The 143,512-nt window shown below is 43.7% G+C and overlaps 3 protein-coding genes across 10 annotated transcripts in view; 2 read left to right on the top strand and 1 right to left on the bottom strand.

The window, feature by feature from the left end:
- Window positions 1–46,726, top strand: part of ANKRD29 (ankyrin repeat domain 29) — a 54,274-nt gene extending 7,548 nt beyond the window's left edge. Inside the window, exons 2-10 of one of the 8 annotated variants that reach the window (XM_072829050.1) lie at window positions 156–285; window positions 13,808–13,906; window positions 17,640–17,738; window positions 20,745–20,843; window positions 23,808–23,906; window positions 33,494–33,592; window positions 35,125–35,220; window positions 37,928–38,026; window positions 44,063–46,726. In XM_072829050.1, coding sequence (XP_072685151.1) covers window positions 247–285; window positions 13,808–13,906; window positions 17,640–17,738; window positions 20,745–20,843; window positions 23,808–23,906; window positions 33,494–33,592; window positions 35,125–35,220; window positions 37,928–38,026; window positions 44,063–44,146 — 813 coding nt within the window. In that variant the 5' untranslated portion in view covers window positions 156–246 and the 3' untranslated portion in view covers window positions 44,147–46,726. Of the gene's footprint in view, window positions 1–155; window positions 286–13,807; window positions 13,907–17,639; window positions 17,739–20,744; window positions 20,844–23,807; window positions 23,907–33,493; window positions 33,593–35,124; window positions 35,221–37,927; window positions 38,027–39,554; window positions 39,711–44,062 lie in introns of those variants that run through there. The other 7 variants (XM_072829048.1, XM_072829049.1, XM_072829053.1 and 4 more) reach the window with 7 other exon arrangements.
- A 14,029-nt stretch (window positions 46,727–60,755) lies between these two features.
- NPC1 (NPC intracellular cholesterol transporter 1) lies at window positions 60,756–113,822 on the top strand. Its single transcript, XM_072829045.1, has 25 exons — window positions 60,756–61,012; window positions 76,192–76,314; window positions 77,487–77,593; window positions 79,603–79,778; window positions 84,887–85,054; window positions 85,661–85,910; window positions 88,393–88,466; window positions 89,034–89,404; window positions 90,857–91,083; window positions 94,021–94,121; window positions 96,753–96,855; window positions 99,638–99,827; window positions 100,389–100,571; window positions 101,513–101,627; window positions 103,732–103,859; window positions 103,952–104,092; window positions 105,568–105,657; window positions 106,101–106,288; window positions 106,897–107,012; window positions 107,886–108,015; window positions 109,339–109,539; window positions 110,522–110,753; window positions 111,464–111,577; window positions 112,274–112,436; window positions 113,031–113,822. Exons 1-25 carry the CDS (start codon window positions 60,956–60,958, stop codon window positions 113,111–113,113), a joined length of 3,831 nt encoding a protein of 1,276 aa, XP_072685146.1. The 5' UTR covers window positions 60,756–60,955; the 3' UTR covers window positions 113,114–113,822.
- RMC1 (regulator of MON1-CCZ1) lies at window positions 113,525–136,193 on the bottom strand. Its single transcript, XM_072829047.1, has 20 exons — window positions 135,999–136,193; window positions 135,187–135,263; window positions 133,022–133,106; window positions 131,338–131,394; window positions 129,982–130,068; window positions 126,758–126,898; window positions 126,342–126,445; window positions 124,349–124,438; window positions 124,155–124,260; window positions 123,253–123,364; window positions 119,970–120,014; window positions 119,679–119,732; window positions 117,906–118,034; window positions 117,236–117,342; window positions 115,606–115,725; window positions 115,240–115,317; window positions 114,862–114,966; window positions 114,697–114,765; window positions 114,386–114,611; window positions 113,525–113,689 (listed from the first exon to the last, which is right to left on the bottom strand). Exons 1-20 carry the CDS (start codon window positions 136,098–136,100, stop codon window positions 113,610–113,612), a joined length of 1,974 nt encoding a protein of 657 aa, XP_072685148.1. The 5' UTR covers window positions 136,101–136,193; the 3' UTR covers window positions 113,525–113,609.
- Window positions 136,194–143,512: the final 7,319 nt, after the last annotated feature.

Below are 143,512 nucleotides of genomic sequence, written 5' to 3'. Positions count from 1 at the left end.
ACCAAGTATATTACAATCATCTGTTACTGGAGGAGCTATCTTCCAGTGCTACAACACATCTGGAAATTCTGCTTTTTGAATAGTATATATTTGCATAGAAGCGGTCATAGGAACTGATAACAGTTTTAAGATCCTGTCTCATTTTGCTTCTGCAGAAGGAAACTCCACTTGCCAATGCCGCATTCTGGGCAGCAAGGAGAGGAAACCTGGCTCTGCTCAGGCTGTTGTTGAACAGCGGTCGGGTGGATGTGGACTGCAGGGACAGTGTACGGATGGATTCATTCGGTATATGCATGCCAAGGACACGCCATTTCCCCTGCTGGCATGAGAGCAGCTCACGAATACATTTCCCTTTACAGTGCTTATCTACTCTTTCATGTATGCTTGCTTTATCCTTTAAAAAAAATCCAAGGTACCCTGGTGAATGTAAAAACATATGGGGACTGGGAGGGGGGTGCTGGCTGGGTGGCTCAGATGGTTAGGTATCCAACTCTTGATTTCTGCTCAGGTCATAATTTCAGGGTGTGAGATCAAGCCCAAAGTCAGGCTCTGCACTGAGTGGGGAGTCTGCTTGAGATTCTTTCCCTCTGCCTCTCCCCGCCCACCCCCCCACACACACACATGCTTGTACGCACAAGCTCTCTCTCTCTCTCAAATAAATAAATATTTTTTAAAATTAAAAACATATTAGGGAAACCATCACATGCAGAAAATGGAAGGCAGCCACAATAAGGAAAGAGGCACTTTACTGGGAATTAGAATTGGCAAGTTCCAAGAAGGAAAGCATTTTTATTTTTTTTTATTTTTTTTTAATTTTTATTTATTTATGATAGTTACAGAGAGAGAGAGAGGCAGAGACACAGGCAGAGGGAGAAGCAGGCTCCATGCACCGGGAGCCCGATGTGGGATTCGATCCCGGGTCTCCAGGATCGCGCCCTGGGCCAAAGGCAGGCGCCAAACCGCTGCGCCACCCAGGGAAAGCATTTTTAGAGAATTCAATCCAACTGCTTTCATGGACAGTGGAGATAATTCAGAGCAGAGGAGGACTGCCATGAATGTGGAAGTTGGGTTTTTCTACAAGGATAAGAGAACTGGAATGGAAGCTACTACCCAGCCTCTTACCTCTCATTATCATTGCAAACATCAGTACACTCAGTGGCAAGTAAAGGGTCTTAAAATGGATACTGCTGCTGTCATTTAGGGAGGCATCATTTAGGGAGCCCTTCCCTCCCCAGACAGAAGCAGTGATTTCTCTGTATTAAGCAGGACTGTGCATCTCTGGGCATCAGGAAAACCTCAAATGCGAGAGAGAGAGAGAAAGAGAAATACTTTGATTTTAGGAATACAGATGTTTTCAAAGGAGCCTTATTGTTTTCCCAAAAGCAGGATATGCCATTTCCAGCTTTTACTGCACAAATTTGGCAGGTGAGATAGCCACCAGCCTGAGACATCAAAGTTTGCTCCACTCTGCCCACTGGGGGCATCGCTTGCTGTGCAGTATCTTGGCTTTGCACCTCCAGATCCACCCAGAACCTTCTTCACCTTGCTCTGTGTCCCAGGGCCTGAAAGGTGTGGCCTAGTGGACTTGTTTCCCTCTGGCCTCTAGTTGGGTTTGGCCAATGGAAGCACTGGTAGGAATCAGAAGGTGGGAGGACAGGGCTGTTGGGGAACCCAATGTCCCCTGCTCTGTCTGGCAGCAGTGCTCTTCTGTGTCGGGGGAGTCACTACCTTCCCCTGCAACTCCATGCCTTCACGCCTGGGCTAGCAAGGGAGCCCACTGCTGCTGACTCCCAATCCAGCCTTGTCCTTGTGTCCCTACACCCGGGGCACAGCTTTACAAATTATTAAACTTTCTTCCAACTATCCCAATGTGAGTATGCCATCCGTTCCTTACTGGGACCCAGAGTGATATGAGGACAGGCACGTGTGAACTGGCCATCCCAGTCTTACTTGGGTCTTACTGGGCAGCAATGCCACACTGGGCCAAACTGAAGTAGCTAGCTTTCACTGTGGCCTCACCCCTTGATCACATTGATGAACACTTTTCCTCTCACCTTTTCTCAGCCACCCCTATAACTGTTTCTTAGGGGCCCCCTCACAGTGCCACGCGCATCCTGCTCCCCAAGTAGTTTCTCGTACTCTCAGCCTTCCCAGTGCCCTTTCCTGCTCAGTGTGACCTGTCCTGCTACCTCCTTTCCCCTCAGAGCTCATCCTCCTGGTCAGCGGGGTGACCAGTGGTTATCTCAATCAGAAGTTTTGCTTCTGTGAACAGACACTAATATGTTTAATCCTCATTTAAAATAAAAACTTGGGATCCCTGGGTGGCGCAGCGGTTTGGCGCCTGCCTTTGGCCCAGGGCGCGATCCTGGAGACCCAGAATCGAATCCCACATCAGGCTCCCGGTGCATGGAGCCTGCTTATCCCTCTGCCTGTGTCTTTGCCTCTCTCTCTCTCTTTCTCTCTCTCTCTGTGACTATCATAAATTTAAAAAAATAAAATAAAATAAAATAAAATAAAATAAAATAAAACTCATTTAATTAACAGCTTTCTGGAGAAAGGATTCCTTAACCCAAAGGAGCGAGTCTAGTTGCTAGGTCATGGGGTCATGGGGTAGCTCTATTTTAAACTTTTGAGAAACTTCCATACTGCTCTCCAGAGTGGCATACCAGTTTGCATTCCCACCCACAGTGCAAGACGGTTGCCCTTTCTCTGCATCCTCGCCAACACCTGTTGTTTCCTGTGTTGTTAATTGTAGCCACTCTGATAGCTGTGAGGTGATAGCTCATCATGGTTTTGATTTGTATTTCCCTGATGATGAGTGGTGTTGAGCATCTTTTTATGCACTACTAGGTATTTACCCAAAGGACACAAAAATACAGATTCAAAGGGATACATGCACCCCGTTGTTTATAGCAGCATTACTAATAATAGCCAAACTATGGAGAAAGCCATATACATATATATATGTGTATGTGTGTATTATATATAATATATATTACTCAGCCATGAAAAAAATGAAATCTTGCCATTTGCAACAACATAGATGGATCTAGAGTGTATTATGTTAAATGAAATAAGTCAGAGAAAGACAAATGCTATCTTGATCTCACTCATATGGGACCTAAGAAAGAAAACATGAATGTATGGAAAGGGGGAAAGAGAAAAAGGAGAGAGGGAAACCATGAGAGACTCTTAACAATAGAGAACAAGGTTGTTGGAGGAAGGTGGGGTGGGATATAGGCTAGCTGGGTGATGGGCACTTAGGAGGGCACTTGCCATGATAAGCACTGGGTATTATATATAAGTGATGAATCACTGAATTCTACTCCAGAAACCAGTACTGCACCATATGTTAACTACCTAAAATTTAAATTAAAAAAATTAATTAAAAATCTTAAAAAACAAAGGAGCAAGTCTAAATGATGTTAATTTCAGACATCTTGTTGATTTTAAAAGGGTCTCTAGGATTGGTGGTAACAGAGACAGGGAGTTGTTGGGAATAATATAGGTCTTGGCTCCCCTTAAAATTTCACTGGAAGGATTTCTATATCCTTCAGGTGCCACCTGAACATGGAGTCTGGGTTCCAGGATGTGCCTGGTGATGAATGACCTCTGCCCCAGCCAATGGGGCCCAGCCCCTGGTTCACCTGGAGCTCCTAGGACAGCTGATGGAATGCAAAGAGAGGCCCTGCTCCCCACCTCAAGTTCATGACCAAGTTCAAACTTCCAACAAATAGCATTTAAAGAATGAATACATTATCTCCAGGCCACCCACCACATGACAAAGCTTTGATTTGCTAACATTCACCTTCATTCCTAGATTAATGTTGTCTTTGCATGTTTACATTTTTTTTTTTTTTGCTTCCTTCATCTCTCCGATGCACATTTACCACAAGATGTGCAATGGCAAGCTTCCTCTAGCCTTTTGAGACGAATGAACGAATGAATGTATGTATGTCACTGTCCTGTTTGTTGTAGTCTGCACTGCATTTATATCCACTGTTTCCTCTGTTCAAAGTCAACTAGTTTTAAAAGGTACATTTTAACATCAGCCAATTGACTAAAGTAACCATAATCTTAGAGAATTACACTCTGTCCAGCTAATACATTTTGAATATAAAGGAAACATTTTTATATAGCTTAATAAATACATCTACAGATACTACTTCTTTATTCTCTTTCTCCTTTGTCTTAACTTGTGACTTTTTCTCAATTGACCATGATGTAGAGTTGAAATACAATCTATATTTTTAAATATGTTTCATTCATGGCTCCTTAACTTTAAAGCAGATGCATATAACATTTCTTATTTTCCTTGGGATCCCTGGGTGGCTCAGTGGTTTGGCACCTGCCTTCAGCCCAGGGCATGATCCTGGAGTCCCGGGATTGAGTCCCGCATCAGGGTCCCTGCATGGAACCTGCTTCTCCCTCTGCCTGTCTCTCTCTCTCTCTCTCTCTCTCTCTCATTCTCTCATGAATAAATAAAATCTTTAAAAAATAAGTAAATAAAGCAGATGCATATAACATTTCTTATTTTCCTTTTTAAACATCAAAATTAAGTTGTCCTGTGCTTCCTGTGCCTCCTGATTGATTTTTATTTTAAGACAAGTATAACCTATGATAAAAAGTTTTCTTGTCTGTCATGTAAAGGATGTATTTATAGCTGTCTATTCAGATTGGATTTCTTTTTAAATTTTAATTCCACTGTAGTTAACATAGAGTGTTATATTAGTTTCAGGTGTACAATATAATTATTCAGCAATTCCATACAGTCCAGTGCTCATCAAGATAAGTGTACTCTTCATCCCCTTCACCTATTTCATGCATCCTGCCCCCCCCCCCCCCCCCCCGGTAACCGTCAGTTTGTTCTCTATAGTTAAGAGTCTATTTCTTGGTTTGTCTTCTTTTCCCTTTGTTTGTTTTGTTTCTTAAATTTCACATATGAATGAAATCATATTGTATTTGTCTTTCTCTGACTGCCTTATTTCACTTAACGTTATATTCTCTAGATCCATCCATGTTATTGCAAATGGTAAGATTTCATTCTTTTTTATGGCTGAATAATATTCCAGTGTGTGTGTGTGTGTGTGTGTGTGTGTGTGTGTGTGTGTCGATAGGCAGGTAGGTAGATAGATAGATAGATAATTTTCTTTTATCCATTCACCTATTGATGGACACTTGGGCTACTTCTGTATCTTGGCTATTGTAAATAATGCTGCAATAAACATAGGGGTGCATATAGCCCTTCAAATTAGTGTTTTCGTATTCTTAGGGCAAATACCCAATAGTAGAATTACTGGATCATAGGGTATTCCTATTTTCAATTTCTTTTTTTTTTTTTTAAAGATCTTATTTATTTATTTATTTATGAGAGACACACAGAGAGAGGCAGAGACATTGGCAGAGGGAGAAGCAGGCTCCCTGTGGGGAGCCTGATGCAGGGCTTGATCCCAGAACCCAGGATCATGACCTGAGCTAAAAGCAGACACTCAACCACTAGCCACCCAGGTGCCCCTAGTTTTAATTTCTCAAGAAACCTCCATACTGTCTTCCACAGTGGCTGCACCAATTTGCATTCTCAGCAACAGTGTGGGAGGGTTCTTTTTTCTCCATATCCTAACCAATACTTTTTGTTTCCTGTGGTTTTGATTTTAGCTATTCTAACAGGGGTGAGGTGATAGCTCATTGTGGTTTTGATTTACATTTCCCCGATGATGAGTGATGTTGAGAATCTTTTCATGTCTCTGTTGCCATCTGTATGTCTTCTTTGGAGATATGTCAATTCATGTCTTCTCTTTTTTTTCAAACTGGATTAATTGGGTTTTTGGTGTTGAGTTGTATAACTTCTTTATATATTTTGGATCCTAAGCCTTTATCACATTTGTTATTCACAAGTATCTTCTCCAATTCAGTAGACTGTCTTTTAGTTTTGTTGGTTGTTTCCTTTGCTGTGCAGAAATATTTTATTTTGATGTTGTCCCAGTACTTAATTTTTGCTTTTGTTTCCCTTTCCTCAGGAGACATATGTAGAAAGATGTTACGGCTGATGTCACAGAAATTGCTGTTTGTGCTCTCTTTTAGAATTTTTATGGTCTCAGATCTCACACTAAGGTTCTTAATCCATTTTGAGTTTATTTCTGTGTATGATATGAGAAAGTGATCCAGTTTCATTCTTTTGCATGTAGCTGTCTGGTTTCCCCCACACCATTTGTTGAAGAGATTGCCTTTTTCCCATTGCATATTCTTAACTCCTTTGTCAAAGACTAATTGACCGGGATCCCTGGGTGGCACAGCGGTTTGGCGCCTGCCTTTGGCCCAGGGCACGATCCTGAAGATCCGGGATCGAGTCCCACGTCGGGCTCCCTGCATGGAGCCTGCTTCTCCCTCTGCCTTTGTCTGCCTCTCTCTCTATCTCTCTCTCTATTGTGAATAAATAAATAAAATCTTAAAAAAAAAAAAAAAAGACTAATTGACCACAACATCATGGGTTTATTTTCTGGGCTCTCTATTCTGTTCCATTGATTTATGGGTCTATTTTTGTGCCAGTACCGTAGTGTTTCGATTTCTACAGCTTTGTAATATAATTTGAAATCTAGAATTGCGATACCTCCAGCTTTGTTTTTCTTTTGCAAGATTGCTTTGGCTAGTCTGGGTCTTTTGAGATTCCATACAAATTTTAGGATTATTTGTTCTAGTTCTGTGAAAAATGCTGTTGATGTTTTTTAATAGGGATTGCATTCAGTCTGTAGATTGTTTTGGGAAGTATGGACATTTTAACAATATTTGCTCTTCCAATCCATGAGCATGGAATATCTTCCTATTTGTTTGCATCCTCTTCAATTTCTCTCATCAGTGCTTTAAAGTTTTCAGAGTACAGGTCTTTCACCCCCTTGGTTAAGTTTATTGCTGGGTATTTTATTATTTTGGATACAGTTGTAAATGTGATTGTTTTCTTAACTTCTATTTCTGCTACTTCATTATTAGCATATAGAATTGCAATGGATTTCTGTACATTTGATTTTGTATCCTGCAAATCTACTGAATTTATATTTATCAGTTGTAATAGTTTTTCAGTGGAGTCTTTAGGGTTTTCTATGTATAGTAGCATGTCGTCTGCAAATAGTGAGAGTTTTCTTTTGGATTGTCTCCTTACCAATTTGATGCCTTTAATTCCCTTTTCTAATCTGATTGCTGTGGCTAAAATGTTTAGTACTATGTGGAAGGAAAGTAGTGACAGTAGATATCCTTGTGTTTTTCCTGATCTTAGGGGAAAAACTCTCAGTTTTCCTGCATTGAGTGAAGTTCATTGTGGGTTTTTCATATTTGGCCTTTATTATGTTGAGATACGTTCCCTCTCTACTAACTTTGCAGAGGGTTTTTATCATGAATGGATGCTGTACTTTGTCAGATGCTTTTTTCTGCATCTATTGAAATGATCATGTCGTTTTTATCCTTTCTCTTATTGATATGACATATCACATTGATTGATTTGCAAACATGGAACCATCCTTGCATCCCAGGAATAAAGCCCACTTGATTGTAGTAAATGACTGTTTCACCATATTCTTGGGATCTGTTTGCTAATATTTTGTTGAAGAGTTTTGCATCTATGTTCATCAGACATATTAGGCTATAGTTCTCTTTTTCTGTGGTGTCTTTTATCTGGTTTTGGTATCAGGATAATGTTGGCCTCACAGAATGAATTTGAAAGTTTTTCTTCCTCTTATATTTTGTGGAATAATTTGAGAAGAATAGGTATTAATTCTTCTTCAAGTGTTTGGTAGAATTTCCCTGTGAAGCCATCTGGTCTCGGACTTTTGTTTGTTAGGAGTATTTTGATTACTGATTTAATTTCATTGCTAGTAACTGCCCTGTTCAAATTTTCTATTTCTTCCTGATTCAGTTTTGGTAGGTTATATAATTCTAGAAATTCAAATAATCCTTTGTATTTCAGTAGTGTTGGTTATTTCTGCTCTTTCATTTCTGATTTTGTTTATTTAAATCCTTTGTCTTTTCTTTTTGATGAGGCTGGCTAAAAGTTTGTCAATTTTATTGATCTTTTCAAAGAACCAGTTTCTGGTTTCATTGATCTGTTGTTTTTTTTTAGTTTCCATATCATTTATTTCTGCTCTAATCCTTATTATTCCCTTCCTTCCTACTGGCTTTGGGGTTTTACTTGTTTTATTTGTCTAGTTCCTTTAGGTGTTAGGTTAGGTTGTTTATTTGAGATTGTTCTTGCTTCTTGAGGTAGGACTTTATTGCTATATACGTCTTTCTAAGAACCACTTTTGCTGCATCCCAAAGATTTTGGACCTTTGTGTTTTCATTTGTCTCCATGTATTTTTTAAATTTCTTCTTTGAAAAAATAAATAAATAAAAATAAATTTCTTCTTTGATTTCTTTATTGACCTATTCATTATTTAGTAACATCTTATTAACTTTCATGTATTTGTGCTCTTTCTAGATTTTTTTCTCGTGGTTAATTTCTAGTTTCATAGCATTTTGGTCAGGAAAGATGCATAGTATGACTGCAGTCTTTTTGAATTTGTTGATACTTGTTTTGTGGTGTAATGTGAACATTCTCTATTCTGGAGAATGTTCCAAGTGCATTTGAAAAGAATATGTGTTCTACTGTCTTAGGATGGAATATTCAGAATATATCTGTTAAACCAACTGGTCCAATGTGTCATTCAAATCCACCATTTCCTTGTTGATTTTCTGTTTTGATAATCTGTCCAAGATGCCAGTGAGGTGTTAAACTAACTATCAATTAGTTCCTTTGTGTTTGTTATTAACTGTTTTATATATTTGGGTGCTCTCATGTTGGTTGCATATTTATAATTATTATGTCTTCTTTTTGGATTGTCTCTTTATTATTATATAGTGTTCTTCTTTGTCTCTTGTTATGGTTTTTTTCCGAAGTCTACTTTGTCTGCTATAAGTATTGCTCCCTAGGCTTTCTTTTGACATCCATCTGCATGATAAATGTTTCTCCATCTTTCAATCTGCTGGTGTCTTTTGGTGTGAAATGAATTTTGTAAGCAGCATATAGATGAATATTGTTGTTCTGTTTTTTTTTTAAAGATTTATTCATTTATTTGAGAGAGAGAAAGAGAGCAAGCACAAGTGGGAGGGGCAGAGGGAGAGGGAGAGAGAGAATTTTAAGTAGGTTCCATGCCCAGTGCAGAGCCTGATACGGGGCTCCATCTCATGACCCTGAGATCATGACCTGAGCCAAAACCAAGAGTCATGTGTTTACTGACTGCACCACCCAGGTGCCCCAATGGGTCTTGTTTTTTTATCCATTCCATTACCCTATGTCTTTTAATTGGAGCATTTAGTCTATTTACATACAAAGTAATTATTGATAGGTATGTATTTATAGTTATTTTGTTACTTGTTTTATGGTTATTTTTGTAGTTCTCTGTTCCATCCTTCCCTTTCCTCTTCTCTCATGGTAACTTGGCTTTCTTTAGTGATACTCTTAGATTCCTTTCTCTTTTTTGAATATCTGTTACTGCTTTATAATTTGTGGTTACCATTAAGTTTCCATATAACATCTTCTGCGTATAGTAGTCTACATTAAGTTGATAGTTACTTATGTTTGAACTCACTCTTTACTCTTCTACACTTTCCCCACCTCCACTTTTAGGTATATGGTGTCATACTTTACACCCTTTTATTTTGTGAGTCCCTTGACTCATTTTTACAAATATATTTATTTTTACTGCTTTTGTGTTTCCTGGTTTTCTTACTCTTAGTTATGGTCTTTCCTTTCCACTCAAAGAGTCACCTTTAACATTTCTTGTATGGCTAGTTTAAGTGGTCATAAATGCCTTTAACTTTTGTTTGTCTTGTTTAACTGGGTAGAGTATTCTTGGCTACAGATTTTTTTCTTTTTAACACTTTGAGTATATCATGCCACTTTCTTCTGGCCTGCAAGGTTTCTGTTAAAAATCCACTGGTAGTCGTAGGGAATTTCTTTTGTTACATACTGTCTTCTTTTTCTCTTGCTGCTTTTAAAGTTCTCTCTTTATCACTACTTTTTGTCATTTTAATTACTGTGTGTCTCAGTGTACCTCCTTGGGTTGATTTTGTTAAGGGATCTTCATGCCTCTTGGATCTGGATTTCTGTTTCCTTCTGCAAATTTGTGAAGTTATCAGCTATTATTTCTTCAAATAAATGCCCCCCCCCCTTTCTCTCTCTTCTCCTTCTGGGATCCCTATAAATCCAAATGTTATTATGCTTGTGATGGAGTCACTGAGTTCCCTAAATATATTCTCATTTTGCATATTTTTTTTTCTTTCACCTGCTCAGCTTGATTAATTTCCATTACTCTGTCTTCCAGGTCACTGATTCATTCTTCTGCTTCTTCTAGTCTGCTGCATCTAGTGTTTTTTATTTATTGTATTCTTCATCTCTGATTAGTTCTTTTTTTATCTCTTTGTTAAGGATCTCACTGATGTCCTCCTCTCATTTCTCAAGTCCAGTGAGTATCTTTATGACCATTACTGTAAGTTCTCTATCAGGCATATTACTTATCTCCATTTCACTTAGATCTGTTGCTGTGGTTTTGTCCTGGTCTTTCATTTGGGACATAGTCCTCTGTCTCCTAATTTTTGTCTAATTCTCTGTGTTTGTGTCTGTGTGTTAGGAAAATCAGCTATATCTCCTACTCTTGAAAGTAGTGGCCTTATGAAGAAGAGGTCCTGTAGTGCCCTGCAGTGCAGTATCCCCTGTTCATGAGAACCTGGCACTTCTGGGGTGTCTTCTATGTGTATTCTTTGCCTTGCTGCTGTGGCTGAGCTACTCTTTCCTTTAGTGCAGGCATTTTCAATGGCTCTCCTTGCTGTTTTGGTCAGTGTTTGGTCCCTGTAGTGTTAATGGGCCAGAATGAAGTTTAGTCATATACCAGGTTTTTCCAGAGATGCAGTAGCTCCAAACTGCAGGGTGCTTTCCCTGTGTTGTCCCCTAAGACTCTTTCATTGGTAGGCAGGGCCAGCAATCAGACCAACTGTTTGCCCTCATCCCACCGCTGGGCCACAATATGACTACTTGTGTAATTATCTTTCCCTCTCCCTACAGCAGGAGTCACTTTGTAGTGGTGCTGACTCTTGCTGGAGGTGTTTGCACATTACCAGGCTTGTGTCCCTGGTTTGAATGAGCTCCAAACAAGAGCACATTGGAGGGGACAGATCTGCAACATGCACAGGTGTTGGATAGGGGGTGGGGGATTGGTGTTAGCAAGTTAGGTAGTGAAATATCAGTGCCGTGCTGGTTTCTGCAGGTGGTTGTGTGTTTTTGCTGGGGGTGTTGGGGGGGGGGGCAAGGGAAGGAAATGATGCCTGCCAGCTCCTCTGTTCCTAAAGAAGTCTTCCAGTGATCCCTGCTCCTCCAGTACATCTCTGAGACTAGAAAACAAATCTCCCTCCCATATGCCCCAGGCATTTTTTTGAACTGCTGCTTCTACGCTGTATCTCCGTAGGCTGTTTGTGGTGCTTTTTAAGGGGGAGGACTCAGTTTCTTCCCACCCTCCATCCTGTCCCAGAGAGAAGCCACTGATTTTACAAATTCCAGGAGCACCTGGCTGGGTCAGTCAGTAGAGCATGCAATTCTTGATCTCAGTGTTGTGAGTGCGAGTTCCTCACTGTGTGTAGAGATTTCTTAAAAATAAAAAAAAATCTTAGGGGTGTTTGCGTGGCATCCAGCTCTTGATTTCAGCTCAGATAATCATCTCAGGGTCATGAGATAGAGCCCCACTGGGCATGGAGCCTGCTTAAGATTCTCTCTCCCTTTCCCTCTGCTCCTCTTCCATGCACATGCACGCTCTCTAATAATAATAATGATAATAATAATAATAATTTTTAAATCTTAATAAATAAATACAAACAAGTACATAAAAGTAAAATTCCAGGCTTTAAGTCCTGCTGATTATAAGAACTCATGAAATTTAGCCCCTCTAGTTTTCAAAGGCAAATTTTATGGAAATTCATCATCCTCATGTGGATTCCTCAGTGCCTTGGTGTGGTAATCTGTTTCCCTTCTCCCCAGCTGCTTCCCCACCCAACCCCCTCTCTCTGCATACAGCAGTGGTCTGTTTACCTCCCCGCTGCATCTCTGCCCTTCCTACCCTCTCCAGTGTGACCTCTTCTCTTCCTTTAGTTGTAGACGTTGTTCTTCCAGTCCTCAGGTCATTTTCTGGGTTATTTACACTGATCTGAGTGTTATTTCTTATAACTCCCATTGTATAGCTATTGATACTCCCTTTGTATCTTTCAGACAAGGTAAGCTTAGGGTCTTCCTACTTTGCCATCTTCTCAGCAGTCCTCCAGAAAAGATCCTTCTTTCTGCAATCTAAATATTGTTCACATTCATGAGGAAAACAGTAATGCCAACTTCCACATGCCATTCTAATCCTGGGAAATACAGAAAAAGGTGTTCAACTTAATCATGAATGGTATAGCCTACACAAATGTCTATTCAACTACCAAATACAATCACATGTAAGTAGAAAAAATATCATAGAACACTTCTATGAAGCCATTAACTTTTTTTTTTACTCTACCTGTACTTTTCATACATAGCAAACAAGACTTTCCCAAAATTAGTATTGAGATTCACAGAAATCAACAAAAGCCAGATGATAACATTTACTGAAATACCATAACATTTCAATATCTAGCACTTACTGAATTAATATCTAACATTACTGGCGCACCTCCGTGCCTGGGTTGCTCAGTGGTTAAACGTTTGCTTTTGGCTCAGGTCATGATCCCGGTGTCCAGGGATCAAGTCCTACATCGGGCTCCCTGCAAGGACCCTGCTTCTCCCTCTGCCTTTGTCTCTGCCTCTCCTTCTATGTCTCTCCTGAATAAATAAAATCTTTTTTAAAAATGTCTAACATTACTATGCTAAGCACATTGCCTGTGTTATCTTGTTTACTCATTTAACTTAATCCAGCAGATGCTTTTATTATCCCTATTTTACAGATAAGGAGGGTGAGCCTTGGAAAGTTTCCATAACTAGCCCAAGATCATAGTGTCAGTGACCACTCAACTCTACTGCTTTCCTACAAAATCCCACTGATGAAATTAAAGCAAGACTTGTGAGAGTCACTTATCACCCTATACCTTGCAAGCCTTCCTCCTGTGCAGAACCATCTTCTCTTTCTTGTCCACCCCAGAAAGACAGGTTGCTGCATATGCAGAGGTAGTGGTCAAGATCACAATTCCAAGCCCTCAAAAATAACTGTAAATTAAACTATAAACCCCAGGAATTATAAGCAACCTTCCCAGGTTATACTGTTGATTGATGACAGAGGCAGACTTGAACCCCAGGGCTCCTGACTGACTACTGGAGTCTCCTATTTCATTGAGATACCTTTAATATTTACCTGAATCAGTTTTAAAATAGAGACTTCTAAACTGAGAAAACCAACTGGTACCACTTAACCCATTTTTACATTAATAACTGTTTTGGCTCAGGAACCATTTAATATGAACCATAAAATGAGACCATTACATCCCAACTGCCTTAAAATGCAATAATTATGGTTCATTTGGACTGCATTTCTGAAGATAATGGAATGAAATGAGTTTTTAAATTGAAAATTCTACCCTCAGCAATTTGTTGCTTTGCTTTTCCCTGTCTACTCGGCATTATAAGATTATTCATGAGACACTTCTGTTACTGTGGGAAATTTTGTACTTGGACATGTCCCAAGTGGAGCTGACATCTCCACAGCCTCTTCTCCAGAACGGTCTCTGACATATGATGGCCTAACCGATCTCTCTGTCCTCCAACTAGCATGGCACCACGCTTCTCATGGTCGCTTCCTATGCCGGTCACATAGACTGTGTGAGGGAACTGGTTCTGCAAGGAGCAGACATCAATCTCCAGAGAGAGGTAGGTCAGGTTTATGCTTGAATAAGAATGACCCAGGTGACAGAGACTCAAAATTTTTACAGTTGTGATTTGGTAAGGAAGACAAGAGTAATCATTGCTTTTTTCCTACATGGCATTGAAGCCTAGATTTCAGACTTTCCTGTGCCTAAAATAAGGCCCAGGAATGGACATTGGTTGTACTTCGGTTGAATGATGTTCTCCAGCATGTGTTGTAATCTGAAGTAACCAAACCTCTAAGCACATTCCCTAACTACTCATACATTTCCCCTCAATCTTAAATCAGTTCTTCCTTCTTCCATTGGGATGAGGTGCTATAGAAGTTTTAGGATTTTCATACAGATCATTATATTTTTAGAAGGATTGGGTCACCAACCTGTTCTTAATGAGGCTGACTTGCTAGATTATCTCAGCCATCCTCATCAAACCATGAGTTCACAGGGCTTCTCTGACTGGCCACATATTGAATAAGCTGTCCCCCAAAAAGCCATGTGGTCAACATTGGACTAAAATGTGAGCCTGTTCCCACACTTCATTCAAGGGCCATCTTGGAAGTTCAGTCTGGCTAGAAGATCTATTCTTGGTCCAACGTATAAGAGTGATGGGAGGCTGGGCCTTTTCACGTACTTTGGGAGCAGATCTGAGGGGGATCCATTTATCTCTGAGCTGATCTAGAGCCTTATAAATTAACCTTTATTGAGACACAGCTATAGCCTCAGGTCATCCCTAAAGTGAATTTTACCCCTCAGTCCACACTGACTCAGACCCAAGATGACACCCTGGGGCAAGCTCCAAATCAGACTGGAGCACTTGATTTTCCTTGATCCACTCTTATTTGAGGGCCTCCTCTACAGTTGTTTCAGAAAAGATGATTCATCAACCAAATTTTCATCAGTCAGCATGCCCCATCTTCCAGGCTGGCCTGCTACCCATGAGTAAAGCAACTTAAGACGCCCCATGTATGAGGGCTAGATATTCCATGAGGCATCTAAAATCTCTCCCCTTGAGGTGTCTCCTTGCCTGTAGACATGGAAGAATGACACTTGATGGATAGAATCTGGAGTCTGGTTCTCTGTAGCCCTAGACCAGCAAGCCTGATCTATTAAGAGGAGCCATACAGAAAGGCTATAGCAAATCCAGTCAGTCTCACAGACAGATTCTTCTGAGCAATTTTCACAACACTGGACCATTGTTTCAGGCTATTTTTCACGTCAGCAGCTAATTTTCTTCTGGAAAGAAAATGGGCCCATTTAGAATTATAGTTTGAAATTACCCTAATCTTTTTGTTTTTCCTTTATGCTTTCCAGTCTTGGTTTAGTATAACTTTAAAGAAGAGACAGATTTTCTGTAATGAAAACAATATGATTCAGATCTGCTTACTCAAAAAACTTTATCCTGAGGGGCAAGTTCCACACACATGAAAATATCTTCAGAACAACTGTGAAGAACTAAGAGAAGAGAAACATTTGTTTGCTTTCCAGCCAATGTATGGTTTTTTTATGGTTTTATATTTATCTTTTTCGTTCCAATTGCTCAGCTAATATTCTTGGATGTGAAACCTGTGGTGCATTAAACAAAATGGCCCTCTAGGACTTAACCAAAGTGTGCCCAATTTAGAGGTAACCTTGTGGCTCAAATGATGATGCTATGTGAGTTCCCAGTGATCCCCTAAATTTCCGGAGGCCACACCAGCCTCCGGTGATATTGCTGCCAAAGAGAGTCCCCAGCCTTACCTCATCTGTATTGTAAGCAAAGAGTTATTATGGAGTGCTATGGAAGTTACTCATATAGCAGGCTTCTACCTTGGTTCATTCTTTTTATTATTATTATTATTATTACCTTGGTTCATTTTTCCATTTAATCCATGTCAAAATACTTGTTTCTTGAAAAAGTACCTATTATTGTTTTCTTAGGATGGCTATCTAGGTTTATAGAACTTGTTAGAACAGGAAGCTAATGATCCAGAGAGACAATTAGCAATATTGAGAGAACCAGCAATATTGGCTAAAACTCTCAGGGATATGAGCTGTATATGCTGTTGTTATTAAGCACTGAGTTGCAGTAGTAAAGCACATGCATTTAAGACCTTCATTCACTCAAGTCTGGCTTGTATTGTCTACAGATTGCTACTTTCATGTGCACAATGATTAATAGTACACGTATGTCCAAAATGGACTCAAACTGCTATAGATATGATGTTTTAATATATCAGAAAAATCTTAGTGAAAAATCCTTGTTCTTAGTGAAGGAACAATTTCTATAAATTATCTCTGGTAGTGTCTAAAATTTAATGTCTATTAAGAAGATGAGAATTTTCCTGTGCTAGCCCCGTTTCTTCATCCAGACCTAGTTACATCATCAGGTTTCTGGAAGTCAGTGTCCTCCACTGTAGGAAAACAATGAGAAGATGCTTCCCACTTGTTTCTGTAGGAACCAAGGAGAAAATCACTCCTGCATTGAGGCAGAGAGGCTCTGGGAACAATCATATTACCTGTGCCTCCCCAGGGCAATGTCTGGTTGAGAGCATAGCCTGATATAGAAGGTCACAACTGGGAAGGTATTGGCTTGTGTTCTGCCACAGTGATTGGGTTCCTTGTTCTCTGTCATGTGCACATGCACACATGCACATACATGTACACACTCACTTAAGAACAAGCTTCAGAGTGATCAGTAACCCTTAGGGCATGCTCCTCCTGGCTTCTCCCACCTGGGTGAGAACCTACCACTTTAATACTTCTGGGTGAGCCATGGAAGGAGGTTTTTCTCCTCATTGTGCCTGGGAAAATATAATGTTAGCTTTATCCCTGCTCAAAGCACTGAAGAGCATCTTTATGTGAAAAATATATATTGCCCCCAAGAGCAGTATGATGATTTTGCTCATATCACACAATGATTTGGCTACCACTCTTTGAGTAGGCCTATAAAAATGGCTGGGAAGAGAGGATGCTAGTGTCTCAGTACCACTGATCAGTTTAAAATTTGAAATCAGAACTATTTGAGTCCATTTGAGTGAACTGCTTAGATCCTTTCTTGTGCTGGTCACTTTCTACTTTCTGCTTAACTCTGTAACCAGAACTCTACGGGAAGTCTTCCCTGTATGAATGAATGCCCATGTTACCAAGCATGGTAGTCCCTGTGGCCACTATAACAAATTACCACCAACTAGGTGGCTGCAAAGAACAGAAATCTTAGGATTCTGGAGGCCAGAAAATTCAAGATGTATCCACAGAGCTGCACCCCCTCTGGAGACTGCAGAGGAGAACCCATTCTTCACCTCTTCCAGCTTCTGGAAGCTGTGGGCATTCCTTGACATGTGGCCACATTCCCCTCATGTCCACCTCCATGACCACATTGCTTCCTCCTCTCCTCCGTGTCAAATGTGTCTCTGCCTCGCTGTTATAAAGACAGTTGTCACTGGATTTATGGCCCAGCAGGATGAGCCAAAATAAGTGCCTCTTCTCAAAATCCTTAACTTAATCACATCATATGCCACAGAAGGTAACATTCACACGTTCCAAAAATTTGGACAGGGCCATATCTTTTGGGCCCACCGTTCATCACATTTCACCAACAATAAAGTTCTCCTTTCATCTTCTCACTTCTCTGAACAAGGAAAATAATCAGTTCAAATGTAGGTTATAAGGCTCACATATAAAAATATTGTTTTGTTTGCAAATGTATAAATCAAATGCAGTGTAACTACATGTCTTAAAATCAGCTGCTTGTTCTCTTCTAGTCAGGTCCAACTGCCCTGTTCTTTGCTGCCCAGCAAGGACATAATGACGTCGTCAGATTTCTCTTTGAATTTGGAGCATCCACTGAATTTAGGACCAAAGTAAGAGAACTTTATTGATTTCATACCTTCTTGAAGAATTTTGGCCGTCATGAATATTCATGTCTCTCCCATCTATGATATGAATTTGTGCTTCTCTTTTTACAAGATTTTCAAGCCTAAGACAGTGGGTTTACTTGTAATGGTTACAAAGTTACTTGTAATGGTTCAGAGGTAGTACTAAGAATTCAGTTCAAAAAATGACATTTTTACCCTGGGCTCATAATTTTTTGGGGAATTATTTAGATTCTGTCTTGCACTGGTAGCTTCCTACTTTGAGACACTAAATTTTGTTAACAGGATAGATACAATACCAGGTGCTTTATAGTTTCCCTGTTAATCCCAGTGTTCTGATAACAACTGTCAAAGTGTCAAAGCCACTATTAGTGAATCTGAGAGATTTCTAAGAAGTAAACTGTGGCAGTTTACTTTCTGAGATGTTCTCACTGAAATACATAATACATGATAACAGTTTATATAGTTGGGCAAGGAAATGAGGTTCTTCCTTTAAAATAGTCATTGATTCTTCATGTTGGAAATACAGATAAGAAAACTGAGGGTGCAGAAAGATCAATTTTGTGTTCACAGTATCATTTTACATGATAACGGTTTATAGTAGGAGAATTTGAACTGCTCTAACATTTTTGTAATTGTCAGCTTATTTCCAGCCTAATCATAACCAAAAAATTCTTGGAAACTTGCCTTTCTTGGAATCTTTTAGGCTATCTTAATCCATTGTATGTGATATTTTGATATCAGGGGAGTTTCCAGTGTTTCTTTTTTTCCTGTTAAGATGTTGACTATTAAGTAGATCTGAATTTCAGATAGGATTGGTCTGTTTTGAACCTGCTATTAGACTGTACACATGCCTCTAAACATGCTGAATATAATATACAGTATTTTACACACAAAAATATGTGTGTATATTTTTATATTAATTCTCATTTTATTTTTCATTATAAAAGTAATACAACTAAAATTGGAAAGTAAAGTCCTACAAATGTAAATCTCAAGTCTATGAACTAAGTCAGAATGATCATGCACCACCATGTGGCTGCTTCAGTCTTCTTGGTTAACAGTGAATACTGGCTCAAAGCCTTTGTCCATGAGCCAGTTTGTGCTGTCCCAGAAATCTATGGAACATGGGGCCCAGAGCACAATTCCAGATGTTTCCATTAGATCAGCTGCAGGTGCCCAAGAACTTTCCATGCAAAGAAGAGAGTGTCGAGAAGCGTTGAGTTTTCATATGATCATGTCATCAAAACTGCTTTTGTTTCAACAGTTGTTCTCATCATTATTAAAGCGATATCCCCCAAAATATGTGTTTAAAAGTAAAAGGTACAGAGGCATCTTAGTAGCTCAGTCAGTTAAGCTTCTGCCGTCAACTCAGGTCCTGATCTCAGGGTTCTGGAATGGAGCCCTGCGTGGGGCTCCATGCTCAGAGGGGAGCCTACTTCTCCCTCTGCCCCTACTCACCACCCTGTTTGTGCTCTCTCTCTCTCAAATAAATAAATAAATAAACTCTTTAAAAATAAACAAATAAACAAATGGTACAGGGGCACCTGGATGGATCAGTCAATTAAGTGTCTGGGTATAAGCCTACTTAAGAAAGAAAGAAAACAATAAAAACTAAAGGTACCAGCTCTAAGGTATTTTATTCTCCCATCTCATTAGGCAAAGAGAAAATGGACAGAACAAAAGTTGGAACTGTGGTTCATTGCTGCTATTCAATTTCTTCTTGCCCACTTACCACCCCCCCAGCATACACCTGCCCCCACCACTGGCCGCAGCCCTCCAGTCTCTGTCCTCCAGTCTCCACCCTTCAAATCACAGCTCAAGTGCCCTCTCCCCACCCCCTCCCACACACACACACACAGCCTGTGTCAAGGGAGCTCTTAGGACAGCGTTTCTCAAGTGAGGCCCACCTGTCTCCTTCACACCACAGTGCCCTCATGTGACTGGTCAGAAAGCCATTTCCTGGGCCTCACCAGAATCAGACCCTGTAAGGGTTGGAGTTGGAGGGCAGGCATTTTGGATAAACACTCTGCCCAAATTTAGAAACCACATTAACTTATAGTTATGATTTGTATTTCAGAGCCAGATGACATGTGGATGCATTATTTACAATTAGCGCAGATGTCCACATACCAATTCACAGAGCCAAACAAACAGCTCCGCAATTATAGATGGGAAAAGATAATGCCTTGGCTGCAGCACCTGAGAAAAACCATCAAGGGTTTCAATTGACCACAAACTCAGTGAGTCAGTAGTGTGATGTGGTTGACATAAAAGCTAATTCTAATTTAGGCTGTCTAGATAAAAGTAGAGTAGATGGAACAATGGAATGTCCCATTCCACATCAGACCACATCTACTTTTTGGTGCTCTGATTAATTCTGGGGCCCACATTTTAAAAGAGATCTGGACAAACTGGCACATGTTCAAAGGAAAATGCTAAGCAGGATGGTGAGAGGTACACAGGATATGCTGTAGTTATCTACTCTTAATGGATGCATACCTTGACCCTTGAAGACAATAGCCCCAGGGGGTTACTTCATAAATCTCCTTAATCTCAGAGGCCCACAGCTGGAGGGAACCACAGAGAGAAGCCAACGTTTGTCAAGTGGGTCTCTAGCCAGAAGACACAGGAGACTATTTGGGTAATTCCAACACAGAACTGATTGGTACAGACTTTCTATTCTTTGTTTCCTTTACTGAGATACAAAGAAGCAATTCTGCATTTGACTTGGGGAATTACTCATAATAACATAGTCCAGTAAGCTATAAATAAATAGTCCAGTAAATCTATCCCAAGCAAGTCATCCACATGTACAGCACAATGTCTTTAGGACGAACCATGCTATGATTATAAAGAAAAAGAGATGAAAAAGGAAAGTGAGTTTGTTGTTATCTATGGGAAAAAAATCTTTTCCAAAGCTTTCCCTCTGTGAAGAGCATCTGCTTGGTAAATATGTGTCTGCACTCTTTCTAATGTGTTTATATTTTGCAGGATGGGGGCACAGCCCTCTTGGCTGCCAGTCAGTATGGGCATATGCAGGTTGTGGAGACCCTTCTGAAACATGGAGCCAATATCCACGACCAGCTTTATGTGAGTGCATTTTCAAGAGGACGTTAGGTGGACCCTTACCTATCCCCTCATCACACACACATAGCATTGCAGTCTAAATTTAGATGCCGGAAATGTCAACTTCAAAAATATTTTAATGAACAGTAGGACTTTAATCTGAGACATCAAAGAAAAAAAGTTAATCAGATGAGCTTTTTCTATGAAGAAATACATAATCTTCTTTACCCATCTTTGTTCTACTTTTTTAAGTGTCTTGTACATATGAGATATTTCATATAACTTATGGAGTTAGAATCATCAAAAATCATGTGACACATACTCATAACAAGCATAGAAAATGGACTTGCTGGGAAAAAAAAAAAAACGCTCCTGGTATAGAGTTATCTAGGAGGAAGAGCACAAATAAAGGAAAAATCAAGTTATTTGGAAGAGAAGTGAGGTTGGGTGTGTGAACAACTATGAAGTACATGCACACCATTGACCTTCAAAAGGCTATTGTGGGTCTGTTACAGCTAATGGACAATTAGCACATTACCCATTGTCACTATAATTCCATAGGACTTATGGAAGATTTAGTTCTGGATTTGAACAGAACTAAAAAAAAAAAAAATACATACATATGAGGAGATGAAGTGACTTGATAGAGTCTCTCCCTCTCTCTCTCTCTCTCTTTTTTTTTTTTTTTTTTTTTTTGATAGAGTCTCCTAATGAGGAGTGGAAGGATTCCTACTGCCAGTTACCTAGGAATCATATTTTAGGCTATCCTACCACCAGACATTCAGTCCTATGGCACTATACTTTCATAGATGCGTAGTGAGATGTGTAGATGTGAACTTTTCCATGTGAACACCCTTTCCTGAGTTTACACAATTAATGGACAAATCATACCTAGCAACTAGCATTACCCCTTTTGCACTTCAAAATCTGTAACACCCTTTGAACCCATGGCTTTCACATTTGAATGACTGAATTACTTGACACAGGTCTGAAGGAGTGATTCTCAGCTCTGGCTACCATTAGAATCACATGGGGAACTTAAAAAAAAAAAAAAAAAAAAAAAAAAGACTTCCAGGCCTCCTCCAGATTAAGCCAGAATCTCTGAGGGCACAGCCGGGCCACAGATGGTTCTGATGTGTAGCCAAGTCTAAAAAACATAGGTCTACAGCTTTGGCTATTTCTCCAGCTGTCTATAATGAAGTATATCTGAGAGCATGAATGAGCAGATGTGTGTGTATATATGTGATTGAATCTGAAGAGCCCACGTCTTCGGAAAAAGAAAGTGAGTTGTGATTTTCATCTGAAAATGACTGTTATTGTTAATAGTCAGCAATGCAAATTGACTGGCAAATTTGTACTGTTAGATAACATTCTTCTAGAAGGCTCACTAGAGTGGCATGGAATCTTAGAAATGTAGGGTTTGGGGAGAGCCCATTCCTGTAGTAAATTCCTCTCTGTTATTAAGTGGCTCAAGAAATCTCGTGCACTGAAATTTCCATTTTATGTTAAGACTTTTACCCTTACCCAAACAGTCCAAATGTAAATGTTTCCATTAAAGACAACTGAAACATGGAGGATCCCCAGTCAATGACTCCTGAAGGCTTCTAAGAACAGAAATTTGTAATGTGCACTGAGAACGCAATGCTTAGATATCCATTTGAGAACATTTCCAAGAGTTCACAGCTGCTAAAAGCGCAGTGGATTTTCTATGGCAACACGGTAAGGAGCAGCTGAACATTTTATCCCCATATCAAACATCTGCTTAAAAATCTATACAGGCTGAGTAATTTTTTAATGATTGCCTTAGGAGAAGTCTGGCAGCTCACCTGTCACCCACTAGAAATCCAGCACCCTCTACTGGTTGGACTTGCAGGGAAAAGAGCTTTGTATTTTAACTTGTGGTTAACATTTCTGATGGGAGGGATGGTAATTAACTGGTTTAGCTAGGTGTTTTCCACTAGGATGTGCTTGGGTTTTCCACAGCAGTCTAAAAATAATGAAGTTCACCACGTTCTATGAATACTATCTATGTGAAGTGAGCATCTGGGGAGAATGCATGCTTCTGAACTGACTGCTGTATTTGTTGACATTACCAATGACATGTCTATAAGAAAGAAGAAATGTTCACAAGACATAGACACTCAGCAAAAAATGAAAAACAAAACAAAACAAAATAAAACAAAAAGCCACTAAAGAAAACTGGAGGCAAACACTTGCTTTGAGCTTTTATGCAGGATTTCTTAGTTGTCTGCAAGTGGTGTTGGTATCTGCCGGGCTGTCAGGGAGCAAGTTCATGGACAGTCTCACCAGGACAGTTTTTCTGAAAGCATATTTTGTTTCAAATCTTGGAAAAACTGCATGTGGATAAAGGGGCAAGAAAGAGAAAGGGGTAGGAAAAATTTAATTAAAAGGACACTTTTATTTCTGATTCATAAAAACATACCAAATAGGTTTTGAGGACTTGTTCGTTGTTTTTTATTTATAGACTTGATTTTGTGTTTGTTTTTAAACTAACACTTAAACCCTTAATTGACAAAAGACTTGAAGTGGGAAACTATTACATGTACATATTTTTGAAACAAATGAAAAAGGGGATAAACCCTGAGATCACATAATGAAAGCAGAGATAGCAAGTAATGAGAAGTCTGTGTAGACAAGAGAAAAATGATGACTGGCTATTTGGACAGCCTGGGTGCTCCTGCCAAGTGGGTGGATCATGAGTTCCATGGTCAAGATGTTGTAGAATGAATGGTCATTACATTTGTTATAACTTATCCTGATAAGACTCTTTGAAACTTTACCTTTCCACCAGACTTACTGTGATATGTTAGAACTATTCTTCAAAGAATAAAACACTAACCATTAATATGAAAACAGAGCAGGGGACAGAAATGGAAAGTTGTAGTAAAACGTATGTACTTTTAATCGAATGTCTTTTAAAATAAACGTGACAGATTATTTGAATAGTTTCATTGTGACACCTCTCAGGACGGAGCCACTGCACTCTTCCTAGCTGCCCAAGGTGGTTATTTGGATGTTATTCGATTATTGTTGTCTTCAGGAGCAAAAGTCAACCAGCCAAGGCAGGTAATGTCCACATGCATGAGCGGTGGGGCAGGGAGGGCATCTTCCAACCCTTTTGCCTCTGTGATGAAGCTAATCCTAGATTAGGGTTTCTCCTGGTCTTCGCTTTGGGCTCACCTGAAAGCCTGTGATATCGAGCTGACTTCACCATTTACTGTTTTTGAACCTTCGGTGTTGGGTGTTGGAAGTCAAGTACATACTTGGCCGCCTCCTGTTAAATAAATTATGGCTGCAGTGATGTCATGAGAGTGGGCTAGCCTGGGACATAGGTAAATAGATGTGAGTCAGGTAGCCTTGCTCCTGCCCAGTCCCTCCACTGATAAGCTGCTTTTTTATCTCTTACCCCGCTTCTTCTTCCACCACGCCAAAGAGGAGTGCATTAGTCAACTGGAAATCATTAGTAGGTTCCACCCCTTCATCTCTCACAATCAGAACACTACTGTAGACTTAATTTACTAACAGCAAGCTAACAACACCCAGCGAATCAATTGATACTTAAAGGAACAGAACCACCTGGTAATATAGGTCACACTTTATGAATGGTAAAGAGCCATCCAAATCTAAGGCATTATAATTAGCTTTTCTTATATAGGATGATTTCTGCACTAATTAATTTGTTTTTAACAAAACATTTCAGATTAAAATAATATCACTTTAAAGGTACTTTTCTTGGGAGAAATCAAGCTGATTTCTTACCAGTGTATGACACGCAGGCAGATTGCCAGTAATATAACCTGATGTGTAATGTAACACATGCCTATATGTTCATGTAGGGAGGATTCGTCTGAGCTCTTGGCCCCAGGTTTCATCAGTCTTTAGAAGTCCAATTGCATAGGAACCTAAGAAGGGAAAGGGCCTTTGGATACAGTGAGTTTGAGGTCAGGAGTCCTGAGTTCTAGATCCAGCTCTGCTAATAACTGTGTGGTTTGGAACATGTGAATCAGCCTCTCTGGATTTGTCGTCCTTCATCTGAAAATTAGGAGACTGGGCAGAATGATCCTGACATCTCTTCCAGATCCCCCTTTTTTAATAACCGTTTTATCCAATACTTAATCAGTGTTTCTTAAGCACTGCACATATATATATATTAGATACTGCTATGAATGTGATTAAATTTTTAAGATTTTTAAAGATATTCTTAGATTTAGATGGCTCCAGGAATACTCTTGGGAAAGCAAGCTTTTAGAAAATGTTGTACTTCCATACCTGCCAGAATTGACATCTGAGGACAGGAATTTAATATTTTCTTGCAGGTCCTTCTTATTTTGAAACTGTTGATTGATTCTGAATCAGACTTTTAACTTTGGTTTCATCTTGCCAAAGTTAGTAAGCAGAATTAGTAATTTTTAGATTGCAGGAGGGTTTTTTTTAAGATTGTATTTATTTATTCATGAGAGACACAGAGGGAGAGGCAGCAACATAGGCAGAGGGAGCATTAAGCTCCCTGCTGGGAGCCCAATGAGGGGAGGACACTCAATCCCAGGACCCCAAGAATATGCCCTGATCTGAAGGCAGAGGCTCAACCACTGAGCCATGCAGGCATCCCAGATTGCAGGAGCTTGATTTGGAGGCCATTATTGAGGGTACCACCATGAATTTAGAAATGAAAGATTGTTAAGATTATCAGGCCTTTCTATCTGCACATCTTTCTGAAATAATTTCTAGCACTTTGACAAATCTAATTGTGAAATAAATTGTATTAGCCATATGCCTAAGGTACTATTCATAAAAAAAAAGTTTATATAAGAGATTATATTTCAAATAGTGCATGGATTGTGGCCACTCAAATCTAGATTGAGTTATACGACGATGCTGAAGCCAAGAAATTAAAGAGTGAGCCAACAGTGCCATGGTGGCCACAACCCCTACAGCTGCTTTTATTCCTCACAATGAGCATGACCTGGTCAAAGTAGATGACCTAGTCCGGCAGTGGGAGGATCCCTTCCTTGGATCAGGGAGCAAGTGACATGCCCTCTGAAAACTGCACCTCATGCAATTGTTTGGAATTGAGTTCAGCTCTGAAAAGATTGTTATTCAGGAAAAGAGTGTTTTATAAAATAAAAATAGCTTTGGAAGAAAAAAGGAAATGGAATTTTTCCTTTTTAGAGGATACATGTACCCCACTAACTACTCTCGAGCCATGATCTTTTTATTACCTGCCGTGAGGTGATAATGAGAGGTTGTCTGGCCAGGTCAGACTAGCCCAAATTCTGTCTTCTTTTAAACTCTAAACTCTGCAGGGAAAAAAAAGTATAAACTCTGCATATTTTACTCCCTCCTAGAAAACAAGCAGTGTCATAAATATGGCAAAGTGATAGTAGTCCCATCTAACTTTGTCACAAGTTATGAGGAGGTAAAAAAAAAAAAGTATAATTCATAGTTTCCATTAAAATGGCCAATGCGTAGTAGCATCAGCAGGGCATTTGGAAACCAGTGTTTAATTCTGAAATCTCAGCTGACACGTGGAGTCACTGTCAGAAAAGTCTTGAATTTATAAAATTTATTTTTTAAAAAAAATTATAAAATAAATAAAGACAAGGATATATGCCAGATTTCATTTCTTGATTTTTTTAATGCTTTTAGATAAATCTTATTTATTATTTTTCCTTGCTGTTCTATGGGGTCCTGACATTTTCTGGCACAGTGTGACAGGATGTTAATGAAGTTGCATTGGTGTTCTTCAGCTGACTTTTGCTCTGAGCTACAGGGAATCTGAACATTCCCCAGGAATGGCTTTTCTGGGGAATCCCTGGGTGGCTCAGCAGTTTAGTGTCTGCCTCTGGCCCAGGGCGCAATCCTGGAGTCCCAGGATCGAGTCCCAGGATCAAGTCCCACATCGGGCTCCAGGCATGGAGCCTGCTTCTCCCTCTGCCTGTGTCTCTGCCTCTCTCTCTCTCTATGTCTATCATAAATAAATAAATAAATAAATAAATAAATAAATAAATAAATAAATAAATAAATCTTTAAAAAAAAAAAAAAAAGGAATGGCTTTTCTGTGTAACCCTATCACAGATGAACTACCTGAAAACCTTTCTAGGACATCTGTGAAAAGGAATCAGAATCACAAAGCCATAAGCAGACTTTGGAAAGACTAAGCTCTTGATTTGAAACTAGAAAAATACTTCCTCCTAGTTTGTCCTAGGTGAAAAAGGTCAAGAGTCACAGAGATCATTGTAGTCTATGGTCAAGCTAAAAACTCCTTTTCAGTTCTATGTGTGTGACCACAGCAAGTAGAATAGAGACACATCAAGCCTTTTTAATCACCAGCTAAAATGGCTTATTTAGTCTGTTTTTCTATCAACAAAATGCTTTGACATCTCCTTTTCCCAACTCAACTCGTCCACCTTGTTAAACAGTACTTTCAGAGTGGTAAAGGTCTGAGGGCTTACCCAGGGCTGAGTTTAGACTATCCTCACTCATCCTAACTAGTCCTTTCAGTATGCTAATGGGATCTCTTTGAAGCCAGACAGAAAGGCCATCACATAAAGCATCCTCCCTAGCCCCTTGTTTGCACTTCCATGCAGAAATGCTAGGACCTGGATAGTGACAGGCCCCCTGGGTTGCAAGCTTGGAGGGGGTGAACCCAATGGTGAGCAATGGGAGAGAGTAGGGCCAATGGATTGTTTCAGGGTCCTGAGGGCTTGGGGGTAGAAGTGAACAGCAACAGGGAGGCCCCACTGCTTACATGCCCTCTGCACATGGTAGGCACTCTGGAAAGGTATGTTGACTCCAGAAGATACCCCATAGTTTGAGCAGAGCTCCATGAGGCTTGGAAGGCGGAAGACAGTGATCAGTGGCTGCAAACTGAAACAAGGCTCAGATATAGGGCCTAAACTCAGGGCCAGGACACCAGTCCCAGGAAGACTGTAAGAGCCAGAGAGGGAACCAGATCCAGGTCTCTGGGTGGGCAGTAGCTTGTGAGTTATGGGAATATGGATCACTTAAGGAAATGAAACACAGTCTATTTCCTTACTAACTGCATGACCTTGAACAAGTCACTTACACTCCTTGAATTTCAGGGTTTCTTTTATTATTATTTTAATTCCAGTATAGTTAACATACAGTGTTATATTAGTTTCAGATCTACAATATAGTGATTCAACAGTTCCGTATATTGCTGTGTTCATCACAGTAGGTGATTAAGTACTCTTAATCCCCTTCACCTATCAAACTCATCTCCCCCCACCCCTTTGGTAACCACTAATTTGTTCTCTATAATTAACAGTCTGTTTCGTAGTTTGTCTTTTTGTCCTTTTTTTTCCTTTGCTCATTTGTTTTGTTTCTTAAATTCCATATATGAGTGAAATCATGTGGTATTTGTCTTTCTCTGACTGCTTTATTGCACTTAACCTTATACCCTCTAGGTCCATCCATGTTGTTGCAAATGGCAAGATTTCATTATTTTTATGGCTAATATTCCATTGTGTATATATACCACTTTTTCTTTATCCATTCATTTATCGATGGACACTAGAATTGCTTCCATATCTTGGCTATTGTAAGTAATGCTGCAATAAATATAGGGGTGCATATATCTTTTCGAGTTAGTGTTTTCATATTCTTTGGGTAAATACCCAGTAGTGGAATTGCTGGATCATATTGTAATTCTACTTTTAATTTTTTTAGGAACCTCCATACTATTTTCCACAGATGCTACACCAGTTTGCATCTGGTGCAGGAGGGCTCCTTTTTCTCCACATCCTCACCAACACCTGTTGTTTCTTGTGTTGTTGATTTTAGTCATTCTGACAGGGGTGAGGTGATGTTTTATTGTGGTTTTGATTTGCGTTTCCCTAATGATGAGTGATGTTGAGCATCTTTTCATGTGTCTGTTAGCCATCTGTAGGTCTTTGGAAAAATGTCTGTTCGTGTCTTCTGCCCATTTTTTAACTGGATTATTTGTTTTTTGGGTGTTGTGTTGTATAAGTTCTTTATATATTTGGATGCTAACTCTTTATTGGATAGGTTATTAACAAATATCTTCTCCCATTTATTAGGCTTTTTTCTTTTAGTCTCATTGATTATTTCCTTTGCTATGTAGAAGCTTTTATTTTGATGTAGTCCAGGGTTTTGTTTTGTTTTGTTTTCATCTGTTAAACCAGGATAATTATGGTACCTTTGCAATTATGATTTCTATTTCATCCAGGCCTCAGTGGAGTAGAAAACTCATCAGATATCAAGGTTGCACTCTTTCTCTCGTGAGCCATGTAGTCCCTGTCATCTCAGAGTCCCTTCATGCCTCTCTCTCTTCCCACTCCTTTTTTTTTTAGCATTCCCTGCCTACTCATCTTGTATATAGTCCCTAAGTTCATAGGTCAGACTACCAAACTCTTGGGAGAGTGATGTCATTGTTGCCACTAGGCTCTGCACACCACAGTGGACTGGTCCGCCTGCCCATCCTTGGTCTGATCACTTGTGGGTGGGGAGAATGAGGTCAGGCTGGGCAATGCAGGCATCTGGTAACATCTTTTACAGACTTGTTTGCTGGCCTGGGGCTACCAAGCGGGACCCAGTTATGAGAAATGGGCTCCAGGTCAGGGAAAGGCTGGTACCAAAGTTGTCTCAGTACTGAACCCCCTCTGCTATTGACAAGATTCCTTATATCTCTTGGGCCTCCAGCTTAGAATGAATTGGTTCCCAAGACTTTCTGTCTGGCTTGAGCATATAGATGGACGTAGCCTGAGTGGGAAGACTAGAAGCAGCAGAAGCAAAGAGCTAGTGCCACTAAATAGTCTCATTCCCATGGAAGAAAATAGTTTTAATACTTTTTCTAAATAATCTTTAGGAGCCTAACTAAAATGATCTAACATTTCGTTTCTGATACAAATCATGTCATACACTCCGTCTCCTGCTATGATCTATCTATAAAAATGTATTAGAAGTTACTAGAAAATATTATCTCAAATGGAACAAGGGATAACCAGGTCAGAAGAAACTGTACAAATCACCTGTGTAATCATCCATCAGATACATGAATCCTCTCTCTCACAGTCCTGCTGAGTGGCAGTCAGCCACTGGTGAACCCCTCCAGCATGGGGGACCCATTACTACTATTGAATCTTTAACCGGCTCTACTACCACCTCTGTCTTACACTGAGCCAAAGTCTCAAGTGGCTTTTACCCACCAGTCCCCCTTGGTGCCAGTTGGTGTGCAGAATCGATCTAAATCCTTTTCTGCTTGGTTTGCACACAAATAGTAAATGACAGCTGTCATAACCCTGGGAATCTCATCTTCTTCAAGCTAAGTGTCCTATTTCCTTTTCTTAAAAAGGTGCCACAGAGGTCCTAACTTACTGTGATTTGTTTCACTGTAATTTATTTGTTTTGAATTTTAAAACTATAGATTTTTGTCAGGAAGTATTCAAAAACATATATATTTTTTAATGTTTTTCCTATTCCAGTTCTCTCAAAACTCCACAAAAAGGAGCCAACTTGACTCAATTTCTATCATTTTCATTGTGAAGTCCTCTTTATAAGGAAGACTCTGACCCTTATAATAGTAATAAGAGAAAACAGGAATTGAGGTGTACAGATAAAGGGGAAAACCTCTTTCCACAAACTAGATAATCAACTAATAAGTACTTTGATTTGACAATAATGCTCCAACTCACATTCAACTTCCTGGGTTTAACCCCAAATCTCATTTTACCAATCATTCCTACCTGTTGGATCAGTTATCTCACAGGAAAACTGGAAAAATCAAATAAAGCATGTGGAGTGTTTTGTTAACAAAAGTACAAATTAAGGTGTTTATTGTTTTTCATGGTAAATATGCAGATTCAGTGACCTGTCTTTTCTAAGCACCCGCTATCCAGTCCTGTGCTCAGCACTGTCCTACATGTTTTCTCATTCATGAGTTTCTCTGGGATGCCAACGTTTTTGCAGAAGAGAACAGAGGCTCAGAGTGATTTGGCTCAGGTCTCATAACCCAGAAGCGAGGACTTCTTTTTCCACCTACCATGACTATTGCAATTCAAGTGATAAAAGTTCAGTGTTAGCATTACTGTTATGAATCGATGCTATTAATATTTGTTCCCAATGTACCACCTCTTAGCACTTTTCCACATTAGTATCAATTAAGATCATTTTTACTAACAAGCAAGCCCTTGGAAGGCACCCGCCAGCCTCTTTGTTGCTGGCCGCCTTTCCTTGCCTGCCCCCTGGTGGAGATAGTGACAAAGAACAAGTGAACCCAGAGCAGGCAAAGAGGGGCAAGAGCTTCCAGTACCCTGCCTCCCTCTCCTGCTCCCTGCACCTCCTTCCGGTCTCTCACCCTCACCCCTGTTCCAGCACACATCCTGTGGGCCACAGTACGCTGGACTTCCTGCCCTGCCTGAACCAGCCACACCTGTCCAAGCCGCTTCGACTGGAAATGCTCTTCCTTCTACAAGGAATGTCCTCCTCCACCCCCCACCTAGGAAAATCCTAGTCCTCCTTCAAACCCTAATGGTAAAGCTGTCCCCCATAACTCCCACACAGTAAGCAGACCCCTCTCCTGGTTCATCTTGGGCACTTTATCCCTACTTTACTATAGCACTGTAATCATCCTGAAATTGCCATGTCTCTTCTTCACTAGACTGAGTTCCTATGAGACCAGAGACCATGTCTTATTTTGTATTGTGCCAGAGACTGAGAAGATATTTAATAACAGTTGGTTGGTTGAGTGAATAAATGAATGAATGATTCTGAACTGGGAGAATCAAATTAAATAATGAATGTAGACATGCTTTCTAAACAAAAGTACTAATTAAGGTATTATTTCGATTGCTAATAACAAATAACATGCAGATTTAAAAACATATCCAAGAGGCCCTTGTAAAAGCATGAAGTGGCTCTAGGTGTTCATCTGTCTTCTGCTCTTTGTTTCATTCAGCATCTCTTCCCCATCTTTACCAAAACACAGGGGTGTAAGTGTCCTCCTACCACCCCTCAGCAAGCCTGGATCCTTCCAGGCTCCTGATTGGCCACCACCCACCACCCCATTCAGGCCTCTTTGTCTTCTGTCCCTTTGCTGGGATGGCAATGGGCAATAATCCTGTGCCTGCTAGTAGACTGGAGCTGAAATGATATGCTACAGCAGAAAATGAAACTCTGTGTTCTCCGACTGAATCATCCTGCTCTTCAGCCCCTGTTCCCACCGATGAGTAACTCAGTCTTATCTGGCCAAAACACTCCCATGGGGCCATATTACCTTCATTACCTCAAAGCCCAAGTTTAGAGAATTCTGGTTCCTTTGCTCTCCTCCTGCCCTTCTTTCCAAAGTGGCCTAAGTTCTCAGAGGTCAAACTGTCATCCTGGCATTCAGGTGGCGTGGGGACACTGCATCTGGTCCTGTACTGGTTTGTCCAGCCTTTCCTGTCTGTTTGAGTATCCTGCTATGAGTATCCTGTCTGTGAGTACCTAGTTGGCCTGTCATCGTGAGATCATGACCTATCTTCCCACTTTCAGGCTGACTTCTGGCCACCGTTACTGAGCACTTCTGATTTCCCACAGGCAGGCAGGGACTCCTGGGTGCCGCAGAATCCTAGTTGATGCAGACCAGGGGTACTGAGGGGTGTCTCGGACCCACTGGCCAAGACTCCATCACCCATTTCTGTTCTCTCAGGCACCAGCTAAGATCAGAGCTGTACAAAAGCTGTACAAAAAGCTGTACAACTTTTCTGCAGTTTTTCTGGGTTCCATCCCAAGAACAGGAGAAAATCCTTTTCCATCTGGAATTCGTCATTTATCTGGGTGTTTCTACTACCCCTAGCTTACCTAACCCAGATTCAGCCCAGGAGGAGAACATGGACACTTGGGTCGGACCTCTGCCTCTCCCACTCTCTCCATAGAGCTGACTGCCAGCACTAGAAGGGTTTTCTGTTTTTCTCTTTGTGTCTAGCAGGAACCACCCTCCTGTCAAACCCTTCTCCGTCCCTTGGATGTGTCACTTTTTCTCCAGAGCAGCACCTCTCCGCTTCATGGCCTAGTGCTCCCATAAACAGGCTCTTTGGGGGAACGATACACAGACAATATTACCAAAAATGCAGGCCTGCTATAACTCACGAGTGGGCATCCCTTCCCAGAAGAAACCATATCACATCCTGCCTAAAACCAAAGTCCCTAAAAATGATGTGACTGTGGGGGATTCTAGATACAGGATAGAAGAGTTGAAGGAATGTCTTTAGTTCTGACCTTTACACATCCCCTCACCAAAAACTGCCCTCCCTTCTGTGGGAATGAGGGCCCCCACTCAGTAGGGTGTGCTGTGTCAACCCATCAGTAAAGCAAACAAACTGACTGAATCTAGGGGAAAATAAGGACATGCAGGCTTCTCCTCCCCGGGTTTGTTAGGTTTGGCTTCCTGCTCTGAGTTCCGTGCCCTGGAGCACCACACTAGGTGCTAAAACATCCTGCCATTCAGTGGCTGTGCCATAAGCCCAAACCCGAACGCTGGCGCACGTGTCCAGGCACTGCCACACGCCCCTCTGTGTAAGTGGCTTAAAATCTCCGTCCTCATTTGTCGTCGGGGGGCTGGTTGCGGGTGGTACCTTGTTGCTCGGCGGCTGCCGGGTGGCCCGGTGGGAGCAAGCGTGTCCCCTCGCCGGCAGGACGGGACGGCGCCGCTGTGGATCGCGTCGCAGATGGGCCACAGCGAGGTGGTGAGGGTGATGCTGCTGCGCGGAGCGGACCGGGACGCAGCCCGCAACGTGAGTCTGAGCCAGAGCTGGGGGGCTGGGGAGGAGTGCATGCACCGAAGCTCCAAAATTCAGCCCAACCTGGACGTGCAGAGAAAACGCGCCTTTATTTGGTCTCTGACTCCCCTGGGCTTTCTCCCACCCTCCAGCAGCTCTGTAGCAGGAAAACAAGGTAAATGTCTGAATCAGCTGAACCGTCGCAAGTGCTGCCCAGTCTCCCTACGGGAAAGATGTGTGATCCTCCCAGATCCTCCTCCACCTGAGCTGACTCCTGGATGAACCCGGGAGGCTGCGGGAGGGAGGAGCCGGGGCCTCAGGGGTGGCACGTGCGCTGGGCGCTGCGCCTCTTGCTGGCCCGGGACCGCAGTGCAGGTGGGGGCGCCCCCTCTGTGGTTTGGGGGTCCCGCAGCGCTCCTGGGGCTCCGCCTCACCTGGCTTCCCCAGCTGCAGACCCCTGCACCATATCCCCCATTGGCCTCCACCCAGCAATGCTTATGTCACCTAAGTCGGCCTGGGTGGGCCCCTCAGCGGGTCCTGCGGCAGCTTGGGGAGACCCTGCTGCCTGACCACACTGCCATTCGCTTTTTGGTTCTGGTTTGGTTTGGTTTGGTTTAGTTTTTACAGTGTCTGGCCTTGTTTCCCTTAGTATTACTCCTGCCATAGCAGGTCACATATGACCCACGTCCATTCTCTACATCTGAGCCCAGAAAGGGGGAAAGACCCAATCTGACCACTTCACTGTCTTTTCTCCCACTCTCTCTCTTCCCACGTCTCTGAAACCAGAAAAGAAAAATCCTCTAATCTCATTTTCTTTCTTCCTGATTCCAGCTAAGTCTTTAGAGCAGGCTGGGGTATTTCCTTTACTACAGAATTCTGTGAGCTGAATCCTCCAAATACAGCAATTGATATGTAAAAGCAGGAGAAAAAGGAATTTGGAAACTCTCTTCCCAGGCCAAAAAGTGATGACAGAAGCTGAATATAAAGTTTTGAACTTGCCTTTGCATTTCTTTTTAACAGATTTCAATCCATCCCCTTCCTGCTCTCCACCTACCTACCCCCAGCCTCCACGGACAGATACCTAGGGCACACTGGAGCAAGGTTGTTTACAAGACAAAGCAAAAAAGAAAAGCACATTTAAAATTTAAAACAGTAAAGACAATTTAGTAATTATTTAATCATTAAAAATAGTTTAACACCAATTTCTGCTAAGTCGTAAATTGCAGACGATGCTTCTTTGGTCAATCTGTGTCCTAAAATACATTCTTGATATTCCCCTCTCCCTTTACCCACTGTTCTAGAGACTAAAAGAGATGAATCCCCAAAGGCAGGATTCTAAGATAATAAATTATTTTGTCTAGCACTCTTTCATGCAGAACTAAATATGCTCTAAAATACTCCTAGGTTAAGAAATATGGCCCACTTGTCCTTTGGTTTAAATCTTTCACCTATTCTGACAAGCATATTCCTGGTTCTCAAGTAACAATTAGTTCTTAGCCAACACGCACATATGTTAATAGTCAACTTTTCTTTTCCTCTCTGTTAAGGACGGTACAACAGCTTTACTAAAAGCAGCCAACAAAGGGTATAATGATGTTATAGAGGAGTTGCTGAAGTTCTCACCCACCCTTGGCATTTTGAAGGTAAGACTTAAAGAGAAATTTTACCAATCTGTAGAAGAGAGGCTAAAAATTAAGAAGCCCCTACGAAGGACTGCAGGAGAATCTGAGTGTAATTCACATGGCTAGTTGCATTCTTGAAAAAACTTATCTCCAATTTCTTAATGTTGGAGATTCATGATCATTGGTTGAAATGGCAGGGCGGTAAGAAGAGTGAACCAGAGTCTGTAGGTACTTAGTTTTCTAGAAAAAAAGAAGTTAGTAGAAATTAAACACTAACTTGGAAAGTAAACCATATATATTTATCATTGGACTAAAAATCTTTCACGACTCATGAAACACATGATTTGTGTCCCACAAAACCTGGGGGGACAGATGCTCACATTTCTTCCCTTCATTATCTGGAGCAAAGAACCACATTATTACCTTAAGTGAAATAAAATAAACCTCAGATATCTGAACACAGCAAAGAATGTATCATTCTGGAAAGCTTGGGTCTACAAGGAAACAGAGCCCCAAAATTCTTCTTTAAATTTTAACCATTTGAGACTAAGAGACTTCTAAATTACAATATATACCAGAAGGTGGCATAAAGGGCCAGGTAATAAATATGTTCGGCTTTGTGGGCCATACATACAGTCCCTGCTGGAACTGTTCAACTCTACTGTTGTAGCATGAAAGCAGCCATGGCGGGGAGGGGGCAAAGGATGGCTGCAATTCCATTAACACTTTATTTATGGACACTGTATTTCTGGAATTTCATATTTTCACATAGTATTCTTTTTTAAGTTTTTTAAACCTTAGCTTGTCAGGACATCGAAAAACAGGGGGGCAGCCCTGGTGGCTTAGTGGTTTAGCGCCACCTTGAGCCCAGGGCCTGATCCTGGAGACCCGGGATCGAGCCCCACGTCAGGCTCCCTGCATGGAGCCTGCTTCTCCCTCCGCCTGTGTCTCTGCCTCTCTCTCTCTCTCTGTGTGTCTCTCATAAATAAATAAATAAATAAATAAATAAATAAATAAATAAATAAATAAATAAAATCTTAGGGAAAAAAAAGAAAAGAAAAACAGAGGGCAGGCTAGATTTGGCCCATAGGCTATAGTTTGCAGACCCCCTCTCCCCCCCCCCACACACACACACTATACACTACTGTTTCCTTAAATTGAGGACAGGGAAACCTGTTCTAAACTTGAAACAGTGGCTTAGCACTTTTGGGGATGTACCCTCAGGCTTTATTGATGGGAAAAGTCAATCTTCCTGTGAATGACCCCAAAAGTTTTTTGGATACTCTGCATCTGATCTTTATATACTTAGGCTCTATTCTTGTTATCAACTAATACAGGACTGCTGTTGTCAGGATGCTGGCCTCTGTCCCAGTAAGCAATTTCTAATCTCCCAAGAGCTTGGAAGCCAGAAAGCTACATTCATGAAAATTGTTTGTAAAGTAAGGGATCCCTGGGTGGTACAGCGGTTTAGCGCCTGCCTTTGGCCCAGGGCGCGATCCTGGGGCCCCGGGATCAAATCCCACATCAGGCTCCCAGTGCATGGAGCCTGCTTCTCCCTCTACCTGTGTCTCTGCCTCTCTCTCTCTCTCTCTCTCTCTCTCTGACTATCATAAATAAAATCTTTAAAAAATTGTTTGTAAAGTAAGAATAAATAGCCTATGAAAGAGAACTCTGTGAATACAAGAAATGAGCTCCAGAAATGGACTTTGTAATGTCTCGTCTCATTTCAAAGAGCTCTATTTTGGCTTGGTATTTTACCTTAGCTCTGTTGCAAATGGATGAAGTTGAACACGTTGGTGAAAATTTAGGTGAGTGAAATGTTACCAGATAAGTGAGTTATCATACACGTTATAAAAGCAAACATGCTCCTTTGGAAAAGAAAATGCTACTTTTTTGGAATTTTTCTATGGGTATGATATTTTTTTCTTTCATAAAATAAGAAAATGGTTTAGTATTAGTAGCAGTAGCAGCTCATGTGGAAATTAAGCTTGCATTTAGATGCCATAGGTAGACATATGCATCTTCTGGAACAGGTATCATGTGACCACCCATCATTCCTTTATCAGGTTTGGTATATTCTCTTCCTCTCTCCTCCCAGAATCTGGCTACATGGTGTGCATAGATGATTCCTTAGTTCAATAAATATTTGCAGTGCATTTCATAAAATGTCAGCAACCTATCTGGCAGGCCCTTCTGTGCTCAGAAATGCTCCATATAAGGGCTTGGGGGTTTCTTCCCCCAACGTGCTCAGGTCCTGGAACTCCACAGTGGTGCTCCTACCCCCTCTGAGTTAGGGGAGTGCAGGTAACTGGGCTGACTGCTGGGCCTTTTGGCTTGCCAGCCATTTCTCCAGCCTCGCTGGAAGCACGGAAACTATATTTGTTGCTCTTGAAGGAAAAAAAAAATGTTTAACATAGCATGATTGCTTTTTCTGCAGCAAATTCTAATATATGTAAAATTGCCAGACCGATTGTGAAGTCATGTGTACCCTGGGCCAGATTTCTTGTTTCACTTACAAAAGGACGTTGGCAGTATTTATACTGCCCGTCTTCTGTGTGCTGTGTACCTGAGGACACTGTATTAGATGCTGACGCCTTTGAGAGGGAATGGAAGGAAGAGCAAAGCTCCCAACATGAGTCTCATCACTCAGGTTGGTTTATGATAAAAGCCTGGCTCAGTGCTGATGCCTGTGAGCCCACTCCTGACTCTCACTGTTGTTTTCTCTTAGAATGGGACATCAGCCCTCCACGCAGCAGTGCTCAGTGGGAATATTAAAACAGTCGCGCTGCTCCTGGAAGCAGGGGCGGACCCAGCCCTGAGAAACAAGGTATCTGCCTTTCCTTATCTTTTAACTCCTTTGGGCTCCTATGCAAAGAGATAAGGCAGTTTCAACCTAAGCCAAGATAACCAGTTCCGTGCACCTTGGGCCAGACTTCGTTTCACTTGGAAAAAAACACGGGCAATACTTACACTGACCATTCGCTGTGTACCCCAGGACACTATATTAGATGCTGGTATCTTTGAAAGGGAATACAAGAAAGAGCAAAGCTCCAACATGGGTCTCATCACTCAGTCTGTCTCTTCGTACCTCAGCATAGTAAGGGCATTGCAAGGCTGTCGGTAGGTAGCAATGAGCAGTGCACCTAGACCCAGAGAATTATGCTGAAAACCCTATATCGTCAATGGCTATGAGCTAACAACAGTACAGCCTCTCAGGACAGGGGATGGGGAGCAGTAGTTGCAGGGAGTGGAGTTATGGGATTCTATCATCAAGGGAGTGTCCTAAAAATGTCAAAGTTCTCTAGTAGTTTATTGCTATCCTGCATAGGTTGGATGTTCATAGCTTGACAACTGCTTGTGCTTTCTTTGGAGAGTAGAAGAAAAAGGGGGACATGTTGCTCTTATACAGTTAACAGGACTTTGTGCCACTGTTACAAATCAACCCATGTTTTTAATAGGCTAAAAGCCTTAGTTTACGAATAGGTCAGACATGGAGGTGGGAAGATCCCCACTACCCATTTTTTCCTGCATTAGCAGTCAAGTGCAGAACCTGGCAAAAGAGAGCAGCCAAGAAAAGGTTTTAAGAGAACACTAAAATACCAACTTTTGAAGGAGGAAGTGCTCATCAATAAAGAAAGGTATGAAAAGAAATTTCACTTTGTACTTACGTACTATTTGAGCTTTTTTTTTTTTTAAGATTTTGTTTATTTATTCATGAGAGACAGAGAGAGAGAGGCAGAGACATAGGCAGAGGGAGAAGAAGGCTCCCTGCAGGGAGCCCGATGTGGGACGGGATCCTGGGACTCCAGGATCAGGCCAGGCTGAAGGCAGAGGCTCAACCACTGAGCCACCCAGGTGCCCCATTTGAGCTTTTTTTTTTTTTTATTTTTTTTTTTTATTCATGAGAGACACACAAAGAGAGGCAGAGATACAGACGGAGGGAGAAGCAGGCTCCATGCAGGGAGCCCGACGTGGGACTCGATCCCAGGTCTCCAGGATCAGGCCCTGGGCTGAAGGCAGGTGCTAAACCAGCTGAGCCACCCGGGCTGCCCCATTTGAGCTTTTATAAGTATCAATGGCTATGTTAATTTCTTTCATAGTAAAGGCCGACACAGAACCTTTTCCCTGACATTTTAAAAAGAAACCATTAAGAAGTGCGATTAAACAACATGCCAGGAGACTCTTTTATTTCATTTACTTAGCATGTGGAGTTATTATTTCCTTGTTCTTACCATTAGAGTACTTGAAAACAAGGCTTCTGCTTATCTCTTCCTGTAGACTCCGATTTGTTTTCCATTAGCTGGCCTGGCTGTGTGATAAGCCAGCTAAAGTCATACTTGTGCTCTTATCTTTAGATCCTGGACACAAGACTGCCTAAAGAGATTGATCTTTCTTGCTAAAGCCATCCAGTACCATATGGAAACTGAAACAACATGCAATTCTTTGTCTCCTGGGATTTCAGCAATAATGGTTATGGGGAATTTCCAGTGACCAAAATGTTAGACTTTGGATTATCCCTAAGCTACTTGAAGATATAAAGATATATATATATATATATATATATATATATATATATATATATATATATATATATATATATTTTGCTCGTGCTGATGCTGGAGTTTTTTTTTTTTTTAAGATTTTATTTATTTAGTTATTTAAGAGAGAGAGCCACAGAGAGAGCACAAGCAGGGAAAACAGCAGAGGGAGAAGGAGAAATAGGCTTCCTGCTGGGCAGGAAGTCTGATGTGAGGCTCAGTCCCAGGATTCTGGGATCATAATCTGAGCCAACGGCAAACAATTAACTGACTGAGTCACCCAGACACTCCCACACTAGAATTTCATACAACAGAAGCTTTAGATATCTAGGAGTTGTTACCAGGGAACCCCACCCCCCCCATCTTACACATCCACCAGCCACCCCAAAGAAGCCAGCCTCTTGGAGGCAGCCCTAGAAGCAAAGGTGTTGGGATTCCAGCAGCCACTCAGGACTCTTGAAAGGGTATTCTCTGCCTTCATTCATTCAACAAATACTGAGCACCTACTAGATACCATGCACGGTGCTGTATACTGGAAAGACAGTGGTGAATGAAGTTCCCATAGTCTCTGCCTTCAAAGAGTTCAGAGTTTATGAGGGAATAAAAACAACTGAAACAGAAATTGCAATACAGTGACAAGAGCTATCAGCAGGGAAGTAATGAATGCTACCGAAAGCTTCCCAGAGGAAATGACTTATAAGCTCAAACAGAAGCAATCTTCTGCTCCTAGGGTTCCAGAACTTCTGCTCTGGGACTGATAAGCAGATCCCTTAGGAGAGGGTAACCCATGGACCCCAGAGCCACTCCCCACACCGTAGTTGTCCCCATGGGTGCAGGCCCCATGTTCCCGATATTCCCAACTGAGGACTCCGAACACAAATTCTCCCAGGAGCAGTGAGGAAAGAGGATATTTTGGTGCTGTGCTACCATGAATATGGGCCTGTGGCCCTGCTCCATAATGAAGAAGATGGCCCTTGGTAGCAAGGCTGGGGCACTAGCCATCATGAGAGTCCACACAACCTCAGCACTCTGAGCATTCAATGGGGACCAACCTGGAGAGAGGAGGAATGAGATCAGGTTTTTAGAACTATATGGATGATACATAGAACAGCAATGCAATTGACCAAATTGACAACACAGTTTGAGGAGATGAAACCCTTTTTCAATGGTAAAAGCTATAGACATTCATGGGGATGGTCACGCATGGGAGCTGTAACTCAGCAAGCTTGTACATAGAAATACAGCTTTCTAGATCTCCTCTTCCTCCTTCTTCTGGCTGCCTGCCAACCTGCTCACCAAGGACCTAGAACCCATGCAAAAAAGCTTGATTAGTCCTGAGTACTCTGAGACTAGATGGAGCTTATGTCTGTTTAAACCAGGAGCATTTCTGTGCAGGCTCAGGCATTTGGCCTGTATGACATCTGTTCCTACGGGAACTAATAGTAGGATTCGAGCCTCTAGAGAGGACTCTGGTCTGTAGTAACATAGCATAGTAATTTCCTGCCCAATTCAGTCCAGCATCAGCATCAGGAGTCCTTTGTGGTGGGCTGGGGTGCAGCCACTGGACATACTGTGCAGCAGATCATTTGTGGCAAACATAAATTCCCAGCAACTCCATGCATAATTCCCGACAGGTTTAGTCCCAGCTAGCAGGTGGCAGTCAAAGAGCAGGACCCAACCTAGAAGGTAGGGACTTCAGGAGACTCACCTAGGATCAGGGTCCCAGATAAAGCATGTACAATTCCAGGTGTGGCTCTGGGACAAAAAAAATATATATATATGTAAGATAGGTAAGATCTGCATCCAAGGCCTCTCCTCCATTCTGGGTGCTTTTCTACCCTTTACCTGCCTCCCCTGAAATCCCAAGAACATCCCATGATTCATCTTTAACAACAGTTCTCAAAGTATGGTCCGTGGACCCCTGAGGGTCTGCAAGACCCCTTTAAGAAGTCTAAGAAGTCAATAATAATAATCTTTGTAATAATACAAAGATGTTATTTGCCCGTTTCACTGTGCTGACATTTGCTCTAATGTTGTAAAAGCAATGGTGGTCAAACTATTGGCACCTTATACATCAAAGCAGAGGTATAAACTGTACTGGCAGATGATTTTACAAAACTTTGTAAGTTATTTTACAGATTTTGTAAATTTTTTACAAAAATGCCAGTTTTACTTAACATCTTTGATGAAGCAATAAACAATTTTAATTTTATTAAATCTTGACCCTTGTTTTAAGATTCTACATAACAAAATGGAAGTACGCATACAGCACTTATGATATGTTGTGGTTGTCTCAAGGAAAAGCACTCTCCATTGTTTGAATTGCAAAGTGAGCTGGTTGCTTTTTCAGAGAACACCATTTTAACTTTAAAGAACAACTTGTATCCACCATGCAAGCCTGACAGCTTTTTAATACAGGCTTTTCTTATGAATCAGAGCTGATATTAATGAATGTGATCTTTTGAGATTGTATCACAACATTGTGTCAACATTTGGAAGATCCTATAACTCACGGAACTGATATATTCCAAGTGACCAGTGTGGTATGTTACAAATCATACATGGGGAAAAAATCGTTCCTGTAGATAAATAGATCAATGGATTTTTAATGTAAAAAACTCACTGATATGGTTTCGGATTCCACACTGCCTTTACCTTTAAGAAACTACCACTTGTTTAGTATGGGTATAGCATCAAAGGAGAGTATCTACAATGATCACAAAAGGCTGTTCATGTTTCCCCTTTTCCAACTACCTATCTGTACAAAGCTGAATTTTCTTCATATACTTTATTCATAAGAGACACAAAGAGAGAGGCAGAGACATAGGGAGAGGCAGGCTCCCTGCCAGGAGCCCAATGCAGGACTCAATCCCAGGACCCCGGGATCATGCCCTGACCCAAAGGCAGACGCTCAACCACTGAGGTGGTGCCCCAGGTGCACCCTTCTTCATGCTTTAACCAAAACAACGTATCAGAATAGGTTGGATACAGAAGCAGATATGAAAATCCAAATGTCTTTGATTAAGCTACATATTCAAGAAATATTCAAATCTCTTAAACAATGCTACTATTTTTTTTTTTTTAGATTTTATTTATTTATTCATTCATGAGAGACACAGAGAGAGAGAGAGAGAGAGAGGCAGAGACACAGGCAGAGGGAGAAACAGGCCCCATGCAGGGAGCCTGACGTGGGACTCGATCCCAGGTCCCCAGGATCACGACCTGGGCTGAAGGTGGCGTTAAACCGCTGAGCCACCCGGGCTGCCCAAACAATGCTACTCTTGACCTAACATTTTTGTTTCTGGAAATGTGGTTGTTTTTCATAACTTTTTTTCTTTTTTTAAGTTTATTTTTCATAAATGTTACTTATATTAATTACCCTGTAGTGCATTTATGATTTTTAATGAATTAAAGTATTTTTAAGTGTTCTTATTTTCATTTCTAAGAAGTTAAAAGCAAAAGCTCATTGGGATACTCCATAATTTTTAAGAGTGTAAAAATGTTCTGAGGCCAGAAAGTTTGAGAACCACTGCCCCATAACGTCAATCACACAGGGTAAGGACACACTCATGAAATAAATGCATCAAGAATGTTTCCCAGGGCAGCCCGGGTGGCTCAGCGGTTTAGCGCCGCCTTCGGCCCAGGGCCTGATCCTGGAGACCCGGGATCGAGTCCCACCTCAGGCTTCCTGCATGGAGCTGCTTCTCTCTCTGCCTGTGTCTCTGTCTCTGTCACTGTCTCTCTCTCATAAAAAAATAAAAAATAAAAGAATGTTTCCCAGCAGCATGTTGATAAGAAAGAACATTCAGTGAAACTATAGGGTCAGGTGGGAAGTGGTGGCCACTGAAGCTGCTCTCGACCAGATAGATATCTCTTATTCTCTGAATATTTCCTGACTCTGTTTTCTCATCAGCAGATGCTTGTCCTGAGTCTTACGTCCCTAGCAGACAGACTGCCCCATATAATAAATGAATTAAATATAAAGTATCAAATTTAACATTGCCAGTATTTATTGAGCACGTACAGATGCACCAGGCATTGTGCTGGAAATGAGGATACAGTGATTAATAATACATGGCCCCTGACCTCCAGAAGATTACAGGGTACTAAGGATATGGCTTAGAGAGAGAAATAGACAAGGAGATAAAAAAAAAATAACAGATGATATTTATATTATTAAAGGTGACCTTTAACTTTAACAACAGTGAATCCAGTGGGGTTTTTCACCAGCAGAGGAGCAAATTTGGGTCAGGGGCCCCTCTTTGGAGTCCCTAAAACAATCCCAGCAGTGGGAATTCACCAACACCTGTCTTATCTTCTTTCAGGCCAATGAACTTCCAGCAGAACTAACCAAAAATGAACGGATCCTACGTCTCCTCCGAAGTAAAGAAGGACCCAGAGAGAGCTAACTTAGTTCCATATTCGGCTGAAAGATAGAAACCCTAACCACATTGTCCAAAAAGAAATTGCTTTACAAATAGTGTTGGAAATTCCTTTAAGAAAGGAAATGCTCAGAACTCCCACCCTGAGTCCCTGACCAGGGAGGAGCTGGGCTACATGGCCCGAGGCAAGAACAGAAAGGCTCGGGGACCCCTTGCCCTCACTACCCTGAGTTTCTTACGCTGGCCTGTGGTTTCTTACGCTGGCCTGTGACTCCACTGCTATGGGGCCTTGGCAGGTTGTGGAGTCCACAGAAACTCATCTTAAACTCCACTAAATTGGGTCTCTCAGTTAAACTCTAAGAGTTAACCCCTCGAAGAGGTTAAAGCAAGATGACAAAAGCCTTTAAAAGACTGAAAGGCTGCTCTTCAGTGAATCAAAGCACTTCTGCTTTTGCATTACATGTCAGTGTGCTAAGAGATATAGCTCCCTCATATTTTACATGTAGATGTATGTCATCCTAGCATAAAGTGTTTTCTTCTACCCAGAGATCGTAAGCGTGTTTATTCTGAATTGATGCATAAATTGACATTAGAGAGATACTTCTGACATTCCACCATATTATTTTTTCAAAGATAGACTGTTGAAGTATAAAAAAGACAAATTGTTTATTTGCGAGGTAATCCTATCTTATTCTGAACAGGTAAAAAAAAAAAAAAAGAAAAATCATTTTTACCTAGAATCAATATTGTAGGTCTACAATAGGATACAAGTGGCAAATTTGGAAACTCAGAAAATTACAAACCACAAGAAATTTAGGCTTGTCTCTTGAAACTTTTATTTTGGTTCTATTGTTGGGAATCTGCTTCCCATGCCATAACTAAATAGACATAATAGTCTGTGCAACCCTGAGCTTCCAGCACCAGTTGCTGTCATAGTGATTTTGAGGTCCTTGGGTGAAATGTGACATCTGCAAGTACAATATGTTGCTATTTCATTGCAGGAGTATAAATAATAAAGACTGTTATTCGTATTTAACAAGTGTTCATCTATGCATGTTCTTGAGCTGACTGACTCCAAGAAAGAAACCTGAGTTTTATTGAATTATTCCTTGGAGGGGAGTCAAAATTTATGTTCAATGCACTTTATACTCAATGGTGTCTAAATGCCTCAGTCAGTGCCTAATTGCACACACAAAAATTAGACGATCTTTCTAATTTACCATAATAAATGCTGGTGGCATTTCTGTTATTTAAATACATCTTTGGTTTTCTTTTCACGTTTTGTTCTGTTTTCCAGCTAATGTTCTATGTAAAGACATGTTTACATGTCTATGTTAATGTTCTATGTTAATGTTCTATGTTAAGATGGAAGGAAATGCAATCCCCAAAGTTTTTTTCTAACCAACTTGCAGTAGTGCTAGAAGCAGTATCTTGAAGTCAATAAATGATGGAATATAATTTTTGAAATTAGAAGATAGTCTCTTAAAGTTTTTTATGATCAATAAAATAATCAACAAAAATCAGCTTATTTTAATCAATATCACAAACCAAGGGAGTAATGAGCAACCCACAGAGCTGCCAGAGATGTCTACAGCCTGACTAGCTATGCAACAAGTCTGCAATCTCATTTCAGGATAAAATTTAGAAAGCTCAAAAAAAAAAAAAAAATTTTTAGAAAGCTCTGGGGCACCTGGGTGGCTCAGGTCATGATCTTGGGGTCCTGGGATCAAGTCCCACATTACATCGGACTCTGTTCAGCAGAGAGTCTGCTTCTCCCTCACTCTTCCTCTCTCTCCTCTCTCTCCAATATTTTTTTTTAAAACTTAGAAAGTTCTGTCTATATCACTAAAACCCCTGGATATAAACTTTTAGTAGCTAAAAAGCAGTGCCGGTTTCCTCACTGACTTTCTTTTACTTAGCAAAGTAGTACAAATACACTTTCCCCCGTGGAAATTTCATAAAGCTGTGTTCATTTTGAAGAGGAAAGTAGTGTGGCCTTAAATGCTTTGTGTTTTCCCCCCTTTGTTAGCCCTTAGGCCAAAACTGAATGCTCATCACTGATATAAATCAAAACAACATTATGGACACTGATAACAGAGTTCCAAAAGATAAAATGGGATGAAATCACAAACATAATGTTTTCGGTAAGATATGTTGGCCTTGGCCTATTGTTTTAAGTAGTTAATGTTCTTGATCAATATTAGGGCCATAAAAATGAATCCAGTAGCTTTAACAATACTTAATATAGGCTTCCCTGCTATAGGTAAGAGGTCTCTAGCTTAGAACGATCACATTTGATCTAGATGAGCTTATGACATTATCCATAGTAGGAAAGATGAATATGTTAACCACTCACCAAAGAATAAACAAAAAGTCTGTTATTTGAAATAAAATTGCATTTGTTTTGCACACAGGTGGATGGTTTTTATTTTTTATGATACTTATTTTATGTTAATCTAATTCAAATTCAGTGAGCTCTGCATCCTAAGAACTAGCAATTCCTATGCAAATCATTTGTTAATTGAACTATAAAAGTTTTCATTACATCCATTTGTTTGATGATATATTCCATGATATAATTCAAAATAAAGTTAATGTACTACCCAACTTGCCTTTGCTGCTTTTTCTTGTTTGTTTTTTGATCAGAGGTTATTTCTCTGAGATTTTTAATAGCATGGAATTTTAGAGTGAATAATTCAACTTTGTTGATAAGTATATTGATGTTTGGGATCCTGAGTAGATCTTTAAGTTATAGGATTTCATTATTTCAACTGTGGAGAGCTTTTATAACAATCCCATAAGGTTTTTCATTCAGATCAAAATTCCTGGGATAGCCACCAAAGATACTGAAAGTAGAAACTTTTCAGGGATCCCTGGGTGGTTCAGCAGTTTAGCGCCTGCCTTTGGCCCAGGGCCTGATCCTGGGGTCCTGGGATCGAGTCCCACATCGGGCTCCCTGCATGAAAGCCTGCTTCTCCCTCTGTCTGTGTCTCTTCCTCTCTCTCTGTGTCTCTTGTGAATAAATAAATAAAATCTTAAAAAAGAAAGAAAGAAAGAAAGAAAGAAAGAAAGAAAGAAAGAAAGAAAGAAAGAAAGAAAAGAAAGAAAGAAAGAAAGAAAGAAAGAAAGAAAGAAAGAAAGAAAGAAAGAAAGAAGAAAGAAGAAAGAAAGAAAAGAAAAAAAGAAAGAAAGGAACGAAGGAAGGAAGGAAGGAAGGAGAAAAAGAAGAAAAGAAAAAGAAAGAAAGAAAGAAAGAAAGAAAGAAAGAAAGAAAGAAAGAAGAAAGAAAGAAAGAAAAAGAAAGAAAGAAAGAAGAAAGAGAAAGAAAGAAAGAAGAAAAAGAAAGAAAAGAAAGAAAGAAAAAGAAGAAGAAAGAAAGAAAGAAAGAAAGAAAGAAAGAAAGAAAGAAAGAAAGAAGAAGAAAGAAAAAGAAGAAACTTAATTGTACACTGTGATGATTTGACATCCATAGACATTGTGGAGGAATTCCCCCCATCTAGTTAACACATCCATCACCTCATATATTGATCTGTGTGTCTCTTAATTTCTATTTTTATTGCCTGTGATGTTGCTGGCTCTTCAGTCCCATGCAGTGGCTTTTTTTGTCTGAAATAGCTGATGGTGTTGCACAACTGCAAACATTTGTAGTGATAACATCAGCTATCTGGGGAAGTCCATGGGCATTCTGGCTTCCTCCTCTGCTGTACCCACCCTCTGCAACCACAAAAAAAGCTTTGTTTCATCATTCTCTCTCATGAGGACACCTAGTCTGAGGACAAGAACACCCCCAAATGCCAGGCTACCTGGCATCCCAGAAATGCATCTCTTGGAGTTTTGCTTTTTATAGTGGAGGAAAGCAGGGAGAGCAATGCCCAGATGGAGTCACAGTTGTAACCTCAAGGCAATGAGGGTAGTGAACACAGGACATATTTTTTAAAATATTTAGAGGTAGAGGGGCACCTGGCTGGATCAGTCAGTAGAGCATGCAACTCTTGATCTCTGGGTTGAGTTTGAGTCCCATGTTGGGTTGTAGAGATGTCTTTAAAAATAAAAAATTGGGATGCCTGGGTGGCTCAGCAGTTGAACATCTGCCTTTGGCTCAGGGCATGATCTCAGAGACCCAGGATGGAGTCCCACAGCTGGCTTCCTACATGGAGCCTGCTTCTCCCTCTGCCTCTGTCTCTGCCTCTCTCTTTGTGTCTCTCATGAATAAATAAATAAAATCTTTAAAATAAATAGATAATTTTTTAATTTAAAAAAATTTAAAATTTAGAGGTAGAGCTAATGATAATTGGTGATTAATTGAACATAGAGGGCAAGGAAAAGAGGGTTAGGATTATACTAAGATGTGTCAGGGGACTTTAGGGCCTCCCCCAGATTGAGTGATTTGCTAGAAAGACTTGCAAGGCTCATCACCTGGTCATTTCCATGGCTAAGATGACAGCAAAAGGATATACAGCAAAATTAGCAAAGGGAAAGAGAAATGGAGTGAAGATGGTGGAAACCAGATGCAAGCTTCCAAGAGTCTTCTTTCAGCAGATTTGCACAGGATGAGCTCAATTCCTTCTGCAACGAGATGTGGCAACATTGACAACTGTAGGCTTTTTTTTAAAAAAAGATTTATTTATTCATTTATTTATGATAGACATAGAGGAGAGAGAGAGAGAGAGAGAGGTAGAGACACAGGAGGAGGGAGAAGCAGGCTCCATGCCAGGAGCCCGATGTGGGACTCGATCCCAGGACTCCAGGATTGCGCCCTGGGCCAAAGGCAGGCGCTAAACCGCTGAGCCACCCAGGGATCACCTCATCCAGGCTTTGAAGTGGGAGCTGGTCAGATAGGTACCCTCTGCCTAATGTTCACCAAAATGCCAGACTTTTAGAAGGAAATGAGACATTCAGCATAAACCACATTGTTGTATACAAATAGTTTAGGCACAGTGAGCCCTTGTCATTTAGGGAAGGCTTCAGATCAGTGTAGAGAATGGTTTAGTAGCCAAGTCCTCATATGCCAGCCAATGATCAATCTCAGAAACAAAACTTTTTAATGTCAGTAGTCTCAGGTCTCCTGTGTTAATTCTTTTCCACAACCAAGGTTTACATGGTGGATAGTGACAATAATTGTGTTAGAAAGAGGGAAGCGGAATTGAGGTGGGGACAGGGAGAGAGCATTTGAACAGGTTCAGTCTAAATAATGTGTGAACTAGATTCCAGGAGGCAGTTGGAAGCAGCAGCTTGATGTTTAGGACAAGACTGTTATTACCGTTTCAGGCATCATATGTATAGAAGTGATGGTGAAAGTCATAGGATGAATGACGTCCCCAGGAAGACTCTGGGGAGAGGGGAAAAAACTGAGACATGATTTTGAAGGACAAAGTGAATTCAGCCAAAGAGACAAGATGAAATAGACAGGATGGGATCCCTGGGTAGCGCAGCGGTTTGGCGCCTGCCTTTGGCCCAGGGCGCGATTCTGGAGACCCAGGATCGAATCCCACATTGGGCTCCCAGTGCATGGAGCCTGCTTCTCCCTCTGCCTGTGCCTCTGCCTCTCTCTCTCTCTCTGTGACTATCATAAATAAATAAAAAAAAATTTTTTTTTAAATTAAAAAAAAAAAAAGGAGCAGGAGTGAAACACATGTCAAGGGAGGAGGAAGTCAAGGGAGGCAAGGAGGGTGGGCAACAAACCCCATGAAGTGTGACCACGTAATAAGGGCTGACAAATTCCAGACTACTTTTGCTCCACAGCTTTGCCCTTGGTGAGCTTGTTGAGTCATCAAAGAACTCTAGCCCTGAGTTGGAAAATATAAGGATCCTGACTGGTCAGGACCTGGAGCTAATGTTAAAATAAATGGTCATCTGGAAATGATTCTAGTTGTGATTAGTAGAATTTTATTTGTGAAGCGGATCCTAACACTTTCTGGGAACTGCTGGCATCTATCAGAAAGCATTGCCTCTGCTTTGTCACCGAGAAAGAAAGTACAGGCATACCTCAGAGATTAGGTCCAGTTCCAGACTGCGGCAATAAAGTGAATATCACAATAAAGTGAGTCACATGGATTTTTCTGTTTCCCAATGCATATAAAGGCTATGTTTACACTATATGGTGGTCTATGAAGTGTGCGATAGCATTACATCTTAAAAAACAATGTACATGTCTTAATTAAAAAACACTTTGTTGGGGATCCCTGGGTGGCTCAGCGGTTTGGCACTGCCTTCGGCCCAGGTGTGATCCTGGAGTCCCAGGATCGAGTCCCACGTCAGGCTCCCTGCAAGGAGCCTGCTTCTCCCTCTGTCTGTGTCTCTGCCTCTCTCTCTCTGTGTGTCTCTCATGAATAAATAAATAAAATCTTTAAAAAAAAACCCACAACTTTGTTGCTAACCATAAAAAAGGCTAACCATCCTCTGAGCTTTCAGCAAGTCATAATCTTTTTGCTGGGGAGGGTCTTGCCTCCATGTTCTTGTCGGCTGATTCAGGTGGTGGTTGCTGAAGGTTGGGGTGTCTGTGGCAATATCTTAAAGTAAGACAACAATGAAGTTTGCTGCACCGATTGACTCTTTCTTTCACAAATGATTTCTCTGTAGCATGCAGTGCTGTTTGACCGCATTTTGCCCACATAACTTCTTTCAAAATTAGAGTCGATCTTCTCAAGCCCTGCTGCTGCTTGATCAACTACATTTATGTAACATTCTAAATACTTTCTTGTCATTTCAACAATCTCCACAGCATCTTCACTAGGAGTAGATTCCTTCTCAAGAAACCACATTGTGTTCATCCATAAAAAGGAACTCCTCATCCGGTCAAGTTTTATCATGAACTTGCAGCCATTCAGTCACATCCTCAGGCTCCTCTCCCAATTCTAGTTCTCTTGCTGTTTCCAACACATCTGCAGGGACTTCCTCCACTGAAGTCTGGACCCCTCCAAGTCATCCATGACTTTGGAATCCACTTCTTCCAGAAGCCTGTTAATGTTAATATTTTGACCCCATCCCATGAATCTTAAATGGTCTTAATGGCATTTATAGTTGTGAATTCTTTCCAGACGTTTTTCAATATACTTTGCCCAGCTCCATCTGAGGAATCACTATCTATGGCAGCTATGAAATGTATTTCTTAAATAATAGGACTTAAAAGTCATAGTTGCTCCTTGATCCATGGGCTCCAGAATGGATGTTGTGTTAGTAGACATGAAAATCACATTCATCTTATTACTGAACTGATGTACATCCCCTCCTTGGTGAGTTAGCTCCCTCACTAAGTCATCTTTATTTGCACAAACAAGGAAATCATGTGGGATGACTCTCCAAACAGGGGTGAGTGGGCCCATTTTATGAGGGCTCAGGAGAAACATTCAGAGGAGATTTTAACATTATAATAAAGATGACAAAGCTGAGGTAGCTTTGCAGGCACTTTCTGATTCATCTGAGCAGGGATAGTCCTGGGATCTACTCAAATGTTTCTTTTCCTGTTCCAGCAATTTGTTGGCTAGTTTCTAAAAGATGAAATTGATAGTTAGAAGCTTCTAGGAGTTTCCTGAGTTCAGGGCCTCAGAGGTCATGTCAGTGACAAACTCATAGTCCATCAGAGCTCTTGGGTTATCAGGTGCATTGTCAACGAGCAGTAATATTTTGAAAGGAATCTTTTCTTCTCAGCAGTAGGTCTCAACAGTGGCTTTAAAATATCCAGTAAACCATGTCCTAAACACATGTGCTATCATCCCAGGCTTTGTTGTTCCATTTATGGAGCACAGAGTAGATTTAGTATAATTCTTAGGGGCCCTAGGATTTTCAGATGGCAAAGGAGCAGTGGCTTCAACCTAAAATCACCAGCAGCATTAGCCCCTAACAAGAGAGCCAGCCTGTCCTCTGGAGCTTTGAAGCCAGGCATTGACTTCTCTCTAGCTGTGAAAGTCTAGATGGCATCTTCTTCCAACAGAAGGCTGTTTCGTCTATATTGAAAATCTGTTGTTTAGTGTAGCCACCTTTATTAATGATTTTACCTAGATCTTCTGGATCACTGGCTGCAGCTTCTCTGTCAGCACTTGCTGCTTCATTTTGCACTTTGATGTCATGGAGACGGCTTCTTAACTTAAACCTCATGAACTCCCCTCTGCCAGCTTCAGACTTTTCTCCTGCAGCTTCCTCACCTCTCTCAGCCTTCACAGAATTGAAGAGACCCAGGGCCTTGCTCTGGATTAGGCTTCAGTTTAAGGGATGTTGTGGCTGATTTGATCATCTGTCTAGACCACTCAGACTTTCTCTGTCCCAGCAATAAGGCTGTTTCACTTTCTTATCATTCATGTGTTCAGTAGGTTAGCACTTTTAATTTCCTTCAAAAACTTTTCCTTTGCATTTACAACTTGGCTAACTGGCACAAGAGGCCTCACTTGCAGCCTGTCTCAGTTTTTAACATCCCTTCCTCACTGAGTATAATCATTTCTAGCTAATCATTTCTAGTTTAAAGTGACAGATGTGTGACATTTTCTTTCACTTGACCACTAAGAGGCAACTATAGGATTGTTGATTGGCCTAATTTCAATATTGTGTCTCAGCAGCAAGGTGGGGTGAGAGAATGGTAGGTGGGTAGGTGGGTGTCAGAACACACAAGACATCCATCAGGTAGGTTCGCTGTCCCATATGAGAACAGTCCCTGGTGCCCCCACACAAGTGACAAAGATCACTGACTGCAGATCACCATAACAAACAGAATAATAGGGGCGGGGGATCCCTAGGTGGCTTAGCAGTTTAACACCTGCTTTCAGCCCAGGGCATGATCCTGGGGTCCTGGGATTGAGTCCCGCATCAGGCTCCCTGTATGGAGCCTTCTTCTCCCTCTGCCTGTGTCTCTGCCTCTCTCTCCCTCTGTGTCTTCCATGAATAAATAAATAAAATCTTTAAAAAAAAGAACCAAACAAACAGAATAATAATGAAAATGTTTGAAATAATGCAAGCATTACAAAATTGTGGCACAGAAACAGAAAGTGAGCAAATGCTGTTGGAAAAATTCTGCCAATAGACTTGCTTGATGCAGGGTTGCCACAGACCTTCAATTTGTAAAAAACAAAATACAGAAAAAAGTAGTATCTGCAAAGCACAATTAAATGGGGGTGTTCCTGCACTTTGTGCCATGCTACAGAGATGCAAGATCTGTGAGGTGCAGTGCCAATGGGCCTCTGAGTTAATGTTTGTGAACTTCCTGGAAAAATAAGAGAAACTACATTTGTCTCTGCTGGTCAGTTGGTTTGGTGAGTGTTATTTCACTGTGACAAGATGCTAAAAACCATGCATTAGAATCAGGTGGTTCTCCACTGTGAACAGAGCTAATAATATCAGGATTTCTCATTCCATTGTCCAGCATCATCTCAGGCTCTTGTATTTACCTATGCTTCAAAGTACGGAGAACAACAGGCAAAAAACAAGTTATATGCTCTCTAGAAAAAATCAGAATAATTTATTTCACATTTCACTGGCTGATGGCTCAGCTTGTATCTTTAGTCTGCTAACCATACCAAACAGTGAGATAAACCACGACAAGGAGAAGTGTTTCTCCAGACTCTTCAACTATACTCACCCCTCAGTGACATCATTGATGCATTCGTGGATCTAGAAAGTCTTAGAATCTTTTCCTGGTGCCCTCACCCTTATTTTTAGCAATACTTCAAGATGACTTTAAAATGTGAGTGAAGTCATATTTTACCAATTAAAGGAAGCTAATTAAAGATCTTCAGTTCTTAGATGCCTTGTCAGATTCATCTCCATGAACAGAAAGAGTTCCTCCTCCCCACTCTGGTGTCTTCTGTTATCCCTTCACTAGGATTTCACGCTCTGATTTTTAACAAAGGAAATGCTGCTATTGCTCACACTTCCCTTAGTTGAACTTTTAAGAATAGCCATACAAAGAAAGTTTTCAGTTTATAGGAGTTGGACTCTCTATTTTAGGCAAGATTAGACCCAATACACCTCAAGCAAAGGAAATTGTGTCCTGTGACTGAGTCCTACAGAGAAGGGAATGCCTGTGTGAGGCACTGACAGCCAAGTTTCAAGTTATTCCCACATTGATAGCATCCTCTCCAAGTTGAAGTCACACGCAACCCACGGCTAGATTGATCAGCAACTCAACCATCCTTACTAGGGGGAATGTTTTACCATAAGTCTGACCCACAGTCTCCCATTTCTGAGTCAGCCATAACCACTGGCACCAAAGTCATGAGTTATAGCTGTCAGCTGTTTTAAATAAGGATGTCTATAAAATTTGGCTTGCTTAAGTATGGAGTTTTGAAAGTCTATTGCAGAATCCAAAAGAACTGAGTGCACATTTCAAACAGAAGATGTATTCATAGCAAGTTTATTTATAACAGCTTAAACTTGAAACAACCCAAATGTCTGCCATGGTATTTTTAATACCATGGAATACTATTCAGCAATAAAAAGGGTGAATTAGTGCTCTGAGCAATATGGTTGAGTCTCATACCCACACATCTGACAATGTCAAGTGAAAGAAACCAGACACAGAGGGTATGACTCCATTTACATAAAGTTCAAGAACTGGCAAAACCAATTGATAGTGAGAGATGTCAGAATTGTGGCTACCTCATGGTTGGAGGAGGGGGATGATATGGACTGGGATAAGGCCCAAGGATAGCTTTGCACTGCTAAAAATGTTCCAGAGCCTTCCCTTGGGTGGTAGCTACATGCATCTGGAGCAACCAGCCCCCTAGAAGGCCTCCTATGCTCTCCTCCTCTGGTATTCTTGTGCTTATGTAGTTCTCCTCCTGCACTATATCAGGACGGGTCTGTGCGATCAGTAGAACATGGCAAAGCATAGCCTGATGTTTCTTTTAGCACTAGTTCTAGCCACTGGTCCTGGACCCCCCCCCCGTTTTTTTTTCAGGCAGTCCATCAGCAAAACTTACAAAATCTGTGAATGCTACAGGGCGTTCTATGACATTAGCAGCAAAAACAGGCACTTCTCCAGCAGGCCCAGCAGACACAGTGCCTAGAGAGCCCCTGATACATACATTTAAGTTCACATTAAATGTTTTAATTTATATTTCTTTTAAAATTAGAAGAAATATAAGAATGTAATAATAATGAATATGCAATAATGAAGCCAGCCTGTATTACATTTGTCTTTCTGCCAATGCAGTTGTAAAATGTTACTTTTAAGTGGTTGTTGTGGAAGGAGGAAGTGACACCCAAAAGCAAAGGTGCCTAGGCCCACAAAAGTCATAATGCAGCCCTGAGCAAAAGGAAGGATGTTACAGGCTGAATTGTGCCTCTCCAGATCCATCCATTGAAGCCCTAACCCCCAGTGTAACCACATTTAGAGACAGGGCTTTTAGAAGGTCATTAGGCTAAACGGGGTCATAGGGTGTGGCTTTAATCCAATAGGACTGATGCCTTTATACAAAGAGGAAGAGAGAGATTTCTCTCTCTCCAGACACACGTACCAAGGAAAGACCCATATGAGCACTTGGTCAGAAGGCCACTGTCTACAAGCCAAGAGGTCCCATCAGAAACCTAACTGGCCAGCACCTTGAACTTCTACTTCTCAGTCTCCAAAACTGTGAGCTATAAATTCCTGTTGTTTAAGCCGCCCAGTCTATAGCATTTTGTTCTGGCAGCCTGAGCTAATACAAAGGGAAAAGTGAAAAAAGTAAGCAAAGAAAGACTGGATCCATCAGCGATCGGCTCAGACATCACCAGGTGAAGTCAGTTGCATCCTTGTACCCCAAATGCCCAGCTCTGTCTTCATTTCCTATTATTGGACTTCAGCCTTTAAATTCGAAACCAGGCAAGTTCACAATCTGTGCCATTGTTAGTCATTCTTATTCTTTGCCCACTTGTATCACAGCCTACTTTGAAGTTTCCAAGTCAGCAGGAAAAAAAAAAAGTTTCTATACTGGAAGGATTCAAAGGTATTTTGGTGTAATAAAATTTTATTAACATGAATATACTGCTCAAAATGCATCTCGAGTCTAGAAGATGAGGTACAGTCAATGCTTAGTCAATGAGGTAACCCACAAGAGGTTAAAGAACATGTTTTATGGAGGATAGTGTGATCATCTGGGCTGAATACACTAAGAGGTCAAGTGAGATGACAGCAAAGGGGTTATCATTAATTAGATTTGGCAACACAAAAACCAATGATAACTTTAACAAGAGCAGGTATCCCTGTAATTATCTAGGCTTTGTGGGGTAGAGGGGAACTGGATCCTTACATCACTCCTTGCAGCAAAATAATTCCAGATCATGATTTCCTTGGAATCATTAAAACTCTAGAGGAAAATGTGGAATAATTTTATATGATCCTACAAACTAGTAAATTAGTAAAAGTACCTGCCACATATATGCTAGACAAATAGGTTAATTTTCTTAATAAATAGAGAGATTTTGGATGCATGGGTGGCTCAGCGGTTGAGCATCTGCCTTTGGTTCGGGTCGTGATCCCAGGGTCCCTTGATGGAATCCCATATTGTGCTCCCCTCGGGGAGCCTGCTTCTCCCTCTACCTGTATCTCTGCCTCTCTCCTTCTGTGTTTCTCATGAATAAATAATAAAATCTTTAAAAAAAAAAAATAGAGAGCTTTTACAGTCAGAATGAAAAAGGAAATAAAAAATAAACACAGAAAAAAGAAACAAATCATTATAAATGTAAGAAGATTCTTAATCTCACTTATAATTAATATCTTTTATAATCTCTCTTATAATTAATAAAATACAAATACAAGCATCACAATTTTTAAAAATAAGAAATAAAATGAGTACGTGTGCCTGGGTGGCTCAGTTAGTTAAGCATCTTCCTTCCACTCAGGTAATGATCTCCAGAAATTGGGATAAAGCCCCACATTGGGCTCCCTGCTTAGTGAGGAGTCTCTCTCTCTCTCCCTTTACCCCTCCCCCTTCACTCATGCACTCTCTCTTTATCTCTCTGTCTCAAATAAATAAAGCCTTTAAAAAAATAAATAAAGCCTTTTAAAAAAGAAATAAAATTAGTAAAATCACAGATGCCATTTTTCACCTATCAGAAAGGCAAAGTAAAGTATTGCTAAGGAGGTGGGAATCAGGTACTTCCATAGGTTGCTAGCAAAAGGAGTAAATTGCAATCTCTTTGGAGGGCAATTTAGCCAGAGTGAAAATTAAAATGTACATTTCCTTTGAGCCAATGATGTTTCTCCAACAGTTCTATATGTACATAATTGCAAGGACTGAGGCACAAGGATGTTCATTGCATTATTGCAGTAGTATTATTGCAGTAACCAAAGTGATCAACCAAATGTCCAAAAGGATATTGATTATGTAATGAATCAAAACTATTAAATATGAGTATTTTAAAAAAATAAAAATAAATATGAGTATTTCTAGACTTCCTCTTCCAACAGTAAGGTAAAGAGAACTTCGTTTTGGGTCCACTTTCCCATCTCCCTCCCTATAGAAAATATTCAATAGCTTTTAGACTTTTGTGATACAGTATCATGAGTAAAGCAGAGGACATAGAAAAATTCAATGCCTTGTGGAATCCAGACAAGCTTAGGAATGTGAAGAACCATATGGAAGAAAAAGTGGATTTTTGCACTATTACTGGAACTATACAAACCCTTCTTCATATATAGCAGAAATGTAATTTGAGACTTGAGTTATTTTGAAATATTGCTGGTTGATGAACTATATTTTACTGACTTACATATTACTCTGAGACTGGCCTCCATCACTCTGGCTTCAGAAATGTTATATATACATAATGAAATCCTACGGAGCTAGTAAAAGTAGTGAGGTGGTAAAAGCATATTGCTAAATAGAAAAAATAAAAAAAGCAAGCTTCAAACTGTGTACAGTATGTCCTACTTATTTTAAAACTCCATGTATTATATTCATATATGCTTTCAAATGCAGTCTTCCAAAGATGTTTCTGCATATTTATAAAGATGTATGTCTAATATTTCCCTCTTATTTTCTCCTTTATTATTATGCAGTCAATGTTCAATGGTTTATAATGATGGTGGTATTAAACATCACCTAAACAAACAAAAAGTCTCTCTTGGGATCTCAACCATGTTAAAACATTTTTTTTTTGAGATTTTGTTTATTTATTCATGAGAGACACAGAGAGAGAGGCAGAGACACAGGCAGAGGGAGAAGCAGGCTCCTTGCAAGGAGCCTGATGTGGGACTCCATCCCAGGACTCTGGTATCACATCCTGAGCTGAAGGCAGATGCTCAACCGCTGAGGCACCTAGGAGTCCCAAAACAATTTTCTGTTTCTTTTAAGATTTTATTTATTCATTCATGAGAGTCACAGAGAGAGAGAGAGAGGCAGAGACATAGGCAGAGGGAGAAGCAGGCTCCCTGTGGGGAGCCTAATGTGGGATTCAATCCCATAACCCTGGGATCACCACCTGAGCCAAAGTCAGACCTTCAACCACTGAGCCATCAGGTGCCCAAAACAATTTTCATAGAAAAAATACACCACAGTGTGGCTGATTACCCATGATGGAATTTTTTTAAAGATTATTTATTTATTTATTTATTTATTTATTTATTTACTTATTTATTCAGAGATAGAGACAGAAACATAGGCAGAGGGACAAGCAGGCTCCATGCAGGGAGCCCGATGTGGGACTCCATCCCGGGTCTCCAGGATCACAGGCCATGCCATGATGGAATTATAAATGATTTTTTTTTTCTGTCCCTAAACTTTTGTGTATTTTCAAAGTTTCTACTATCAGCATAAATTACTTTGTTATCAGCAAAAACCCCCACATTTCTCTTAGAAATATGACAGTTTATTTTTAAAATATTTCCCAGGCATTTGGGTATTGTTGAAGTCGTACAAAAAAAAAAAAAAAAAAAAAAAAAAACCAGGAAAAAAAAGGCCACATGTCTTTTTGTTATTGTTTTCGTGAATAGTGGACATCATTTGTGGGACACCAAAATTTCTGCCCATCCCAGAAATGTCTCATATTTACTTTAGTCAAGTTAATTATTTAATAAAGGCTCTTTTTTTTTCTTTTTTTTCTTTTTTTCCATTAGGACTTTGCTAAAATTAGAAAGGTAACTAATCCACCACGATCCAAGGAACCCAGAGCAGTTTAGAATTTGAGTGTGCATTGGAACCACCTGAAGGGCTTATTAAAACCCAAAGAGCTGGCTCATCCCGAGTTTCTGATTAGGTGGGTCTAGGATGGAATCTCCAATTTGCAGTTCCAACAAGCTCCCTGTGATGCCCAATACTGCTGGTTCAGTGACAACGGTTTGAGTCCCTGCAGAACTAAGGAACTAATGCACACTCATATGAATCTCAAATGAATCTCAAATGAATCACCAGGGGTGGGAGAGCACACAGCAGGCCCTCATGTAAGATCTAGGACTGAAGGTCTAGAGGAAATCCCTATAGCTTCAATGCCCAGTCAGCCAGAAGGACATCCCAGGGCTGAGGGAGTGGGCAGGCAAGACTGCAACCAAAGCAGACCTTTGAAAGCGGCGCTAGGAATATCACCCGCATCGTGGTCCTGCCTAGGACTGGGTTTGATCATTGCTACAGATAGATATTTGGTCTTTTCACTGTAAATTGGCTTCCACATTGGGAAAAGAGATCCTTACTGACTTTTTCTTGACTTAAAATGATAGTGACCGATGCTTTCGAGAGGTTTCAATAACTGAAATCTCAGAGGAAATGTTAGCTGGAAATGCATATAATAAAAATAATTGCAAGAGCAAAAAAAGGTAACAAGTGTAAGGCTCAAGTTGAAGACGCTCCTTTTTCTTTGTTATACCTGACTTCACCTAGGAATTAAAAATGGATTCTGGTCCCACTTCTGGGTCAGCCTTGCGGGAGGCGGGGAGGCGGGAAGGGGGGCTGGGGGGCTGGGGGGCTGGAGGGCTGGAGGGCTGGAGGGGAGGTCTTCTCCCGCGAACCGGTCCAAAGCCACGCTCCGCGCAGCTCAGCCAGCAGGTGGCGTAGTTCTAGCCCTTTTCGGGACGTGGGCTGAGCGGCCACCAAGCGGAGATTGGTTGGCCCGGGAGCACCGAACACAGCCGCGCTCCGCCCCTCGCGCCGCCGCATCACAACACGGTCAGGCCACCGCGCGGCACCGCCCCCGGCGTGGCTGAAGCCCGGGCACGGATTTTTTTTTTTTTTTTTTTTTTTCTTTTTGCCGGCTGAGTCTGGTGCGGAGAATTTGCTCCAGTGTGCTCATGGGGGCCGAAATACACATTCCGCTTTGGAGTGGGATCGAAATTGGGAAAAGTCTCCAAACGCTCCCATTTGCTAAAACCGCCGTCCCCAACCAAGAAAACAGAAAGGGGGGGTGGGGGGGGAAAAGAGTTAAAACATCGAAACCACACAACTCCAAAAATATCCTCCTTGGCCGGATCCCAGATGTTCGGCTGCCCGGGTCTGCACCCCCAGGGCTGCAGGACCCCGAAAAGCACGGCGGGGACGGCGGAGGACCCCGGCCCGGACCGCGCTGGCCATGCCGGCCCCGCCCCCTCCCCGGCCGGCCCCGCCCCCTCCGCGGGTCGGCCCCGCCCCCTCCCCGGCCGGCCCCGCCCCCTCCCCGGCCGGCCCCGCCCCCTCCGCGGGTCGGCCCCGCCCCAGAACGGGTGCCGGGCGGCCCGGCCGCGGCCCCGCCCAGAAAGGGGCGGAGCCGCCGCCGCCGCCTTCCTCTTTCCTGACCTGCGCGGGCCGCGGGCCGCCGGCGTCTGTGCCCTCCTCCTCCCTCCGTGGGCTCGGGATCCTGAGCCACGCCGCGGCGCCGACGCGGAACGAGCCGAGCCGAGCCGAGCCGAGCCGAGCCGAGCCGAGCCGAGCCCCGCCGCTGTCCGCAGTCCGGCTCCGCCGCAGCATGACCGCCCGCCGCCCCGCCGTCGGCCTCGTCCTGCTGCTGCTCTGCCCCGCGCAGGTGAGCGGACGCCGGCGCCCCGTGGGGGCTGCGGGGGGCGCCAGGCGGGGCCGCGGGGCCGCGGGGCGGGGCGGGGCGGGGCGGGCGCGGGTCCAGCCGGTCCCGGGGAAGTTGGTGCGGCCGTGGAGCCCCTGGCGCCCCCCCAGCCCCGCGCCGGTGGACTCCTCCCTGTCGTCTGGAAGAGGTGGCAACTGCGAGCAGCCTGCTCGACCTCTTCTGAGCTCGTTTCAGCTGTGGTCGCCTCATTTCTGGGTTTAGGATGTGGAATCAGAGGCAAGGACGAAAGTGGGTAGAGAGGGGGGTGGGAATTTGTTTAGGGTACTCGACCACTTTATTTCCCCTTCTCCCCTGAAGACGAGGTGGGAGGGGACGTAAAGAAAGGAGACAAATTGTCAAACGCCAGATTGAAACAGTCCTAAGTGACTAAGCTTGGTCTTCTCGGGAGTGCAAGTTAACTTATTGTTGACTCTCTTTTACGTCCTTAGAAACTGAGGCCCAGCAGAGGATAGTTGAGTTTCCCCTTGTCACCATATGAGGTAGCTACAGAATGGGGCCTGGCACTCAGTGGCCTAACTCCCTGGATTAGTTTTTCCTAGGACATGAATGCCTCACTGCTATTTATTATTGTTGTTGTTGTTGTTACATAAGTTTCAGGTGCACAGCTTTATAATTTAACATCTGTTTACACTGCAGAGTGATCACCACGAGTCTGTTACTCATCACCATACAGTTGACCCTTCACCCATTTTCCCCAATCCCCAACCTCCTTCGCCTCTGGTAACAGCTAGTCTGTTATCTGTGAGTTCGGTTTGGTTTGGTTTGGTTTGGTTTGGCTCGGTTTGCCTTGGCTTGGCTTGGTTTGTTAGATTCCATGCATCAGTGAAGTCACTGGGTATTTGTCTTTCTCCATCTGACGTATTTTGCTTAGCATGATCCCCTCAAGGTCCATCCATGTGGCAAATGGCAGGATTTCATTCTTTTTTTATGGCTGAGTAGTATTCCATTATATAAGTATATCACATCTTATTCATCTGTCAGTGGACATTTAGGTTGTTTACATATTTTGATTGTTGTGAATAATGCTTTTGTGAATGTAGGGGGTGCATGTATCTTTTCGAATTGGTGTTTTCATTTTCTTCGGGTAAATAATCAGAGGTAGAATGGCTGGGTCATATGATATTTCTGTTCTTCTTTTTTTTAAATATTTTATTTATTTATTCATGAGAGAGAGAGAGAGAGAGAGAGGCAGGGACACAGGCAGAGGGAGAAGCAGGCTCCATGCAAGGAGACTGACGTGGGACTCGATCCCGGGACTCCAGGATCATGCCCTGTGCTGATGGCGGCGCTAAACCACTGAGCCACCCGGGCTACCCCGGTATTTCTATTCTTAATTCTTTGAGGAACCACATAGTGTTTTCCACAATGGTTGTAGCAATTTACAATCCCACCAACAGCGTACAAGGGTTTCCCTTTCTCCACATCCTCACCAACACTTGTCATTTCTTGTCTCTTTGATAACATCCATTGTAACAGGTGTGAGGTGATACCTCATTGTGATTTTGATTTGCATTTCCCTAATAGTGATCTTGAATGTCTTTTCATGTGGCTGTTGTATGTCTTATGTGCCATCTGTATGTCTTTGCGGAAATGTCTGTTCAGATCGTCTGCCCATTTTTTAATTGGGTTTTTGTTGGTGTTGAGTTGTAGGAGTTCTTTCTATATCTTGAATATTAACTCTTTATCAGGTATATGGCTTGCAAATATGTTCTCCCGTTCAGTAGGTTGCCTTTTCATTTTGTTGATAGTTTCCTTTCCTGTGCAGATACTTTTTGGTTTGGTGTAGTCCCTCCTCTTTAGCTTTCTTTTTGTCTCTCATTTTTGGAGTCAGATCCCCAAAGACATCACTAAGACTGATGTCCAGTAGATTACCGCCTATGTTTTCGTCTAGGAATTTTACAGTTTCCTGGCTTCCATTCAAGTCTTTAATCCATTTTGAGATCATTTTTGTGAATTGTGTAAGATAGTGGTCCAGTTTCATACTTTTATATGTGGTTGTCCAGTTTTCCCAACATCAAGTTATTGACGAAACTATCCTTTCTCTATTGTACATTCTTGGCTCATTTGTTGTAGATTGATTGTCCTTACCTGTGTGGGTTCATTTCTGGGCTCTCAGTTCTGTTCCATTGATCTTTGTGTCTTATACCAATACCGTGCTATTTTGATTACTATAGATTTGTAACATAGTATGAAATGAGGGAGTGTGAGATCTCCAGCGTTGTTCTTTAAGATTGCTTTGGCTTTTCAGTATCTTTTGTGGCTCCATATAAATTTTACAATTATTTGTTCCTGTTCTGTAAAGTGTGCCAATGGAATTTTGATAGGTATTTCATTGAATCTATAGATTGCTTTCAGTAGTATAGATATTTTAATAATATTCTTCCAGTTCATGAGCACAGATTATTTTTCCATTCCTTTGTGTCTTCTTCAGCTTCATTCATCAGTGTCTTATTTTTTTTTTTAAGATTTTATTATTTATTCATGAGAGACACAGAGAGAGACTGAGAGAGAGAAAGAGAGAGGCAGAGACACAGGCAGAGGGAGAAGCAGGCTCCATGCAGGGAGCCCGATGCGGGACCCGATTCCGGGTCTCCAGGATCACGCCCTGGGCCCAAGGCAAGCGCCAAACCGCTGAGCCACCCAGGGATCCCCTCATCAGTGTCTTATGATTTCCATCTCCTTCGTTAAATTTATTCCTAGATATTTTATTCTTTTTGAGGTAATTGTAAATGGAAATGTTTTCTTCATTTCTCTTTATGACGTTTCATTGTTAGTGTATAGACACGCCACAGATTTCTCCGTACTGATTTTATATCCTACAATTTACTGAATTCATGTATCATGTCATCTGCAAATAGTGGGAGTTTTACTTTTTCCTTTCTGATTTGGATGCCTTTTATTTATTTTATCTAATTGCCATGACTAGGACTTCCAATGTTGAGCAAAAGTGACAAGAATAGGCATCCTGTTCTTACTTACCTATCATCTTGTTGATGTGATATATCACACTAATTGATCTATAGATGTTGAACCATCCTTGAATCCACAGAATAAATCTCACCTAGTCATGTTTTATGATCTTTTTAATATGTTATTGGATTTGGTGTGCTAATATTTTGTTGAGGATTTTTGCATCCGTGTTCATCAAGAATATTGGACTGTTGGTTGTTGTTTTTTTAATAGTGCCCTGGTCTGGTTTTGGTATAAGAGTAACACTGGCCTCATAAAATGTGTTTGAAAGCTTTTCCTCCTCTTCAATTTTTGGAAGACTTTGAGTGTATGTATTAAATCTTTTAATGTTTGGTGGAATTTGCCAGTGAAGCTGTCTGGTCCTGGAACGTTTGTTTTGAGATTTTTGATTTCTGTTTCATTCTCCTTACTAGTAATCAGTCTATTCAGATTTCCTATTTTTTCGTCATTCAGTCTTGTGAGACTGCGTGTTTCCAGGAATCTATCCATTTCTTCTAAGTTGTTCAGTTTGTTGGTTTGTAATTGTTCATAGTAGTCTCTTAACGATCCTTTATGTTTATGTGATATTAGTTGTAACTTCTCTTTTATTTCTGATTTTGAGCCCTCTCTTTTTTTTCCTAGTCACAGACTGAGGAAGGGATGGGAGAAAATATTCCATACAAATGGAAATTGAAAGAATACTGAAGTAACTATACTCATGTCAGACAAAATAGACATTAAAACAAAGACTGTAATAAAAGACAAGAGCATTCATTACCTAATGGTAAAGAGGTAGATCCAGCAAAAAGATGTAACATTTATAATGATAGATGCACCCAACATTGGAGCACCAAAATATATAACACAAATATTTACAGACCTAAAGGGAGAAATTGAAAGCAATAAAACAGTAGTAAGAGGTTTTAATAGCTCACTTTCATCAATGAATAGACAAAAAAGTCAACAGGGAAACATGAGTCTTAAATGACACAGTAGACCAGGTGGACTTAATGGATATAGACAGAGCATGCTCCCTCTAAAAGCAGCACAATTTACTTCTCAAGTGTACATGGAATGTTCTACAGAATAAATCACACATTGGGTCACAAAACAAGCCTCAATAAATTCAAGAAGGTTGAAATCCATATCAAGCATCTTTTCCGACATTAGTATGGAACTAAAAATTACGAGAAGAAAATAGGAAAACCCACAAAAAGGAGATTAAACAGCATGCTACTGATCAATCAGTGGGTCATTGAAGAAAATCAAAGGAGAAATTTAAAAATATCTAGAGACAAATTAAAACAGAAATATGACCTACCATGATCTGTGGGATGCAGCAAAAGGGGTTCTTAGAGCAAAGTTCATAGTGATACAGGCCTACTTCAATACAGAAGAAAATTCTCAACTGCAACTTTATACCTAAAGGACCTAGGGGGAAAAGCCCCAAATTAGTAGAAAGAAGGGATTAATAAAGATCAGAGCAGAAATAAATGAATTAGAAACTGGTTCTTTGAACAGAGAAAATTCACAAACTCTCAGCTGCATTCACTGCTATTACTGCGTCGGCAGTGTTCTATTTTATTTTTAAAGATTTTGTTCATTTATTCATGAGAGACACAGAGAGGCAGAGACCTAGGCAGAGGGAGAAACAGACTCCTTGCAGGGAGCCTGATGCAGGACTGGATCCCAGGATCACAACCTGAGCAGAAGGCAGGGGTGGGGGGAGGAGGGAGAAAGTCTAAGGATATAGTGTTGATTAAACCAGATGAGGATGTTAGAGTGGAACTCTGGGAACCCTGTGCCCTTGTGCCCACTCATCTACGTGTCGGTAACAAGGAGGTAGTAAATCATAGGGAAAAGCAGATTCAGGAGCTTCCCTGGATTAGGAAAAACCCCTCCTTAAATTTCTGGGTAGTTCTTAGAAGCAGGTAGGTTTTGCTGACCCAGTAAGGGTCCAAGAACCAAGAGAAGAGCTGTGGCTCCCTCCTTTGTGTATGTGGAGGGGATCCCTAGATGTGTGGGCTTGTGGAAGAGCCTATCTCTGGTGCCTGGTTGGAGAGGAGGCAGAGAAGGGCAGGGAGGTGGTTTGGAATGGGGTCAGTGGATAGACTATCACTAGCTCTTGCTTTGGGGACATTGCTCTCTCAAGATTTAGGGTTTTGTTTTGTTTTTTGAAGACAATAGCTTGTAGGATTATTGGGGTTATTAGGGAACATGATACATAGAGAGATCATATCACTGTAGTAAAAACTCAAGAAACAGTAGCAATTTTGTGCCTTAAAGAAAATACAGCTATTCAGTTTGCCTGGAGTTTTAGGTCAGGATCTAGTAGGCAGGCTTCACATTGGTAAGTGACTTTAACTTACCTCTGAAATCCTTTTGCCTCAGGGTAATATCAAGACGGATGGCCGAGTGCTTTTCCTCCTAGGACTTTAAGACAGGTCAGAAGTTCATCATGAGTCTCTTGCAAAATGCCTTGGAGGGTCTGTAAATCTTAACCTGGAAATATTCCTTTATTTTACAAATTAGCTTCCTCTGTGGCCAGAAGCTTCCAATATCCCTGAACAGACTAGGGGGGTAAGGAGAGAGGTTTGCTTTTAGAATTCTTAACCAGTGATAGCACCTTGTCTGGGTTCAGTGTGAGCACTCAGGAAGTTCTGTCACAGAATTAGCAGACATAGTTGTCTTTGGTAAGGTCTGATAGACATTTTGAGGGGATTTTTGCCTTTCTTAATTCTTAGTTTTTACAGATGATGAAATAACACTAGACTGCACGGCTTTTAAACCCTGTGGTTGGGCAGCCCGGGTAGCTCAGCAGTTTAGCGCCGCCTTTGGCCCAGGGCGTGATCCTGGAGACCCAGGATCAGGTCCCGCATCAGGCTCCCTGCATGGAGCCTGCTTCTCTCTCTGCCACTCTCGCTCTCGCTCTCGCTCTCGCTCTCATTCTCACTCTCACTCTCACTCTCACTCTCACTCTCACTCTCACTCTCTGGGTGTCTCATTAATAAATAAATAAAAATCTTAAACCCTGTGGTCATCCAAATAATGTGTGTGGTTTTGAGAAATCATATATATCTCTCTCTTCTGTCTGTAATTTTTGCAAGCTTTTTCTTGAGATCTTGAAACATAGTGAGGCCTAGGTAGAAAATAAGCCATTAAAATGGTTTTTCCTGAAGAGATCGACAAGGGTTTAATCTTCTGACCAGAGAGCACTGAAGAAAACCCACATTCGCCCCAATTTCAGATGGTTAATCTTTCCCAGTCTCTCCTACTCCCTGATTGATGCTGGGATATCTAATTAACATAAGTAATCAAGGGAAAATGAGGTTTTTATTTTAGCGAGTGGGCAGAAAGAAAACGACTTGCTGAATAGGTCTTTGTATTGCTTCAGTGTTTGTCATGTTACCCAGAACAAAGAATCCCTCTGGTCTGAAGACAGTATGATCTCTCTTTTCCTGGGTAACCCTTCCCCACCCTCCCCTCCTCCCAAAAGGGAGTCTTTTCAGGGTGTTTTAAGGATGACACAGTATCTACTGCAGAAGCCAGGGTTAGGCCATCTCTGATCGTGGGCACCCCTTTCTGCCCTGACACCCACAGCTCTGTCAAAGGCATAAGCTCTCCAGCCAAATAAACTACTTGCTATCAAAACTCTGCCTGTCTTCCAAGGCCCAGTTCAAATGCTACATCATCCAGGGCATTTGTTATCCTATTCCCCAACTAAAATGCCTTCTCTCTGAGGCTCTAAGTCAGTGTTTATACTGCAGCAGCAGCTTTTACCTGGGTGTGGGTCTGGGCTTTTCCTCTCACCAAGAGTGATCTTGAGTAGGCCAGTGATCCCCTGGAGCCTCTGTCTCCTCCTCTGGAAGATCAGGTTAACATCTATGCCTACTTCTCACAGTGCACATGGAAAGAGCAAAATATTGCTTGAATTGAAGTAGCAGATTGTAGGCTCCTTGAGGGCAAGAACTGTACTTTACCATTTCCAAAAGGGCCAGGACTCTCTTTTCTGAGTCATCAGATCATTGGATCTCCATGGGTTTAGGTGTAGGGATAGGATGGAAGGATTCAGAAGCTAGTTGAAACCGGAATTGCATTGCTTTCTGGGTGATAACAATCAACTGTGGCCCAATAAATTTTTCTTTGCTTGGACTTATGCCTCTTATTTTCAGTCTTTAGAATATTCGCTTTGGCAAGAAAACTTAGGGGGAAAAAGAAAAAAACTGTTTCGCATTTGTTTTGTTTTTTACATTCCACCCAAACCTGTTTCTGGTGCAAGTGTGCCGTTGGAGGATTTGAGAGGGAAGTTTTCATATTTGTTCTTTATCTTATTGTCCCTTAGGCCGCAGAGGAACTCAAGTTCCTGCCATTCACTAGTTTCATAAATATAAAGTGGTTGCTGTGGGCACAGTGTAGGTACAAAAATAGACCAACAGTACTACCTGTACAGAAAGCAATCCAGAAACTGTAAAGTGCTGTGTAAATGTTAGCAGTCTCTGTCCCTGACTCATTCATAGTTGACAGGAAGAAGGGTGAATACATAAAATTACAATATAGTGCAAAATGTACTCTTAACAAAGGGAAGAACAAAACATTATGGGAAGTCAATTTTTGAGCTGATGCTTACCAAGTAGACCAGAGGAAGCTGGAGAAAATAGGGGGGAGTTACCTGGTTGTTACAAAAAAAAACATTCAATTGTATACTTGAAAAGGGTAAATTTTATGGTATGTAAGTTATCTCAAAACTTTTTCAGAGTGATATTTTAGATTACAAGAAACTACAAAAAAAAGTTACCTAATTTGTGCATAGTACTCCATTGCTAGGACACATCTGGTCTCGTTTTAACATCACAGGACCGCTTTAAGATACATGGGATGCTGTGTTTCCTGTTTTGCAGGAAATTAAGGATTCAAAGGCTCAAGTTTGTCCCAAAGTCACATAGCTAAGGGCGTGAACCACTGTCTCCTGACTTGTGCTCTAATTTATTCAAATTTAAAATATTGCTACCAGATTCTCCATATTTAGCAAGCAAAACTGAATGAGTGTTGAGCAGCTGATCCAGAGGGCCAATAGGGCATCTCCTTCATGGCTTGTTCCTAGCTCCAGTCTAGCTTCTCCAAAAGCCACTGATGAATCAGGAATCAATTTAGCCTGCTGGCCTGTCCCTTTGTTCAGTTGCCACACTGTGTGAATGTTCCATAGGAAAAGACCTGTGGACGAAATATACTCCCATCTACTTCCTTGGTTTTGTTTTAGTCTTGTGGCTTTTGGGTTATTTTTCAAACCTGTGGGTGTGAAGGCTCAGAAATGTCTAATACCAAGTAGTATGATCTTAGCAAGTCACTTAAGGAAACGGTAAGCTAGAGGGGTTATTTGTAAGGCAAAGACTAGCTGAGACTATCTAGAAATGAAGTAAATACCCATTTACAGGCATGCCTGGTGCTCCCACAAATTATCCTTTGTTATGTAGACATGATCTCCCCAGGTTAGCTCTAAAACAGAGTTCCAGAGATTTCCATCACCAGAAGTCAGACCAGACCAGCCTCCACCCCAAATGTCCCACCATGTTTGTTTGGTCTGCCTACCTGACTCCAAGAACGAAGCAGGCAGCTTAGTCTCTGGATAGGATTCTCTGTGTCCGTTCCTCTGTCCCATCCTGCGTTGTCATGACTGGTCAGGCCAGCCTGTCTGCTCCCTGCAGAGGCCTCTCCCTACCCCTTACCACCTACCCGAGCTCCCTTGCTGGAACTTGAGCTGGTGTGTCCCCAGGGTCTGCCATGAGCTCTCCCCATCCAGGACAGCGGTAGAAATGAGAGGACCCAGCCCTGCACTCCACATGCCATGGGGGTGGCCAGGGCAGTCCTGGAGCTGAGGATGGTCAGTGAGAGCTAACCTGACTTGACAGCTGCCTAGAGACATACATAAAAAGATGTAAATGGGAGTCATTATTTCCACAGGTGAACATGTGTGTGTGTAAAGAGATGTATCCTCAGAGCTCTGTCTGTGTGACACTCTGAGGATACATCTGTACAAACTGAGCTGGAGTTTGAGCAGTACAGCAGCTAGAGAGACCAGGGAAAGGATAGTGTTTAATTAACTTGGCGTTTAAAATCTTCATTCTTGTTACTGGTTTTGTCACATACTAACCCTGTGACCTCAGAGAATCTTCCCTGAGCCTTGGTTTCATTACCTGTAAAATGCCGCCGTACTACTCCAGAGGTATCAGAGAAGTACAGGAGGCAGTAAGGAAGAAAGCACTTAACTTTGTCACCAGCATGAGGTTGACGTTCATGAAGCATTTTGTTATGAGTTAGTTAATACGTCAGATTTACTACAGGCGGCCCAGAGTGTACGATTCTGTTGCTCATGTTCCAAACTTCTCCATATGATAAGATGTGCTTTTGTAGAGTTCTCCTTTAGAGTTTATTTAGCAGTTGCTATAGTTGCTGACATATAGCAGAAGGGGCTTTGTTTTTAACCTGCTGAACTACTGTTATTACTGGAAAAAAAAAAAAAAACTTCTCTGTCTAATCGTATACCCAATAATTAAGCTCTAGAGCATGTTGTGAAATAGCCATATGCCCTGACCTTTAAAAGTGGAGACACTCTAGCCTTGTAACTACTAAATTCTGGTGGGAAGCCAAAACAACCCATACTTCTCATTTCTGAACTTCTTACACAATCCATTTGAAGTCCTGAACTGATCGAGAGATTTGATGGTTTCTGAATGGGTGACCACTGGGTAAGGTACTGCAGAGCCCTTCAGAGGAAATATAACAGCTGGGCTCTGCTCTTGATGACTTTGCGGGCTTACAAGGGACTGGAGACAATAGCCAGAAACTACCCTTGGAACTTCTCCCTACATATCCAACTTGCAATTCTCAGAAATTCTGCTTCATCCTAGGATGAAACCCACAGATCACAGCCTGGCCAGAGCTTGTTGTTCTGAATAAAGCTTTCTCTGTCACCCCTACACCCATCATGTACCTGTTGTCTGTGGTTGCATTTGAAACACAACAGGCTTGTTGAGTATTTTCCACAAAGACCTTATGGTGCATAAGCCTACAATATTTAATACTTGGCGCTCCATGGAAAAGCTTATTTACACCCCGCCCCCAGGGGATCCAGCTTGTGGCGGGAAAGTGATAGGAACAGATACTACCCCATCGGAGCTCTGGTCTCAGAACACCTGCTGACTTGAGCCACTGTGATGGATGCCTCTAAGGGCAGCCAGGTGCTGCCTGGGCTGACCTGCCTCTGCCCTCAGGCTAGCTCACCTGATGAGGGGCAGCACCAACGCTGGAACCAGGTCAGAGGAGTCAGAATGAAGCTTTAATGGAGGTGACTGCCTTGGGAGAGGCTTTTAAGGTAGGGATGCAACCTGTGGAGAAGCACTGTGGTCTGGCCTTCCAGGTCCAGATGAATATAGTGAAGGGCAGGTTCAAGTTGAGCCAGAAGCCAGTGTGTGTGGGGTTGTCAAGACTTACTCATTATAAAGCTATTTGAAAGTTACTGCACTTGTAGGTGTTTGTGGGTTTATGTCTCTACAGGTTACCTGCTGGGAGGAATTAAAAGCCTAGAAGACCCAGCTCTATGATGTTAGCGTTGGTTAAATCTGAGAAAGAGGGTGGGGGTGGGGGAGCTTCCGGTGTTACTTCACATACACCTGTGAGGTTTTGCAGATTTGTCATGAGTGGGTATGGAGTCCATGATTAAAGGAAATAAATCCTACAGTCATTTATCTTTAATATTATAGGAATCGGTAAAATGTTAAAATGCTTCAATAAGATCGTTCTTGGGGTATAAATAGCCCTGTGAATGGTCAGTGTCCACAAGATCTGTGAAGAGTCGCTGTCCTTTCTTTAGATTCGGATCTCTGGGACTTGAGCGGAGCTTTAACGAGACGTGTCACCTGGCGCTCAGACCCGTAGTTTTGATTCTGTCTGAACTGGCCGTCAGGCTGCTCCATTGGGTCCGAGTGTGATGGTTGACAGAGTGCTCCCTGCAGCCCTTGCCACTGGGCTTTTCTCTTACATGAAGGACATCTGGGCTCATGTCTCATGGTAAAACACATAGTATAAAACTGGCAGCTTTTAACTATACAGTCCGTGTGACATGAGGACCAAAGCTGTTGCTGTGCAGCCACCATCAGTCTCCAGCACTGAGCTCGTGTTGGATCAGGTGCACTTTGGGCTCTGGCCGACCTCAGACAGTGCTAGGTTTTATTTCAGTGTTGCTTCCCTAAGTGGGCATTACGCTGGTGTGAAGTCAGCAGCAGGCATGCTTGTATCCGCGTAAAGGCAGCGCCCAGCCACACCTTACTTTTAGAAAGCAGGTGCTTTGCTTAGAAAGGAGGCGAGCGCCCCGTGGGAGCTGTTGCATAGTACACTCTTGGTGTCAGCTTCTGCTGCCCTGACATTCCAGGGATCCTAAGGTCCATCTGTCCTTGTCCGTCAAGTCCTGAGCACCTGCTGTGCTGTTGCGATTTGGAGACTGGAAATCCAGCCGTCCCAATGCCAGCTAGGTTCTTGGTGGGATACGGAGGTGAGCGTGGCCCAGCCGAGAGTGACCCTTGGGGTGGCCTGAGGAACAAGAACCCAGGCTTCCAGACCAGCCAGGCTTCGGGTGGCATCTGGCTCTGCCACTTTTAGGTGTGGCCTCAGATGAGTCACTCCACCTGGGTAATTGTCAGTTTTTTCATCTGTAGAGTGGTGTTATTCCAGTTCGGGCCTCACAGGTCTGAGGATTAAGGGATCCAGTGCCTGGATTAAGGGAGAGGTGGGAGCAACCCCCGCTGGTGGAGCTCAGGGAGGGGAGGGGCTGTGCTTGACTGGGTCGAGAAGGCCCCTGGGGGAGGTGGTGGTTGAAGAGTGGCCTTGGCAGGTAGCGGGAGTGTAGGGAGTATAGGGGAGGGAGGCATGAACAGTGCAGGGGCAGGCAGGTCCCGCTCCGTATGGGACGGAAGGTAAGGACAGGTGGGAGATGAGCATGGACACTGGAACCATGTCAGGCACCTGGAGCTGGTCTCATAGGCACCGGGAAGGTGGATGGTGGGTTTCTGGGCATTGGAAAGCTGTGGAGCCTCAGCTCAGCAAGAGTCCAGCTGACTTGCCAAGGTCTGCACAGGAGGTGGCAAGGCGGCCTGTAGGGAGTCGTGCCCAAGGGAGCAAAGGATGGCTGTGTGCTCAGTAGGAAGGGAAGGCAGGGGCACCAGAAAGTGCACTTGTACCGGGAGCTTCCCCAGGAGGTGAGCTTGGCAGTAGAGGAAAGATTGGTTTCCTTTGGATCACCTGGGATTGTGGGCCACGTAACCGCAAGTGCAACTAGAGAGAAATTGGGGTCATTTGACCAAGAGGAAGAATGAAATCAGAGCGGTGTTTATTGAGAGGAGCAGGTGAAGGGATGCACAGAGAGATGAGGTTGAGAGGCTAGAAGAGGGGTCAGGTGGTGGAGGTCCCTGAGGAGGCTGAGAGGCGCTGCCCCAGCCAGGCCGGCTCCACAGCAGTGTTTTCAGCTGAAGGTAAATAGAGGAGGGTGAGGCAAGAGAGAGCTGAGGGGAAAAGAGGGCTCCCCCACCAGCACAGCAGTGTGAGTGAGCACACACGTGCCTATGCCTTGTGCAAGGGGGCGGGGGCGCTAGAGTGAGGACCTTCATTACGCACTGATTACATTTTACCCAAAGTCTGTTTCTGGAACTAGAATGTTCTGGCTCTGCCTCTCTCGGACAGATAAACCTCTCTGTGCCTCCCATTTCCTCATCTGTGAAATGGGTATAATGGCACCTCCCTCATCAACTTGTTGTGAGGATATTAATCGGACTAATATATGAAGAGCAGTGAATCAGTGCTTCACACAGAGTAAATGGCTCATCAGCACCTTCAGGCCCCACTGGGTCGGGGCTGCTTCTAGAAGCAGGAGGACTGAGAAGCAAACCTACAAGCATTGAGTCAAGCAGAATTTTCCTGGGCCCAAAGAAATCTCAGGTGTTTTAGTCCAGCTCTTTGGGACCCCTTTGCTGAGGTCCCAACAGTTGGGAGACATTAATAATAATTACCCTTGCATTTGATTGCATAGCACTTTACAGTTTAGTAAGTACTCCCACCTCTAGTCCCATAGGCCACCTTCACAGCAAACCTGAAAGATTGGTTGCCGTCCACAGAGAACAAAACTGCTCAGCACGGTCAAGTAACCCGCTGCACGTGCAGTCAGGCTCAGCGTGCATGTTGGTTGAGACGCTCATGAGCTCTGAGGATCGGAACCCGAGACTCCTGACCTCCCCCCACTTCCTTTTCCCACCGCTATTCTACCTGACTGTGGAAACGTTGCTTTCAAGTAAGAGACGTGAGGTTCCCATAAAGGATCAATGGGAACCGCACACTTTCATAGCGCTGAAGGCTGAGGAAAGGGAACTCCACATGACCGCCCCCTCCTGTTAGTCATGCCAGCATCGTGGTTCATTGACTGGGTTTGTCACTCCAGTGGGTGACTTGCAAGGGTGCCCCAGACCTGGACCTGCTTGCCCTTTGGGTCTGTTGAATGATCTGTGAGGTCTAAGGCTGGGTCACTTGTATTTAAGTTACACGTCGATACCAGCAGTTATGCCACCTCCTTAGCAAAAGGGCAGAAAAGCCTTTTCAAACTTAAGTAGATGGATCATTTCCTCTTAGTATTTAGGAAAGAGTGATTCCCTGGAATTGCTAGGTTCATGGACTATTTGCTACAATTCTTTTTAAATAAAAATGGTGGTGAAATTTTGCACCTTCTTGCCAGAGATTTGGTATGTGGCATTGTTGAAAACTGGTCACTTCCTCATTTGTATAATTTCCTTTCCTTGTGGCCTAAACTTGACTCTTAATGAGTCTAGATAGGAATAAGTCATAGATTCTGTTTTAAAATATCTGAAGAATGAGGGGCACCTAGTTGGCTCAGTCAGTTGAGTGTCCAACTTTTATTTTTGGCTCAGGTCGTGATCTCAGGGTCGGGGGATCGAGCCCCGCATCAGGCTCCACGCTTAGCATGGAGTCTGTTTGGGATTCTCTCCCTCTGACCTTCCTGCTCACTCTCTTGCTCGCTCTCAAATAAATCTTAAAATATCTGAAGAAATGAATTCAAAGGAATCTTGATCTTTTCGATACCCCACACATACACACCCCAACCTCCTGCAAGCTTTTTTCCTGTCATGTTTCCAGCTCTGTCTGTGGTGAGATGTGTATCTTGATGCTAGGGGCCAGCACAGACTGACCGACCTCCTTGAACATGTGTTGGTCGGGAACATGTGTTGGTCGCTGGCCACTGCCGCTGGAGAGAATTCACTCAGTTGCTTTTCTCAGATTTTTTTCCAGGGGCTTTTCCATGAGGTATCTTGGGAGTCATGGTTGCTTCTTGAGAGCCTTTGTTTCCCCATGGGCCAGATGATTGCAAGACCGTGGAGGCCCGTGGCCTTGGCCAGCATGACCAGGCTTGCCAACGTGATGATTCACACTGCTCCCTCCTCCCCTTCTGAACTTTCTGACAGCCTTGTGACTCTGACGTGGGAAGTACCAGTGGCTCTCGAGAAACCTTTATTGAAGAGTTGAACGTTTTTCTTTTAAGATTGCTGAGGTGGTTTTCCATAAAGTTAGCACATGCCTTGCTTTCTACTTAAATCTGGAGGACACTGTGTTTATTCTTGTTCCTTCTTAGGGTTTGTTAGTGCTTTCAGGTTTGCTTTTCATGTTACTCATGATGCGCTGATAGAAATTTACCTAAATATATGTGGAAATGTTCTTTTGTTACTTGGAGCTTATATAGTTTCTTATGCAGATGTGCAAATATAGTGCCTTAGTAATTGCAGACTCACATACTGTCTTGCTTTCTTTCCTCTACACTGATTCTTAGTGATCCTTACAGGAAGTATAGCTTCCTGTCATCAACAAATTACATGATTTCTATGACCTCCTTCACTGACTTGACAAGCCCGTATTGGGCATCTGGTGTTAATATTTAATATTTTTTAATATTTTTTTCTTAATATTTTTTTCAAAATGTTAACTAACCAGTGCCTCTCACTGCCACTTCATTTTGCAGATAATGTTGGAAGGTTCTGTACTGGTGTTTGAAGGGGTGCTTTTTGCCACTGAAATTTCCTTTAGCCTTTGGGGCCCTGATGAATGGAGTTTTGTGTCAACTCTAGGTGTTTGCACAGTCCTGTGTATGGTATGGAGAGTGTGGAATTGCATCTGGAGACAAGAGGTATAACTGCCAATATTCGGGGCCACCAAAACCCTTGCCAAAGGATGGGTATGACTTAATGCAGGTAAGTTTGTTGTCTTGGGCTTTGGGAACACAAAATTATAATCCGAGATCCTCTGTAATTATACTGTAAATATCACGGTGGGGTGGGGCTGAAACTAACAGGCTTAATACCTATCCCAAACCTTATCTGGGGCACACAGTGGCACAGAAGATAATGTAACTCTAGAGGCAGAATTTCTCTGGGGCTGACTTCCTGCCTTTCTCTTGGTTTCCCCATAGCAGGTTACTATTTAGGGACTGACCTTGGTACCTCAAATGTTGCTCTTTGCAGCTTCTTGAAAATGTACTAGAAGTTACCTTTTTTTTTTTTTAGTTCCTGGATTTTAGGACTCAAGCCCCCTAGGCTGCTAAGTAGCGTTGACTCTCTTGTCCTCTGTTTAGTGGTTCCTCCATTTTCCACCCAGAGCCTGTGACCTTTGGTTGCGACCAGGATTCTGTTCTTTCTTGTCTCATTTACCATTCGTGATACACAGGGATATTAGAAAAGAACTGGTAAAATCAAGGTGAAAAGACTGGTGCTAGAGGCTTACATAATGTAAAATCAGGTTGACGGGGGAGCAGCAGGTCTCTTCAGCTTGCTTTCTGCTTTCATCAGAATTATTAAAGACATCTGACTTTCCCCAGAGTGACCAATGGAAGTAGTAGATCACATTTGGATTAAACTTAAACAGAAAACCTAAGAGTAAGAAGTAAAACAGATTGTCCAGGGAGGAGAGTGAGCTTCCAAATAAGAAAAAAAAAAAAAATTGAAATATCTCTATTGTCTCTACTTTTGCAACTCCCTCATTTTGAATAGTAAATTTGATAGCCTTTTTTTTTTTAAGGTTTTATTGATTTATTTATTTGAGAGAGTGCACAAGTAGAGGAGGAATGGCAGGCATAGGGAGAGGGAGAAGCAGACTCCCCGCTGAGCAGGGAGCCCAATGCAGGGCTTGATCCCAGGATGCCGGGATTATGACCTTAGCCAAAGGCAGATGCTTAACCACCTGAGCCACCCAGGCACCCCAAATTTGAAAATCTTTTAAAAGAATTCTACAAGAACTTTGCAAACATGTTTCTTACCCATGTGTACCTAAAGAAGGACTAGGCGAATAAAATTGCCTTATTTCATTGAGGAATGTGGGTCCTCATCTGACTTGGCTACTGTGATAACCATGCTTTCTCACCCAAAAGGAGCTCTGTCCAGGATTATTCTTTGACAATGTCAGCGTGTGCTGTGACGTGCAGCAGCTCCGGACTCTGAAGGACAGCCTACAGCTTCCCCTGCAGTTCCTGTCCAGGTAGGCTGGCCTCCTGGCACACAGATGAAAAATGGGTTTAGGGTGCTTATTAACCAGGGACAGTCTGATTTACTCCTAAAAGTCAGTTTTCATGTTTGATGTTTCAAGAAAGTAATCTTATCAAGCATAATTTCTCAATAAAGTAATAGTTGTCAGACTTCATTTTCTACTTAGTTCCATGCAGAGCTGAGACATGGCTTTCCTCTGAGATGGTCCCTCCCCAAGGGTATCTGCACCGTGGACTGGGTCCTTTCACATTTGAGCCTCTGGGTGCTGTGTGGACGAGAGGTTCTGGTGGTCCTGCCACATCTGTGACTGAGACCCTCCTCCATGTGGTCCCTAACATGGCCATCCTCCCCTCCCTGCCCCTGGATGGGATGTGGTTCTCTCTCCCTATAGTAATGTGAGATGCTAGAGCCCCAGTCCTCCATAGAGCTGGCCTTTGGTAGCTGTTAACAAGATTGTTCTGGCAATTTGCTGGTTTTGTCACAGTCCACTGTCCAGACTGTTCTCTATGACTGGGGCTGTGAAAAGGGTTGCATAATAGGTGTTCTCAAAGCTTACTCAGTGATTCTCACATGTGCCAAAGAACAAGCTGGTGGAGGTCTGTAGAACAGCACTTCATGGTATCTTTCTAAATATTTCACACCAAAGCACCCTGATAAATGTGGGTGGGAGGGACATAAGAAGAGGGGAAGCACTTCTCCGTGTGCATGTCATGGCAGGTGACAGGACAGTCGGCATCCACTGAGAAAACCCTCCCTGCTGCTTCCCAGGAGTTTAAATTGGCAATACAGAGTGGAAAACCTTTGCTAAACCATCCTTTCAGGACAGCATACCATATAGTAGATCAAAAAGTTGAGAACCTGATCAAACAGCATACCCTGTAGGCTAGGAGATGTTGATGGACTCATCATTCAGTCAAAATACATTTACTTAGCACCCTACACCAGTTGAGGCATTATGGACATAAGGATAACCAAGATCAAAAGATAACCAAACTTTCCCTCATGTTGTCAGCTCTTTTTTTTTTTTCAAAGCCAATAATGAGAAGCTAACATAGGGAATATTGTGGAGCTATCGAAACTGATGATTGCAGAGATGAAATGTAGTTACATGGCAAGAGATTTTTAATCCATGGAACATGGTAGAAATCTGCACCCCTGGAGCGCTTTCTGTTAGGATGGTGTAATTGTAGTTCCTGTTCTTGTCACGGTAGAGCACAGGACGCCTGAAAGCAGGTCAGGGTGCATGTCTGCTCCCTTACTAGACCAGGGGCAGTGAAGGCTGGGACCACCTTGCCTGCTCTGTGTCATGTGGCACGCGGAGTGGATCAGAACTGAGTGACCCCCATTGGTTGTGCCACGAGAATGCAGGTCTAACGCAGCAGTAGCTTTTGCGGCTAACAGTGAACCCAACTGGAGAGACATTTCTGCAACCCAGTAAGTCAGCATTAGGAGCTTCATCGGTGAACCTGGAGAGCAGACCGCTTGTAGTTCTCATGAAAACCCGTGTGCTTCTGCAGTGCGCGCACCACCGCTGTTCTCACAGCTTCTTCTCAAGCCATGGGGAGATCCTCTTGTGTTTAGAAAGGGTCAAGGGATTACCCAGGGCTTAAAGAAAGCCGTTCAATAAGAAGGTGAAAATTCTAACATGTGAATCTCATTTTTCCCTTGTTTTCCCTTCTTCATCAGAGTGGTCACCATGACACTCCAAAGTCCTTTTAGCTTTAAGAAAAGGAAACATGTCGATAAATTATAAAACACAGAATTCAGAGAAGCATTTTTTCCCTTCCTACAATTAAACCTGGACAACATATGTGTAGTAATTAGGGCAGTTTGTAAAGAGACCTCTGATTTTAGGTTTAGAACGGCTGGGTTTAAGATGTCTTCAGGCAATTTATTTGTCACCTTGTAAAATAAATTTTAAATGTTCTTTGTTGTAAATCATGTTTTCGCTGACCCTGTTACCTGTGAGATCAGACAAAATATAGTTTACTTTTTCTTTAGATGTCCATCCTGTTTTTATAACCTAATGAACCTGTTTTGCGAGCTGACATGTAGCCCTCGGCAAAGTCAGTTTCTGAATGTTACAGAAACTGAAGATTATGTTGATCCTGTTACAAACCAGACAAAAACGAACGTAAAAGAATTACAGTACTATGTCGGAGAGAGTTTTGCCAATGGTGAGTAAACTTTTAATTATTCCTTTTTTTATAGTTGGTATAAGGACTGTGGATTAATTGTTCCTTTCTTTTGTCAACTATGTGAAAATGGCGGTTTTTAATTCTGTTGGCCATGAAACATGAGTTGTTGTTTTGTGTGTATCCAGAACTTGAGCTACAACCTATAAAACAATCTTTTTGAAGTATTTGCTTAACTCTATCCTAACTGTAAATTTCCACATGGAAATTTTTACTGCATGCAGGTTTACTTCTGTACATTTTAGAAGCCATTAGAACTTTGTTTCCAGTGGACCTGCATTGTGTGACTTCATGAGTTGTTGCAAAACTTGAGAGGGTTTGGAAGGGTGAAGCAGAGGAGAGGAGATTTGACTATGAAGAAACATATTACCATAAGAGAGAGTAAGCAGATACAACTGCAGAAAGGGATCCATAGCAGCTAGAAATCCTAGGACAGTCTGAGAAAGACCATCTAGCGTCAGTTGAAAATGATTGAGATAAAGGACTTCTAAAAGAATAGAACACAAGGGGAAAAGAATGAACAAATTAAGAGTAGAACCAACTGGCTCTATTGATGAAAAATAGTCCTTTAAGTAAACTAAAAGATAAACAGCAGATTCGACACAACTGAATAAGAACGTGCCCAGGAACGAATAAGAATTCAGCATATTAGAGCAACATACAGATTTAATTGTAATGATCATTTGAAAAGGTAATCACAAATTTAATAGAAAAATTTAAATACTAAAAAATAATATAAATTGATTTTAAAACAATTAAGATTGTAAAAAAAAATTAAAATAAAATAAATTAAAAAATAAAAGATTGTCCCCTTCACAAAAGCAACAAAAAATAAGTTGTATAGGAATAAATCTACCACAAGATGTGACATAAAGGACAACCAGACTGAGTGAAGAGAGATAATTTTGTCTAGAAACAGAACTTTGCATATGGAGAATTGATACATAACAGGTGCATTGTTACAAGTCATTGAAGGAAAGGGTGGGCTAGTTGATAAATAGTGTTAAAAAATTGATTAGTCCTCTAATTTTTATTTTTGCATATCATACCAAAAATGTATAGAATAAAAAATCCTAATTTTGGACATGTTGGAAGTGTAAAATATCTTTATGACTTTAAGATAAGAAAAGGTTCTAGAAGAGAGGAAAAGCAGAAACCATAGTGAAAAGATTTATAAACAATCAATATCTAGAGCAGTCATTGAAATGCAGATGAAAACAGTGAACTATCATTTCACATATCAGATTGGCATAAATGTAAAAAAAATCAGTCAATTCCAAATATTGGTGAGGATATTCAAGCAATAGGAGTGCTAATATACTGCACCACTGGTAACCATAACTTAGTGGAAGTGTTTGAAGACCATTTTAAAAACAATTTTTGCACTACCTGGTAAAGTTGAAGATAAGTATACCCTCATCCCAGAAATTCCATTTTTATAGCTGCCTGCCACAGAGAAAGTTTTTGTTTTTGTTTTTTAAGATTTTTTGTTAATTCATTTGAGAGAGAAAGCACAAGGAGGAGGAGAATAAGAAGCAGACTCCCCGCTGAGCTGGGAGCCCAATGTGGGGCTTGATCCCAGGACCTGGAGATCATGACCTGAGCCAAAGGCAGATGCTTAACCGTCTGAGCCACCCAGGTGGCCCTGCTGTAGAGAAACTCTTAATGCATGTAAACAAAGAATGATATAAGAACATTCATTGTAGGGTTTTTGCAATTATCAAAAACTAGAGACATCAAGAGAATGAGAAGGTAAGCATGACTGGGAGAAAATACTTGCAGGGGATCCCTGGGTGGCTCAGCAGTTTGGCGCCTGCCTTTGGCCCAGGGCGCGATCCTGGAGTCCCGGGATCGAGTCCCACATTGGGCTCCCTGCATGGAGCCTGCTTCTCCCTCCTCCTGTGTCTCTGCACCCCCCCGCCCCCCGTGTCTATAATTAATTAATTAATAAATAAATAAATAAATAAATCTTTTTTTAAAAAAAAGAAAGAAAATACTTGCAGAAGACACATCTCACAAAGAATTGTTACAAAATATATGAAGAACTCTTAAAACTCAGTAATAAGAAAGTGAACAAACAACTTGACTGAATACATGGACACTGATCAGACACTTCATCATGATCAGACACTTCATCAGAGAAGATATACGGATGGCAGATAGCAGATGAAAAGATGCTCAACATTATATATTATCAGAAAAAGTTGAATTAAAACAACAGTGAGATACAGTTTGCAATAGTTACATGATTTACGTCCACACATACAGTAGAATGGCCAGAACCCAGGACGCTGACACCACCAAATGCTGGTGAGGAGGTGGAAGCACAGAAACTCTCATTCATTGCTGCGAATGCAGAGTGGCATAGCCACTTTGGAAGACAGCTCGGCAATTTCTTAGGAAACTAAAAATACTCTTATCATATGATCCAGCAATCATGCTCTTTGGCATTTACCCAAAAGAGTTGAAGACACGTCCACACAAAAACCCTTCCAGGCCTGCTTATAGCAACTTTATTCAAAACTTCCAAAACTTGAAGTAACCAAGATGCCCTTCGGTAGCTGAATAAGTAAACGGGGGTACACCTAGATAATGGAATATCATTCAGCACTAAAAAGAAAGGAGCTATCAAGGTATGAGATGACATGGAGGGACCTTTAAATCTTTAAATCTAGAAGCCAATATGGAAAGCCTACATCCTGAATGATTCCAGTTTTATTACATTCTGGAAGAGGCAAAACCATGGGGACAGTGAAAAAATGAGTCAGGGGCTAGGGGAAGCAGAGTGAGTAGGCGCACAGAGGATGTTAAGGGCAGTGAGATTTGTTTAATTCTGTAATGGTGGGTACAAGTCATGGTATATTTGCCAAAACTCATAAAATGTACAACACCTAGTGTGAGCCCTAAAGTAGACTGTGGACTTTGGGTGACAGTGATGTGTCATCCTAAGTTCATCAGTTGTATAACAAATGCACCAGTTGGGTGCTGTGGATAGTGGTGAGGTTGTGCTTGTATTGAAGCAGGAGTTATATGGGAATTCTCAATTTTACCGTGAACCTAAAATTCCTTAAGAAGTCCATTAAAAAATATATAAATAGGGGCGCCTGGGTGGCTCAGTCTGTTGAGTGACTGCCTTCAGCTCAGATCATGATCCCAGGGTCCTGGGATCAAGCCCCATATTGGGCTCCCTGCTCAACGGGGAGTCTTCCCTTCCTCTCTACCCCTTCCTTCCACCCCCAGCTCATACTCTTGTCTCGTATGCTCTCTCTTTTCTCTCTCTCCAGTAAATAAAAAGTCTTTAAAAAGAAAAATCATTGAGGGCAGTAAATGCTAAGAGGGGAATGGATAAATATGTTGGAGCATAGTCATAGTCTATAATAGAATACTTAAAAATGTTTGAATTAGTTATGTCACTCGAATGACTTAGAAAATTGAAAATAAGTTATGGGATATAGGTAGCATGTTGTTTATAATAGTACTGTTTATCTATGGATACGATATATCATGAAAGTACACGAACACGCACAGGAAAGATAAACATCAAATCCAGGATTATAGTTTACTGTAAGGAAGGGTTCAGGAGACTTCAGATAGGTGAATTGTATGGTAGATGAGTTATATTTCAGTAAAGCTGTTAAAAATCCATGTAACTATAGCATAGAAAAACTATAAAACTCCAAAGACAAGTATCTTAAAAAGAAGTAGAAAAAAATTACAAATCATCATAAAAGAATTCCATTTGGAGAGTTTTTTTCCCAGCAGTGAAAGAGACCAGAAGGCCATGGAATAATCATAGCTAAGTCACTCTACCTGAATTGCCTTTCAAGAACAAGGCTAAAACAATGAATTTATGAAGCATCTCCTTAAAGTTTAGGGAAGAAGTTTCTGGGAAGTTTCTAACAAGTAGGTGTGGTATCTAAATGGGGGCCCCCAAATGTGGATTAATTGGTGGCACAGGCAGTGAAAAAATTCACCTGAGGCAGAACAAAGGAGACAGAAGTTTGTTGAATATATCTCGCAAAGGGGGGGTAGGATACGGACATGAGGGGAGCGGTGAGCAGGACTGCAGAGGAGCAGCTATGGGTGGGGGCTGTATTTAAAGGGGGAAGATGAGGTATGGAGAGTATGGAATTCTCCCTTTTTTGGTAACTGTGCCTGATTGTTAGTAGCCCATTAGTCCGTTTAAGAGTATTGTGAGGTGGGTCACCTGATGGGCCCCTTCTACATGCCACTGCTCAAGCCTGTTTGCCTGAAGGTGGTTTCTACAGTAGGGACTGGTAAATGAATGTTAATACAGGGCCCATTACCACTACTTTTTTATGTGCAAAATGCCGTTGACATGGTCCTTATTTTGTGGGCTGTCTTTATGTCTTCTGAAGTGGAACCAGGGGCGCCTGGGTGGCTCAGTCGGTTAAGCATCCACCTTCGGCTCAGGTCATGATCCCGGAGTTCTGGGATTGAGCCTGCCTCAGCGAGAAGTCTGCTTCTCCCTGTTCCTCCCTGCCCTGAGATCGTGCTTACGTGCTCTCTCTCTCTCTCTCCTCACACACACATACTCACTCTCTCAAATAACAAATAAAATCTTAATAAAATAAAATGGAGCCAAAATAGAGAGTAGTATTAGGTTCATTCATGTGACCTTTGCCCTAAAGCAAGTTTTCCCCTGTAAATTCCAAACTCTTCAGCCATAGAGTTTCCTGCCCCAGATTTCTGGAACCAGCTTCCCTGACTGAAGAGACTCTCCTAGAGTTCTTACTTCTTCCCCAGCCTTAGTATGTTCTTCTCTGCAGCGATGATAATAGTCCTCTGAGCTACTGTGAGCTACGTGGGATGCCATAAAGCCTTTCCTGAGTATTTTTTTATGTTTATGTGACTTGGAATGTAGCCCTGCATATTACTGGCAGAGTGATGAGTCCACGTTACAGGTAATCTCCACTCCTGCGCCGGGTGTTTCCTGTCCCACCTGCCAGCCAGTGGCTTCTGACTGTGGTGCCTGTGGCTGAGCTCGCCTTCCAGAGGCCTTTTGTAAGATCTCCCCAGGGGGCTAAAGCAGTATGGTGTTTCAGCCTTTTTCCTTCTTCCTCTGCCAGCCATGTACAACGCCTGCCGGGACGTGGAGGCCCCCTCCAGTAATGACAAAGCCCTGGGACTCCTGTGTGGGAAGGAGGCCGAGGCCTGCAATGCCACCAACTGGATCGAGTACATGTTCAATAAGGACAACGGCCAGGCACCTTTCACCATCATACCCATATTTTCAGGTAGATTCCCAAGTTAGGCGTATTTATGATGTGGTTTTAAAGCCCAGGAGCCTTCGTCTGCAACAGGACAATAAATCCAGATAACTAGTTCCTGGACTTTCCCTCCAGTGAGAGAAGTAACTAGAACATTTCCCTTGCCCCTGGTTAATTTAGGGGGCTGGCAGTGAACATGGAGAAGAAGAAATTACCTTCAGGTGTTGCTACCTAATTGAAAGAATGAGCCTGGATTTTTGTTTTGTATTAAAAAAAAAAAAAAAAAAAAAAAAAAAGGGCAAAGCATTACAGGGGCCTTTTAAGGAGCCCTGCAATCATGTTAGACTTGCCCCTCCCCTCGCTGGAGGTTTGCTGTGGAATGTGGGGTACCCTAACCTCAGTGACAAACCTGGTGCCCAAAGTTATTTGAAGTAACTTAAACTTCATAGGGCTATGCAGCAAAACATCATTTGATCGGATGGAAACCTCTGGTCTTTTTTACTTTTATGGTTATGTGTTCTGTTTGTCATCTATATGCTTATCACTAGGTTTAAATATAATTAAATGCCAACTTTGTCACTTTTTTTTTTTTTTTTTTTTTGAGATACTCATTCAAGCCCATCCTCCCTACAGATCTTCCAGCCCATGGGATGAAGCCCATGAACAATGCCACCAAGGGCTGTGACGAGCCTGTGGACGAGGTCACGGCACCGTGCAGTTGCCAAGATTGCTCGGTGGTCTGTGGCCCCAAGCCCCAGCCCCCACCCGCTCCGGCTCCCTGGAGAATTTTGGGCCTGGATGCCATGTATGTCATCATGTGGATCACCTACATGGCATTTTTGCTCATGTTTTTTGGAGCATTTTTTGCTGTGTGGTGCTACAGGTGAGCAGTTTTGTGTATTCCCCAGGGCGAGAACAACAAGATTACCCAAGTGGCACTTCCAGCTTTCACCTGGCAGTCCTTGGTTAATTAAACCAAGAAACAAATATCACATGAATACCACTCCATGATTGCTAATGTCCTATAGTTAGCTAGTAAACAGAGACCTAGACATTTAAACATTTGAGGTTAGTTTCATTGATCTATCCCAAATGACAAGTGATGTTTATTTTTATCTTTTTAATTTTATTTAAATTCAGTTAATTAACATATAATGTATTATCAGTTTCAGAGGGAGAGGTCAATGATTTATGAGTCTTATATAATACTCATTATATAAGTGCTCATTACATCAGGTGCCGAGTGATTTTTTAAGCACTGTTAACCACCCATTCTTTAACAGAACATCTTAGGACCTGAATCTGATTCAAATCTAATTAAGTGGGCTGCTGTCTACAATCCTTTCAGATGTTTGCAACTTGATTAGGAAAGTACATTTTCCTTAACTTTTTGTTTTGAAATAATGTTAGACTTACCAGGAAAGTGCAAAAATAGTAAAGTTTGTATGTATCCTTTATGCAGCTTCCCTTAATGTTATAACTGACGTCACCCACAGTATGTAATTATCAGAAACCATGAAAATAACATTGGTGTAGTATTTTTAGCTAAATCACACACTTTGTTCACATATCACTACATTTTCCTATGCCTCCCTGTTCTGCTTTAGGACCCCACTCCATGTTCACCTTTTTAAATTATTTAGTATTTTATTTATCTGAGAAAAAGCTTGAGTGGGGTAAGGGACAGAGGGAGAAGTAGACTCCCCACTGAGCAGGGAGCCCAACATGGGCCTCGATCCCTGGACTCAAGGGTCACAACCTGAGCCGAAGGCAGGCACTTAACTGATTGAGCCACCCAGGTGCCTCCACATTCACTTTTTGTTCACTACTCTCCCCCAGTCTGTGACAGATTTTCTGGAATTTCTTTTATGGCCTTGACACTTTTGATGAGTAGTGGACAGTTATTTTGTAGAATAAGTTAGGTTTTATCAGATATTATCTCATGATGAGATTGAGGTTATGTGTTTCTGACAAAAATATTACAGAAGTGATTTATCTTTCTCAGCACCTCATTTTGGTGGTACACAATCTCAATAGGTCTCTTCACTGAGGATAATAACCTTGATCACTTGGTGAAGAGGGTGTCTGCTGGGTTTCTCTACTGTAGAGTTGGTGGTTCTCCCTTTGGAGTTGATAAATATCTTAAAGGAGATAGGTCAAAGCTGTGCTAAGGCCTCGTTTTTCCTAAAACTGTCCACTGATTTTTAGCATCCATTGGTAGATCTTGTCTGCAGCAGTTCTGTGGTGTTTGCCTAATGGTGACTTGGTGATTTTGTATTTCCTGCATCTCTTCTGCACTTACTAATTGGACTTACTCTGTACAGACAGTTATCCTTCCTATGCTCTATTTGTTTATTGGTTCGATTATATTCACATCATGGACTTTTGTGTGTGTGTGTGGGCTCTATCCAACACTGTCATTTGTTTCATTGCTCAGATTTTCCAGTTTTAACCATTGAAAGCACCTTCTGATTGACTCCTGTGGATTTTTTTTTTTTTTTTTTTTAAACATGCCCTCACCTTTCTCAAGCCTTTGCTTATTTTCTGGAATCACAAGATGTTCCAGACTCATCTCGTATTTTTCCTGCCCCAGCCCTGGAATCTGCCTCCTCTGCAAGAAGTACTGGTTCCTTTTATTGGAGACCAATGTTGAGAACAGTACTCTAGGCACTAGGTATGCGCATTGCTGCTGCAGTAATGTTCAGTGCTCTTAAAGGACCTAAAAAAGTTTTCAACCTAAATGAAAGTTACAAGGTGAAATTATTCTTTATTAGCTTGAGTTTTTTTAATACCTTTTTTCTTTTTTTTTCTTTTAAGATTTTATTTATTCATGAGAGACACAGAGAGGCAGAGGGAGAAGCAGGCTCCATGCAGGGAACCCGAAGCGAGACTCAATCCCGGGAATCCGGGACCACGCCCTGAGCCAAAGGCAGGTGCTCAACTGCTGAGCCACCCAGGCGTCCCAGTTTTGTTTTTTTTTTTTCATACCTTCTTGGAGTGCCTGGGTGGCACAGCTGAAGTCATGATCTTAGAATCCTAAGGTTGAGCCCTGCATATCAGCTCCACACTCAGTGTGGAATCTGCTAAACTTTCTCTCCCCCTCTGCCCCTTCCACTTGCTCTCTCTCTCTCTCTAATAAATATAAATCTTAAAAAAAAAAATACCTTCTTATATTTTCTCTTGAGGCTGGTGAGCAGGACTTGGAGCAAAGGAACCTGGGGTGGGGGGTGAAAGGGGAGACAGCATTTAAAGAGGAAGAAATAGAATGAGGAAGTAAGCTTTTACTGAGGTTATAGGATTAGCAGAAACACAGCTTGATCATGTCAGAGGTCTGCTAACACTGCTTATGTGTTTTTATTTTTCAGAAAACGCTATTTTGTCTCTGAGTACACCCCCATTGATAGCAACATAGCTTTCTCTGTAAATGCCGGTGACACAGGTAGGCACGTTTGTACTTACATGATGAGGATTGTGTTCGCCTGTGTGTTCATTTCCTCAGCGAGTGTTTATGCGTCTGGCCTGGGACAGACTCTGTGCTCATGTCAAGGACATGGCTGTGATCAAGACCGACTTTGTGGGAGTAGCCATTTAACCGGGGTGACAGAAAGGAACCAGGCACTGAATAATAATAGGATAACTAGGGTTGGGGTGAGAGCTGCAGAGAGGCTGATGGAACAAGCAGAGGGCAGGTGCAGCTGCAAAGGTGGATGGGAACTGCTTTGGACCGAGTGCTCGCGAGAACCTGGCTCGGGTGTGAGCATTGCTCCTCTGACAGGTGGGGATGACTGTCACGGTAGGCAGGCATGAAGGGTGGCCTCCTGAGCAGATAGCTGCTGAGGGTCTGGGTTGAGGGGGCAGTGGGGAGCAACACAGGGTCTTGTGCCATCCCTGGCCGCAGGCATAGTTCTCACCACCATGTGGTAGTAGCTAACACTTGCCCTGTTCCGACTTTCAGGAATGGCTTGGCTCTTAACCTCCACCCTCCCTTCCTCTCCTGCTCTTCCAGGGGAGGCATCCTGCTGCGACGCACTTGGTGCAGCATTTGAGGGCTGCCTGAGGCGGCTCTTCACACAGTGGGGCTCCTTCTGCATCCGAAACCCAGGCTGCATCATCTTCTTCTCCCTGGCCTTCATTGCTGCCTGCTCTTCAGGCCTGGTGTTCAGCCGGGTCACGACCAACCCAGTGGACCTGTGGTCGGCCCCTGGCAGCCAGGCACGCCTGGAGAAAGAGTACTTTGATGCGCACTTCGGGCCTTTCTTCCGCACGGAGCAGCTCATCATCCAGGCCCCCCACACCAGTGTGCACACTTACCAGCCGTACCCCTCAGGATCTGACGTGCCCTTTGGGCCCCCGCTTGACATAGGGATCTTGCACCAGGTAATGTGTTTTTGGCAGAAATCAGCCCAAGAGCCCCGTGGGTTTGTTCACTGGCTTTTACATGTTGACCAGCTCTACCTGATGTGAGATTGGGGCTGAACATAGTGGTGTATCTCGAAAATTGACAGTGAACAAGAAAGACACTTTTCATTTGCTTTTCAAGAAAGCAAATGGTGGGTGTTGAACTTAATGGAAAATTTAGTGCTTTTGTATTTATTTCATATAGCAGCAGGGCTTGCTTCTTCTTGAAATTGGGTTGAAAATTTCTCTGTTGAAGTAGGACATATTTATAATATACCTTAGGAACTTACTTATTTTTTTCCCTTGGTATTTGAAAAGTAATGTGCCAGGACCCAAAGGAGTGAAGCCTCTTAGGCTGTGCTGGGGACCTAGGAAGGAGCTTCTGCTGACCCTCCCTGCAGGAATGAATTTATCATTGCCTGAATGTGGGCCCCAGCCTGCCTTTGGTAAGAGGTGCATTGGGAACGAGATCCATCCTGTTCTCTTACAGAGGCCTTTATACCTTTGCATTTTTCTCTGTTGCACTTGCCCTGAAAAACTATCTATGAATAAATGGCACCCACTAATTTTTTTTTAATGAATGATTGCACAGTCACATGGTTTTTCCTTTAAATGTTGCTCTTGCCTATGGAAAGTCTGGTATCTTTTTTTTTTTTTTTAAGATTTTATTTATTCATGATAGACATAGAGAGGCAGAGACACAGGCAGAGGGAGAAGCAGGCTCCATGCAGGGAGCCCAACATGGGACTCGATCCCGGGTCTCCAGGATTGCGCCCTGGGCCAAAGGCAGGCGCTAAACCGCTGCACCACCCAGGGATCCCCCAGAAAGTCTGGTATCTTAACAAACTTCAAAATGGTCTCAAAAAAAAAAAAGAAAATGGTCTCAAGACTTTGACAGAATCTATTCTCCACCCAATGACTATTGCTTTTTCCCAGCTTGTTGCAAAAGATGCACAATGTAGTCATTTACCTCCAGGAAGATATTCTCTGTGAGAAAATATAGGAACATATGTGAACAATCCTAGCACAAAACAAGGTAGTAGATAGCATTTTGTTGGTAAAAGGGCATGTCAGGAGGACCAGGCAAATTGCCTTCATCTGCCCTCTGTGGCCTTCTTATTCACTGCTACAGAAGGGTGGAAGGGGAGATGTTCATGTATCCTGCCCTGACTTATGTCCTGGTGATGGTGCCCCCTCCCGTTTCTCTGGACACCTCTCAGCAGGGTCTCTATCCCAGCTGGCTATCTCTGAGAGTGGGCCTCTGGTGCCATTAGATATTTTACCAGAGAACGTCTTGGTCCTCTCCCTTGCGTGAGGAAATATTTTCCCCAAATATTTTTTATCTTCTGCCCTGTCAGGGCAAAAACAATTGGGCACAATCTGAGAGAAATCTGATGTGTTTCTGGATTTGTTTTTAAAATCTTCATTCAGGTTCTAGACTTACAAACCGCCATTGAAAACATCACCGCAACTTACAACAACGAGACTGTAACACTTCAAGACATCTGTGTGGCCCCGCTCTCACCCTATAACAAGAACTGCACCATTATGAGCGTGTTAAATTACTTCCAGAACAGCCATTCTATGTTGGACCACAAAATAGGGGATGACTTCTATGTGTATGCAGATTACCACACGCACTTGCTATATTGTGTACGGTACGTGGCAAGAAAGGGGTCATTTGTTCATCCCACCAACATGGGAGCACTTGCTGTCACTACACTTGTTGGTGCCAGAGACTAGCAGTGAGCACACAGCATGACCTTGTCCTGCGAAGCATAAGTTCTAATGGATGGAGACTGACAATGAATAAATAGATATATGCTCTGATGCCAGGTAGAGATGAGAGCTCTGGAGAAATTAAGCCTGGCAAGGAGATAGAGTGCAGTGGGGGTGTACTGCTTTAGATGGAATGGACACCTGCTCAAACAGAAAGGAGAGGAGGGTGCCTGTGAATATCAGAGGGAAAAGTGTTCCAAGTATACAGGTAGCATGTACAAAGATCCTAGGGTGGGAGTGTTCATGGTGTATAATCAAGGAATGGCAGGTACCACTCAGCCTTACACTCATGCCTAGAATGACAACACATAGTTGCACCTGCTACACCAGCAGTGGTATCATAGTACAAAAACAGAAACCTAGAGTCCTTTTTATTGTCTTTCAAATAGGAATTTATCCCATGATATCAAATTATTTTTAAAATATTGGGGCACCTGGGTGGCTGGATTGGTTAAACATCCAACTCTTGGGTTTCAACTCAGATCATGATCTCGGGGTTGTGATATCAAGCCCCAGGTCAGGCTTCACGTTCAGCATAAAATCTGCTGGAGTCTCTGCCTATCCCTTTTTCACCCCTTCAGCCCCTCTCATGCATGTGTGCGTGCTCTCTCGCTCAAAATAAATAAAATGTGCATGGTCCCCTTGAGAAGTAGGATTGGTACACAGTTTAGATTGGAGGGCATTGAAGGTGCTTCCCATTGGAGGCACATCTAGCCGGGCAGGCTGCCTTTATCATTTGCGTTGGTCACAGTGCTAGGTGACCTGTGAGGTGATCTTTAGGCCTGTGCCCTTGCCAGGGAGAGCAGCCTGCACTGGTAGGCCTGCTGTCCCTAAGTGCCCTGACCTGGCCTGGAGACAGCTGTTCAGCCAAACAACCACCATGGCTGTTGCATCACCGTGGGGACAGAGAGATTATTTCTTACTACTTTTTTTAAAGATTTGCTTATTTTAGAGAGAGCAGGAGTGCATGCAAGTCGAGAGAGGGACAGAGGGAGAGAATCTTTCAAGCAGACTCCCCACTGAGCACAGAGCCCATGACCCATGAAATCATGACCTGAACTGTAACCAAGAATCTGATGCCCAACTGACTGAGCTACCCAGGGGCCCCTACTCCTTGTCACTTTTGAGTGTGCTGTCAACTAACCACATCTCTGGAGCCAGCCACTCTGATGAATGGTTTGGTTCTGTTTTATTTTTTAAGTTCTGTTTAAAATCAGAATTTAAGTTCTGTTCTATTTTGTTACTGGGATGTGACTTTTTAGGTGGTTAGGTTGTGTTTGCTCTTTTTCAAGGAGGTCACCTCTAAGAAATATGGGCTCTCCCCATAAAACAGTAAGTGTGTGCCTCTACACCCTAAACCAGCATTCTCTGCAGGAGAGATTGGTACAGGGCAGCCATGGGCAAATTAAAAAATTGAAAAAAAAATAATGTTCCTCAATATTTATATTTAAAAGACAAAGCTGTTTACTCCCTGTCTTACAAAATGAAAGTCAACAAAATTTTGGCAGTGAGGGAGATGCATGAGACTTGTGTTTTATCTATGGTGGGTTGTGGTTCGGGTTGGTGTGGAAACTTTGCTGTGAATCTTTGTGTGCTCCTGGTTGCCCTTCCGTGTTTCCGGCTCTCCCCTCCCTCCTCACCAACTTTTCGTGGGCTTTTCCCCCAGAGGTCCTGCAGGAATGACAAACCCAGCGCACCCAGAACCAAGCACAGATCCCCTACTTTCCCCATACCCCCCATACCGTGTAATGGCACCAACATCGACCAGTTACTCAAACCGGAGGCGCTCTCTCTGCATCCTTCCTCATCCTTACCTCCCTCATGTGATTCTTGTGGATTTTAACCTCTGAATGAGCCCTCAAATCCACGATGTGGTGGGAGAGTCCCATGTGTGGGTTGATGGGACCTGGCTTCTGGGTTTTCCCCAGGCAAGGGCCTGACATCCGGGGCCTGAGCCCATCGGCCACGGGCTCTGAAGGTCTGCAGTTCGTGTTCTCTGTGAGAACCTTCCTAGGGGCCCAGCAGAGTTCTGGCTTAGGAGGTGTCCTGAAATGCTGGTCCCTGTACTGGCTGTCTTCACTGCACCGTCCTTGCCTAGACCCTTGCACAAACCTGACTGGTCTGCAGGCTTTTCCTTCTCACTTCCAGACCTTCCTCCACTTTAGCATTTGAGTTACCTGGGTAAAACAGCTCACGACATCCTTTTTCCCAGGGTCTCTCATTATTCCCCACTCCCTGCAGGGTGATAATCCAAACCACAGAGCATGGCACTTAATCCTTTTTTTCATTGTCTATCCCTCACCGTTTCCAACTGTCCTTTCCCTCAGAAGTCCTCCCCTTTGTGGGTGTGCCATGCTCTAGACGGGACTTGGCGTGGCTCCTCACACTGCCATCTTGTTGCTCTCTTCTCTCACGTATCCGTTCTCTCTCTCTTCCTTGCCCAAGTTGGCATTGTAGGAGCACCCTCACATCCCTCTCTCCCCCCCCCCCGAGTGGATTCTCCTCCAGCCTTAGAGACCTGCTTCTCTAAAGCCTGAATTTGGTTGCATTCTTCTTTGTGTATTAGCTGCTCCTCTGCGCCATGCACCATGTGCTGTGTCATACTGCATCGTGCTGTGTTTGCCTGCCTGCCGCTCAGTGGTTCTGAGCTCCTGAAGGCAAGTGTTGAACTGTGTTACTCACCTAAGGAACCGCAGGGTCAAATTGTGCTTCGGATATAATCGGCATCTTTAACTGTTCGTTGGGTAAATGTTTAGGTCTCTGTGATGTCTTGAGGCTTGTTCTAACTGGGAGATGTTTTCTAAACTGTTTCTCAGGGCTCCTGCATCTCTGAATGATACCAGTTTGCTCCATGATCCTTGTCTGGGTACATTTGGTGGGCCAGTGTTCCCGTGGCTTGTGTTAGGAGGCTATGATGGTAAGTAAGAGAAGCTTCTACTTTTCCTCTTAGGTAAAGTAGTCTTGGTTCTGTCATGGACAGTCAAGTGGCAATTATGAAGATTTCATCAATTGAACAATCTTACTCATTCCCTATCTCTTAAATCTCAAGTGTAGACTTGCTTTGGGTTTTGGCTTTGGGTTTTCTTCTGAGTTGAAAAGAAGTAGATGGTGTTAGCCTTCATAAAGTCACACTTGAAAAGCCAAGGACTTTTCCCCACAATATTATAATTACGCACCTCCACCTAACTCATTATTCAGTTTCAAGGACTTCAAGGAACCCTTAGGGAGTTGTGGGACCTCAGGTTAAGAATATCTATGGGGGCACTTGGGTGACTCCATTGGTTAAGCATCTGCCTTTGGCTCAGGTCATGATCTCAGAGTTCTGGAATCAAGCCCCACATCAGGCTTCCTGCTCAGCAGGGAAACTGCCATTCACCCTGCTCGTGCACTCTCCCCCTCTCTCTCAAATAAATAAAATCTTAAAAAAAAAAAAAAAAAAGAACGTCTGTAATGGGAGAAAGATAACGTGAGATATGGGGAAAAAGAAAGAAAGTTGTTCTGTTTTCCTCCTAAACCAGTTGGTTAAGAATTGAGACACTTCTGTAGGAGGAGGAGCAGTTTGCTCTTTGCCAGTTCTTGTAGACCTGGAACAGACCGCACCAGCTATGACGGGGTCATGATTCAGGTGACATCTTTGGCATCTGAGGCCTAATTAGGCAATTCAACAGGTTTTTCTTCAGCCCAGGGAAGCCAATTAGATATTGTTCTCCTCACTCCAAAGGAGGGGAGAAGCCATATCTATATTTAAATTTTACTCTGCCTCATAAAATGCCACTTCTAATAGGTGGAGAAATGATGATGTCATTGACTGGCAAGCCAAGGCCATCAAAATTTAATTTGATCTCTATCTTAATCCTTCCATCCAAATAAACTACAGATGTGTCAAAAACAGATATATAATAAGTGAAGCTATTAAAAATCTAGAAGAAAAAAAATCTAGAAGAAAATGTGGGAGGAATTTTTAAAAATAATTTTAAAACGGAAAAAGCATTTCTAAGCAAGACACAAAACCCAGAAGCCACTAAAGGAAACATTGATAACTTTGACTACATAAGAATTTAAAATTCCTATTGAGAAAACAAACATCATAAAGTCCAAAAAAAAAAAAAAAAAAAAAAAGGCAACTAAACTGGAGGGGGCAGAAAACCACATACATAACAAACAGGGTGTCATTAATATATGAAGGGCTCTTGTTAAAAAAAAAAAAAAAAAAAGTGAGCAACCCAGAAGAAAAGTGGGCAAAGCCTTGTGAAAGTTAACAAAAGAAAAAATACATGTTGTGGCTATTAATTATATGTGGAAAGTACTCAGTCTCACTCCTAGATAGTGAAATGTACCTCACATTAATCTTTCTACCTAACACAGGGGCAAAGACCTAAGATTTTGATAAACCCTGGTGGGTGAAACCTGGTGGGGACCCCATTGTTAGCGGAGTGTAAATGATTCCTAGAATTGAATGTAAGCAGCAGGAAGGCAGGCATTTTCCTCTTGTTTGTTCACTGACATATATCCATACTACCTAAAATAATGCCTGTCATGAAGAAGGATCTCAGTAAATATCTTGTTGAATAAAGAAATGAAAAAAAGGATAGCCTCTTTGGAGGGCACTTTGAGGGAATTTATCAATATTAGAATTGCACATACTTCTTAATTCAGTGCTAGTACTTGTAAGAATTGATTCTCCAAATACGTATTTTATACATGAAAAAGTACTTACACCAGGTTATTCTTTGTAGTATTTTTGTTTATAATTTTAAAAAACTGCAAAAATGTCATCAACTGGAGATTGGTTAAATTATGCTAGAAAATAGGATACAGCAGAAAAAAAAAGAATAAGGAAACTCTTTATGTCTTAAAATGGAGTCATCTCCAAGATAAAAATTTAAAAATGTAATATGCAGAACAGCGTGTTCCTATTCGTGTAAATAAGAAGGAAAGGGGAAGAACAAATGTGTTTGCTTGGGCCTGCATGGACTATCTCTGGGAATATCTCAGATGGCAGAGAGGAAAAGTAGGAGCATGAAGGGAGGACTTAGGGGGGCGGGGAATCACCTTTCTGCCTGAAATTTTTCCCACACTACATAATTTTGTTTGTTTTAGAGAGAGAGAAAGCATGCGAGCAGCAGGGTGTGGGGAAGGGCAGAGGGAGAAGGGGAGAGAGAATCTCAAGCTGACTCCATACCCAGTGTAGATCCTGATGTGGGGCTTGATCTCATCACCCTGAGATCATGACATGAGTCAAAATCAAGAGTCTGTCACTTAACCAACTGAGCCACCAGGTGCCTCACGTGCTACATAGTTTAACAAAACAAAACAACAACAAAAAAGTTACTTGTCCTGAATGAACCTGCCTACGTCAGATAGATGTATTTATTCATTAACTGAGCTGCATAGACACTGTGTCAGTGAACTTCTGGTTTTTGTTCTCAGAGCAGTCTATAGCCCTCGTGAGAAATCAGTCACCTCACTGCCACGTGATTTTTCCCTCGTGTGTATCTGATTTTCTGCACACTTCCCATATGCTTGATGTCACGTTTTTCCTTTCCAGATCAAAACTACAATAATGCTACAGCCCTTGTGATTACCTTTCCTGTCAATAATTACTACAATGATACAGAGAAGCTCCAGAGGGCCCAGGCCTGGGAAAAAGAGTGAGTTGCTGTCTTTGTCTGTGGAAAACCAGATGCTAGCACAACGCACTTCAGCCTCATTCAGCTAAATTAGCCAACAGCAGATCTAAGTCATTTTTTTTTTTCACTTGGCACTAATGATGCTCAGAAAAACATCTGTACATCAGTTCATCTGCAAACCTTGTGTAAATAGATATCCCCGCACAGGAATGCAGAAGTCTGCGCAGGAGAAATGTTTCATGCCCCCATTCCTTAGAGCAAGCCCCCAGGAGCAAGCTGGGTGCATGGTAGTAAGGGTTGTGCACGCTGAGAGATCACGCAGTCACTAAAGAGAGGCAAATTGATGGTTCCAGATATAGGATGTAAAAGCTGAAATCAACATGGCTGGGATTATATGTGCTATACACGCTGTCCATCCGTAGAAAAAATATCAAGCACAGGACCCTGGGAAATCATTACCTGTATGTAACCCCTAGAGAATAGGACAGAGGGCTGAGGAGGACAGGGCATTTTGACCCTTTCTACTTTTCAGTGCCTTTTTTTTTTTTTTTTGCTTTTTTTTTTTTTTAACAGCTTTGTTGGAATATAAATCCCATACCATACACTATACCCATACACTATACCCAATTAAATTATATAATCTAGGAGCTTTTATTAGATTCATGGATATGAAAAAAAAAAAAAAGATTCATGGATATGCAAGTGTCACCACAGTGAATTCAAGAACGTTTTTCTTTCTAAATCTTAAAAATCTTTAGTTATCATCCTCTGCTCCTCATCCTCCCACCTCCCAGCCCTACAAAACCATTAATCTACTTTCTGTGTCCATATGTTATTGTATTCTGGACATTTATATGAATGGAAGCATACATGTGAACTTCTGTGTCTGGTTGCTTCCTCGCTTAGTGTGTTTTCAGGGTTTATCCAAGTTCTAGGATGTATTAGCACCTCATTCCTTTTTATGGCTGCGTAATGTTTGGTCCTATGGATATGCCACATTTGATCCATTCATCAGTTGACGCACATTTGGATTGTTCCTGCCTTTTGGCCATTGTGAATAATGCTGCTGTAGACATTCATATGCGGGTTTTTGTATGAACTTAGTATGTTTTCATTTCTCTTGGAAATATACCTAAGTAAGGGTAGAATTTCTGGCTCATATGGTGACTCTTTGAAGAACTGCAAGATTGTTTTCCACAGTGGCTGCACCTTTTACATTCCCACCAGCCTGTGGGTTCTACTTTTCCATATCCTCGCCAACACTTACCACGTGACCTTTTGGTTCTAGCCATCCTAGTGGGTGTGAGGTGGTACCTCATTGTGGTTTTGATTCGCATTTCCCTGATGGCTAATGATTTCAAACATCCTTTTTTTTTGTGCTAACTGACCATCTGTATAACTTCTGTGGAGGAATGTCTATTCCTATCCTTTGCCCATTTTTAACAGGATTATTTGTATTTTGATTATGAAAGTATAAGAATTCCTATATATTTTACAAATCTGCTGTCAGATATATGACCTCCAGGTGTTTGCTCCCATTTTCTTTGTTTTGTTTATTTTTGTTTTCTTGCTGGTGTCCGCTGAAGCACAAGGTTTTAGTCTTGAAGTCCAATTTTTCTAGTTTTTTCTTTTGTTGCTCAAAGTTTTGGTGTCCTAAGAAACTACGACCTGATCCAAGGACATGGAGATTTATGCCTCTGTGTTCTTCTGAGGGTTTTATAGTTTAGCTCTCACATTTAGGTCTTAGATCCACTTGAGTTCATTTTTTTATGTAATGTGCTATCCAAATGATCCCAGACCATTTGTTGAGAAGGTTATTCTTTCTTTCATTAGATAGCCTTGCTACCTTGTCGAAAATTCAGTGAGCACAGATACAGTTTCTTTCTAGACTGTTACCTCTGTTCCTTTGATCTTTTTGCCTATCTTTGTGCTCGTACCACACTGTCTTGATTACTGTCATTGTATAGAAAGTGTGAAATCGAGAAGCGTGTGTCCTCCTCCTTTGTTCTTCCTGAAAAGGAAGGGTTTGGCTCCTCTGGCCCCTTTCAATTCCATATGGATTTTAGAATCAGCATATCTTTCTATCAAGAAGTCAGCTGGGATCCTGACAGGGATGGCATTGAATCTGTAAGTCAGAGGTTTGTTCTATGAGCATTTTTCTTTATTATAATATGCTTCATTTAGAAATCCTTTTTAGTAAAAAAGAAATGAAACCATGAATTAACTTTTTTTTTTGATGGAACACTTTATGAATTTGCATGTCATCTCTACACAGGAGCCGAGCTAATAATCATTCCAGTTCTAGTATATGTGCTGCCAAAGCCAGCACCATGAACCAACTTTTACTTTTTTTATTTTTTATAATTTTTTAAAGATTTTTATTTATTCACGAGAGACAGAGACCTAGGCAGGGGGAGAGATAGGCTCCCCGAGGGGAGCCCAATGGTGAGACTCAATCCCAAGACTCTGGGATCACGACCTGAGCCAAAGGCAGACGCTCAACCACTGAGCCACCCAGGTGCCCAACGAACCAACCTTTAAACTTGTCCTAAACTTGTTTCAGGCAATAGAAACTTCGTCATGACTGGAACTTTATAATCTGGGGGTGTCTTACCTTCTGGCCTCTCCAGTGTCGAAAATCCTAATGTAGGGATACAGGTTAAGTAAGTGTGGCTTTTGTGTCCTATAAGTTGGGAAGAAGTCCTCACTTAAAAAAAAAAAAAAAAAAAAAAAAAAAGTCCTCACTTAGCTGTCACTAAGTTTTAACTACAAACTAAAAATATAAAATTTGCTCACTCTTCAGGTTTATTAATTTTGTGAAAAACTACGAGAATCCAAATCTGACCATTTCTTTCACTACTGAGCGAAGTATTGAGGATGAACTGAATCGGGAAAGTAACGGTGACGTCTTCACTGTTCTGATCAGCTATGCCGTCATGTTTCTGTACATTTCCATAGCCTTGGGGCACATCAAAAGCTGTAGCAGGTTTCTAGTAAGTGGTGTGTGTGTGTGTGTGTGTTGGAGTGAAATGATGGTGCACAGCATGATATCATATTTTTTGCCTCTATTTTTTTGCTTGTTTGTTTTAGGGAGGGGGCAGAGGGGCAGAGAGAGAGAGAAAGAGAGAATCCTAAATAGGCTCCATGCCTAGCCAGAGCCCAACACTCCATCCCACAGCCCTGAGCCACAGGTGCCCCTGCCTCTACTTAGTTAATCTGAATTCATTATGTTCAAAACTGGTGTACATTCCCCTGTGTAACATTTCTATTTCCTGCACGTGTTTTCTTCAGTTCCAATTTTTTGGTTTATTTTAAACGTAGAATTTATTTCCCATAATCCAGGTTTTCCTAATTTGACCACACCATCACCAAAGAATGGAAACCCATAAAACATGTTGTTAGGGAAGAACTTGAACATTTTTCATATCTTCTCTCAAACTCAGAGAGGACTTTAGCTCCAAATAGACTATACCCAAAAAAAGGTATAATGACGACCTTTTAGTCATCGGAGTAAAATGATAACTGATGATTTGTGTCTTTGTTGCATATCACAGGTGGATTCTAAAATCTCCCTTGGCATCGCTGGGATCCTCATTGTGTTGAGCTCAGTGATGTGCTCATTGGGCATCTTCAGCTACTTTGGGATCCCCCTCACCCTCATCGTGATCGAAGTCATCCCATTCCTGGTGTTGGCTGTTGGGGTAGACAACATCTTCATTCTGGTCCAAACCTACCAGGTATATTTCCATAGTCTCACAGAGCTTGCTGTCTGACCAAGTAGGCGGCTGCATTAATGGCTGTTTCACTCCATGCAGAGTATTTGTGAATGTGGACAGTGAGGAAGCTTTTGTTTCCTGTTCTCTGTGTTGCTGATTGGTGTCTGTAACTTGTTCGGGACATTTTGAGACCAAGAAATTCATCCTTCTGTTGGGTTGAGAGAATAAAGTGAGAATTTAGTTTTAAAGATTTTTTTTTTTTTTTAATTTGAAAGGGAGACAGTGCTGGGAGGAGCAGAGGCAGTGGGAGAAGCAGGCTTCACACTGAGCAGGGAGCACAACACAGGGCTCTATCCCAGGACCCCAGGATCATGACCTGAGCTGAAACCAGGAGTCGGATTCTTAACCGACTAAGTCACCCAAGTGCCCTGAAAATTCCATTTTAAATACATGTGCAAGAAGGGCTTGCATATTTCTGGAAAGTATTTTGGATACAACTGTTATTAAAATGAATCTCCAATAGTATGGAAGAATCAAAGATTTTTCAGAGATGCTACTAAAAAGAAGGGCAGCATAGGACTTGGTGATGTAGAAAATGGTCCCAATCAATTTCTTCTCTCCTGGTCTCCCTACTTGGGGACTCAGTGGCATAGAAGAGTATAATTTAATGGTCCAGCCCCCTGCAGCATGCGTTGCGTGTATTTTCCTGACAAGATGATCCAGGCTTCCTTGAGCATCTCACCTATTACCTAGCTTAACTCTGGGGTTTAGGAATACCCTGGACAAATTACCATGATGAGTTGCAGGTCCCCCATCAAAAGTTTATCTACAGTAAGTAGAAGCTCCTAATCATTTGTCTTTACTATTGAATTAACACAGAGCAACAGTGAAGCAAAGAGATAGTCTTATTACTTAGAAATGTTAATTCCCTGTGTTTTGTTTTTTGGTTTTTTTTTTTTAAGCGCGATGAACGTCTTCAAGGAGAAACTCTGGAACAGCAGCTGGGCAGGGTCCTAGGAGAAGTGGCTCCTAGTATGTTCCTGTCCTCCTTTTCAGAGGCTGTAGCATTTTTCTTAGGTAATTTCTCTTTGAATTCCATCAATCCCACAGTTTTCTGAGCCTGGGAGTAGAAGGATCTGGGTATCTGAATGCGTCCCTTTGTGTTGCTTCCTTGTTTAAACAGCTTTACTCTGTAATCAGAAAGTATCAGAGTGGACCACAAGAAAAATTAGTGGCAGTATCTTGGGTATCACTTGGAAGTGTCCTCTTTTTTAGGGAGCGGGGCTGGGGGGACGGCAGAGGGAGATTCTTAAGCGTCTCCACGCCCAGCACAGCGCTTGATCTCATGACCCTGAGATCATGACCTGAGCCGAAATCAAGAGTCGGGTGCTCAGCCACATGGGCCACCAGGGACCCCTCCTCTTTCTCATGTTGTGTCAGTACAGTGTTAATGTCGGGGCCCAGGGTGACAGATACCTAGAACTCCTCTGCTGCTTCCCATTTTTGGCACCTGTGGCAAATGCTGATCTTTGAAATTGGCATTCTCATGCACCCACAGGATCCTTGCCAACACAGCACTTGAGCAGAATCCACAGGCACTGGCTTGCAGGGTGTTCACCAGTGTTCTCATAGGCAGTCTTCCTCTCTACACACAAATCCTCGAGGAAGCAGCCTCATTAATGAGCAGAGGTCCTCGGACTTCACCTCACTACAAGGAGCCAGAGTAAGCTGGAACAGAAACCAGCGCTTCTGTATTTCTTTCCTATGGAGAAATCACCAACCAGCCTTCCTCACAGGGCTGCCTGCCCCCACGTCTGGTGCGTGGTAGTGGCAGGAAGAGAAAACAGTCCGTTTTCTCAGGAGGAGGCTGGATTAGAATTGCCCGGCAGGTCCAGAGAAGACACACGATCCATGGACTACAAACAGACCTGCCTCCATGGGCTACCGGGCCATCCTGCAGGGCTGTTACAGCATCATCGAAGGCAGCATTCTTTCAAAACAGACACGCACCACTATACTGGTCTTCGTTTCTACAAAGCAATGCGCTTTGAAACCTGTGGTCCTTACTCTTTCTTTTGATGGATACAGGTGCAAAGAAGTTATTTTTCTGATTTTCTCATCAGAAAATGTGATGAGAATAGCAGCTGACACTGTGCCTCAAGGCTGGAGTGATATTGGGGGGAACAGTGGGGGTTGTGGCACGCAGAGGACACAGGCCTCAAAAAGGCAGTTCCATGTTGCTGGGCCAGTGCTGCTAGGTCCAGTTTGTTTGTTGCTCTTTCTTTTCTTTTTTTTTTTTCTCTGTGAATCTAGATTTTTGTGTCAGGTTTCACTGTTAAATATTGGCTACTTTTTAGAAGAACTGGTTATTCATCCTAAAATGAATTGATCTAATATGGACCATACCAGGTACATCTGGCCATGGGCTGCCAGTTTGCAGTTTCCATGTGAACCCAGTACTTCTGACTGGGAGCACCCTCATTTGGTTGTAAAGAAAGTGGGAGACTAATGTTGATGTAATAGCAGATTGAAAATACTGTTCCTGGGCCCCTGGGTGGCTCATTTGGTTAAGCGTCTACCTTTGGCTCAGGTCATGATCCCAGCCCTACATCAGGCTCCCTGCTCAGCAAGGAATCTGCTTCTCCCTCTGCCCCTCCCCCTGCTCATAATCTTTCTCTCTCTCTTTCTCTCTCTCTCAAATAAATGAATAAAATCTAAAAACAAAACAAAACAAAAACCAAAAAACACTGTTCCTCTCTAGAGCAAAGCATAGAAGGTACCGTAAGAAATTACCTATACTGATGGTTCCCAGAGTTTACTGTGCGTAAATTCATCTGGAGAGCCTGTCAAATACAGTTGAATTGGGCATGAATTCCCACTGTTGTGATTAAGTAGGATGGGGGTAGTGCCCAGGGACCTGCATTTTGAACTCCCCAAGCGGCTCCCGTGGCAAGAGCATTTTGTACAGCACCAGGCTTATGGACCCATCTTGAGTTCTGGTATGACGTCCACAGGCGGCGGCGGCATTCCCCAGGGTGGGGGGTAGTGTGGGAAGGACGGGTCTTCTTGTGGCTGCGGCCTGCTCCGGCCCCTTGTGTTCCCGTGTACGCATGAATGAGAGGACTGCACAGAGTCCCCTGCTGGCAGTAGCAGTGATGCAGCAGCCTCTGTCCCCCTGCAGGAGCCTTGTCACAGATGCCCGCAGTGCACACTTTCTCTCTGTTTGCCGGGATGGCGGTCCTCATTGACTTCCTTCTTCAGATTACCTGTTTTGTGAGTCTCTTGGGGTTAGACCTTAAGCGTCAAGAGGTGAGTCGTTGTCAGGAGTACAGCCTGTTTAGAGTCTCGGGTCCAAGGAGGCAGCAGGAGGGCATGACCTTTGTTCCTCTTTGTCCACTCAGAAAAATCGCCTGGACGTCCTTTGCTGTCTCACAGGCTCTGAAGGTGGAACCGGCATCCAGGCCTCAGAAAGCTGCTTATTTCGGTTCTTCAAAAACTCCTACTCCCCATTTCTGCTTAAGGATTGGATGCGGCCCATTGTGGTAAGAGTCTCTCTGTGGTTTTCCTCTATTTTCTCCCCAAAACAGATGTGTCACCTGCCGTCTTAGAAATCAACTTGGGGGATCCCTGCGTGGTGCAGCGGTTTGGCGCCTGCCTTTGGCCCAGGGCGGGATCCTGGAGACCCGGGATCAAATCCCACGTCAGGCTCCCGGTGCATGGAGCCTGCTTCTCCCTCTGCCTGTGTTTCTGCCTCTCTCTCTCTCTCTCTCTGTGTGTGTGTGTGACTATCGTAAATTAAAAAAAAAAAAGAAAAAAAAGTTTAAAAGAAATCAACTTGGGTGGGGCACCTGGGTGGCTCAGTCAGTTAAGCTGTAACTTACCCGCATCCAACTCTTAACTTCAGCTCAGGTCGTGGGATCAAGCCCTGTGTCAGGCGCCCTGCTCAGTGTACTCTGCTTTTCCCTCTCCTCCTTCTCCTCCCCCTGCTCATGTGCACACCCTTTCTCTCTAAAATAAATAAATAAAATCTTAAAAAAAAAAAAGATATCAGCTTGGGAAGGAGATTCTGACAGCTGTTAAGTATATATACAAAATTGCAAAAGCAAATATGTGCAAGTATGTAGAATATTTTTCTAGCTGGCTTTTAGCAGTCATTCAGTTTTTATTTTGAAATAATTACACACATACACATAAAAAAATTACAGATTCATAGAAAGTTGTAAGGATAGTAGAGAGATGACCCAGGTACCCCTCACCCAGCTTCTTGCCGTGGTCTTACATAATTGTAGTTCAATGGCAAAACCAGGAATTTGACATTGGCACAGTGTGTGTGTCTAGTTCTGAGTCACTTAATCACATGTGCAGATTGCAATAACCAGCACTGCAATCGAGATCCAGAACTGTTGTCACAGCAGTCTCCTTCACGATGTCCCTTTATAGTGCCATGAGCCTCCTCCCCACACCACCCACTGTCCCTAATCCTTGCAACCATGCAAGAGCATTTTGTCATTTATATACTGGCTGTAGCCAACAATAACCCATCACTTCTCTACTAAAAGAACATAATTTAAAAATAAAAAATAAAAATAAAAGAACATAATTAGTCTCCGATAATGGTAAAGTAATAGTAATACTTAACATTTATCAAACATTTAATATTGGGTACTATGCTAACACCTGGATTATCCCTAGATTCTCTCATTTAATCCACGAGACTGTTTTATGTTACACATCTTTTTTTCCTGTTTACTGACGAGAAAATAGAAACCAAGAGAGGTTAAGTGACTTCTCCAGGGCCACCCAGTTTGTAAGTGGTGGAAGCAGGATTTGAACCCAGGTAGTTTGACTCTAGATACTCACATCTCAGCCACTACCCCTTCCTCTCTACTTTAACATGTCATGTAAACTTTTCAGTTGAGAAAAGTCCTGGGTTTTCTTATGTGTTTAAATTTTATTTATGTTCTTAAGCTCTAATACACAAAGCAGTCACCGTTTCATAACTCGCTTTTCATTCCAGATAGCGGTATTTGTGGGCATTCTCTCATTCAGTATCGCAGTCCTGAACAAAGTGGAGATTGGATTGGATCAGTCTCTTTCAATGCCAGATGTAAGCTGCTTTCTCTTTTATCTTGTTTAGTCAGTGATATGAATAAATTTTTCAAAACTTGCACACAGTTATTTTAAGTGGATGCCAGCTTCTAAATGCACGAGCTGACAGGTTCCCCTGGGTCATGAGGCCTGCCACAGAGCCCTGCCAGGGGGTCCCGTCTTAGCATTTGGGACTCTCGGGCCTCTGGGAAAGCCAGAGAAATCGAGCAGCAAGCCTCTTTCCTCGTGAGGTGTCCTCCTGATGGCGGGCCAGCCAGAGAAGTGCCTTGAGTGCAAGAAGGGTGAGGAGCAGGGAACTGGCTGAGTCAGGAATCCCAGGTCTGGGCTGAGGACATCTCGACAGCAGCCTTGCAGTGCTCTCTTCACCCTCAGCCATCGTCACCTCACCTAGACATCGTCAGCACGTTCATGCTTTGCCCTGTTCTTTGATCATTCTTTCAGGACTCCTACATGATGGATTATTTCAAGTCCCTCAAATACCTGCATGCAGGTCCCCCCGTGTACTTTGTCCTCGAGGAAGGACACGACTACACCTCTTTGGAAGGGCAGAACATGGTGTGCGGGGGCATGGGCTGCAATAATGACTCCCTGGTGCAGCAGATCTTCAGCGCGGCTCAGCTGGACAACTAGTCAGTACCGCCCAATGTTCTCCTCCTGTAGCAGCAGCCGTCAGAAGGGGCTCTTGGCCAGAGGCCCTGTGGGCCTGAAATTTCTTACTGAAAATAGATGTGCTTAGAAAGTGTGGTGTTCAGGATCATGGTAACTCTGGCTTTACCTAAGCAAAAGCTTTATTTTTTTTTCCATTATTTTTATTTTTATTTTTTTTAATAAAATAATTTTTTATTGGTGTTCAATTTACCAACATACAGAATAGCACCCAGTGTTCATCCCATCAAGTGTCCCCCTCAGTGCCCATCACCCACTCACCCCCACCCCCCGCCCTCCTCCCCTTCCACCACCCCCAGTTCGTTTCCCAGAGTTAGGAGTCTTTATGTTCTGTCTCCCTTTCAATAAGGGAAGGGAGAAGAAATGTGTGGGAGATATAAGCAAAAGCTTTAAAAGGATTCATTGACCAACTCCTATTCCGAAGGGTTTTCCCATTAAGTGGTGATGACGTCTGCCCTCTGATTGGGCAGCAGTATGACACCTAGGAAAGGAAGTTAGGTTTCGAGAAAAAGCACTGAATCTGCAGACTCCCCGCGGAGCAAGTCAGTAATATCTCCTTCCTTCTCGCTAGTACCCGCATAGGCTTTGCGCCCTCGTCCTGGATCGACGATTATTTTGATTGGGTCAAGCCTCAGTCTTCCTGCTGTAGAGTCTACAACAGCACAGATCAGTTCTGCAACGCCTCAGGTACTTTCATGTCCTTCTCCAGATCTTTGTGACATTATTCTTTAAACCTGATTTGCATTTCACCTCAGTTTATAGCTGTGATTATGCTGGCGCTGGTCCCACTTCCTTGGTCGCCATCTCTCTCTGGGCCATGCTCTTGGATGGATGTCATGTTTTTCTGTCTCCCCCTCCCTCTCCTCATGAGGCTGTAAGACAAACGGCCTCGGTCAGGGGACTCTTGTTTTCATAGTTTTCAGCGTTCTCTTCTCCCCAACAACACTAGTAGCGTCTTTTGGTTAGGATCTGGCTGTAGCATCTCACAGGTATGCTTCCCTTAGTTCTCACTGTTGCCCTGTAGTTTTGTTAGGAGCATTGAGGTTGCCCTTGAATTTCCTTTTCTTTTTCTTTTTTTTTTAAGAGAGAACAAGGAGGAGTTGGGAGGAGGAGGAAGAGAGGGAGAAGGAGAGAGAGAGAAAAAGAATCTTTAAGTAGACTCTGCTCAGCACAGAGCCTGACATGGGGCTCTATCTCATGACCCTGAGATAATGACCTGAGCCAAAATCAAGAGTCGGTCACTTATCTGACTGAGCCACCCAGGTGCCCCTGTCTTCAAATTTTCTTAATAAAAACATGGAAGCCTTGGGCTCTGATAGGACCAATTGCAGTCATCGTCAAAGAGAAAACCTGCTTTAGGGAATAGAGTTTGTACAGCCTGCCTCAGATGAAGATGGCATCTCCATTGTATTAGGCTATGAAAATCACGTGTGTTGGAAGCTTTTGGATCAGGAAAAAGATTGAGGAAAAGAATTCCCCTCATTTATCAATATCTTTACATGTTTTAAAAATAAATCTGGAGACCGGTTTTTCTCACATTGGCCCCCTCCTCTGTTCCAGTGGTTGACCCTGCCTGCGTCCGCTGCAGGCCTCTGACCCAGGAGGGCAAACGGAGGCCTCAGGGTGAAGACTTCATGAGATTCCTGCCCATGTTCCTTTCTGATAACCCAAACCCCAAGTGCGGCAAAGGGTAAGTGCCACTGAGCCGCTCAGATACCTGCCCTATTTTTCACTGGACAACTAGCAGAGGGCTGGGGTGGAAGCGGTTGTACCAGAAAGGTCTCTTCTCTTCCCTTACCCATCCTATCCCGATCCTTCTGTGAAAACAGAAAACCTAAAACACCTCTAAGGAAAGCTTCTCACCGTCTTCAACTGATACCACCCTGGCTCAAGCATTTGTTTCTTACTCTTGTCTCTGTGTCCTGGCTGTGCAAGTGGACGCGGAGCACTGAGCAGGTGTCTAGCAGGGCAGAAGGGGAGCGGGAACCTGTGGGGTTTCAGAATGTGTTCAAGTCCATCTGTGGGTGTCAGGGACAGCTTCTCTGCTTGGTAATGCCATCCTGAACTAAGGTTTAGATTCCTCTAGCCCCACTATTCTTCTCGCCAGCCCGTCTGGCTATGGGGCTATGGGCTGTTTCACTCCCCCATCTAGCCGAGCAGCCAGTTACCATGGAAGCAGGATGTCTGGGTCCAGAGACAGGGAAGAGGGCCGGAAGTCGGGCGGTGGGGGAGCGGGGATACGATTCAGAGCCTTCTGTAGGAGGAAGAGGAGTGTCTACACGTACGTTAGGTAAACTCAGGACTTCCCCTGTTTTTCCTAAGAATATGTATTTGACCAGAATCCCATCAGTTAGGCATGTATATCATGGCTGCACTTGGAGACCTATACTTGGTACGGTGGAAAGACTGTGCCTAAAAATAAAAACGAATATTGCAGCTTGGTCTGCTTGCAGACTTGAACACTTTGGCCTACATAAAACAAAGCAGAGCATGTTCAGCTTTTAGGAAAGCAACAGCCTGCACTTACGGGAGCCACCTGCGTGCCAGGCACCTCATCCCCATCCTCGCCCTGATCACACAGCCTGTGAGTAGGTGGCAGAGGACACCGCCACCCAGATTCAGTTCCTTTGCCCAGGGTTCTGAGGCCAGTACGTGGCAGGACTGAGACCAGCCTCACGGCCACAGACTCCAGGGCCTTGTCCTTTCTCACCTCCTGTTACACAACACTGCTGAGCAAACGCCGTAAGGAAAACACATTTGATTGCGAGCAGAACCAGGTGTAGAAACAAGAGCCCCTCAGCACCCAAATGCCCAAAAGCAATAAAGAAAAGCCAGTGTGAGAGAGAATACGCCAAAACCTTCACTGTTCCCTTTTGGGGGGCCCTTCCCTGTCTCTAAGATGGTGGTCGATCTGACCTCTGAGCCCAGGGTCAGGTGGTTCCCATTAGCCTTGAGCGCTTCGGGTTCTGTGAGTACTTTCTGCAGCCTCTGACACCACCGAGTCTTCTCTTAGGGGACATGCTGCCTACGGCTCAGCAGTTAACCTCGTCGGCAATGACACGAGTGTCGGAGCCACTTACTTCATGACCTACCACACCGTGCTTCAGACCTCTGCTGACTTTACTGACGCCATGAGAAAAGCCATCCTCATTGCCAGTAACATCACCAAAACCATGAGCCTTAAAGGAAGCCACTACCGCGTGTTCCCGTACAGGTAGTGTGAATTTTATAAATGAGGGGTCTTGCGTGAGGGTCTGCATCCTGGGGGCTCCTTTGGTGGGATGCTGCTCCTGGGCTTTCATTCTGGCACCTTCTCTGTCATGAGCACAAGCAAAAAGTAGCAAGGGGAGGTAGCGTCTGGGCGAGGAAGGCCAGGCTCTTGGGCACCCACCAAGGCCCGAGTGCTGGTTGCACAAAATTTGGTGTCTGGGCCAGAGCTCACAGTCTGCAAAGACCCACTCCCACACCGCAGTCCGGCGGGAGGGCACGGTCCTAGGGGACCAGGCTTCACAGAGAGGACTGAGCTGCCGTTCCAGGCCAGTAGCCACGGGTTATCCCTGACCACTGATTACCTGGGACAGTGCCTTTATGGAGGCTTTTCATTTTTGCTTGTTGGGTTTTTTTCTTATAAAAAAAAAAAAAGCATTAGGAGATCCTGAATTTGGAAAATTTTGAAAAATAGAAGAAACAGGTGGTTTTTCCCCAGCCCTATGATCTTGCTTAAAGGAGTTCCAACCCATTCCTTGACAGGAGGACAGCCTGTTTTTTCATGAAAGAAGTTCTCAGAGTGGGTGTCCTAATTCCTGAGAAGAGTGGGTTAACTTTGCCAAAAAAGCATTTTCTTCTCAGGCCCCGCATAGACTGCATTTGGCCTAAAGGAATTCTCAGGATAGATAGGACTTGTTTTTTCAAAATACCACGAAATAGTCTCTGTAAATGCCTATGAAGTAGAATAGGTTGGTTCATGAACAGAAACTTTATACAAGATACACATTTTAGGTCATTATTCGGCCCTTTTTTGGGTGTCCGTGGTCAGAGTTTCATTTGAATTACTGCAGAGGAGTCTTGCCAAAACGGAGTTTTTATGCAAGAGGTATCTCTCAGAGTAGTTTGTCTTACAGTAGCGGCAGCATGGAAAACTAGATCCTCCAGAAGCAAGAACGAGCCGTAATGGAACCCTCTCCTCTCTTCTCCAGTGTGTTCTATGTCTTCTACGAACAGTACCTGACCATTATTGATGACACGATCTTTAACCTCAGCGTGTCACTGGGAGCCATCTTCTTGGTGACCTTGGTTCTCCTGGGCTGTGAACTGTGGTCTGCAGTGATCATGTGTGTCACCATTGCCATGATCTTGGTCAACATGTTTGGCGTCATGTGGCTGTGGGGCATCAGTCTGAACGCGGTTTCCTTGGTCAACCTGGTCATGGTGAGTCCTGGTCCGCTTGGTTTGTTCGTAACTCCCGGGTCACTTCTGTTAGCTGTTTCTTGGGGTCAGACCAAGGCCAGCTCTTGGACAGGTGAGAGGAGTGTTAATGGAGCGCAGGCGTGAGTGCTGCATAGAACAATGGACGTGTGACTTCATGGTGTTGCGGGGGTATTTGGCCCTGAACTTCTATACTGAAGGGTTTGCAAAAACATGACACGACACCCACTTTTTATTCATAAAAATGCTCCTTCCCAGAATTCTCTACCAGTACCTTTTGCTTCCCATGCAGTCGCCAGGTACTTTTTGATAGTCTCGAAGATAGGAGCATTTGAGAAAGTATTAAAATAGCATTTGTTTGTACTTAAGATATGAACACTGTTTTTGGAGGAGTGGCAGTGAGGCCCAAGTAAAGCAAATCTGATGACCCTGTGCTGGCTCTTGGGGGGTGGGGGCAACCTTGAGAGGCTTCAACAGATCCCCTGAAACAGGCCAATCTGCTATAGAGAAGAGCAGTTTTGGGCGCTGTGCCTTGAGGGTCCCATGGATCGTCCAGTACAGCTTCAGGTGGTGTGATGGGGGCAAGGGGATGCTTAGGGTTCCTGTGCCTCCCTGGGGCACCCTGCAAACCATGGGTCCTGCAAGAGAAGTGCCTGCCTGCTTAGGATTTTCAGCCGCAAAAGGGCAGTCGTAATGGAAGCCCTCTTTTCCAGAGCTGTGGCATCTCCGTGGAGTTCTGCAGCCACATAACGAGAGCGTTCACAGTGAGTGCGAAGGGCAGCCGCGTGGAACGGGCCGAAGAGGCGCTCTCTCACATGGGCAGTTCTGTGAGTAGCCTGGCCAGAGATTCAACATGAAGCACCCAGCTCATCAACTGAGTGCTTCTCAGGAACTGGGAAATTCAGTGGGGAAACCAGAATTTTAATTACTTCGTAACTCCCCAAGATGACTGGTCTTCGGGCATTTCATGAAATCGTTCTATCCGGAAATTTTTAGAACTGTTCCCTGTGGTGAATCCTTTATAGGCAGTGGAGCAGGAAAAAGAACAGAGGTTTGGTCTGAGGGCCAGGAGGCCTTTCCATGTAAAGCCCAGGCCAGGCACACATGCTGACCGCGAGGGAGCTGTGGTGCTCAGAGCCCGGAGCGTCGTCTTAGTTCAACCCCATAGCCTGCTTCTGCCTTTTAGTCAGTTACTTTGCTGCTCTAGAAAATACCATTCAATGAATGCTGTTTTATAACAGTTTGATACCTAATAGTTTTCATCTAAGAATATAAGGAAATCTCTGTGTAAAGACAGACTCCACTGTCTGTGCAGAATACATGCTTTTACCCTTAAGCCTTTTTTTCCCAGACCCATACACAGATCAAACCGTTTTGGGTAGAACAGAGTGCTTCTTACCCATAACTCTGAAAGCTGGGGTGAATTCACCGCCTGTTGCTTTGGGGCTTGCCCGTCAGAAAATCGCTACGTGAGGAATCAGAGTAGGTTGGTAACTGCTTCCCAACCCTGTCTCTTCTTTCAGGTGTTCAGTGGAATCACACTAACGAAATTTGGAGGGATTGTGGTGTTGGCCTTTGCCAAATCGCAGATTTTCCAGGTATTTTACTTCAGGATGTATCTGGCTATGGTCTTGCTGGGAGCCACGCACGGCTTGATATTCCTCCCTGTGTTACTCAGCTACATAGGTAAGCATTCTTCTGCAGCATTTAAACTTGTGCTAATGGTCATTTGATAAATGGTACTAAAAAAAAAAAAATTCTGAGAGGAAGAAAACCCTGCCTGAGGGCTTCAATTAGTGAAGTGCTAACGGCTCTCCAGAGGTCCCCCACCACCACCACCACCACCACACAGGCCCCCACTCCCCGCAGGTTGTGGTCTGGGGGGAGGCCTGCGTGACTCCTCTGCAGCTCGGGCCCAGGAGCTGCCCACGCCCAGCAGTGCCGCACAGCAGTTCTGTTCCTAGACCCCCCGTCCCCACGAAGTGCTGCCTCTTTTCTTGTTTCAAGACTGTCATTAAGATCTTTTTACTTCTGTGGCCACGTCAGCTTCCGTAAATGACCTGTGGTTGGAAGGAGCAGTACCAGTTTCCTTGCTTTAGAGCTTTCTAAGAAGTTGAAGCATTGAAAAAGGGAAAAATGAGACGTTGGGGGATTTTTATTCTCTGGGGGGGATAGGAAGTTTGTACCATAACAGAACCTCCCCTATCACCTTTTCTCCTGAAGACACGATCCAGAAGTTTGTTTTTTTTTGGTTTTTGTTTTTTTTTTTATCCCTCACAGGCCCATCAATAAATAAAGCCAAAAGTTTGGCCTCCCAGGAGCGATACAAAGGTACAGAGCGAGAGCAGCTCCTGAACTTCTAGCCTCTCGTGAGGTTTGGGGACCTTGAACTGTGTCTGCGGGTCGGTCGGTTTACCACTGGACAGTAGCTGCATCGTCAGGGCGGAGCTGGACACCAGACAGTACCAGACACCACCAGAACAGCTTTCAACCTCAGGACTGCAGATCTGACGTGTGAAGCAGTATTACCAGATCGGAAGGCAACTCCAGGACGCTGAGGGGCCTTCCGGCTTCTCCAGGAACAAGACCCAGGGCAGGCAGAAGGCGACACTGGCAAGGCTGAGTGGGATCTGCTCCCTGACACTTTTTAAAGGCCAATCAATGCAATGTTTTTCTTTTGTTTGTTTGTTTTTGGAGTAAGCCATCACAACACAGGTTCTATACCATATTTTTAGTAACATTTGAGGATATTGTAGATACACTTTACTATAACATTTTGTAGTTTAAAGAGCTTTATTAATGCAATAAATTAACTTTGTACACATTTTTATATATATAAAAAAAACCTAGCAAGGGATTTCAGAATGTTGTAGGCCTCATTAGAGCTTGGTCTCCAAAAACCTGTTTGAAAAAGGCAACATGTTCTTCACAATGTTCTCCTATAAAGGAAATACAGATTTCATCAGATGTGACGTGAAAAGAGGAAAACAAGAGAATGAACACTTTAGGGCTCATAGATCTGTATGGTGGGTTTTAACTTATTTTTCTTTCATAAATACTTTGTTTTCCTAAGCTTTTGAGTTGTCCTTTTTATTTGTACAGCTCACGCCAGGGCTGTTGGACACCTTCACACCCCCTAGCGAATCACCGTCTGCCTTGAGACACGAGTAGAGAAGCTTGCCTGTCCTGGTCATGCCAGCCTGCACTGTCGACTAAGCTTCCAAAAGCTGGTGGGCCTGAAGCAGAGCAGCGCATGCTCCTTCCCCACCCTCGAGAAGCGGATGCCTTAGGTTTCCTGCCTAAGACAAGGCCCTCTCCCTCTGACACCCCTTAGTCACCGTTTCCGGTCACCGTTTCCTGTCTCGTCCCTGCCTCTTCAGAAAGGAGCATTCCCACTGCCCAGAATGCATTCACTGCAAGTCCCAGAGCAGAATTTAGATTCCACTGGCGTACTGAATTTCCTCTTAGCACAATCACAGAATTTTGTTCCTAAAAAAGCTAACCCGGAGTTCTCCTTAGGAGAGTTCACCCAAAGGCTTCTCACCTCCTCATCCAGCTTCCATCAGCACCACCATCACCACCCCGTCCCACCCCGCCCCCCACCCTCGTTCTTTTCACTGCTGCCCTGTCCTCACCTGGCGTAAAGTTAGGGTTCCCTCGCAAACGCTGGTTTCGCTGTTCAAAAAACCGAAATATAGTATAGAAAAGCATGTTGTCTTCAGTCTGCTTCGCGGCATCTAAAAATTTTCGTGCAGAAATGTTGTCGTGGCCGCCAATGCCCCGGATGAACCGTAAGGCGGCTAACACTTGGTGTTTGGAAAGCAGCACTTCGACGATCTCGTCGTTGGCTGTCGAGAGGCGCTGGAAGGGAGGGAGAAAGGTCCAGTAAGTGCCAGCTGCAGGGACAGGCTGGAATGCGGTTTAAAACGTGGCTACAGCAAGTTACCTTCAGCATATCCAGAGATAGCTGGTGGGCGGGAGGGTAGAAACTTTCTAGGGATAAGAGCAAACAAGCCTGAAAGACACATTTTCAAACTAGCTTCAGCATAAGAGGTCAGAAGGTTAAATCCTAGGTCTTTAATCACAGAGGCAGAACCCTGGGGACACGTACCAAAGGCTTGGAGTCGCTGAGGACGTGGTACTGCAGGAACTGATGCAGCATATAAAAGAGGTTGTGCTGGACCAGCGTCTTGATGACCAGCTCGTGTAAGTAATGCTGGGGACAGAGATGGAAGGACCGCCTGTCTCCCAACCACCCAACTACACCAGAGCAGAGGCCATGCAGGGCCAGGGCTGGAGCTATTCTAGGTGATGGGTGCGTGCTTCCACCATCAGTGGAGAAGTTTCTGCCACCTGCGCGTCAACAGGACCCTTGACTGAACACCCCTCCCCACCGAAGAACAACATGGGAAAGTCACCCAGAATTCTGGGTCTGGTGTGTGGCCCCTGCTCCTCTAATTAGGGACAACCCGAGCTGATGTGAGGGTACCTGCACTGTGATCTGAAACTGGTTAAGAGAGCGAATGTATTCCATCAGCACGGCTATCACAAATTTATGAGGCATGTCCTGCGGAGGGAAAAAAAAGTCTTCAAAACCTCAAAGACTCGCAAGGAGGCCACCCGCAGCCCCTCATTTACCACCACTTGTGTCCACATGAATCTGGCCCAGAGTTCCATTGCCCTCCGGAACCTCCCTGGCCAATGGTCCTGTTTTGGCCTGAGTATTAGAAGTCCAACTACCGGCACCAGGTCTCCGCCCAGGACCACTCCAGTTGTCTAGTCCCATCCTGAGTCCTACCACTGCTCAACTGACTCCCTGCAAACACGATCTTTGTGTGGGGGCTCTGTCACCTACCTTCTTCTCAGTGAACACCGACAGGACGTGGGTGTACATGTCGGACTGATCGATCACAGCCTGGGTCCGCACTGGCCTTTTGAGAAGTGGGCTGCTCCGGCTCTGCCCCGCTTCTAGTGCCTACACAACACAGTGCAAATGTGACCGTCGTCTTCCAGGTAATCTCAGAAGGCTGAATCCCCAAACCCTGTGAGCCCCAGAAAGGAGCGGAGGGCGAGCTTATTATTTCCTTGGACAAAGCTAGTTTTCCCGTGCAGGGACAGGGCTTAGGAGGCCCGAGTTGCTCATCTTGGAAACAGGCTAACGTTCTTGAATGGAGCTAAGAGGCCTAAGTCCATTTCCTCTTAAGACACTTTTCTGTAACCTCAAATCCTTACTTTTCTTAATCACAGGCTTTCTGGTATTTGTTAGCTAATAAAAACAGAATGGCATACTGCATGTTTGTTTTGTGAAGCCCTGACCCTACAGTAAGGAAACGCCACTTATGAGACCCTGAGTTGGGATTTTTGAGAGGTGTGCCTCGGTGCAGAAGCTGGGGCGGGAGGTGTGCCCCGGTGCAGAAGCTGGGGCAGGAGGACTGACAGGCTGCACCACGCTCTTGACTGGCCCATGTTTATGAAGCCGCAGAGCCAGGGCAGGGAAGCACAGGAAACCACTGGGGAGCAGCCCTATTGCTTCCCACGGTCTAGTACACTAGCAGCAAGGCCAGGAAGGCTCTGGAAGAGCTCAGCCCTCCTCTGCCCCCTTCGTGTCTAACAGGACAAGGACAGGCACACTCCAAGATCGCTCAGCCTTTGGCAGCTGGCGTCAGTCCTGTTACCCCGAGGAGCTAAAGGGGAGTGCAGTTCTGGGCTTCCCATGGCTTACATCCACTTCCACTTTTAGTGTTAGGGCTAATCAGATCCTTGAAGGGAAATACTTCATTCCACTCATCCTAACAGCAGAGCAGAACCGGGCTATAAGCCTCGTTAATGTCTCCAGGCCTTCACAACAAACACTCGAAAGTGCTACGTGAAAGCACAGTGCTAATATTTAATCACTATCCCGACAGGACACTGACCCAAAGCCAGGAGAACTCTTGCTTTTATAGCTATTACAGGCTAACAGGAAAGAAAAAAGAGGTGGCAAAATGGTTATACTTCTACTAATTAAGTCTAAGCTCTGACTTTGGCAGAAGGATGCATAAAATACTGCAAAACTGAAGCCAACTTTCTTATCCATAAGACAAGAAAGACCGAAGACCTAAGTGTAGGATCTGACACAGAACGGAAACAAAAGGTGAGAGGCTCCTGGGGGGCTCAGTCAGTTCAGCATCTGCCTTCAGCTCAGGTCATGACCCCTGGGTCCTGGGATCGAGCCCCACATTGGGCTCCCTCTCTCCCCTGTTGGTTTACGCGCACATGCGCTCTCTCAAAAAAAAATCTTAATAAAAAAGAAAGGTGCAAGCAGTAGGTGATAGCGTCAAGCTAGTGGGCCACACGAACTCTGAACCAGCTGCTCCCCGCTGCAGCCACCCTGCCCTCCAGCACACCAGCCTCAGCAGTGTTATTCCCCCAGGACCTTGCAGCACAATTACTTAGGACACACACGGGTGGAGAGGAGCCCTCGTCACAGCATACACACAGCATACCATTGTGTAGCTCTGCTCAGCATCCAGGTACTTCTTATACTCGTGATTGAGTTTGTCAAAAACCGTGGCAATCACAGGTAACGTTGCTCTGTCTGACTCACTCAACACTGGAAAGAATGTGCACAGGTCAACCGAGTTTCCGTCCGTTTCAGAACTTAAAACACGGGGCTGCGACAGAACTCCCCTCCAAGGGCCACCAGGGCAGACCTACCTTCCATGGGCATTTGGAGAAATGAAATCGTTTGTGAAGACCTGGAGCGCAGAACTCCCTCACTGCCCTGCCTGGGCACTAGGAAAAGTCTCTACGGAGGCTTTCAGGAGAAAGTACTCCGGGCAGATATCTACGTAGTTAAGTGACTAGGAAGCTGAGAAATGTCTGCTTTCAGGCCAGGGGCAGGGGCGCTCCCTTAGGCGCGCCAGCTGGGTCTCAGATGCTCACACATGGGACTGCCCTATTAGGTTTTCTCCCCAAGTCACTATGAGTCATTTTGATTTTGATATTTCATCACCTTTCCAGGGGGTTAAATAATCCACCCTTTAGAAAGTGTGGGATGAGGCTACAGGCTGTGCACAAGGCAGAAATATGTGGGCCGGCTTCCAAGAAAGCGGGTGGGCAGCACAGGCCCAATATGAGAATCAGACTGAGGAATGGGGGGACTGGTCCACTTACTCTGCGAACAGACAGACAGGATGACCATCTTGCATTCCTTCCTCTGGAGGAGAAAGTCCATCAGTCTTCCTTTATCTGGCAAGAGGTTTACGATGGGCTGAAGCTTCACTTGGAGGTTCCAGAGGTAGCCTGGATGGAGAAGCAGCACATTTCACATGGGATGCAAATCAGAACAAAAGTCTAAAAGATGGTTCCCCTGATACAATCATGGGGGGCCTGGGGTCAGGGGAATCCTGAGGAGCACAGATACCATCTTTGTCTCACTAACCCCAGCGCAGCCTGGGACATGCAGGATGTGCCTGACGGAAGGACCGCAGCCATATTACAACTGCGTGCTCGATGGCTCCATATGACAAAGTGCCCTGCCACCCCCACCCTCCCACCCCCCGATCAGAGGGGCATCAACGGTATAACTTTCGAAACAGGGGTAACAAGGCATTATTTTTTTTAAGATTTTGAGAGAAAGAAAGAGAGTAAGTAGGGGGAGGGGCAGATGGAGAAGCAGACTCCCCACAGAGCAGGGAACCCGATGTGGCGCTCAATCCCACAACCCTGGGATCATGACCTAAGCTGAAGGCGATGCTTAACCTACTAAGCTACCCAGGTGCATGGGTGACAAGTCTTTAATGAGCTCAGAGCACTTCCGGTCCTGTACCCAGCTCCTTTGTAGTCTCGAAGATTGAAAAAGATGTTAATGTGTGGTAATAACACGGGTCCTGTACTGTGGTTTCCCCAGCACTGGCTCTTCAGTCAAAAGGTAACTCCAGGGGCTCCCAAGGGAATTTCATGATTCATCCATTCATCATTCCGTGACTTTCTCGAACACCCACAGTGCCAGGTAGGCAAGTAGTACCTCTCTCAACTGGGGCGCCACAAGAGAATTCATCACTGCATTAAAAATGATCTCAAGGGCAGCCTGGGTTGCTCAGCGGTTTAGCGCTGCCTTCAGCCCGGGCCGTGACCCTGGGGACCCGGGATCAAGTCCCGTATCAGGCTCCCTGCATGGAGCCTGCTTCTCCCTCTGCCTGTGTCTCTGCCTCTGTCTCTCATGAATAAATAAAATTTAAAAAAAAATGATCTCAGGATCCCCTTCTCAATTCGCCCACAGCTGGCCCAGAGCTAGCACCACTGCAGTTGGAGAGGAGAGAAGGGAATTCTACATGCAGGGGGGTCCCACGGGCACTAGTGCTGATTCTCTCCCTGGGAATCCTCGTGGATGAGACAAGAGAATGCACGGGTGGCTGAAGACCAACACAGGAAGTACACTAACGGGAAGCCACAGGTGCTAGGGGGCTACCAGGAAGACAACGAGCATCCTGGGCGGGGGGGCGGGGGGGGGGGGGTCGTCCCCAGCACAGTGGGAGGCACAAGTGCCCTTCTGTGCATACAGGGAACAGAAAAGGTCACGGACACCTGCCGATGCGGCGGTGGGAGGTAAGGATAGGACAGGCAGGGCCTTGCACACTACGCTATGGGGCTAGCTTTTCAGAATGGACAGAGCTGAATGGGCTAAAAGCAGGGGAATGGCCATTCCTCGTTGTTAATTTTATTTATTTATTTTTATTTATTTATTTTTTTTCGTTGTTAATTTTAAAGATAACCTAGGCTCAGGATAAAATACAGAATAACAGAGAACAGAGTACAAAGTGAAAAATTATCCCATATGATGGGGTTGAAGGGAGTGGTCCACTCTCAGATTCACCTCAAAAACGTCACTGGCCACTGTGACCCAAAGCCTATTGTCTAATGTGACGACCGTCCCCTCTGACCCACCTTGGCTTGCACTGATGATGATGTCAGGTTGAAAGACAATCCAGGATGAAGAATCTGCATGGTATAGGAAACAGTACACCGCAAGAGGAGAAAACAAGGGACAAACCCAGCTCTGATTAGCACTGTCCCGCCCCACCCGCCCCACATTTGCAGAGGCTACTTGGCTCCCAGGACGCTCTTCAGATAGTTCACAGCTGGCGAGGCTAAGGCCTCAGGACCACTCTCAGACACCAGTACACAGGGTGACAGCTTCCGTTCTGTGCACGGCAGCAAGGCTGTTGTAAAGGATACAGAGTTTGCACGGGACAGGAGACTGGCTGGTCACAGGAGCAGGACCTACAAAGGGGAAACACACAGGTGCTCAAGGATGGTGCCATCCGAAAATCCTGCCAATACCAGCGTTTAGGATGTGAAATGCAGTACTTTTTAAAGCCTTCAGTAAATGTTTATTCAACTGGAGTTAAATGAGGAAGGAGTGAATGGTCTTGTCCCACTGATAACACATAGGAGGAGGGAGGGGGAAGTGGAGAACAATCCATGAAAATGTCCTCCCAAAAAAAAAAAAAAAAGAAAGAAAATGTCCTCCCAAGAAGGGGAAAGGTAGGGTATCAAGAATTTATTCAGAGTCGTTGGTTCTTCTGTAATAACCGAAGATGACACATCATCATTTACACACTTGCAATAAGGAACTGAGAAATGTTCCTGGATGATTCAAAATCAAATCCCCACATAACTCACTGATACCACTTCGAATAAAAGGGTTTTGTGATTTAATTACCTAAAATAATTAGCTCAATTCTCCACTACACAAAGCAGATCAAGGCACAGAGATCTCATCTAGGAAACAGACCCCAAAAGACCTTCCACGCCAAGGACGCACAACAACCAGCGACACGGCCCAGGCGTCAGGCGGGCAGCCCACGGTGAACCCGACACACAGCCCTGCAACCTAAGCATCGCTCCCGGTTTTGTTCCGATTACCCAGGTACAATCAGAGCACCAGTTTTAACCAGTGGTTGGAAAAGGTGGTCATTTTGAACAGACCACCCAAAAGAGGAAAGGGCCACTGGGTCCGACAAGCTAAAGCAGAGAACACTTGCATTTGGAACCTGAGGGGGGAAGGTTTGCACGTGGGCCTCAATTCTGGCTGCCAATCATGTTGACTTAACCGCTCTCAGGGACGAGCCAGGTGTCCTTGGGTATTAAAGCCTAATGTGTAGTCAGCTCCAGAAATACTGGCTGAACAAACCAAAACCAGAAGGGGAAATGAGAGCAGCTGGCTCTTCCCTAATTCGCTGGTGTCGTCTCTCAAAACAGCCTAACAAGCTCCTCCAGACGGCACGCCCTGCCACAGCACCAGGCGGGCAACACACCAAGACACTGCGAGCCTGCACGGGGCTTACAATCTGGCAGGAAAACAAGACACAAAGCCATTAACTGTGAAAAAAAAAACCTGCTTTATCAGCCTACAATCTGGAGGCCAGAGATTCCATGGACCTTTAAGGTCTTAACCTTTGCCTAGGCTATTATTTTGATCACACCTGGCATCTGATTTATTACAACTAGCCAATTAGAACCTGACCGCCTCCTAACTGGTCCCAAACAACTGACCCAGAGCAGGTTTTTAGTATCTCAAGATGCCTTTCCCTCCAATTCACCAGCAGTTACCTTCCTGCCAAGTAAGCAGCAGATAGAAGATAAACATCTGACACAATGAGAAAGATGGGGAAACAGCGCACGCACACACGTGCGTGGTGAGAGGCTCTTAAGCAGGCTTCATACCCAGCACGGAACCCGATGCAGGGCTGGATCTCAGGACCCTGAGATCACAACTGAGCTAAAATCAAGAGTCGGCACTTAACGGAGTCGCCCAGGTGCCCACACACAATCTATTCTTTTAAAATCTTTTTTTTTTTAATTTATTCATGAGAGACAGAGAGAGAGAGAGGCAGAGACACAGGCAAAGGGAGAAGCAGGCTCCATGCAGGGAGCCTGACGTGGGACTCGATCCAGGGTCTCCAGGATCAGGCCGCGGGCTGAAGGCAGTGCTAAACTGCTGAGCCACCCGGGCTGCCCTATTCTTTTAATGCTAACGTTATTAACCCAAAAAAAGGGAGATGCTGGAAGGAACACAGAAAGCCAAAAGACTCAATCTAACCTAAGAACTAGCTCCTTTGGGCCCCCCAGGGGACTCAGTGGTTGAGCGTCTGCCTTTGGCTCAGGTCGTGATTCCAGGATTCTGGGGTCAAGTCCCCCATTGAGCTCCCCGCGAGGAGCCTGCTTCTCCCTCTATGTCTCTGTCTCTATGTCTCTCATGAATAAATAAATCCACAAATATTAAAAAAAAAAAAAAAAAAAAAAAAAAAAAAAAAAGACCTAGCTCCTTCCTCCCCCAGTGCTGCCAGAGTTACTAAATTTTGGCTGATCCCACAAGTCAAGGCAGGCAGACTGGAGGCGGAGCTCTTGCGAAACTCTCAGCCACAGCCTGACTGGAATCTTCCCTGACAGGTGCAAGTGCCTCCTGACTGCAGCGGGGCCCACGCCAGCAATACTATCTGACAGGGATCCCTTTTAAAAAGAAAACACTGGGGATCCCTGGGTGGCGCAGCGGTTTAGCGCCTGCCTTTGGCGCGGGGCGCGATCCTGGAGACCCGGGATCGAATCCCACATCGGGCTCCCAGTGCATGGAGCCTGCTTCTCCCTCTACCTATGTCTCTGCCTCTCTCTCTCTCTCTCTGTGTGACTATCATAAATAAATAAAAATTAAAAAAAAAAAAAAAAAGAAAACACTGTTACCGAAGCTCCAGATGTGAGGCTGTACACACGCATGGACACTGCTCCCATCTCCTTTAAGAGAGCTGAATGTTATGTGAGCTCTACCTTGAAATAAATTACGCTGGGAAAAGGCAAAAAGAGCCCAACAGTTTCTTCCTTCCCCAAAAGCCTGACCTCCTCTCCTCTGACTTCCTCCTCCTCCTGCCTAGGACAGGGCAGATTTCGAATAAGCAAAGCGGCACAGCTTTAAGCTCTTCCTGTGACCACCAGTGAAAAGAGAATGCAGTTTTCACCAAGTAGCCATGACACAGAATGTGTGAGAAAGACCTGGAAAAGTGATCCCGGTTCACGTAACAGCCAGAAGCAGCCCCGTTTCATCCCAGGGTTACAAAGCACAGGCAAACAGAAAACGGAGGACTTATTCAATCATTAATTTAAAAGATCTTTTGGCTTCAGTGGGTAATCCCGACTGAAATTTATCTACTTTTACTATGCTTTGAGTAGGCTCTGCGCCCAATGTGGCGCTGACACTCACGACCCCGAAGAGCCGTGTGCTCTACCCACCAAGCCAGCCAGGCACCCCTCCCCACTTCCCATTTTACAGCTCAGAGCAATCATTCTATCTTCTTCAAAAGAAGATTCATTTATCTTACAAAATGCCTTTCACAGCACAATCTTACTAATACCATCAGTAGGGTTTTCATTAAAACAAAACAAAACCACCCCTCCGCCAAGCACATGGCCCTGGGAACCCCTGTGTACACTCCTCATTCCAACTGCCACGCGGAGGTCCCCTTACCTGCCACGGGGATCTGATAGGGCTGAATGGAGCGCGCTGGGAGCACCGGGTGATGGAAGGTGACAGTGCCATCAAACTCTCCTCTTAACTTGATGTCAAATATCACCGAGGTCTAAAGTGGAGAGAAATAAACTTGGATGCAGAAACAGGCCATGACTGCTCGACCTGCCCCTTCCATTCTCTCGCATCCTGCCACTCCTGTCAGCCTACTGAGTCTGCACACACCGCACCCCTGCGGGCCGGCTCTACGTGGGGAGGAGCATGCTGTGATATCACAACACTGTGACATTGCTCCCCACGCTCACGCGGACACGTACACTTCTGGCGTTGATGACAGGGAGCCCCCGAAGTGCTCCAAGTGATTCCTGCAGATCTTTTTCACCTTGACTCACAATACCTTCTCTAATCAAGATAAGGGTGTCACCATCCTGCAGGAGGCATGGGACAAAAGGGGCTTGTCTACAACCAGATGCCCAGCCAACCACACAGGAAAAAGCAGGACCCATTCTAGTCTTTCTCCTGGGCCGCACAGGAGCCTCAGAATCACTGTCTCTCAGCACGATCATTCATCCTTACAAAGGAAGTACAAAGTTCACATGCTCATGTAGAACTGTGGTTCTGCAGTAAATTCCTAGCTTAGTCGATTCAACCAAATGATTGTGCCAGAGTCAAATATCCTCCGGTGCTACTTTCTGGAATAGTTTTTAATTAACTGTCAATAGAGAGGGAAGCACTCTTTTTTTCCTGAACTGTCTAGAATACCAAACCCATTTGCATCTGGAAGACCAAAACTTTAGCATGAAGAGCACTTTCTAGTCTTTGTTCTGAATGTTTGTCGATTTTCACGACTCTTTTTAGCAACACTGGCAGACCAGACACACACACACACACACAGCTCCTACCTCTGTATCCTGATGATGCACGACCACCAGGTTATCCACCACATTCAGGGCAAACTTCCCCGTCCGAGATAACTTTAGTATATGCGTCTTTTTACAGGCACCTTCTCTGTAGGATAACACAAAGGTCAAAAAATAGATCGACAAGCTTTAGTTCATATTTTAAAATTGGAGAAAGAGGACAGCATTAAATATACCGTGGTAGATGATATAGGACTACCTCCGCTCCTGTACTATTGGAGGTCCGAGAATGATGCCTCAAGAAGAGAACATAAAGCTGTCCGTATCTAGAGGGCAAAGAGACAAGACGTCACAGTGGGCCACTGGAAATTCCTCCATTCTAAATGCTGAATTACGAGGCCATCATCATTAATTAGGACAGATTCACTAATACAGTATTTCACAACTAACAAAAATATGTATGTAATTAAAAAAAAAAAGCAAAGCCAATTAGAAAGTGAAAAGGGGAACACAAAACCAAATATCGTTCAATCACAACACTTTTTTAAAAAATATCTTATTTATTCATGAGAGACACACACAGAGAGAGAGGCAGAGACACAGGCAGAGGGAGAAGCAGGCTCCCCAGAGGGAGCCCGATGTGGGACTTGATCCTGGGACTCCAGGATCATGCCCCGGGCCGAAGGCAGCCGCTCAACTGCTGAGCCACCTAGGCGTCCCTAATCACAACACTTTAAAAAGAAAATACAACCATGATGTCTAAAACTACTAGAAAAAAAAAATGTTATTTGTAGCTATCCTTGAATCATAAACTAAGTCTGTTTTCTTCTTCCGTAACTTTCTCTACCTTCTCTATCTTCCGTAACTTTCTCTATCTTCCTTGATAATAGGAAAATTGTCTTCATTTGTAGACCTCACGGAACCAATGCTGCTAGGTCCAGTTCCTGCGTGCATACTGCTGTTCCAGGGGCCGACACTGCGCTCAGTCTGCCACAGGGACGAGCATAAAGGCAAGGCAGTGGGTCCCTGCTGCTAGTGCGTGAGGACTGCTCTCACTCTATTTTTTAAACAAGGATGCCACCGAAGACTGCCTTAAAAAAAAAAAGGATCCTACCTGGTAAAAAATGTTAAACTTCAAAACCACTATTTTAGACCAAAGAAGAATCTGAAGTAATTTAGGAACAAAATGGAACAAAATTTTGACATTTTTGAATAGGGTATATGGGGTATTCTTTGTATCAGTTTCTATTATTATGTGTTTAAAACTTCCATAATGAAGCACAAATTGAGATAATCTGCATTTACAAGTGAAGACATACCTTCCTGCGTAAGTAATTCAGTTCCATGATTGTTAGATAAAAAACTGAAACTAGGGATCCCTGGGTGGCGCAGCGGTTTGGCGCCTGCCTTTGGCCCAGGGCGCGATCCTGGAGACCCGGGATCGAATCCCACGTCGGGCTTCCGGTGCATGGAGCCTGCTTCTCCCTCTGCCTGTGTCTCTGCCTCTCTCTCTCTCTCACTGTGTGCCTATCATAAATAAGTAAAAAATTAAAAAAAAAAAAAAAAACTGAAACTATGTTCTTCTTTAGAACAAATGGGATATATTTTAGCAAAAAGAAAAGTCCTTGATAAGTGTGCCTGGGTGGCTCAGTCAGTTAAGCACCTGCCTTCAGCTCAGGTCATGATCTCAGGGTCCTGGGATCGAGCCCCACGTTGGGTTCCCTGCTCGGTGGGGAGTCTGCTTCTTTCTTTGCCGTTCCCTCCACTTATGCTCTCTCTCAATGGCACACTCTCTCTCTCAAATAAATAAATAAATCTTTTTAAAAATAGTCCTTGAAAAAAAAAAAAAACAAAAAATAAATAAATAAATAAATAAATAAAAATAGTCCTTGATAAGCTTCAACTACTCACAGAATTAAAAAAAAAAAATTTAATTCTAGAATTAAAACCCCTAAAAGACACACTAGTCCAGTGCTTTCATTTTATCAGACTAGAATGATGGGGAAAAAACCTCCCTAAAGTCACAAAGCTAGTAAAATCAGCAAAGAATGCCATGCTGACAAAAGGTTTTCTATAGTCACAAAATCTAGACACCGAGAGGGAAAGGGGCAAGTCTCTATCATGTGCTCAGAGGGCAGCTGGCCAAGGGCAGCCTGCAGTGCTTACAATGCACTACTTCTATCCCCAAAAGCAATTTCAAGAAGGAATTCTCTCAAAAGACAGACATACATCGTGGCCATCGCAATGTCTCTCTCAGAAAGGTTCAGCTTAGTTGACTTGGGCACCGCTGGCAATTCAATCTCAAACTTGGGCAGCTTCGACATCGTGCCAGCCTGTTTGGGTGATTAAAGTAATCAGGAAAAGCTGATTAAACCCCTCTGCTGCTTCAGCATTCCCTACAGAAACCACTGAGGCTGCGCACACAGTCTTTCCATCCCTTCCAAAGTCCCACTGTGTCCTTTCCTCCCGGGGTCTGTCCCCACCCAAGAAGCCATTCTTGGAAGGGATGGGAGGGTAGAGTCCACCCTCTAGCGGCCAGAAGTGGGGAGGTCATCGCCTGGAGGAACTTGACCGCCTGAAGTCACCCTAGGACGTCAGAGGAAGGGGTGGGGAGGAGCCTTTCCTAAGAAGAGGCTCGCTCTTACCCGAAAATAAAAGGGCTGCAGCACATTTCCAAGGACCGTGGTAGACAGCAGGATCACAGCACCCTCGGGGCAGTACATGTACCAGTTCACATTGATATTCTGGCTCTTCAGGAGTTTCAGATTCCGTTTCTCTGGTAACACCTGAAGCAAAGTCCCAGAAACAGAATCGTTATTTTAAAGCAGTAAAATGGAAAGACAATGGACAGTAAGTGAAGAAAACAATAAAAAGCACAGCGCCTGGGTGGCTCAGTCACTCAGGTCCTGATCTCAGAGCCTTGAGCTCCACGCTCAGCGGGGAGTCGGCTTCTCCCTCTCCCTCTGGCCCCCACTCCCACTCAATCTCTCTCTCTCTCTCTCTCTCTCTCTCTCTCTCAAATAAATAAATAATGGGCAGCCCGGGTGGCTCAGTGGTTTAGCGCCGCCTTCGGCCCAGGGCGTGATCCTGGAGTCCCGGGATCGAGTCCCGCATCAGGCTCCCTGCATGGAGCCTGCTTCTCCCTCTGCCTGTGTCTCTGCCTCTCTCTCTCTCCCTGTGTCTCTCATGAATGAATAAATAAATAAATAAATCTTTTTTAAAAATTAAATTTAATTTAAAAAGCAGGGGAAAAAAATCACTAAATAAAACTGAAAATTTTGATCTGGTGCTCAGGACGTTAGAAATCTTGGCTCACGTACTCTCACCGCAACCCTGATGTGTGGGCACCACAGACACCCGAGCGAGGAGAAAACAAAGGCTCAGACACCAGTTACTGTAGGTACAGCCCAGGCTGGCCAGTTCCCCGCACTGTCGGGCACCATCCACCAAAGAGAGGGAGCAGCCCTGCCCTGGAAGCCTCACACTGGATGAGCCACCACCAGCCTGTGGTACCTGCTTTCCTCCTGGCCTCCATCCTGACCCCAGTTAGTACCGAGCCTGGAAGCAGCCCCTGTCACTAATGATCATACTCATGAGACGCCGCATACAAACCTAGTATTTTCTAGTCAGGTCTTAAATATACTGTAAATATTCTGATCCATTAAGGATCCTGGAGTGGAGCCCCAAGACATTAAATGCTCACAGAACTCTGTGCTGAGGGAGGTCAGGGTCTGAAGGAAAAGGTTATCTTGACAATTGGGATAAAAAAAAAAGGAGTCCTCTTTAACTCATTTCTTGAAGAGCTGAAGACCACCTAGGTGACATAAATGTATGCTTTTCCACTATAGAGGACAGAAAGCCGTATGACTGCCACCGAAGGAACCCTTCAGTGAAGCAAGTGATCCTTCCCACACTACCATACATACAAAACTCTCTGTGTGGAAGACATTTGTGCAGTTTCTGATGGTCATTACAAAGATTTTGATGACAGCCCCACAGCAAAACGTGGGGCATTAACATCTCACATTTTGCTTAAACCAGTGTATTTTCTCCATCCATAGATTCTAAATTATACTGCTTTCATTGGGTCAACAAAATTAAACCCTGAGAGAATCCTAACAACACTCTCTAGATAGGCTCCGCCGAGCATTCTCAGACGCATTTCTCAAGGTCAGGCAGTTGGAACGCACTACGAGATGATAAGGCAGGTATAAAGTTAAGTCAACAGAGTGAAAAGAAATGGGAAATATTTGCAAACCATTTATCTGATAAAGGGTTACTATCCAGAATATATGTCTATGGACTGATAATATGCAGTTCTGGCAAAACCATGGAAAATGGAAATTCCTACATTGAAAGCTAAAGTGCAGGAGTGCCTGGGTGGCTCAGGCAGAAGAGCGAGCCACTCTTGATCTTGGGGGTGTGAGTTTGAGCCCCACGGTGGGTGTGGAGTCTATTTGAAATAAAGATTTTTTTAAATTATTTTTTAATTTACTTTTTTAAAGACTTTTTTCTTAAAAAAAAAAAGGGGGGACACCTGGTTGGCTTGGCGGCTGAGTGTCTACCTTTGGCTCAGGGCATGATACTGGAGTTCTGGGATCGAGTCCCACATCGGGCTGCCTGCAGGGAGCCCACCTGCTTCTCCCTCTGCCTATGTCTCTCATGAATAAATAAATAAGTCTTTAAGAAAATAAAAAAAAGAAAAGAAAGATTTTACTTATTTATTCATGAGAGATACAGAGAAAGAGACATAGGCAGAGGGAAAAGCAGGCTTCATGCAGGGGAGAAAGAGAGAAAAAGAGAGAGAGAAAGGAAGCGAGAGAGAGAGAGAGAAAGAAGAGAGAGAGAGAGAAGAAGGAAGGAAGGAAGGAAGGAAGGAAGGAAGGAAGGAAGGGAGGGAGGGAGGGAGGGAGGGAGGGAGGGAGGGAGGGTGGGTGGGTGGGTATCTGTTCAACTTTTTGGATGTTCATACCTATGCTGTAATTCCAAGAACTGCTTCACTCAAGAACATACAGAAATGTTTGCAAGCATGTTCACTGAATTGTTTTATAATCACAAAAACATGAAAACAAGCCAGAGGTTCAGCAACAAGGAATAAGTTAAACTGTAATATACCCACACAACAGAATATTATTTAGTGAGAATAAAATATGGACAAGTGCACCTGGCTAGCTCAGTGTGCAGGGAGCATGACTCTTGATCTCAAGGTTGTGAGTTCAAGGCCTATGTTGGGTGTAGAAATTACTTAAATAAATAAAACTTAAAAAAAAATTTTTTTAAAGAAATTATGGACAAATGTCCAAGACATACTGCTATGCAAGGACGCCTGGGTGGCTCAGTGGTTGAGCGTCTGCCTTCGGCTCAGGGCATGATCCCAGTGTCTTGGGATCGAGTCCAACATCGGGCTCCCTGTGAGGAGCCTGCTTCTCCCTCTGCCTATGTCTCTGCCTTTCTCTCTCTCTCCCTGTGTCTCTCATAAATAAATAAATAATCTTAAAAAAAAAAAAAAAAGACATACTGCTATGTAAAAAAAGCCAGCCACAAAAGTTTATATACAACATTCCTGTTTTTGTAAAAGAAAAAAAAAAAAGTTTGTACGTACGTAGGAAAATTAAGAATTATGTACTAAACTGTTCACATTAGTTATTTCTAGGGATTATGGGGGGACTTTTACCTTCCATATATCCTTCCAATGTTTAGTTGTTTTATAAAAAAGCATGTATTTCTTATAATTAGAAAAAAAATAAAAACCTAAGCAAGAGACTAAAACTCTAGAATCTCAAAATATCTATTTAGTATGGAATTCAAAAGGCTGCCAAACTGCCATCACGGACTTTTCTCCCACAAAAATAAATGATCAACATACTACCTGGTAAAATTCAATTCCTTGATCTGTTATGAAGACAATTTCAGTAGAACTGGTCCAACAGAATCCTAATATGTTGGCATTCTTGGTCTGAAAAGAATTACAAAAAATTTTAATGAAAAAAGATATTGGGGGGCACCTGGGTGACTCAGTCAGTTAAGCATCTGCCTTCAGCTCAGGTCATGATCACAGGGTCCTGGAACTGAGCTCCATGTCAGGTCCCCTGCTCAGCGGTGAGCTTGCTTCTCCCTCTCCCTCTGCCTGCTGCTCCGCCTGCTTGTGTGCACATGCTCACTCTGTCAAATGAGTCTTTCAAAAGCATAAAACATTCTATATCTATCACTCTTTATTAAAAGTTACCTGGATTTGATCACTTATTAACAATCAAACTTTTAAATACAATGTTCCCAGATTTCCATCTGGAACATCTCACTGAACACCTGACTCTGATTCTTTCTGCTCAAGAACGAGGGAAAAGCCTAAATTTCGGAGAAAAGTAACTGATCAGCCCTCAGGGATACCAAGTTCCCTTTTAAGGAATCGAAGGTTGGCTGACTTTCTCTTAGTTGGCCATATCATAAAAACAGGCATTATAAAAGCATAAAGGCCCAAAGGTTCTCTGAATGCTTACCACCCCAGGACTGGGGCCGGGAGCCCCCATGTCTGCCTTACCCAGTGTGCAGCAGCACCCTGCGCCCGAGGGCACACGGGGCTGTGACAGGGGCTCTTCTGTGCACACAGGGTCAGGAGGTCTGCACAGGGCTCAGTTCCTGGGCCAATGGGCCTTTCCTCCTCCCAGAGCCACCCCGAACTCCATTTACCACAACAATGACAAAGCTGCTAAAAGCCATATTCAGCCTTTAGCACCTTCTGCCTGTTTCCGGGGTGCCACACTGCCACTTAAAGCTGAGTCCCCTCTAGCCTCGTTCATTAGACCCAGCAAATCTAATTAAAACAGATTAGCATCTACATTTAGGGAACGAAACTCGAAGGACACAAGGACAACAGATCAAGAAAAGGATTCATTGTTGGGAGAAGGGGGAAAAAACTCTTCCTAAAACCCCCAAAGAGGCTGTTGTGAAAGAAACCCAGGATCTGACCCAGAGGCGCAGCCAGCTCAGGAGGAACGGCTGACACTGCCCAGTGCTGAACATCTTGTCACCCATTTAATCCTCCTGCTTCCATCTTGTCGAAGAAACAGGCTTTTAACACTTTTAAACTAGTCCAGAGTTACAGAGCCCACGAGCAGCAGGTCTCAGCATAAAGCAGGGCCTGCCTCCACGTGTGTGCTGCCCATGACCCCGCCACACGACCAGCACAGGGAAATGGCCTGCATCCGGGAAAGGATCTGGTCCATACCTTGCACTCTTGAGTGTATTCCAGCTGAGAACTATCCGGGATAAAGTTAGAAAAATCCTGAAAAGTAAAAAAAAAAAAAAAAAAAAAAAAAGAAAGAAAGAAATTTAGAACAAGTAGCAGCATACTGCCAACCTACATTGGCAGACAACAAAAGACACATTTAAAAAGTGATCAGGGCAGCCCGGGTGGCTCAGCGGTTTAGTGCCCCCGTCAGCCCAGGGCCTGATCCTAGAGACCCGGGATCAAGTCCCACATCAGTCTCCTTGCATGGAGCTTGCTTCTCCCTCTGCTTGTGTCCCTGCCTCTCTCAATCTCTCTCTCTCTATGTCTCTCATGAATAAATAAATAAAATCTTAAAAAATATATATATATATAAATAAATAAACAAATAAATAAATAAATAAATAATTGTTAAAAAGTGATCAGAAGAAAACTGATAAAAGACCAAAGAACTAAAAGGACCAATGTGGACAACCTGCCTTATAACACAATTAAAAAAAAGTTAATCCAAATACTCAGAGTTTAGAAACTGATACTGAAAATCAACTGATTTCAGGGAAATGCATTGCTGCATCTTATAAGAAGCTTTTGGCGGGAGGCGGGGAGGATCCCTGGGTGGCTCAGCCGTTTAGAGCCTGCCCTCGGCTCAGGGTGTGATCCTGGAGACCCAGGATGGAGTCCCACGTCTGGCTCCCTGCATGGAGCCTGCTTCTCCCTCTGCCTGTCTCTCTGCCTCTCTCTCTCTCTCTCTCTGTCTCTCATGAATAAATAAATTAAATCTTTAAAGAAAAAAAAAAAAAGAAGCTTTCCAAAACTTTTAGCAGTGAATACTGACAAAAAGAAATCAGATTCTGCCTCTTTCCAATAGCTTTCACTCCATTTTACAAATGACGATGAATACTTACGAAGGCGAAAATGCCAAACAGGGCTCCAGCTCTGAACATCTACTCCTAGTGGGTCAAGCATTCAAAGATGCAAGAAGTGAATAAATGGAGCTATTCCGGGAAAGGTAATTCACAAAGTTGCCAAAAATACACCTCACATAATCTATGCTGCTAGTTATCAATCAATACAAAAGACAGGCCTGAGGTTCCAAATTACTTCAAAAAAAATTAAGTCAAAAATGACAAACTAAGGTCCTAAGTATTTATCCCTTGAAAGTGTTTCTCCAAAAATTCCCAAGGCTCAAATACAAGACAACATAACTATAACTTTCATGGCTTTAAAATAATAAGAGTTGGGATCCCTGGGTGGCGCAGCAGTTTAGCGCCTGCCTTTGGCCCAGGGCACGATCCTGGAGACCCGGGATCGAATCCCACATCAGGCTCCCGGTGCATGGAGCCTGCTTCTCCCTCCGCCTGTGTCTCTGCCTCTCTCTCTCTCTGTGACTATCATAAATAAATAAAAATTTAAAAATAAAATAAAAATAAAAATAAAATAAAATAAAATAAAATAATAAGAGTTTCCTTTAACACTGTTTTTTTTTTTGGCAATTCATTCCCTTCTAAATGTACTTTAATGTGATTTTCTTTATGTTATATTTAAAGCTATACTTAAACTGGCTCTGGCTCAGTTGGAAGGGCATTTGACTCTTGATCTCGCGGTCATGGATTTGAGCCCCACACTGGGTAGAGATTGCTTAAATAAGTAAACCTTGAAATAAGTAAATAAAGATATGTCTTACCACAGTCTTTGAGGTCCTTTGAACAGCCAATATCTTATTTTCCAAGGAAAACTTGATGCACTTCACTTCTCCTTTGTCTTCCATTCTTTAGGGAGGAAAAAAGTAAGTTCTGAGTTAAAGTTAATAACTGAATTCCAGCATCTAGCATTTTGTGAGGAAAAGACATGTTAAATACTCAGGAAGGAACAAATCTTAGCTGAAACTCATGTTTCTAAAAATAACAGGACTTCTTTTCAAACAACAAAATCCAACCGGCAACAAATTGCTGATGAAATTTACAGTTTTGTGGCTAACAAATGACTGGCGAATTAAGAACAGGTGCATTTTCCCTTGAGAATCATCTTAGCCATAAATAAGTAAGACCCACACAGCAACCTTCTCCAGAAACTACCAGCTGTCCTTCCCCATCGCCTCACAGCAGAGCATATGAAGGAGAGTAGTCAAACAGACGTTACAAAGGGTATTCAAGGGATAGACTTCAAAGCATTACAAGCAAACTTTTGACTGTGGTGATGGTTAACACTCGTCAAAACTCGACTGTATGTGTTAAATACAGGCAGTTAATCCTACCACAATAAAATTGTTAAAAATACACAAAATTGCTAAAATAAAACTTTTGCCCATAAAATTAAATTTTAAAAGAGGATAAATTCAGTATCTTCCTCCTTAAACCCTACTAAGCCCCTAAATCTGGACCATCTCAGGCTCACCTCATTTTCCATACCCAAAGGACCATCAAGATCTACCCCAGGCCTTCTTAAGCACCCAAGTGCCTATGTGGTACCAGTCTACTCTGCCTTCGGTCTGGTCTTTAGTGTGCCTGGGTTTGGACTATTGCAATCATCTCTCAGTGGTACCCCCGACTTTGATATGCTCCCAACTAACGAAGCTTCAATGTTGTGAGCACCATGATCTTTCCAAACCCTTATAAGATCACACCATGCCCCATCTTACAAATTTTCAATAAGAAGAAAAAGCCCTCTTAAATAAAAATTTAAAAAAAAAAAAAAAGAAAAAGAAAAAGCCCTCCCTATTTCCATAGCAGAATACATAAGGTTGAAGGTGACTCTTGCCAGTGGCCAAACCATCACCACCTCCCCTTCCCTACAAGGACATCTGATCTCAATTACACAGACCTGAATTCCCCAAACACCATGCTTGTTTGCCTTTACACTTGATGTTCCCTCCATCTCAAAGGCCTCCTCTCTTCCCCATGCAGAATCATCCCATTCAAGCTTAAAAGTTTTCCTTAAAGGCTCCATCCTGAGGCCTTCCCCATCCAGGGCAGTGGTCTCCCCCCACCTACCCCAAGACAAATGTCTCATCTCTTTTGTGTGCTCAAATTCTAGCAGAGTGCTATTACAGCACTTTTCACAATCAACAGAATGTGTCCACACACTTGTCTCCCACGCTGAAGTTATGATTTCTGCAAAAGGCGCCAGTCAGATTCAAAATGTTCACATGCCCGGTGCCTAGCACAGCAGCTACAATTGGCATTTGCTGAACAAATGATGAGTGATTCATTTCCTACTTCAAAAAACTGCTTCCTATTAGCACAGGCCACCTGCGAAAAATTTAAGTCACCACTGAACTGAGGGCCCACATTGTACTTTCCTCTTCTGTAATCACAGGAGTTAAAGACCAGATAACTTATCAACCGAATCGAGATACTTCCGAAAGTGAAAGGAAGTGCTATTCATAATTCTACTGGTTCAACTTGCGCAGACTGGGACGTCCAGTTGCCTTTAGAGGATGATGGAGTTTTCTTAATATACATTACTATATAGGCAGCACTAACCAGGAATCTCCACCTACCGTACACCCTGAAAAGACCTGGGCCAGATGAGGAAATGAAGGCCCTTCCCAGGCCGAGATGCTGGAAATGGGCACATCAACGAACTCACTTGCTAATTTCAGGTGCCAGGAAGTGGGTTCCCCACGTTGGAGCCTTTGATGCCCCAGCTACACACTTCACTCTGACAGGTGGTACCGGTGTGCGCCACCAGCACTCAGAGCAGGTGTCTGCTTCCCTAACACGCAGGGATTTGCCTGTGTGTGTACACTTCAGACCCTTTTACAGCCAGAGGGCAAACTTTTAAGAACCAACTTCTGAACGCATCATTCTGTTCACAAGTGACAATTATTCTGTGAATGTTAATAGTTACCGGAATGAGATGGGATTCCTGTCTTCTGGGCCTTTAACCACCACGCCCGTAGCTCCACCTGACCGAACTGCAAAAACCTGGGAGGGCAAAGCAGCAACGTTAACTGAACTTTGAAAGACTTTAGACACATCCCCCAGCCGACAAGTGATTGTCGCTACTACACCCCACTCCTGGCTCAGCCGAGCTCACGTCCAATCCGCAGATGCTCGACGCTCACATCAACTTGAAAGCACAAGAGCGCAGAGACCAAAAAAAAGGTCCCGGCGCTGCGAGCGCAGCCCAGTGTGGAGGCCCGGCCGGGTCCCCGCGGCCACACCTGTCAATCCGCCCGGCGCAGGCGCCGCTGAGGCACTTGAGCACACCCGCTGCCCCTCGCACCGCTCCCCCCCCACCACCTCCAAAACTCCGAGAACAAGGGCAAGCTCAACGGCTGAATCCTCGACTGCAGCGGTGGCTGAGGACGGACGCAGACAACAAAGGCGCCAGGCAAGGGCCGGCGGGCCAACAGCTGACCACCCGGCGCTGGAACCCAGGATGAGACAGCCAAGGGGGCTGGGACGGGAGCGGCGCCGCAGGGGGGTGGCACAGCTTCGGGCCCTCCTAGCAGAAGAACCCCCGCCCCCCCCCCCCCCCCCCGCCCAGTGGCTCCGGGTCCCTCCGCCCACCCAGCAGCTCGGAGCCCGCGCCGGCCCCGCAGCGGGAGGGGAGGCCCCAGGCCTGGCCCCCCCACCCCCGGCTCCCCACGTGGGAGCGCGCGGGACGCCCCTGCGGCGCCGGGGACGGCGGGCGAGGAGGGCGCGGGCGGCCCGGACCTGCTTGTTGGCCTCATCGAAGAAGACGCAGTTGACCGGGTTCGCCTTCTCGAAGTGCACCGGCCGCTCGCACAGCTCCAGATAGTAGTCCTCCTCGCCCATAGCGGGCGCCGCCGCTGCGGCGGGGAGTCCCGGGGCGGCCGCCAGCGTGGAGCGGGGCGAGCGGCGCCCGGCGCGGGGAGGCGGGGAGGCGGGGAGGCGGCGAGTCGGGCCGGGCGGCGGCGGCGGCGGCGATCCGAACGGGCCCGGAGGCCGCTTCCTGGTGCCACGCCCCCACCCCGTCCGGCACGTGACCCGCCGGCCTCCGCGCTTAAAGGGGCGACGGCCGCCGGGCGGCGGTGGGGCCTAGCGAGCGCCGGAGGCTCCTCCCCTTTCCTGGAGGGCGGAGCCCCAGCGCGGCGCGCGGGGCGGGGCGGGGCGGGGCGGGGCGGGGCGGGGGCGTGACCCGGAAGCCGCGCGGGCCGAGGGCGGGTCTTGGCCGCGCCTCTGCCACCTGCGCTTCCTCCCGGGCGGGTGCGGGTGTCGGCGCCCAGGGGGTCCCGGGCGCCCGCCGGGACAGGGCTGCCCCTGGGGCGCGGAAGGCTCCCCGGGCCTCTCGGGAGGTTTGCTGCGCCCGCCTCTGGGAGCGGAGCGCTGTGGCCGGCGCCCGGCTGCTGGGAGCCTGGGCCCGGGAAGCCTCGCTCGGTCGCCGCCAGCGCCTGCTCCGAGCGGCCCGGACAGGAGGGGCGGGGACGGGGAAACTCCTGCAAGGGAGCTGGGAGGAGGGGAGCGAGGATCTCGGAGGCCCCCACCTCGGGGCGGCCTTTCGCAACGACCGGATGGATTCGACCCCCACTCTTTAAGATGGAGAGGCTGGAGAGGCCTGGCAGGGGGCGTGAAGAGCAAGAGCTGCGTTTGGGGGCGCCTGGGGGCTCAGCCGTTGAGCGTTGCCTCGGCCCAGGGCGTGATCCCGGGGTCCTGGGGTCGAGCCCCGCGTCGGGCCCCCCGCGTGGAGCCTGCTTCTCCCGCCGCCTGTGTCTCTGCCTCTCTCTCTCTCTCTCTCTCTGTGTGTGTGTCTCAGGAATACATAAACTCTTAAAAAAGAAAAAAAAGAGTTGTGCTTCAGACATGTGAATCCGAGGACAGATGACATCTGCATGGATATGTGGGGCTGAAGCTCCCCAAGAGTGACAAGGCTGGAGATAGTAATTAGGAGTTATGGGTATTAATACTGATGGCACTTGAAGCCACGGAATTAGAACAGATCGCCTCACACAGAGCCATAAGGTGGAAAAAAAAAAAAAAAAAAAAAAGCAACCTGTAGCGAATCCGTAAAGGACAGCAAGCAGAGCCTGCCAGAGGAGGATACAGGAAAGGAGCGTGGGCATTGCATCTGGGCTTGGGCGAAGAGCTGTTTCGGGAGGTGGGGTGCAGTCCACTTTGACAAAGGCTGCTGAGAAGTCAGAGCGCTGAAAGCTGTCCTCCACTTTACCCCCCGGCGCTGCAAGGACTGGGAGGCAGAGCCACGGGGCAGGCATCGGGCTGGAGGTGAGAACGGGGAGTGAGCGAGAGGGGCTAGCCAGCACAGCCCTAGTAGCTGATCTGGAGAAGCCTGTCTCTGAGAGGAGCAGAGGAACTGACATGGAGGTGGCCCAGGGTGGGAGGGTGTGGAAATGAGTTAGGTCTTGCAAACGAAAGCAGCAGCAAGGCTATGCATACTTTACTGTGCATAAGAACCTTGTACGTTCTCTTGTGGAGCCCAGGAATCTGCAGATGCCAGGTACCTCTGAGACAGAGCTGGAGGACCATATTTAAGCAGACCGAGGCATCTTTGCGTGAGCGAAAATGGTTTAGCAGAGAGGAAAAGATGGAATATGCAGAGAAGATGAGATAGCCAAGTCAGGTGAGATGGGGCAGGACCCCAAGTACACATGGAAGGGTCGGTCCTTTCCATAGCTGCAGGAGAGAAGGAGGCTAGGAGATCTATGGGTAGGAAAATGAGAGCCTTCCTCAAGAAAAGCAAAGAAAGGGAAGGAAAGGGAGGAAGGAAGGAAAATGAAAAAGAAGAAAAAACCTATTCCTGTAAGGCTCCTTCCATTGGCCATACCTGTCCTTGTCCCTGTCATCTACTAACCGGGATTACAGGATCCTTCTGCCCATGTCCTGCCATCACCTGTCAGCATACCTGTGGATGACCCTCCAGCGGTCCCTCCAGCTGCCCCCGCCCCCGACCATTCTTCACCATCTCCAGGACCCTCCTTTTCCTACTTTTTCTACCCCGTCTATTGGCCCCTCCTTTCCTTCCCTCCTCATCCAGCTACAATTCCGTTTCCCTCCATTCCAGTGCTGATTTTGCCGTCAGCCTTAACACCCTTGCTCCTCTGTCTGGCCCACCTGCCTGGCCCACCTGCCTGCCTGAGCCTCAGCCAGATGCACCCCACCTGCTTTCTCTGCACCTGCTGCCACAGGAGGAGCCACACAGCCAGCCGGGCAGCAGGCACCGCTAGGAATGCGGCCGGCCCTGGGTCCTGCTGGCCCTCCTCCCGTCGCTGCAAGACACCACCAGGCCTTCCCCACTCTCCTCGGCCTGCCCACGGCCCTTCGCAGACACCTGGCCTCTGTTTGCGGAGAAAAGTGAAGTGTCAGATGGTGAGGCCGTGGCCCAGCCCGCCACTGCTGCCCCCTCCGCCCTTCCTCGCCTCCATGGAGCTAGAAATACACCTGCCCTGCCCAAGGAATTACTTGGTTCCCATTTCTCACTTTCTCAGAAAACTGAAGGTGTTGATTATCACACCTCTCCTCACATCATGGCTCCTAGAAATGGTCTTTCCTCTTTGCTGCTCTCTTTCTTCTTAAAAACAGAACGACTGAGCTGAAAACAAACACACGCCACAAACTTTACTGAAAAAGAAAAAAACAAAACCTTTCCTGAAACACCTGTTTCCAGCCATGACCCCCTTTCTCTCCTTCACAGCACACTTCTCTGAAGAGTGGTGATGTGCTGCCTCCACTTCCCCAACCTTAACCCACTCTAGTCCACCTTATGCCCCTCACTGAAAACAAAAGAGGGCTCAGGAAGGTCCCCAGGGAGCTCCGTGTCACTAGGTTCATGAAAATTTTTCAGTCATTTTCTGGATTTCCCAGAAGTGCTCAGTACCTTTTAGTCACTCCCTTGCTCTCATGAAACTTTGTTGATATTTATGTTGGTAATTACCTGACTAAATCTGTTCCTGTTGTGCATGTGATCCATGAGGGGAGGGCTATCCCTCGGCCCTTACATCCAGTTGCCTGCTTCTCTTCTCCACTAGGGTGCCTCGGAGCACTTGGAAACCAGCATCTCTAGAAGAACACTCCTCACCTCCACCACCAGGGTCCTCTCCTGGGGTCCCATATCCCCGTAAATGGCACCTCCACCCACCCAAATGCACTTATCAAGAAGCTGGAGTCATCCTGGACACTTCTCACCCTCTTACCATCCCCTCTGCCCAAATACCAGTGGGCCATCAATAAGGAAAGTCTGGTGATTGAGGAGCCCCCAAAGTTCACTCCTCCAACCTTCCCTACAAAAGAGCATGTTTGGAACAGAAACCCTACAGGAATGTTGGCCAAGAGCAGGGAGGCAGTAGTACAGCGTGTTGGTGGGGTACGAGGAGGAGGTGCTCGCAAAAGACTTGCCTTCTTTCGACAGTGGGCATCTTATCCCTCTTCCCAGAGAATTAGATTCAGTCAACAATGGCAACGTTTTGCTCCTAACAGAGCCAAGGCTTAATTTTTTGCGCACGTCACCTTAGGTCTGCAAGCGGCATTGAGATCTGCCTGGCTATGGGTGAGAGGTCCCCCAGCACAGTGACAGTGGTTGTGGCCCAGGAAATGCAGAGCATCTGGGAAGCCACAGCAGGCCAGACAGAACCCAGAGGATCTGGAACTACCTTGGGCAAACCAAATCTTTGCCTCTCCATGGTCCATTTCTTTCAGTCACAAACATACTTGTTTCTGTACAGTTGAGCATTAAAAACAGTCTGATTGGGCAGCCCCGGTGGCGCAGCGGTTTGGCCTGCAGCCCAGGGCGTGATCCTGGAGACCCTGGATTGAGTCCCACATCGGGCTCTCTGCATGGAGCCTGCTTCTCCTTCTGCCTGTGTCTCTGCCTCTCATTCTCTCTCTGTGTCTCTATGAATAAATAAATAAAATCTTAAAAAAAAAACAGTCTGATTGTTTGCCCCATGCCCACATAGAATTCCCTATTCTTCCCACATTAAAAAAAAAAAAACTGTATCTTTTCCTTGGTAAACATCAAGACTCTGAAATGTAGTCCATAAAGATGGGTCAGCAATCATTTCTAGAATTTTGAGTTTGCAAACATTACCGGGATGCAAATTCATAAGTGCCTGATACCAGTTTGGGAGTCCCCATAAATGACAGATCAGAATTATACTTGGGTGAGAGTTTTCTCTCTATTGATCCTCATCCTCATCCAGTCTGAAAATTCCTTCATTTATCAGAAGGTTCTTTCTGTGGATTTCCTTCGTTACTTAGGTAGATGTTGCCTTCCTCATTTCAGTCACATTCATAGATCATAATTCTGCTTTCTTTAAACATTACATGACATAAGGTTGTAAAGCTATACCTCTGTTTTAGTGTCTTTTTATTGCTGCCACACTTGTTACCAGCTCTAGATTTGATTTTCAGAGACAAAAAGTTTATATACAAATCAGAATAATGCAAGTGTTTTATATTTAAAATTTACTTTTATTGGGAATAAAGTTTCATTTTTTAAATGATTCATTAAGCAATCTCAAAGCACTGTTCTTTTAACTGCGTTTTGTTGTTTTGGAAGATAATTTGAGCAAAATTTTTCTAACAGCGTGTTTTTACGTTGAAACCTTTGAAAGACCAGTAACCGTCTTGCTCATCCTTGCTGTGACTATATTTGAGTAAAAGTTCACAGGTGTGTTTGCGCTCAAAGACATTTCCCAGGATTATCTAGCTCAATCGCTCCACAAACCAGTTGGTTGTCAGAATCAAGTTTTAAAAAACAAACAAAAACATGTTATGTTGTAATTGTGAAAAGAATGCACACGTGGAGGTTAGTATTATTTCAATAGTACAGAAAGCTATCAAGTGCAAAAAAGCTCTCTTCTCCCTCTTCCCCCCAAATCCTCAAGGCCACAACCCAGAGGAAACCTCTGTTACCAAGTTCTATTTTTAGCTCAGACAATAACACTGTAACTCTCATGTACTTACCTTGTTTTATGAGGTTCAAGTAGTACCTGTTACTCTACTATGAAAAGTAAGATGAAGGATTTAGCACAGCCAATCTGCCTCTTACCTCCCTTCCTCGATACTTCTCAATTTTTGTTGCTTATATCATTTTTAATTCTTCTAATATTTGTTCGCATAACTTCATATGATATACCCAGACCTCTGTTTTTGGCCCATCAGTGTTAGGAAGTTTCCAGGAACTCTACACTATATAAGATGGGGAAGTGAGGCTACCTGTATCAACCCCTCTCCTAGGGTGGCTCAGTGGTGGAGCGTCTGCCTTTGGCTCAGGGTGGCATCCTGGGATCGAGTCCTGAGTCCCCGCATCAGGCTCCCTGTGGGAAGCCTGCTTCTCCCTCTGCCTATGTCTCTGCCTCTCTCTGTGTGTCGCTTATGAATAAATAAAATCTTAAAAAACAAAAACAAAAACCAACCCTCTCCTCTACTTCCTCCTCACTAGTCCAAACTTACATTGTCAGGGTTTAGGGCATTTACATTCTATAAACATAAATTCAGTGCCTTGTCTATGGATTATAGCTAAATATTGAAAAGTAATAGTAATAAAATACTACCATTATTTTAAAAAATATTTTGATATTCATCATAGAACCATGTGGAATTAAAAAAAAAAAGAAAAAAAAAGAACCATGTGGAATTACTGCATCTATAGAAAAGTAAATATAGTTTTTGTTCCCTACACTTGACCACTAAACAATGATGTGGCTCAGTCGGTTAAATGTCTGCCTTTGGCTCAGGTCAAAGGATCCTGGGATTGAGCCCTACGTCTGGCTCCCTGCCCGTTGGGAAGCCTGTTTCTCCCTCTCCCTCTCACCCAACCCCCCTACTCGTGCTTTCGCTCTCTCTCATTTAAAAGAGAAAAATCTTTTAAAATACATTAAAATACATCTTAAAAATCTTAAAAGTACATTTTAAAAATCTAAAAAAAAAAAAAAGAAAAAGAATGTCCCAAATATCAAGGTCAAAATTCTCCACCATTTGATCAAAAATCATGGCATGTTTTTGTTTACTTCAACAAAAGTTGACTTTGTTATATAGTTTTTTTTTTGGTTATAGTTTTGGGTTTGTTTTTCTGGGGTTTTTACTTGCTTTTCTTTTTATTGTTGTTGTTAGAGAAGAGGGTGTGTGTATCAGCTTTCCCAGGTTTTTTTGTTCATTAGACTGTTTGTGTGATGGAGATTCCACGTTGTTCTTGCATAGGTCTTACATGGCACTCTCTCCTTTCTTATTTTGTTTTGACTATACAGTTATTTCATCAGTTGGAATTGCATTTGCCCAAGTAACAGAAACCCCAACTTATAGTAGCTTACCCAAATAGGACTTTAATTTTTCTTTAAGAATAAGAAATCTGGAAGTGAGCCACCCAGGTCTGGATTTAAGGCTCCCCGATGCTTCTGAGACCCACATTCCTTCTTTTTCCTCCACATAGCCACTCATCCTCCATGTGTGGCTCTCATCCTCCTGCTCATCATCTCATAGCTGCAGAATGGATACCTACTTCTAACACGGGCTCTACAGTCCCCAGGCAGGAAGAAGGGGAAAGGTGAAAGGCAAAGAGCTGGTGCTGGATGAGTCCAATCATCTTTAAAGAACTTTCTCAGAGGTGCGGTACCTGGGTAGCTCTGTCAGTTGGGTGTTTGATTCTTGATCTTGGCTGAGGTGGTGATCTCGGGGTCATGGGATCCAGCCCTTCATGGGATCTGTACTTATTGTGGAGCTGGCTTGGTATTCTCTCCCTCTCTCCCTCCCCCAACTCACACCCACACTCTACCTACCCCCCTGGAATAAATAAATACATAAAATCTTAAAAAAAAAAAAAAAAGTTTTCCAGGAGGATTACACCTCTACTTATATCCTACCAAAGTTGTCTGATAGCCACTCAAGCTGCAAGTCTGGGCAACGCAGTTTGTAGCTGAGTACATTAAGCCTATAGAAAATGAGTTTTTAGTAAAGGAGGTATAAATAGATACTGGGTTAGCAACTAGCAATGAGCTTTTCTTCATTGCATTTCAAAGTTAGTTGTGCACCTTCTTAAAATTCAGATTCCTAGGTCCTATTATTACCCCTCCCACTCCCCCTTAACTTGGGAATATTACTTTGTTTTTAGCAAATCCCCTCAAGTGAACATTTGCACGCAGATTTTCACCTGTTCACACACATATGGGGACCACTGTTTAGTTGTGAAGGTCAAAGCTGCATCTGAATTCTTTTTTTTCCTGTACGGATTAGTTCATCAACACGTTTCTAAAGCTCCT

The sequence above is a fragment of the Canis lupus genome, chromosome 6 (assembly GCF_048164855.1).
Source record: "Canis lupus baileyi chromosome 6, mCanLup2.hap1, whole genome shotgun sequence".
In the NCBI taxonomy this organism is placed as follows: domain Eukaryota; kingdom Metazoa; phylum Chordata; class Mammalia; order Carnivora; family Canidae; genus Canis; species Canis lupus.
Note: the sequence above shows the minus strand (reverse complement) of the source record. Positions and strands in the feature narration are given on the sequence as shown.

What these genes read in the sequence shown, in the direction of transcription:
- NPC1 (XM_072829045.1), top strand. Translation starts at nt 60,956, where the DNA reads ATGACCGCCCGCCGCCCCGCCGTCGGCCTCGTCCTGCTGCTGCTCTGC. An exon ending in ACATAGGGATCTTGCACCAG is followed by an intron (nt 89,405 to 90,856) that starts GTAATGTGTTTT and finishes ATCTTCATTCAG; the next exon opens with GTTCTAGACTTACAAACCGC. An exon ending in CCTTGGTCAACCTGGTCATG is followed by an intron (nt 110,754 to 111,463) that starts GTGAGTCCTGGT and finishes CCTCTTTTCCAG; the next exon opens with AGCTGTGGCATCTCCGTGGA.
- RMC1 (XM_072829047.1), bottom strand. Translation starts at nt 136,100, where the DNA reads ATGGGCGAGGAGGACTACTATCTGGAGCTGTGCGAGCGGCCGGTGCAC. An exon ending in AAGGAATTGAATTTTACCAG is followed by an intron (nt 126,899 to 129,981) that starts GTAGTATGTTGA and finishes ACTTTGCTTCAG; the next exon opens with GTGTTACCAGAGAAACGGAA. An exon ending in CCTGTCTGTCTGTTCGCAGA is followed by an intron (nt 117,343 to 117,905) that starts GTAAGTGGACCA and finishes CATTCTTTCCAG; the next exon opens with TGTTGAGTGAGTCAGACAGA.